Genomic DNA, 144,179 nt, shown 5'->3' with positions numbered 1-144,179 from the left:
TTTTTAATGTTCCCCTGGGCCTAGTTTTCTCAACCAGGGTTCCATGGAACCCTAGGATTTCTCCAGAGGTTGCTAGAGGTTCCTTGAGCAATCTCTGCCTCTGAGATAAGTTCCCACTGACACCATTGAACTTTTTAGCTTTCTGCAAAGGGGTAGTTCTTCCCAATGACCACAAAAGAAAAAAGTATTCTTCCCATCGACCATCACATTAGCGTGTCATGAGTTGTAGATATAGTCATTTTTAGCAGGGGTTCCCGGAGACCAGAAAGTTATTTTAAGAGTTCCTCTGCATTGAAAAGGTTGACAAAGGCTGCCCTAAACAAAAGAAGCATTTACTCTCGCTACTCTATTCTACCTCCACTGCCCATTAAATCCATACACTTAAACCAAATATTGTATGTTATTGGTTGAAATGTCAAAAATCAAATATTGTATGTTATTGGTTGAAATGTCAAAAAGTTTACTATTTATAGGTGCTACTTTCAGTTAAATCATGCTATCAACATGTAACCACAAGCACTTCTTTTTTTCCTACGGTAACAACATTTACTCAGTTCAGCTGCAGCATTGTCACCCTTTCCTGAGACTATAAGCAGCTGTGCCAGTGCACTGCCATCTTCTGCCATTGTCCCCACAGAGGGATGTTCAGATGCTGCTGTAGCACATAGGAGTCAACAGGATGTGCGCAGTACAGGGAGAGAAATCATCAACATGGAGGAAAGTGTATATATAGGTATATATATATAAAAAAAATCCAAAAATCTTGTTTTATTTATATTGCTCTACAAAACTGAGTTTTCCTATGTAACAGTTCTAATTTAAGCATTTTATATATGAGGGAGAGAAGTTGAAAAAGCAAGAATGAGAGCGAGTAAAATGGGAGAAGAGAGATAAACTGCTGACATTGCCAAGACTGGGTAATGTTTTTATATATAGTACAAAGTGAAATGAAAGGGAAACCTAATATGTTTTTCCAATGAGTACTGGCTTTGAGGTGATTATATAACGTTTATATGAAAGTCATTTTGGATATGACTACTACTATACCTCTTGGAAAATGACAGTGAGCGCACAGGGAGGGATTAGTAGGAACAGCCGCTAGCACAAAAGGACAACCCTCTATATCCTCATTAGCAATAGATAAGAAAAAAGTGCAGCTCTAGTGAAAATAATCTGTAACAATAAAATAGTAGAAAATGACTCTCTACGCTTTCGCGTTATACTGAATGAAATAAACAATTGGTGACTTGAGTGAACAAACAGCAACAAATAATGCGATCTAAGTGAAACACTCTATATTGGCGCTAAGGTGATGTAAAAAATAGAATAACATGCATGAGTATAGTGTAGCGCTGAGATTGCAGCGCAATGGTGACAGATATCGTGATTGTAGTGAAACAAATCAACAAATATGGCAAATCCAAACAAATTCAAAGACCAATAATCAATAGTGTAAAAAAGTCCAAAAGAAGATCGTGACATCCGGTGATAAGTAAATCTGTGACAAATTCTTTATAATGCACTCACCAGAAGCACATATAAAATGAGCATGGAAAGCTTAATCCTCGGCATTAAAATTAGCCACGCCTTGAAGGGAACAGCTCACAAAAGAGCCCAGAGAGAAACCGCTAATGGTGCAGAATGCATTATTTGTTGCTGTTTGTTCACTCAAGTCACCAATTATTTATTTCATTCAGTATAACGCTAAAGCGTAGAGTCGTTTTCTACTATTTTATTGTTCCACGTTATTTTCACTAGAGCTGCACTTTTTGCTTATCTATTACTACTGTACCTCTTGTTTGTGGTAACATTGCACATTTTTTAATTTTCAAAGCTTATTTATTAGTCAGTGCATTTAAAGTGGTAGTAAACCGCACCCCCCAAAAAGGTCATAATGTGCTGGTATGCACCGCATACTATTGAATTTTGACAGACTTACCTGAATACAAAGTCCTTCAGTGGAGTGCTGTCACCGCTGTAGGCGCTTCCATCTTCACCCAGTCTTCCTTTGCGGGCTTTGGTCGTATGAATGGCTGAGTGGTGATAGTCACGGCTGCAGCACAGAGTTCAGAATGGATGGCACAGTCCATTCAGAGCCCAGTGCGCATGAAACAGTGATATCACCGGCTGCTTCTAAAATATTTATCTTCTATATGTTGCACTTTTAGGAGATATTTACTGTACCTAATTGGTAAACTTTATTATAGTCTTACCTACCATATAGGTAAAAATTAATCATGTGAATTTACTATTACTTAAACACTGATATTGAATAATTGATTAAAGAAAATCAGTGATCAGATAAGCCATATAATGGGTGGATTGCATTCAATGGATCATTAGGGGTCTGAGAGTACCTTAAGCTGGCCATACATGGATCAAAATGCATCCGGTTTAGCAGGGACATCCATGTATGGGCAGGCTGATTGTACCCAAGTCAATCTATCAGCTTGGGTACAACCAGCTTGTCTGATTTTTAACATGCGATTACTGCTGGCAGCTATAGCCACTAGCAGTAATTGTGTTTTGTCAGCTAGGCAGGCCTCCTACGCCCCACCCCACAACAGCAGAACAGCAGAACACAGTAGCACATGGGGAGACATTCTGAATGTGTTAATGGGAGAATCAAGCTATTTTCTTTCCTTCCACCCATGGTAGAAGGAAAGAAAATCAAATCATCTATGGGCTGCCTTTGACTTGCTCACTGATAGGAAGAGTAGCATAGCACAATCAATGTGCTGACAGCTAAGTCTATTCAGCAGTAACAGTAAATACATATGCAATTTCAAACTATACATGGAAATACAATTATCAAAACACTAGCATAAAATTGATTGTGTACATGAAAGGGTCAGTCCAACGAAAAGTGATGCATTAGCTATAGGTGGAGACCAGTGGACTAAGCTAGACAACTGCTTTCTTCTATCATTTTGAGACTTCATTATTACCTATTATCCTGGCATATTTTCCATGCACTCTGGGTTGTTTTCACTTCACCTGTTGTTTTCTCCATGTTTTAAAATAAATGAAGAAACTAGCAGGCAGAATGGGACCCTTTTGAAATGACCATGTCAAGTCTAAAGCTGGTCATTGATGGATAGGAATTCGGCCAGTTCAGCAGGCACTGGACAAATTTCGATCTATCTATGGCCGTTCCTGCTCAACCTAATGATCAACTTCTGTTCAATGGGAATGTTAGAAAATTCAATCAAAGGCTGCGGCCAATAGGCTGCACCACTGATCAGTGTATTCTGACAGGAGAGGAGTCCCCGCTGTAGGATACAATAGCACAATGGGGAGGATTCCTTCATCCACTTTGCTTGTGTGGGGGAATCAGTTCATTTTTTAATGAACTTTGTAATGTACAGCGCTGAGCGAACTATTGGCGCTTTATAAATACTGTATAATAATAATAATAATTTTTTTCAATCAGCCAAAAAAAATGACCCATCTCTGGGCAGCCTAAGGAACTCAGATGTTACCACAGGTTATATAAAACAAAAGGTGGTTTAATAGTTTATCATTCACCAAACACTGAAATATCACTGTATAAAATTTGACTCTCTCTAAACTAAACATGTGAAATAAAGCTATTAATGTAAAGATTGCTATAAACACTCACCTCTTCTGCTGCCAGCGCTGCCCATCCCTGCTCTGATCAAGATAAATCTCCAGGTGAATCCTGTGTTCCCTGCTCTGCTCAGTGGTTTCTCCCGCCGACCTCCATGCAATTGCTGTGTCCTTCTCATCACAGAATGGTTGGGACAGACAGGCACAGCATGCCTTCCAAAGACTCTCCATAGAAGAATAGGAGATGCCAGAGCTAGCTTATCTTTAACCCTTTGGCGCCACCACCTCCTGACCCTATAAGGGGTTTGTGATCCAGGAGGCTGGGTGGGGTTTATGGATTGGCTGTCACAGCAGTCACATGATCGGAAAGGTCTCAATTGCTACCTGCGATCGGGACCTTTTTTTGAAATGCCGGTAAATGTGCTGGGCATGTGCTCTTGACATGTGTGTTTACATTGGGGATGCAAATATTGGCCTCTCAGCGTCAAGGCCCAGCTGCCGAGAGGCCACATCGGCACCAACAGGTAAAAAGTACAGACTTCAGGGCAGTTATCTAGATCCTGTATATTGTCAGGACACCTGGTATGCAGACACTTTACAGACTGGTAACTCATCATATAGTGAAGAAAGGAAAAGGGTAATAATTCCGAAATTTGCATCGTAGTAGTAGTATGGGTCCTATACTACTTTGGTGTGATTCCAATGCAACTTTGTCCCTACACAATATACAAATCTTCTCTAAGTTGCACTACATAATGACACTGAAAGTTTGTTTGGATAATAGCAATCTGAAATTATCCTTAAAAGCAAGTCAACAATGACAACTCCTCTATTTCTGTCTTCATTGGTTACTTCTGAAGTAGGGTGGGCGCAAACAACAATTGTTCTAAGTGGTCTCTGGTTTTGGAGGTCAGCTAGTTTGCATATCAGCAGCCATTGTAGCTTCCAAATCTGAGATAAAGTGAGAAGGCTGTATTTTGAAACCTAAACATCTTTGCAATGAGCAATTCAAAAGTTCTCATTAGACCACCATAGCTCTTTGATAATATACAACAAACTAATAAACACATAACAATTTCATTTTTTTTTCATGGTTGGCTGTCATTTGAAAATGTAAACCAATTGATTAACACATTTTTCACAAGACCGCTAGACCCAGAGGCTGGATTTTAAACTGACATTAAGCAAAATATTTAAACAGCTTCACTCATTTGGAAGGGAGCCATGGCTGGATGCCATGCTTCTCACAGAGTAAAATTTTTGGGAGAAAATCCACGGTCCATAAAAAAGGCTGCATGTGAGTTTTATCCACATTGCCCAAATACAAAAGTATTATTAAGTGATTCTAAATGAGCATAAAGGAAAATACTATATGTGAACGACAAGGAACTGCAAGTAGCATAAAGCAATGGCACCTATTTATCCAATTCTGAGACTCTCTACCTAATTTTCATAAGTTCCCCCTGAATCCCCCATCCCTAGGACCAGATTATTACCCTTCCTTCACTTGACCCCACTGCTTCATTAAGCACCAAATACTCAGTGCTTCCAAGCATGGAGGAGCATGAAACTTACGCCATATGCCAAGGCAGGGCCAGTCAGCCTGTGTAAGCTAAAACTTTGCGGACTTGTAGCTTAAAAAAGGACTCTCTCTCCTTTTAGTTGAATGGAGCAGCAAGGTAGTGAAAGTAAGGCCTGTTGGTCTGGCTGTTGACAGCAGTTACAGGCAGCACCTACACCACGATTGCATACTACCAGTAACTAACAAGCCTGGCTGTTGACAGCAGTTACAGTCAGCACCTAAACCATATGATTGCAGGGATCCAGGTCTCTTGCACACACTCTAGAGGTTTGGAGTCTATAGACTATAGGCTTTTCAGGCTGGACCGCTAGTCAGAACCTGCACAGTACATGCTGGAGCTTATGGTTTGCTCTCTAACCAGTGTTCTGTCTGAGAGGGCCTTCAATACAGAAGGCACTTTTGTTACAGAGACAAATATGCCTGACCATGGACCAGCTAATTAAAAAAAAATTTAAACAGTCCTGTATCTGCAATGATTACAAACCCCATACAGCTGATGCCACCTATTTTTTTTTTTTTTGCAATCTTCACCCACCCCTCTCCAAAAACAAGTTAATTTCCACATTACCAACTCTTGCCACCTCTGCTGGCCTGCTGCCACTACCAGCTCCTGACACTTCTGCTGGCCTGCCACTATTACTAGCTCTTGCCAACTCTGCTGGCCTGCTACCATTACCATCTCTTGCCACCTCTGCTGGACTGCTACAATTAAGAAACCCTGCAGCTCCTGCCATGTCTGCAGGCCTACCACCATTACCAGCTGATGCCACCTCTTTTGGCTTACCACCATTAGAATCTGCTTCCATCTTTTCTGAGCGGTTGCTGCCACTGTTATAAGCTCCTGCTGACTCTATTGGCCTGCCTCCATTACCAGCTCCTGCCAATATTAGTGGCTCCTGCTGACTCCTCTGGCCTGCCACCATTACCAGCTATGGCCACTTCTGCTGTACTGCCACCATTACAGCTCTTGCCACTTATTGTGGCCTGCCATCATTACCCACTCCTGCAATGTGTGCTGGATTGCCACCATTTCCATCACCTGCCACCTCTCCTGGATTGTTGCTATTGCCAGCTCCTACCACAACTCCTGGGCTGCCACGATTACCAGCTTGTGTAACATTTGCTTGCCTGACATCATTACTGGCATTTACCACTTCTGCTGGCCTGTTGCTACCACTATAACCAGCTTTTCCTTTATAAACTATTGTTTTTCTAGGTTGGACCACTGGTCAGAACTTGCACAGTACACACTGTAGCTTTTGGTTTGTTCTGTGGTCGGTGTGCTGTCTGCATCAGCAATGATTGCAAAGCCTCATGCAGCTGATTCCACTTGCCAATATTTTCCTTGTCATCTGTCTCATCTTGTAATTTTTGTCAAGAAACATTTTTTACTTTCCACCATTTCCAGCTCCTGCCACCTTTGTTGGCCTGTCACCATTACCAGCTCTTGTCACCTCTCCTGGCCTGCTACCATTAGGAGCACCTGCAACTTCTACTGGCCTGCCAACATTACCACCTTCTTCCACCTTTTCTAGCCTGCCACCATTACCTGCTTCTGCCGCACCTTGTGGACTACCACTATTGTGGCAGATTGCTGGCCTGCCACCAATACCAGTCCCTGCCACATCTGCTGGCCTGCCAACATTACCAGCTCCTTCCACCTCTCTTGACCTCTTGCTGCCACCATTATAGGCTCCGACTATTGTCCTGCCACCATTACCAGCTTCTGCCACTATTACTGGCTCCTGCTGACTCCCCCAGCCTATCACTATTACCAGCTCCTGCTACCTCTGCTATGCTGCCACCTCTACTGATCTGCCCCTATTACCAACTCCTGCAATGTGCACAGGACTGCCACCATTCTCAACTGCCACCTCTGCTGGATTGTCACCACTACCAGTTTCTGCCACCTCTCCTGGCTGTCCCTGCTACCATTTCCAGCTTCTGCCACATCTTCTGGCCTGCCACTATTATCTGCTCCTGGCACATCTGCTGGCCTGCCACCATTACCATTAGAGATGAGCGAAGTATTCAAAAATTCGATTCGGCTGATTCGGCAAATTCGAGGAATAAATTCGATTCGATGCGAATATATTCGCTGCGAATTTAACTTATAAAAGGGTGTTTCTAGGCTTCAGAGAGCCTTCATATTAGTGCAGAACACTGTACCTTTAATTTAAATGCCCTTGGAGTCTGCTGGGGAAGAGAAATATTACTGTCAGTCAGTATGACATGCAGATGAGTGCCGTCGATCTTAGAATCACCGCACACTTCACTCATTTGGGCAGTCACGGGGCCAAAACCAGAGTGTGGAGCCACAGTGTGGAGGCAGCAGCAATGGGAGGCCATACAGCACCCTATGACAAAAATGGAACCCACCAGCAGTGTGAGGAGACCTGAAAGTGGCACATGGCAGAGTGTGGCGATGGAGACAGCAGCAATGGGAGGCCGTACAGGGACCCATGACACACTCTGGACCTGGCAGCAGCATGAGGAGGTGGTACGGGGGCCCATGGCAGATTACGGGCCTGGCAGCAGCAATGGGAGGCCCGTAATCTGCCAGCACCCTATGACAAAATGGAACCCACCAGCAGTGTGAGGAGACCTGAAAGTGGCACATGGCAGAGTGTGGCGATGGAGACAGCAGCAATGGGAGGCCGTACAGAGACCCATGACAGATTACGGGCCTGGCAGCAGCATGAGCAGGCGGTACAGGGGCCCATGACAGATTACGGGCCTGGCAGCAGCAATGGGAGGCCCGTAATCTGCCAGCACCCTATGACAAAAAATGGAACACACCAGCAGTGTGAGGAGACCTGAAAGTGGCACATGTTTGGGGCATGATTCATGGCGGATTTAGTCAGTTGTGTCAGGAACTTGTGGTTTGAAATCCAGACTAATCCACGCCTGATTCATTTTCACAAACGTGAGTCTCTCCACACTTTGGGTGGACAGTCGTGTCCTCCGCGGAGTTACAATACCTCCTGCCGCACTAAACACGCGCTCCGATGCCACGCTACTGGCCGGGCATGACAGCCTTTCAAGGGCAAATTCAGCTAGTTGGGGCCAAAGGTCAAGTTTCGTTGCCCAGTAGTCAAGGGGATTGTCTACCTCGGTTGGCAGGGTGCTGTCCAAGTAGGCCCAAGCCTGTTGCTTGAGGTCCTGCTCCAGGTCCACCTGATGCTGCTGCTGCTGCGGCTGGTTAGTAGTTTCCTCACTGCGCTGGTGAAGAAAGCTACTCATCATCGACTGCAGACTGAGGCAGCCGCTGCTGGTGGAGCTGCCACTGCTCCTACCACCCCACCCCTCCCCTGCTGCCATGGCAGCGGAACGCGAGCGCACAGGGCCCACAGTGTCTGAGGATGGACGTTGGCGCAGAAAGGCAGAGACCAACTGACTACATAGGTGGTTTTTATAGTATGTTATTTTGGCCTCCCTCTCAGCAGGTGTGAAAAAGGCCACCATTTTTGAACGGTAGCGAGGGTCCAACAAGGTGGACAGCCAAAAGTCATCCCTCTGTCTGATGGTTATTATTCGGCTGTCGCTACGCAAGCAACCGAGCATGCTATGGGCCATTTGTGCCAAGGAATGCGAGGGACTCCCTGCCTCCATCTCCACAGCATACTGCCACGGTGCGTCTGGGTCCTCTGTCTCCTCCTCCTCCTCCTCTACCAGATGCTCCTGCTCCTCCACTCCTGTCCGCTGAGTGGAAAAACCACCCATTTCACTCAATAATTCCTGAGCACCAATGTCCTCCTCTACCTCCTCCTCTTCTTCCTGTCCTGCCCCCACAGGGGTCATGCGGCGTTGAGATCTGTGCGCCACGTCTACCGCACCCTGACCAGCCATTGTTAACAGCATTTGTTCCAGGACGTGCAACAGAGGAATGACGTCGTTCATCCCATAGTCCTGCCGACTCACGAATAGCGTGGCCTCCTCAAAGGGCCTGAGCAAGCGGCAGGTGTCACGCATGAGCTGCCAATGGCTGACATCTAAGTTACACAGGGGAGTACCTTTATCCGCTTGTAACATCAGGAATCTGTGATGGCCTTTCGCTGTTCGTAAAGGCGGTCTAACATATGTAGGGTTGAATTCCACCTTGTTGCAACGTCACAGCATGAGGAGTCGGTACGGGGGCCCATGGCAGATTACGGGCCTGGCAGCAGCAATGGGAGGCCCGTAATCTGAGAGCACCCTATGACAAAAAATGGAACACACCAGCAGTGTGAGGAGACCTGAAAGTGGCACATGGCAGAGTGTGGCGATGGAGACAGCAGCAATGGGAGGCCGTACAGGGACCCATGAGACACTGTGGACCTGGCAGCAGCATGAGGAGGTGGTACAGGGGCCCATGGCAGATTACGGGCCTGGCAGCAGCAATGGGAGGCCCGTAATCTGCCAGCACCCTATGACAAAAAATTGGAACACACCAGCAGTGTGAGGAGACCTGAAAGTGGCACATGGCAGAGTGTGGCGATGGAGACAGCAGCAATGGGAGGCCGTACAGGGACCCATGAGAGACTCTGGACCTGGCAGCAGCATGAAGAGGCGGTACAGGGGCCCATGGCAGATTACGGGCCTGGCAGCAGCAATGGGAGGCCCGTAATCTGCCAGCACCCTATGACAAAAAATGGAACACACCAGCAGTGTGAGGAGACCTGAAAGTGGCACATGGCAGAGTGTGGCGATGGAGACAGCAGCAATGGGAGGCCGTACAGGGACCCATGAGAGACTCTGGACCTGGCAGCAGCATGAGGAGGCGGTACGGGGGCCCATGGCAGATTACGGGCCTGGCAGCAGCAATGGGAGGCCCGTAATCTGCCAGCACCCTATGACAAAATGGAACACACCAGCAGTGTGAGGAGACCTGAAAGTGGCACATGGCAGAGTGTGGCGATGGAGACAGCAGCAATGGGGGGCCGTACAGGGACCCATGAGAGACTCTGGACCTGGCAGCAGCATGAGGAGGCGGTACGGGGGCCCATGGCAGATTACGGGCCTGGCAGCAGCAATGGGAGGCCCGTAATCTGCCAGCACCCTATGACAAAATGGAACACACCAGCAGTGTGAGGAGACCTGAAAGTGGCACATGGCAGAGTGTGGCGATGGAGACAGCAGCAATGGGAGGCCGTACAGGGACCCATGAGACACTCTGGACCTGGCAGCAGCATGAAGAGGCGGTACAGGGGCCCATGGCAGATTACAGGCCTGGCAGCAGCAATGGGAGGCCCATAATCTGCCAGCACCCTATGACAAAAAATGGAACACACCAGCAGTGTGAGGAGACCTGAAAGTGGCACATGGCAGAGTGTGGCAATGGAGACAGCAGCAATGGGAGGCCGTACAGGGACCCATGAGAGACTCTGGACCTGGCAGCAGCATGAAGAGGCGGTACAGGGGCCCATGGCAGATTACGGGCCTGGCAGCAGCAATGGGAGGCCCGTAATCTGCCAGCACCCTATGACAAAAAATGGAACACACCAGCAGTGTGAGGAGACCTGAAAGTGGCACATGGCAGAGTGTGGCGATGGAGACAGCAGCAATGGGAGGCCGTACAGGGACCCATGAGACACTCTGGACCTGGCAGCAGCATGAAGAGGCGGTACAGGGGCCCATGGCAGATTACAGGCCTGGCAGCAGCAATGGGAGGCCCGTAATCTGCCAGCACCCTATGACAAAAAATGGAACACACCAGCAGTGTGAGGAGACCTGAAAGTGGCACATGGCAGAGTGTGGCGATGGAGACAGCAGCAATGGGAGGCCGTACAGGGACCCATGAGAGACTCTGGACCCGGCAGCAGCATGAGGAGGCAGGACGGGGGCCCATGGCAGATTACGGGCCTGGCAGCAGCAATGGGAGGCCCGTAATCTGCCAGCACCCTATGACAAAATGGAACACACCAGCAGTGTGAGGAGACCTGAAAGTGGCACATGTTTGGGGCATGATTCATGGCGGATTTAGTCAGTTGTGTCAGGAACTGGTGGTTTGAAATCCAGACTAATCCACGCCTGATTCATTTTCACAAACGTGAGTCTCTCCACACTTTGGGTGGACAGTCGTGTCCTCCGCGGAGTTACAATACTTCCTGCCGCACTAAACACGCGCTCCGATGCCACGCTACTGGCCGGGCATGACAGCCTTTCAAGGGCAAATTCAGCTAGTTGGGGCCAAAGGTCAAGTTTCGTTGCCCAGTAGTCAAGGGGATTGTCTACCTCGGTTGGCAGGGTGCTGTCCAAGTAGGCCCAAGCCTGTTGTTTGAGGTCCTGCTCCAGGTCCACCTGATGCTGCTGCTGCTGCGGCTGGTTAGTAGTTTCCTCACTGCGCTGGTGAAGAAAGCTACTCATCATCGACTGCAGACTGAGGCAGCCGCTGCTGGTGGAGCTGCCACTGCTCCTACCACCCCACCCCTCCCCTGCTGCCATGGCAGCGGAACGCGAGCGCACAGGGCCCACAGTGTCTGAGGATGGACGTTGGCGCAGAAAGGCAGAGACCAACTGACTACATAGGTGGTTTTTATAGTATGTTATTTTGGCCTCCCTCTCAGCAGGTGTGAAAAAGGCCACCATTTTTGAACGGTAGCGAGGGTCCAACAAGGTGGACAGCCAAAAGTCATCCCTCTGTCTGATGGTTATTATTCGGCTGTCGCTACGCAAGCAACCGAGCATGCTATGGGCCATTTGTGCCAAGGAATGCGAGGGACTCCCTGCCTCCATCTCCACAGCATACTGCCACGGTGCGTCTGGGTCCTCTGTCTCCTCCTCCTCCTCCTCCTCTACCAGATGCTCCTGCTCCTCCACTCCTGTCCGCTGAGTGGAAAAACCACCCATTTCACTCAATAATTCCTGAGCACCAATGTCCTCCTCTACCTCCTCCTCTTCTTCCTGTCCTGCCCCCACAGGGGTCATGCGGCATTGAGATCTGTGCGCCACGTCTACCGCACCCTGACCAGCCATTGTTAACAGCATTTGTTCCAGGATGTGCAACAGAGGAATGACGTCGTTCATCCCATAGTCCTGCCGACTCACGAATAGCGTGGCCTCCTCAAAGGGCCTCAGCAAGCGGCAGGTGTCACGCATGAGCTGCCAATGGCTGACATCGAAGTTACACAGGGGAGTACCTTTATCCGCTTGTAACATCAGGAAATCGGTGATGGCCTTTCGCTGTTCGTAAAGGCGGTCTAACATGTTTAGGGTTGAATTCCACCTTGTTGCAACGTCGCAGATCAGGCGATGCTGTGGAATTCCGTTCTGCCGCTGCAGCTCAAGGAGGGTGTGCTTTGCGGTGTAGGAATGGCTGAAATGCATGCAAAGTTTACGTGACATTTTAAGGATGTCTTGCAGTGGGATGGTGGATTTTAGGAACCGCTTGACAACCAGATTGAACACGTGAGCCATGCATGGCGCATGGCACAACCTTCCTTGACGCAGAGCAGACACCATGTTCTTTCCGTTGTCGGTCAACATGGTTCCAATTTTCAGTTTGCGCGGAGACAGCCATCTGTCGATTTCTCTGTTCATTATACTCAGAAGTTCCTCCCCTGTGTGACTACGTTCGCCAAGGCATACCAGGTGCAGCACAGCGTGACACCGTTGCGCCCTGCACATGTGATATGCCGGTCGGGTAATGGGACTTGGCACGGGGGTGGCGGCTGAGGACACGGCGGAAGAAGAGGTGGTAGAGGCGGACATCTTTTGTGGACCAAGGACGTGCAAACGTGGAGGCAAAAGCGGCGTGACCTGTGTAAGTTGCTGGTGCGGCTGTGCCGGCACCACGTTCACCCAGTGGGCCGTAAATGACATGTACTGTCCCTGACCGTAGTTACAGCTCCACACGTCGGCGCTGCCGTGCACTTTGGCAGAGACCGACATGCTCAAAGACTGGCCCACCATCTCTTCTACAGTGCTGGCACTGCCTTTTTGGCGAAGAAATGACGGCTTGGCACTCTCCACCGCGGCGCAGCACAAGCCATCATTTCTTGGAAAGGTGCTGAGTCCACCACTTGGAAAGGGAGGGACTGCAGCACCAGCAACTTGGACAGGAGGACGTTCAGCTTTTGCACCGTCGGGTGCGTGCTCGCAAACTGTTGTCTCTTGGAAACGGATTCCAAGAAAGACTGCTGACGGAATCCGTGAAGAGGAGTAGCAGGAGAAGGAGCATCTGAACGAGCGGAAGATGCCAACGAGCAACAACTCCCCTCAGCAGAGGTGTTGGAGCCTTGACTGGCTGATAGAGGGCGATTGACGTCGGGTGAAGGAGCAAGTAACGGAGCAGGTGATGGAGCGGGGGCTGGGGCAGGCAGAACCGCCGTATCTTTATCACGGTTTTCCCAGGCCACCAAATGGCGACGCTGCATATGCTGACGCAACGCTGTAGTCCCAACATGGGCCCCCTGGCCACGCTTGACTTTCTGGCCACATAGTCGACATACGGCTACGTTTACTTCCTCGGGCGGCTTGACGAAAAATTGCCACACCGCCGAGTAGGAAACTTTGCCCCCGATACTCCTCACTGGCTGACTGCTACTTCCTCCGTGCACACCGGCACCACTACTGGCCGTGGTAGTAGGCTGCAGTGGAGCTGGTGCTCTACTCCGTGGCCGTTTGCCTCCACTGACACTGCTGCGACCCTGCTGCCTCCTGGGCAAACCACCGACTGTTTTGCTCGCTGCCAAGCTGCCACCCTCTTCTCCTGATGATGCGGAAGCAATAGCCTGATGACGACGAGGCTGCCATGTGCGATCAGCCTCATCATCATCAATTAGGGTCTCCGCCTCACTACTAGCCCCCTCGGCTGCGTGTGGGTCAGGAGACAGACCTGTCTCTAGACCGGCTACCGAGCCACTCTCCTCGCCACTACTTCTTCGCCTGGCTGCTGAAGAGGCGGATGTCTCCCCCCGTTCCTGACCGCCCTCTGTTAGCTCTTCCTCACTGTACAGTGGGGCTGAGCCCACAGCATGCGATACTTCGCTTGGTGAGGGAACACCAAAGGACAGGAGCAGGTAGAGGACACGTGATTTCAGTGGGCTTGCTCCCGGGCCATGCCAACTAACGGTTGTGTCTGACGTACCCACCGACCGTTGGCTATAGGTGTCAGAGGTGACCTGGGAAGAGGAAGACGACCGAGCCAACCAATCGATGACGGCAGGGTTGTCAGTGGAGACACGACCGCTGGATGACACTGGGAGCACTGGCCTCTGGCTGCGACTAGTGCTGCCTCGACCCCTTCCTCTGCTGCCACGTCTGCTCGCTCCTAAAACATTGCCTCCTCTGCCACTCCTCTGCATGTTGTCTGACAAACTCTTTAATTCAACGATTCTGTGTCCCCGAGTAACAATTCTGTGTCCCTGAGTAACAATTCTGTGTCTGTCCCTGAGTAACAATTCTGTGTCCCTCAGTAACAATTCTGTGTCTGTCCCTGAGTAACAATTCTGTGTCTGTCCCTGAGTAACAATTCTGTGTCTGTCCCTGAGTAACAATTCTGTGTCCCTCAGTAACAATTCTGTGTCCCTCAGTAACAATTCTGTGTCTGTCCCTGAGTAACAATTCTGTGTCCCTCAGTAACAATTCTGTGTCTGTCCCTGAGTAACAATTCTGTGTCCCTCAGTAACAATTCTGTGTCCCTCAGTAACAATTCTGTGTCTGTCCCTGAGTAACAATTCTGTGTCTGTCCCTGAGTAACAATTCTGTGTCCCTCAGTAACAATTCTGTGTCCCTCAGTAACAATTCTGTGTCTGTCCCTGAGTAACAATTCTGTGTCTGTCCCTGAGTAACAATTCTGTGTCCCTCAGTAACAATTCTGTGTCTGTCCCTGAGTAACAATTCTGTGTCCCTCAGTAACAATTCTGTGTCCCTCAGTAACAATTCTGTGTCTGTCCCTGAGTAACAATTCTGTGTCCCTAAGTAACGTTTCTGTGGCCCTAAGTAACGATTCTGTGGCCCCAAGTAACGTTTCTGTGGCCCCAAGTAACGTTTCTGTGGCCCTAAGTAACGTTTCTGTGTCCCTAAGTAACGTTTCTGTGTCCCTAACTCTCTCCCTCAATACAGCCAGGTCTGCCTCTCTTGAATGACTGGAGGCAAATGGAGAATTCTAAAATGGCCGCAATTTATAGCTCGACCATTACACAGCGCTGGCTGGCTGCTGATTGGCTAATGCGATCACATGTCATGAATGAATGCATTATGGGTCAGCGCGCCTTGTCTGCGCGCCTTCCCAGAGATCCCCGCTCCGTCGCCGCACATGTCGCCGCCATTTTAGGAAAAATTTCGATTCGCGCATCCGAAGTCTGCTAATTTTCGGATTCGTCGCGAATCGAAATTTTCCTAATATTCAAAACGAATTCCACTTCGCCAAGTTCGATTCGCTCATCTCTAATTACCATCTTCTGCTACATTTAATTGATTGCCATCATTGTCAGCTCCTGATCACAAACTATACTATGAAACTGTTCTGTAACTAGCCGTTGGTATGAAGCTGGACTTTAGTTTTATTTTTGAGGAACACAGTTTGCGTTTAGATCTATTGTGGTTGCTATTTCCGCCAGTCAGCTCAAGCATATTAGCACTAGATAAAAAAAATAAAAAAATCAGGTGTTGCAGCCAAAATTATCTAAAGAAGACTTGTCTTCAAGTTGTAATAAATCAGATCGGAGTGCAGCTGAATCTAACTCAAGCAATATTGTAAAAGTGAAAAAACACATGCAAACCCTTTGATAGCATTGCTGATGCTGTCCATGAGAAAGGTACATACAGCTTAAAGGCATCTCCCAAGCATGTAATAAGACTGCTGTTCCTATGTTTCCCCTGAAGTTGCATAAAAAGTAGGACCTTATACCCAAAATGTATGCATTGGTACATTTCCCCCCTTGCCAGTGTCCAGCACTTCATAACCTTTGTTTCACAACCACTTGCCTATTAGCCTTTAAAATGCCCAGAATCTATTATCAAGATCCACCATAGACTTCAATGGGGTTCAGATTTAGGTTTGCAATTTTCAGACTTTAACGGTTCGACAAAACACCCCACAAACTGAACCCAGACACATTTGCTCATCCCTACTGACTACAAACTGGGAATAAAACTTTATACATTATATACCTGTATATATATCAGACATCCAAGTGTGCATGTAATTGCACATCGTCTGTACGTTTTTGGAAGTGATCAAATAAAAAAATGTAAGAAATATGAAAGAACAGAGATTAAGACAAAATAATCATGTGGAAGAAGCCTAAACAACTTATTGTACAATGTATTTAATAAAATAAATACAATACACAGTGATGGTAAAGTCTTCATGCCTTCTTATATTACAGTTATAACTTAATCACACCACTCATTTTTACAGGAATCATCTTTCAAAATATTCTTTTAGTTCATAACAACATAGACAGTTATTTTATTTCTCCATATGCAAAGATAAACATATATCCATCCACAGTGTATCTTGTATTTAAATTTATTTTCCATTCAGAGACCATTTTAACGTACAGACCACAAACCAGTATTGCTCTCAGTCTTCAAAAGAATTGTTCCACCTTCTCAAGACAGCTGTCAAGTTAACATTTGTACATGCCTTGTTAAAATGTTATAATTTATTTATTTAGTCATTGTTCTGTCCTTTACAGAGGTTTTCCCAAGTTTATGTTTATACAGGAGGGGTTATTGTTGAAAAAGACCTGTCAGGGCAAAAACATGGAGGCTGTGGCTGTTAAAATGGCTAGAAACCTTGGGTGAATGATATTTAGTTTGCTAAACCACTGTGTAGCATAAAACCATTGTCAAATGTTTTCCTTTTAGAAAGTTCTGTATTCTTGTTTTACATCATAGTGCTGCTGATCCCCTTCAAAGTCTTTGCAGCTGCTTCTTACATGCACTTAGCAAAGGCGGAACATTTCTGCGAATTGACCACCAGCACAGATGCTTATAGTTTCTATAGGGATCCCTTGTGATGGGGACAGTGCTGGAATGCAATTGGGAGACAGAGTCAAAGGGTTGCAACCCAAGTTGAAGAACAATCTAGTTTCCTGACTTTCATGGGAACCATCTGACATCCACACTTACAGGTTCTGACCCGAAAATAAAAATGGCAGATAAGGTCCTCTGAATGTTCTGGTCAGTGTCTCAAAGTATTAAAGCCAGAGATAACCAGGTACTGGCTTTTTCGGGAAGTTAGGAATGACAGCCCCCATGTTTCTCACTTAGCAGGGTTAGCTAACGTGATTTACAGCTCTTGGCATTATCTATGGGAAAGTAGAGGGCTGGGTGAGGTTTAACTCCTTGGTGCTGAGCGTGTGCAAATACGAGGCCTCTCAGCGGCTAGACCTTGGCACCCAGGAGCCGCTATTTGCGTACCCAATGTAAATCTAGACCGCACACCCTGCACACTCCCGGCGCCTCAAGGAAGGTCCCGATCGCTACTTGCGGTCAGGAGCTTTTTGATCATGTAACTGCCAAGACAGCCAATCACGGCGGTCACATTACCCTAAACCCCAGCTTCCGGCATTACAAACCCAATAAAGGGCCGGAATGCACCAATGCCGCAAGGTTAAGCTTGGTCCTAATCCCAGCATGCAACTGTATTAAACCCATATTTTTCAAACAGAAATATAGGCCACCCCCTCTACCAATAACCTCTGTCTTAGAACAGCAACTTCAGGTTCAAACGGCAAACACTTTCAGTGCAGTATAATATTTTTTTTTCCCCTTTTTCAAATCATTAGTGGACTCAAATCAACATTTTGGAGTACAGTGATAAGAAAATTCATAGGAACAGGATGAAAATTTTTTCTCGAATAAATTTCTAGTAGTGAATGAGGTTTAAATTCAGGAAAGTCCATTTACTCTAAAACAATGCTAAAAGTAAATTTTTTTTTCAAAAGACTTGAAAGTACTTTCAAAAGACATTAGTGAAATCATCAAATTCACTAATGAGAATATTTGTACAAATGTTTGTTTTAAAAGCTACTAATATATGGCCAGCTAAAGAGCATTTCTCAGCTACTAAATAGTTCTGAGGCAGAGCAGTGATTTGCCTCAGTACAGCATAAACCTCCAAACTAGTATTAAAGATTAAGTTGTAAACGGCTACTTGCATGAAAGGAATCTCACAAAAGGAGCTTCTCATGACAGTAGTACATTTATTGAAAACTAAATACGTTTGGGGTGATTTTTTGGGGGCAATTCTTCTGCCATCTTTTATCGCTTTGGGATAGTGATGGCAAAAAATTTCCCTATAGCCTTCTTTTCTCCTGCACTGAAGCCATGACAATTGTTTTACACTCTCCATCATTGGATTCTCTCTGTTTATTTTGCAGTAGAGAGTTTGTGATACCATCACCTGATTTAGAAACACTTGTCACATGGCTCCACAGAAGAATTCTAATGTAGAGATCTTGCTGCTACTGAGGTCACCCAGAAATATATATATATATATATATATATAAAAAAATGTTGTATTTGTATTCGCCCAACTAAATTTATTAGTGTCATATGAGCTTGGTCATCAAAAAAGGCAGATGGTTTTTTGTTTCTGAAAATTCACACATGCTCTTTGCACTTTGATACAAATATACATAGAAAAGAACTTTAGGTTAAAAATATCAAGGAAAAAAAAGGAACATAATATGTTTAGTATATGTTACAGGTGGTTCAGAATACCATAAAACCTTAAAGCACATAACTTATTTGATCAATCTCAGGCTTTAAGCACCAAAACAAGTAAAAAAAAAAAAAAAAAGTGCATATGTGCTTTGAACTGTTGAGGATGGATTGCTCCACAGTACCTGCAGCTAAAGTTAGGGGAAGCATGTAAAATCAAAGTCTCTACTTGAATGTCCATAGCCTTAAAATGGTTGTAAAGTTTTTTTTTACCTTCATGTATTCTATGTATAAAGGTAAAAAAAACTTCTCTGTGCAGCAGCGCACCCCCCCCCCCCCCCCCAATGCTCACCTAAGCCTCCTCTCAATCCATCGATGTGCACTGGAGTCTTGGCTATCCCCTCTTCTCATTGGCTGAGACAGCAGCAGGAGCCATTGGCTGCTGCTCTCAATCACAGCAAGTGAGCAAATAAAAAGAGTGGGCAGGGCCAAACCGCAGCTCGGTGTGAGTGAACACACATAGCAGTGGGTGCCTCCACAGCAAGTTGCTTGCTGTGGGGGCACCCGACAGGAGGGAGGAGCCAGGAGTGCCTATGAGAGCCCTGAGAAGAGGAGGATCTGGGCTGCAAAACCACTACACAGAACAGGTAAGTATAGACATGTTTGTTATTGTTATTTTTTTAATTATGCCTTTAGCATCACTTTAATGCAGTCACACTTTTACAATGGGAAGAATTAAATCACTTTTTTTTACGTATTGTGTTATGTACATGATGGGTGTATTCCAGAATGATCTTCCCCTTTCTCTGGTGACAATGTTTTGACTGCTGCAATGAGGTCAGGGGATTAGCATTTGTGGAAGCATCTCTTGGGATCTTCTACTTTCTCTTCTGTACCAACAGTGGGAAAATGCTGGTGTACACAATCCCTGATCTGTGAGTAAAGAATTTCTGAATTTATTTATAGGGAGTCCTTAAGTGTGAAAAAAATTAATCACAATATGAACTTGGACAGATACCTTTTTTGAGAAGATTAACATCTACTATACCATGAAAATTAAGACATCAGAAGGTAACGTAAACATTTATTGCCATGAATGAAACATGGCATTCGGAAGGAAATAAGGTTTTCTCGTGACAAAGAATTTCTACATTGGAAATGTTAAAAGAAAATCTGTGGCCAGGCTAAGGGCATACTCTATTTACCTTTTACCATGCATGAAATGATCTTTAAAGATACGTTCAAACCTGTGTGCGTGTGTGTTTTTCGCATGTTTTCAAGTGCATTTTCACGCTTCATTCCTTTTGTTTTTTTCTTTTCCAAAAAACACATGTACATTTTTCATGTGCTTACACATTGGTCTATGCAGCCAAAAATACACCATCTTGCATGTAAAAAAGACCCTGCACCTCCTCATAAAAAGAAAAAAAAAGCATTGGAACAGGTAACTTGCAATGATTCAACTTCCCAATGTTAAACAGCAAGTCCTCTAAGTTGCTCAGAAGGGACTTGCATTCAGACCTCTCTGCTGGGATCTTTGATGAAATACTCCACAATGCCTGCAGCTTCAGGGCAGAGAGGGCTTGTTTTAAAGGAGTTGACTGTACTTCTTCCTGTGGATCACAGGGCAGCAGTTCGCTCTGCACTCCTGTGACCTGTTTTCAGGCTTTCATAGCAGGCTTCAGGGTCACTCAGCCAGTCCTGGCTGAGGAAAGAGCGCAGGTGGCCTGGCAGAGCAGACAGCGGTAACTGACAGTCACCGCTCTCTGGTCAGAGCGGCTGTGAGAACTTCGTGATCAGTGGTCATGTGATCACTGATTTCTCACACTTTAGAGCGGTGGGGGGCTGATGCTGCATCCACCTAGGTAAGTATGATTAAAAAAAAAAACTTTATTACTTGTTAAGAATATTTAAATGCAAATGCTAATAGCCTGGCCACAGGATCACATTAAAGCTATTCAGTAGGTTAATATCAATGAATGTCACTGCACAGCACCTTTAAAGGGCAATATTTGGGATAAGAAAGAGAAGCACCTGTTATTTGTGGGTATACAGTACTATTAATACACAAGCATTAACTTTCTTTCACCTTCTCTTCATCTTAAAATCCAACATAAAGAACTGAGGGATCATAAAATTGTGACCACCGCTCCATGTACTGTAATCAATGGTACATGTACAAATGTGGCCCATTCATTAATAAGGTAATTTTTTAATAAGTTGGACAGATTTAGTTCACATAGTACATCATGTCCCTTGTGCTGATCTGTGTGTTTTGTGATTTTGACTACACTTGGGCTTTGTTTATGGCTTGTTAAGAATATCCAACAACTTCAAAATCTTAAGCACAGGTGTACTTTAAAGCAGACCATAGATGTTTTTATTTTCTTGTTCAGACAAAAAACAAACAGGTTCCTCCATCCACACAAGCAGGGTGAGTGAAGCATGTGCCCCCCACTGAGACATTGTATTCTGACAGCAGAATAAAATTTCATTAAAATAGATGGAAAAAAAAAGGACTTTCCATTTGGCAGAAGTTGATCTATTGATCAACTTCTGTCCAACAGGGACAGCCACACATGGGATCAAAATTCAGCTGGCTCCTGCTTAAAGTGATATTAAACCCAAAACTAAAAATGAATCGTATTGCAACTTACCAATCATTAGATGTGGTGGCTGCATCAGTTTTTTCTTTGGCTTTTTTCGTGTTTTCACCTGGGGATCTGGCCAGTAACACACCACCTTTAGTGAGACACCAGATTTTTTTTGGGGATGGGGGGGCGGTATTAGCAAACTTGAATACAATAATTGAAAATTCCAGCTCACACTATATGTTACAGCAGACATTTCCTTTTGGGATAAAAGTTTTACATGAATAAACAAAAAGTTGATAATTTTAATCACCCCTGCCAGTGGTAAATGGGTTGTCTCATTTATGTATGCCGATACATTCTGCTGGAGTGTGTGAACTTCTGAAAAACAGCAGCGTTGCTGGATGAATCACCAGATTCGCCAGGTAATAGAATAAAAAGTCAAAAAAGGAAACGAATACAGTCATCACATCGAAGAATTGGTAAGCTGCAATATAACAAATGTTTGCCTTTGGATTTAATACTGCTTTAGGGCTCAGGTTCGAAAGCCACCCCTGGCTCCAAATGTCTGCAGGAGAATCCATGTGTCCAATCTCTTACATAGTTCTGGTTGAATACTGTAAGCAGTTCAATGCTACAAAAGTGTTTCAAACTAGTATTCCAAATTTTAGAACATTTAGATAACTAAACTTAATTTATCCCATTTAAGAATTTAAAAAAATCTCCACAAAATGTGCCTATTCCTTTAATTAGAAATCAGTTAATTGTGAGTGAAGGTCAGATGTGACAGTTCTGAGCACACAATGTATGGAAGGCCTATGTGCCAGCTCCTTTACCACCTCAGTTCAATTTGTTTAACAGCTGTGCTCTAAAGCAGTGGCTCGTGTTTTTGTACCATCATGTGTTCTACCATTCTCTTTTTTTTTATTTTTATTCCAACCAGTGCTAGGCAGCCAGCTGGATTACTGGTAACTACAGCAACATCACTGCTTACATTCTCATCAGCTACTATGCATCAGTCCTACAACAATCACATAGAAAGGATAATTTAAAGCCTAAAGAAGACTGAAATCAAATGATATGTCATGCGAAAAGTGTGCATCTAATCAATAATTCTTGAAATACCTTCTAATGCTATATTCACCATTGAGTAGCTGCCACAAGTACCAGGGTTCCAAAACTTACCTCTCAGCACCTTAAATAAAAAGGCAGGTTATGTGAGGCTGCCCATCTCCTAGTGTCACCCTGTTGCCTTGTCATGTTTGGACAAACCATGCCTACTGTGTCAAGGGCCTTGCACTTTCTAGGGTCCAAAGATTAGGGCTTCCTCAACAAACCAGGAACATGCCCCAAGTATTGTCTTCAATTTTAAATGCAAGTCCACTCAAAACTGGTATTTTAGCATTTGTTGAGAAGTTAAGTAAATAAACCACAAATACTATCTTTTGGGGACTCAGAAAGGTATACCACAGTGGTGAGATATCACTGTCAGTCTCTCTCACCTTGGAATCTTAATTCTCCTTCTACAAAAGGGGGACTCTTACCAATACTGCTGAATTTGTTCAAATATAAAAGAAGTAAGCTCTCACTGCAATGCCTGCAGTAGGAAGGCAATTCAATCCGAGATTTCACTGCCAAAGCTCTAGAGTGATTAAAGACTTTGGCATTCATCTCATCAGCATTTATCAAAAACTAATATATCTGATTAGGATGAATAACCAGCATATACAGATGCTAAGAATATCAATTTTTACCTTTTGTTCTGCAACAACCAAACTTCATTTAGTAATTCAGTCATAGACATATGTACATACAGTATCAGTATTTTACAACAGAACAAAACAATTTACAGCTGCTATTAATGAGATAAAAAAAACTACAAGAAAAATCAGAAAGAAAAAAAAGAAAGATAACTCAGTTCCTCAGAGACTGTAAAGAATCAATTCACAGTGCAATCTTGAAATTAAACTTGATGCTGTGTCACTGCGATTGTACATTGACCTCCACATGTGAAAGCAAAGAAACTACACCTTAGGGAACATGTTTATTGTGTGTTGGGATAATACATTGGGTGCTCTCTGAGCTACAAAGGGATAAAGGAAATCCTTTCAGTACAAACTGACAAAGGTAAAACAGTTTTCACAACAGCGTGTACCACATAATTGGAAATATTTCTGGGTTTAATACAAATGACATATCCTCTAGTAATCTACAGCTAACTTTAATAACGTCATACAGATAATGAATTAGGCTAAAATGCACTATAATATTTGGTTTGGAACGGTATCCTTAGTACATCACAAAATACGTTTTGATATCCCAAAGAAGCAAGACTTGCAAGTAGGCATTTTAACATTACTAATCTACAGCTACAAAGTTCTACTCTTGATAGCATTTACCTCTTGGGGCAGTATACCGTATAGGATAAAAGCAGAGAGTAGAATCAGTATAACATATACACAGAAGTCCGTATTGTAAAGGCTATAAAGATGTGTTGCACATTGTACAGATGCCTTGTGCTTCTCCAAACTGTACAGTTTATGTGGCATATCTCTTGGTCCACTGTCTGGCTATCCTGTCATGCTCTGCTCTGTTGGTCAAATACTGAGTGGCTATGCTTCCAACCAAGGGATCAGCTGAAAAAAAAAAGGGAAAGAAACAGAATATTTTAGTAAAAAAAAAAAATCTCAAGAGTATAATAATTCAGAAAGAAAATGCCACTGTGAAAATCCTCCAGTCAATGGGAGTTCAGGGTGAAGAGAAAAAGAGCAAATAATAAATCAAACTCAAAACGGATCTGAATAGGTATTTTAGGTATTAAAACCATATTTGTGAAACATTTACAAGTCAGTAGGGGTAATGGAAATGTGTATGAAGGAGTACAGGAGAATAAGCAAAGCACTTCAGGAAGTATTTAGATAGCAGGGTCCTATTATAATGGAGCACATACTTCTATAATAAATCAGAGAAACACTGACCCAAGCACCTGGGGATAAGATAATTGAACCGAAGGCAAAGGCCCAAGCTTTAACAAGCAACTATCATGTTTATTGAGGCACAAGTGTGGCAATGAGACTACCCAGAGTATATACTTAACAGATAGATGGTAAGTGACTTACAAAAGAGGCACGGAGCATGATGTAATAAGAATTATTATGAGATATAATCAACATAAGTGATAAAATAGCTTTCTTGTTCCTGATTTATATTACACTAAAACATGAAACTTGTGCCCATAAATCACTAGAGACGGCTTCCATTCATGTCTGGTTTGTTGCTGTTCTTGTTGGGAGTTCATTTCACGTTTCAGATACCAGACATCAAAGAACATTGTAGGAATGAAATGTTATATTTCTAATAACTCAAAAGTAGAAAACAAATCAAAAGAAGAAAGTAACAGTAAAAAAGATACCACTGCAATATTGGAGGAACAAAAAACCTACTCTTTGTATTTGATTGACTTCTAGAGCCATGTTGACTCCATAAACAAATAGTCTGAAATGCAGAATGCTTATGTGGCTTGTCCTTTGCATATGATATCTGGCAGGTCATACACATACTGGACATTACATTCATTTTCATGGTGAAAGGGCTGTGGTTGTCGCTCTCCAGCTTCTAGATCCCAGGTGTCAAACACAAGGCCCACGGGCCGAATTCGGCAATCCAGGTCATTTCACGTGGCCCTTGCATCTCTCCTGCAGGTGCCCCCTCTTCTCCGCCCCCACCTTGTCTAGGCAGTCCGCAGCAGAGAGGAGAATAGAACTCCTCTGCCAAATCCTGCACCTCTCAGTGAAGCTGCAGCACCCACTCATCTCTGCCTCCCCTGGTCTCAGCATTCAGCAGACTCTGGTAACTGACTCTACTCCTCCTCTGGTCCTCCTCCTGACCCTGCACTTTCTGCTTTCCAGAAAGGGGGGCACGGTGATGTTAGGGAGGGTGTGGGATTCTTGACCTCTGATGTAATGGGAGGTGGGGTGCTCCGGACATCTAATCTTACAGATACAGCTGGCCCTTTGAAGGCAACCATAATGCGGATATGGCCTGCAATGAAATGGAGTTTGACACCCCTGTTCTAGATGGTGCTGTACATACCTAGGTCTGCACCACTGAAAAAGTAACGGACAATGATGCTGGAGATTCCACAGTTTACATTACTTTACTATTTCCACTCTACTGGTAAACTCATGCAACCAATTATTGTGGTTGTTGGGTTACTCCGAGGAACGCATTCCCCTGGCACTGGCAGTTCCCAGCTTGTACAATCTGCACTCCAATGTACTTGCACACATTTAGAGCATAGTAATATAACTGCATATTGCATCTTTAATTTTCATCTATTTTATATACGTAGCTAAAATACTGAAGGGTAGATATCATAGAACTAGATCATGGATTTTTTTTGTAATACGTAGTAAAGCTACACGATGAACATACCTCTACATCTAACAAGACTATCTTGGTTGATAAAATTATAACTTCAACAGTTTATTTAATAAATAAGGTGAGGTCAGCATGTAACCTTGGTGGTTTCATTACCTTTATTTGCATAAAAACAAAACAATGCTCCAGCACCTCTTTTTGAGTTTAAGATTTTCTATAGATGGATACTTATAGGCATTGAGAGGTTTTGGAATTAGTCTACTGGAACTCCTCTTGGATTTGGGAATCTGGAACTCTAATTATTACATCTGAAGCCATTTGCTTGCACTTTATTCCTATAATCAATTTTCCAAGTTTTTAGACAGATCGATTAACACTGAACATTTAGAAATGTTAACTGCACCTAATCAGTACTCTGTAAAATGTAATTTTGTATGAAACTCCACCTGAAAAAAAACAGTGTGCTTCTTGGTATGTGAGTGTGCCTAGGCACTCCTGGGACTACAGCCTGATAGCTGTATAGCTGCAGTGAGATTAAAAGGCAGACTTTTCCATCCAGGTTGCTCTGGCACTCTGGTGTGTGTTGGAAAAATGCCTAAAGATCGCCTCTAAATTGCTCAAAAATTGTCAAAAAGTCAGCAGGTTGTTCAAGACTGCTTTTTTGCTGCACAAAGCCAAAAGGATTTTATTGTGTAGTACTACAACCTTGGGCACTAAGCAGGCCACCCACTAGCATTCTAGCAGCTGATGAAGTCACTGGTTGATAAGGAGGATATTGGGGTTACTGTGATTAGGTTAGCTGAGCGAGCGATAGAAACTGAGGAAGGAGAGAAACACTGGAATACTATTCAGTATCAGTGTGCAAAGGTGTGTTTGCTTTATAATAATAAATCACCTTCAATGTTGGGCGTCCTATATGTATGGATGCCTCTGTATTCTATAAAACGATTTGTTTATTTCTTCACATTTTAGAATGGGGTGTCTTGAGAATGTCCATAATTTAAAGGGTGCCCTGACTTTAAATGGCTCAGAAACACTGATCCAAGATTTGGTGATGTCAATACTGTGATGCTCAATTGTCTCCCAGCTAGATGCTCTTACATGAAGCACAGAGACAGAGTGCACAACAAGGCATGAGTCCGTAATGGGGAACGATTAGCTGCTGGGAGATAATCGTCAATACTGGTGACAAGCCCTTTGTCCTCTGTCATTTTTGGCCACAGCTTTCAGAGTTCAGTTCCTCATTAAAAACTGGTGAGAGGAGCTTCCCTTTATTTTTTATTGTTCATGTTCTCGGTTTTTACATAAACCACAGAGTGGCCTTTCAAACTCAAAACAGATAACACTGTTGAAAGATCTTAAAAACACTCCATGTACAGTTGGCAGTATAGTTATTTTAATAGACACATTACTTAAAATTAAACCTTCACCATCTGTTCTGCCCTGAAATTATGAATGCAAGAACATAATTTACAGCACAAACAAAGATATGCAATTCAAATTTGCAAGTGTACTCAATGAAGCAAATCTGTTGTTTCAGGAATGATCATGACGGAAAGCATTCTTGCTTGTTGTAACATTTTCCAAGACAAATAAGCTATTTGTATTTGTTAATTAATAAAAACAAGGTGCTGCTTTGCTGATCTAGTATTTGAAGCTCATTTGGCAAAAATACATTTTATACTCAAAACCCAGCAAATCAAGAAAATAGTAACAGATAGTGGGATCAAAAGTTCCACTGATTTCAGGACACAGCCTCAAATGTTCTGCCCAGAATCAAATGCATTATAATAAGAATAGTAAATGCCTTATTCTGCATAGCAATAATATAAATACGTCAGAAATCTATATAAATGATATGTAAAGCATATCGAATAGCATGTGACGATCGCGGCGTCAGACCCCCAGCCCTTCTCACCAACTCGTGACCAAAGGACTAGCCAATCTAAAACTGCGCTGTCACGTGCGTAACAATGCCACACTCAGCTGCACCCTGCACAAAGATTTTCCAGCTAATGGACCACAATCTATGTACCTGCAGCCTGAGAGCGATTGTTACTGGGTCAGGTTAATTACGCAATTAACCCTTCACACTGCCGCCACCACCTTTTTGTAGAGAAAAGGAGGAGACTCGCCAATATTAGCAATAACACTATGATGTTTGAATAATCGTCTGTATACCACTGTCACCGCAGGCAGAGATATACAGAAGTTTAAAACACTCAGTAGCGCTCTTCAGAGACAGGGATTCTTAGTTTGCATTAAAGAGCTTTAGAAACAGTTCAACACTTTTCAGATAATAGGATTTATTACTAAAAAGGTCAAAAAGGGTGCAATAACAATATTTACAGAAAAAGATGTAGCCAATATATATATATATTATAAATACAGAGAGCAATAACACAGCAAAGAGATAACAGAAAGAAGTTTAGGGAGGTAGAGTACTTGCCAAAAGTCCTGGGTTAAGCAGATTCCAGTGTCCTGAGCAAAAGGGTGCCTTGTCTCCCAAAGTTGGTTCCGATGTTAAAAGGAACATTCCTTCAACTTACTGCTCCAAGCAGAACAGCCTTTTTCTAGGAACTCAGCAGGGTGTCTCTTTACAGCAGAGAACCAATCACCTCATTTGAGGAGGGGTGTTGTAGGTGGGGGACTCAGACTAGAACCAAATTCCTCCCAAGTTAAACCATGGGCAATAACCTTCCCTAGGTACATGTAACATTCTATCCACTGGTAGATTAATATGCAGAATCATCTGCTGAACGTCTAGATATCAAACATGGCTAGAACTATATGGCTTTCTGCTCTCCTGTAGACTTCAACTAGGGGGTGTACAATATCAGATGACTCACATTAAACTGAGCTATCCGAATATATGCTTGGTTTTTATGTAATTATTTCCCATCTCCAGATATAAGAATAATTTTATATCTGGAGATGGGAAATAATTACATAAAAACCAAGCATATATTCGGATATATAGTTATAGATATATAGTTATAATATATAACTGGGCAATCAGGCCCAGTGGGACAGCTTCATGGTTATAAATTCCAAATTAGCTGGTGCCCGGGTATCTGTTAGCTTCTCAATCGGAGAGAATCGTAAAACCATAAACCAGTCCTTCACTGGGCTTCAAAGACATTCCAGCTAGCCGTAAAACAGACAACACATTTAAAACCCACTTTTTCATATAAATGAAATAGTGGGTTTTAAATGTGTTGTCTGTTTTACGGCTAGCTGGAATGTCTTTGAAGCCCAGTGAAGGACTGGTTTATGGTTTTACGATTCTCTCCGATTGAGAAGCCAACAGATACCCGGGCACCAGCTAATTTGGAATTTATAACCATGAAGCTGTCCCACTGGGCCTGATTGCCTGAGCACTTTTGAACCCAGCACACAGGAACCACGTGTCACTCAACAGAGAGGGATGGGGGATCGGAGGGAGAGAGATACAAGATGGATGACAGCGTCCATCTCTGTGTTCACAATTGCTACATAGCGGTTTCAATTTTCTTTTCCAGCATGTACTGTTTAAAATATTATGGAAATTAGCATTTTCTCTTAGACCAGCAGCAGAAACAGGAGTCTATTTGCTTATGTGTGGAGGGGATACAAGGGAGGAGATTTAATAAAATTGGAGCATTCAGAATCTGGTGCAGCTGTACATGGTAGCCAATCAGCTTTTAACTTCAGCTTATTCAGTTAAGCTTTAGTGACAAAACCTAGAAGCTGGTTTCTATGTAGAGCTTCACCAGATTTTGCACTCTCCAGCTTTAGTAAACAGCCCCCAGAGTATCCACTGCTCATAGTGTATATCTGATCAAGAGTAGACTTTCCAAATTAACACAGGCAATGACTGCACAATGATGACAAAACATCTGTAAATGAATTTGCACCTTTAGGGCAGGTATATGGGCAACTTGAATTTAAAAAAAAAAAAAACTTTGCTGAGAAATGCTGTCATTGCTGACCTTCTTAAAATGCAAGTTTGAAGGCTGCCCCTGTTTTCAATACTTTGAGATCTTGACCTGGCATAAGCATGCAGATCAGGAAAGTCAGAACACCTAGATTAGGAACAGGCAAACTTGGCACTTCAGCTGTATTGAACTACAAGCTCCATAGGGTATTGCAGGACTCTGACAGCCACAGTCAAGGCTCTAAAAGCAGAGGCATGATGGGATTTGTAGTTTCACCACAGCTGGGTGCGAAGTTGCTTACTCCTGATTGAGATGGCTATACTAGAGTTTTGAGTCAGCATGGCAGCCTTCATACTTACAGTACAGACTTCCTTTAAAATCCAGTTCTAGCCAAAGCTTTTTCCTATTAACATTTCTTCTTGTAAAAAAATCTTGTTAGGAAAATTTTTCCTTACTTTCTATATGAAAGGTGTTGGACAACAGGAAGGGAGGGCAAAACGCAGACATTATTTAACTGCTTTCCACCCAGCCTATAGCAGATTGACAGCCGAGCGGGAACTCTCCCTTCCTGCGTGGACGTCATATGATGTACTCCCAGTCACATGCTGTGGTTTGATTTGTCAGCCACTCTGTCCACCGGGGTCATTTGAGGGGTATTTACTGCCTTGGCATTTTAGGGCATCAAGAAATGAGACAAGCCGTCCGTCCGTACAGCAGGATTGATCAATTTTTAAATATACTGTATATACCATAATTTGTAGACTATTTCGCACAGACTAAATAATATACACTAATTTGGGTTATTTTTATCAAATGTAGCAGAAAACATTAAAATTTAGAATACATATAGTAAAACATTTAATACCCAGTGGTGATTAAATACCACCAAAAGAAAGCCTCAAATGTCTCAAAAAAATGCTAGAAATTTCATTTGGGTACAGTGTTGCATGACTGAATAATTGTCATTCAAATCTGACAATTGGCCTGGGCAGGAAGGGGATAAAAGCGTTTGGTATTGAGGTGAATAAAGTGACCCTTACGTTCCTGTTGCTATCCCTTTGATACTTTTGTGGAAATATTAGTCAAGAAGAATGTGAACTGAATGGTTTAGTCCAACAAAAGTGGGCTATGACCATCGTCACCCCATCAGTAGTTATTCTACCAAAAGCTAAATCTAGGAGGGCAGAAACCAAGAGTGTCAAGGCAAGGTGCCGAAAGTTTTTTAAATTTGTTGGGACATCCACTATATTGGTAAAGAAGGCTTTCCTTCATAAGCATTTCTCCTATATTTCCTATCCACTGTTTAACGGTGGGGGGTGCCTCCGACTTCCAACGAAGTTGAATATGTTTGTGAGCTTGCAATAGTGCCCTAGAAAGAGTTTTAGTCAACTCTTGCACAGAAAGGGATTCTAAAATACCCGATATACATTGCTTAGGCTCTATCTGAGCAGTAGCGTGGAACACTTTAAAAGGTGTCTACCACCCCTGCCCAATACATGTGTAATTTGGGGCAGATCCAGAGTAAATGCATTAGGTTCCCCTGATCCCTGCAACATCTGCCACATTTTGAATCATCCGGTGCCTCATTTTAAATAGTTCTGCAAAATTATAGTGGGACCGCAGGATTATGTACAACAAGGAAAGTCTATGCATAACATTGAGATACCATTGCTTAACAGCTTGTAAGGCCACCTCCCACTGGTCCCCCTCCAAAGATCCCACATCTTTCTCCCAATGCTTCACCGCATTAGATGGGAAATCTTTTAGAAAACCAATTGGGCATAAAATGGTGGACAGCACCGTGGCTAAATGGTTAGCACTTCCGCTTGGCAGTACTAGGGTCGTTGGTTTGAATCCCAACCGCGGAACCACCTGCCTGGAGTTTTTCTGTTCTCCCTGTGCTTGCGTGGGTTTCCTCTGGTTTCCTCCCACACTCCGAAGACATGCTGGTAGGTTAATTGGATCCTGTTTAAATTGGCCCTAGTATGTGTATGCATGAATGTATGCATTAGGGACCTTAGATTGTATGCCCCTTGAAGGTTAGAGACTGATGTGAATGTGCAATATATATGTAAAGTGTTGCGTAAACTGATGGCGCTATATAAGTACTATAATAAATTAAAAATAAGCAAAATGGGAAATAAAGCCTTGGAAGGTTTCAGTATTGCACATGAAATAAAAAAAAAAAAAATCTAGATAGAAAATTGCATCCAGTCAGTCGATCAGCCCTGAGCCTGTACAGCATGCTGGGGTTGCAAATATAGGAAATACATATGCTCAAGGATAGAGAATTTGGAACATAGTTTTGAAAAAGAGCCGTGAGCCACCAGAAAATATATGGACGCAAGTTCACGACTCCATAGGTCATCCATTTAGCTCCATATGATAATTTAGCCACTTCCATATATGTATTATTGCACCAGATAGGACTGTAGGAGATGCAGCCCGATACCTGTTGAGGCTGTTTAGCTTTATTCCATATCTTCTGTAACAGGACGCAAGTTGGAAATGACTTATTGGATTTGCTAAACAACAGAGATTCCAGAAATATCAATCTTTTGTATAATACAGAACAGTTCTACTGGTAGAATCAGTACAGGGCATATCAGGATTAAAGGATTGAGTCAGGCCTCTAGCCACAAGCTGTAGCTGAGCGGCCAATACTGCCACAGGTTAGGTAGGTCTACCCCAGATTAGGCATTTCTAAATGCATATAATTGCACGTAATGATTTTTCAATTATGCTAATAGGTGTAGTCAGTTTAGCTGTATTTGTTCAAAATAGAAATCTGTGCGTCTAGGATCCACTTAGACACTTTAAAACATGAGTAAACACATCTAAAACACAGTTAAACATACTAAATCAGGAACATCTAGATACAAGAAAATGTGATCTAGAAACAATGCACGTTATTTTTATTTCCCAGATTACTTCTGCTTTTGAAAAGCTAAATGCAGGAGAATCAGTGTGAATGAAGCCTAATGCTTCATTCACACTGGCACTCCTGTGTTGCTAGTAAAGCATCCTGCTGGCCTTTCTTGCTAGTTATAATCTGCCTGCATTACATAGAGAAGCACAAAGACCTAGTGAAGGCATCGCTGAGTTTAAAATAAGGTTTGTAATGAAAATAGAAAGGCTTTATTTAAAATTCTAATTAGCATGTTTATGAGGTTGGAAGGTGGAACTAGGGGAAGACAAATATACACAAATTAAACTTAAGATTTAAAACTTCAAGTTTTGGCTAGAATTGGCATATTTTTTTAAGAAATCAACTTTCCACAACACGATATAGATTTACTGGTGATTTTTTTTTTCTTGATTTGAGCTTTCCTTTAACCAGCATACTCTGCCAGCTAGCCAAGAGCATTTACCGCAAGCAAGATGCAACGCTAACCTGTAAATTCAATGCCACGTCTGTAAGCCTACTCATTTAATTTTCCATTTAAAAAACAAAAATGTTATTACCATTGTAAAAATCCACACTATTCATGAGCCCTAGACTAAGCTAACAAACAAACATTATTGGCGCTACATTTGTAACTTTAGCATTAACATGACATGAACGTTTTCTATTCTGTATGCTTGAAGTCTTAAACAGCTTTATAAGGCAGCAACATAATTCAATATGGAATCTGAGCATTTTTTAGCTGTTTTGCTAAACTGATGTTAGCGTACTACAGCTGTCAATGAGATTGGGGCATGAATCAGCATCAGAGGAAAAAAAAATTACAAAGAATATCATGTGCTAGAGCTAGATCTATTCCCTCCAATAATCAAACAGTACACAATTAAAACCAGTATTTCAAATAAAAGCATACAAGAAAATCTTAGGTTCTTTCTGTCCTTAACAAAAACAACTATCTGGGTCCATAAAACAGCTATTACGTTGCCTTAAATAACAAACACCCCCCCAAAAAACCTCCAAGAACATTGGTGTGCTGTACTTAGAAGGATGAAGATTAGGTCGTCAGTTCCTAATCAAATATCTCCAAACCAAATTTGCTCACAACAGTAACTTCACTGATCACTGGTATACACAAATCTGGATTTCAGCAAACCCTTGAGAAGTTCATGATAAGTACACGATAAGTATACGTACCAGGGTTACAGTCTGTCAGAAGGGAACAAATAGATAGCAAAACTTTTGATATAGTCAGTGCTGGACTCCAGTTGTCCTTCAGAATATCCAAGCAGATTACTCCTTGGCTGTTGATATTACAGTGATAGATTCTGGTGCGGAACGTAACCTGGAAAAAAAAAGTGTGTTACTGTTGAGCATATAGTTCAAAAGGAATTTCAACTTTGTAAAATCTGGAATATTGTGAAATTTGGAATTGGAACATTATCAAATTGGGCTCAGGGTTATTCAGTCCCCAACAAGTCTCCATGATGTGACTAACTTTTGGTGCATATTCTGGGCCATATTTATATGCCAGAAGTAATACAACTGCCATTAAAAGCTCAAAAGTCACAACACTGGCCAATGAGTTCCTATTTTTAGGTGCAAGTTATGTTTTTGTGCCCAAGCAGCATGCTGTCACTTCAAATGGGTTCATTTTACTCCATATGTTTTAATAATGAATAGGAGAGGAACAGCAGGGCACCCATGGCTTGCTTCCAAACACTTTACCGAAGCATATTTTTCCCACTATATCAAAGTTCAGGCTACTGTCCTTTCATATGGATAACTACAGTATGCTGTCTTACGGTCTGAAATTTGGGTGTATTTCAGGAGGTTTAATCACACCACCACTATCAGTCCTCTTCGAGACAAACTGCATATAGGGTGTGTTGTAGGCACTTCCAAGCTTGGTAAATGCATTATATGTGGGTAAATCTCTTGTGAGCAGCCTGAAGTAATTACAATAGAAAAAAAAAACATTTTGACATGGCGCACAAACAAAATTACAATTCTGCAAAAGCTGAGAGCAAGATTAGCAATCTTTTTGAGGCTGGGGACATCTTTTAGCCATGAAATCTATGCCACAGTCTTTGGCAAGTCTTAAGTCCGCCATAGTTATCTCAATAATTGAAAAAACAATTTGAACCAACCACTCTGAGCACTGCAATCATCATTCTGTTTTGATGTTAAAGCACCTAAAGATCATGTACTTTTTTGTACAACAGAAGGCTGCAGGATGATCAAGTGTGAACAGGCACCACTTAATAGAATAGGAATCTTGAGTGTTGTCACACTTTGGGTAAACCAAAACATACACCCTGGTGTGAATGGGGTCCTGAAAATCAGGAGTAATAAAAATGTCAAATGCACAACTTTTTTGACATTCCAAATAATACTCACTGAGCAATTGTCCCCCTTCCCTCTATAGTAAAGGGAACAGTTCCACACAGTGTTTTATATCCACAAATCAGCCAGACTGGTGGCAAGTTTTTAGTAATGCACAATTTTAACCAAGATAGGTAGACAACTTTTTCTTAAAGAGATACATTAACCTTAATGTCCTACTAAAGTCATTTTTAAATTAAAATAAAAACAAACATGTTCTACTCACCTGCTCTGTGCAGTGGTAGTGCACAGAGCGGACCCAATCTTCCTCTTCTCAGGTCCCCTGCTGGAGATCTTGGCTCCTCTTCTTTGTGTGTCCCCATAGCAAGCCATTTGCTATGGTGGCACACAATGTCTCCGCGCTCCTGAGCTGTGTGTCCCGTGCCACAGACTTACAGAGAGGGACTTAATCAAATGCAGTGAGGAGAAAGTGGGGGCAGGGCTGAGAGCAGTAGGAGCCATTGGCTCCTGCTGCTGCTCAAGTTCTGTGTGAGGAGGAAAAGAGGGGAGAAGGGATGCAGCTGTGCACAGCACTGGATCTAATCTCTCCTCTCTTCCCCTTCACACAGGGAAGTGGGGGTGTCAGAGAAATAGGGACTGTTTTTTACCTTAATGCAAGAAATGCATTAATTTAAAGAAACGTTTTCAGCTTTAGTATTTTAAATTGGAGTTTCAGTGTGTCCTACAAGCAGCAGCTAAATCCTTCCCATAAGAAGCAAAGAGAACAGGCACATTTAAATAACAGCAACTTGGAACACATTACGACCCCAAATATGGCTGTACAAATACGTTTTCATTCTAACTCTAAATTGCATTAAGTGTCATATTATTTCTAGCTGTTCTAGATTTAAAAATACTAAAGTCTTATCCCATGCTTCTAGATTTGTCTCCCACAGCCAGTTTTAGTATTGCTGGCAATATGAATTCCAGTGTTACTGATCCAAGACACGGGGCTGTTATTATGGAGATTTTCATAGTTCCTTAAAACCTTTGGCTTTTAAATTTACAGCTGAAAATATGCTGGCTTAGTTAAACGGGAAAATTGGAGGAATGAAAAGGCACAGCCTTCTGTTGGAAGCATACAAAATAAACTTTGTATTAACCAAGTTTTTTCATTGGATGAAGAATGTTGCCTATGAGTTATGAGTTAAAGTGTTACTAAACCCAGGACCTTGTATTCACTATGAGGTCTCCCACAGTACACACTACATGGAAATGTAATTATTTTAGTAAATATAAACTGATAAACACCTTTTCTCATGATCAGTTAGAGCAGTCTTGTGACTTCTATCAGTGTTCAGAAAAGCATCAGTTAAAGTTTATAGGAGTTTGCTTTCTGCTGTAAGAGGATGCAGAACCCCTGACCTCTGTCTGGTCAGTGCTGATTGGCTCTGTTCTGACCACATGCACTCTCCTAAGGAAAAAAACCTCTCTAGCAATACACACTAAAATGAGCATGTGCAGAGCATGTGTCTCCATACATGTGTCTTATCAGGAGATAAAATGGGGGCACTGGAAGGGGAGGATCAGAGAAGTCAGGATCAAACAGCATTTTTACATAATGCAGAGGACTAACCCCTTAGGTTCCACAGAGTATAACAAGCATGCTTTACTGCATACACAGACTGGTTTTACTGTTGTGGGTTTAGTAACACTTAAGGTAATAATTTACTATATTCGTATTTCAGAAGGCTGCTAGAGTAGAAGAATGCTTTAAGAGATAAGATCACTTTACACAGAGACTACAAGACAGCAAGATAAACATTGATCAAATAATAATGCAGCATTCAGGATTTACCTTTGGTGGCTTAAAAGGATAATCAGAAGAAAACGTGATATCCAAAAAAAATACTCCTCCCTCATATACAGATCCTGGGGGTCCGAGAATCGTTGACCTCCATTCATATATGTTGTCTCCCTTAGGACCAGCACTGTAAAAAGGACAAAAAATAGAATGTTAAGAATTTTTCCACATTCATCAAAATATACTAATCATATATATATATATAAAAGCATTTTGGAGACAAATATTTAAAGAGGACCTGTACTCAACATCTGGCTCATTTCCATCTGTGCCATAAAGGGGATTAGTGTTCAGGCAGAGGCAGTGATCAGTTATCACTGCTGGAAGGTCTATCTAGCAAGCGCAGTAATAATCCTGTGTCATTACTTAAGCCCAAAACAGCGTTTTCTGCAGAAAAGGTATTACACACAGCCTCTTTTACTGTTTATGAATACAGTAGAGCTGGACTGTCATGATAGTTGGCTGGTATTATTGGAGTACAAGGTTTTCCTTAAAATACATTACATTTTATTCAGAAAGCGGACAACGGTTAAAGCTATTGGTATAAATACGAATGGCCTTGTAAGGTGGAAAACACATTTCTTGTTAACCGTTTTCATAGAAGCATTTGCCAGTTCTAAGGTACTGAACTGCAAATGAGCAGTAGCCTTTAGATTTTAAAATAAAGCTCGGTACACATTATAAGAAAATTAGGCAAACGATCGTCCGGTTTTCCTCGATGTTTCACAGCAAGTCAAACCACAGGATGGTACCAATTGTATTAAAATTCTTGAACAACAAAGGTGTTTTTTCCCCCCACATAGAAACGTTGTAGCGCATATTGTTTTTTATTGTTTCTGACCATGTGCAGTCTTTCGTACCCGATATTTTTTTGCACGAAAATCATTAGTTCTGTTCATGTACGAGAGAGTTTGGGGTTTGTTCCTTCACAAATTTTAATTTGGAAAATCTGGATGTCGAAAGTTGTGTGCATACTATACAAAAATTGAAAGATCCTTTCTCATACGGAATTTTTTTTCCAATTTTCTTATAGCATGTACCCCACATATAAATGTGAAATTTGGAAGTTATGCACCAGCTGTAGTTATTTTTTTGTCACAATGTTCTACATCTGCTTAGGTTTGTTATACCTGTAATGCCCTGGAAGAACCCACAGAAGGTCAAGACTCCAGCCTTACAGCTAAACACACACCAAACATGGGTTTTAGTGCCAAAGATTTGTACACCAACACACCTACATTTATGATCTGTCCCACTCCTGCCATGCTATAAGTAATAAGTAGACAGAATACCCTTTTGAGCCTGTAGTTCTACAAAATCCATGCTACTTTTCCACCTCCAATCTGAATAATAATGTTTCCAACTGCAAGTAATGGACAACTCTTATCCTCCTCTATGGACTCATCTGCATCTCAGTTTACCTTAAAGCCCAACTTCAGGAACATTAAACATCCTTGCAGTGAAGCCCGCTCCACTGCCAGGGTTAACAGCTTGGTATGCCAAAGGAGTTTCACAAGTGGCACTATCACTTACCCCTCTTCCTGCTTCAACACTCCCATCCTCTGCCCTCAGCTCCAGTCTGGGGGCAGAGCCTTCGTGTTATGTATAATACAGGACATCGACCCTGTATGGTACACTGAGGAGGCTGAAGCCGGTTGCAGCTTACAGATCAGCTGCAGGGGACCAGTTGCTTCGCCGGAGGGAGACTGCTGAAGCGAGAAGTAAGGTAAATATTTACTTCCTAATCATCTGCCCCTAACCTAAACAATCAATTAACCCTTACAGTGCAGAGGACCCCACTGTAAGGTTGGATTTTTAAAAATTTTCCTAGCACTGGCATTTAACGTGTCTAATGCATACCTCATTTGAATGGAATTTGCCAAGATGACATATGGAAGCTGCCATAGCAAGGCAGGTAAATCTGGTCTTCTCTTTACAACCTAATAAGCAACTTGTGTAATCAAGCACCTATCCCGAAAGTGTTAGGACACCTAAACTTAATATTTGTTTTAGAGCATCTTGTCAAACTTGTTCTAGGTTAAGGATCCAACTAAACCATCCAGACATGATCAAAACATGACTTCAAGTGTAACCACTTGAGACTTTAGAGCTATCACGATTTGTGGTTTCTTTTTTTAAAGCTGGTCACTCCCTGGTATTCAGTTGTGGAAGATGGAAACACAGGATGGTCCATTTTCAGTGTGGCTACACTGCCTTGAACCCCTCCCATAGTCACCTTTACAAGTCTGCACCTATTTGCTGGCTCCATAGCTAAAAAAACACAGGCAGCTCTGCAACCCAAGACTGCAAGCCAACCCACCCAATTACTTTGCCAGGAGCCCCCAAGACCAATAATTTAGAATTGTAGCCCTGACATTGGAGGTCATATGACATGACTAGTGCATACAGTGTGCGCTCCCAAACCGGACGTTCAGGGATGCTGCACTGGCAGACAAAGAGCAGGCAGTTTTTACAGCCTCTAAATGTAAGTGACTGTGAATATATTTTGAACAAATCAATTTAGTCTAAGTTTCCCTAATTGCCACAAAGAAATTCCTGTAAATAAAGAGGAGGGTTTAGTGGACAATGTCTGAATTAGAGCAATGGTCAGTGTTACAGGTTGCAAGAGAGGTAACCGTTTACTTTTTCTTTGCAAGGAACTTTTGCTTTAAAGGATCACCTTTCATAACATGTTACATGTTCCAACCTTATTCAGGGTGTAAAATGTTACGAGCGGAGTGGTGCAATGCTTTAGAGGCTCCAGAAACAAAAGATAATAAATGCAGTTTTTTTACCTGCAAAAAATGGGCATTTATTATTTTTTGTAAAAAGGTGAACTTCTCTTTTAACAAATAGCAATTAAAACATTAAAAAATATATTAAAAAAATTAAAGTAGAAGAAGGGAAGACCAGAACCTCCACTAAATTGTATTTTATTGATCTCTGGTGCCTTCATTGAAGATTTCTTCTTCCTGCCACAGTGACAATGCGGTCACCAGTATAGGAGGTGAGGGAATACCTCCACAACAAGACACAGACAATTTAAAAACATACTCAAATTAGTTAAGATATATTGAGACTACAATAGCATCCACCCCTCATTTTTGTATGGTACCATTCACTTCACATTTTATGCAATTTACTCCACCACCTATTTTCCACATGTACCATTTTTATCCTTCAAAGGAAAAAATGTAAAAAATAAATTCTAGTGTAATTAATAAAAATGTAACTTGTCTAACGCAATGAAAGACGGTGGTTATATAGACAGACCGCACAGCCCTACACTCTTGTAAGGCCTCAATCACAACTCTTCAACACCAACAACCATCAAACAATGCCATCTAAAGCTTTATTTAATAAAGTACTTGAAAACTGCAACAACAGAATCATTTTCCTCAATTACACAAAAATAGCAGCAAAGTCTCAGACTTTAGATTTCCATTAAATCAAAGCATATCCTGTCATTTCATCTAGATCTTATTTGGAAGTTTATTTCATGTCCAGCTTTACCTGCAGTCAGCCTTTGAAGGTGGTATCTATATGCTCACTGGAGATGAAAACGATTTGATGATATGCAGCCTATTTAGACTCATTTGATTATCTGAACAGTTTCAGATTAATACTGCTAACAGTGTCTGATTTTAACAGCTGCAAAAAATCTTCAGTCAAATATAAACAGCCTTCATTTAGTGAACATTTATTCAATGAGAAATGGTAAACCTATATTAAAGGAAACAGGTGAGAACAAAAATTATGGGAGCTACCACTGCTGGCTTGAGGTTAAAATTGAAGGCTGCTGTTACGGTTTCTCTATCTAGTGAGACATTGTCCTGGAACAACCATGCTGCCAGTGAAATTTGAAAAGTCTTAACTCCCGTACTTCCTACTGGCTTCTGGTCAGAGATTATCTACCTAAAATCCAGGATCAGGATGACAATATAGGACCATGCACCTTTAAAAAGAGAATTCCACCTTTTGCAAAAATAAAAGGCACCCATATTAACAAAAGAAAAAATGCTCATTTATTATTTTTTTGCACTGTAGTCTGCAAAGCCATGTAACTGGTCAGTGGATTGGATGGTTGCTCTGGCTTTTGCAGACTTTTACTCCTTCCTTGGCACGGACCTTCAGTTACAAAGCTGGCCACATTCAGTGGCATCCCTGGTGGCCCATGTCCCTTACCTTTTCTTTGTTCTATCGCTGCAGCTTCAGTCACTTTAGCATTTGACACTTTGAAGGGGTGTCAGATGTGTATTCCTCATCATGCACTGTGGTTTCAGCCTCTGCTACCCACATCACTGCACAGCAAGGTAAACGGGATCTGACATTCCTGGAAGTGCTGACTGCTGAAGAGACTTATAGGCCCTGATTCACTATTGGGCGTGGGCGCATATTTATGGGCTTAAGCCCAATTTTCATGGGCGTCCGTCCATTTTTGACCCTGCAACCTAATTCACTATTGAGCAGAGCCCATAAGCAGACGCCCAATCTAATTCACAAAAAGACACACGCCCGGAATCAGACTCACAAAAGCAGACTTGCTAAGAAGCACGTCTAACACCATGAAAAATCACTGTAGAGACATGTTCACTTAGAAATTTGCTTTGCCAAATATCAGGACTTCACTTTAAACAATATCTGCTATTTCCAAAAAAATTAAGAATGTGTTAAAAATCGTTTTTCTCAAGGAAATCGACACAGTAAAAATCTAGATGCCCGTGCAGTGTCTTTGGCAGATAGAACTGAGCATGTGCAGAACACCTTTTAGTCCTCTGCCATGGGCGTTTGCTTTTTAGCCACTGACTAATAGTGAATCTGATTGTGGATTCCTCTGACAGCCGGCACTCGGTCGCGACTACTGTGTTTAATAAACAGCATTAAGCATATCTTCATGTAATCTAATTAGATTTCCTTCGTTTTAGTGATTATATTTTTGTTTCTTATCCTTTATAATTATTTCTGTTATGATTTTACTTATTTTGAAGGTCTAGATAAAATTTATTTTGAAAGCTGAATGTAAAAATAAAGGTCCGCAATAAAAAAAAAAAAAAAAAAAAACAGCGTGGGTCCCCCCTCTCATCCATACCAAGCCCTTCAGGTCTGGTATGGATATTAAGGGGGAACTCCATGCTGAAATTTAAAAAAAAAACAGCGTGGGTCCCCCTCAATATCCATACCAGACCTTTATCCGAGCATGCAGCCCGGCAGGTCAGGAAAGGGGGGGGGGGACGAGCGAGCGCCCCCCCCTCCTGAACCATACCAGGCCACATGCCCTCAACATGGGGGGGGTGCTTTGGGGCAGGGGGGCTCCCCCCCCCAAAGCACCTTGTCCCCATGTTGATGAGGACAAGGGCCTCTTCCCCACAACCCTGGCCGGTGGTTGTGGGGGTCTGCGGGCGGGGGGCTTATCAGAATCTGGAAGCCCCCTTTAACAAGGGGGCCCCCAGATCCCGGTCCCCCCCCCTACGTGAATGATTCTGCGGTACACGGTCCACAGACTCATTCACAAAAAAACTAAGTGTGGTGTAAAAAAAACACAGTACAGGGTCTTTGACAAGTCCTTTATTAAAACAATGTCCCCCGAAGTAGATCCAACGTCAATCGCGGCGGCGGCGACCCGAAAAAAGGAAAAAAAAAAAAGGTTCCGCTCCCGTCCGAGGCTTCCAGCCTAGTGAAGAAAAGCCTAGCTGACAGTTCTTATATAGGTATGGGCGGGGCCAGCCGGGGACATCATCCCAGTGACCCGCCCCATGTCACATGCTTGCTGTTCCCGGCTGGCCCCGCCCATACCTATATAAGAACTGTCAGCTAGGCTTTTCTTCACTAGGCTGGAAGCCTCGGACGGGAGCGGAACCTTTTTTTTTTTTTCCTTTTTTCGGGTCGCCGCCGCCGCGATTGACGTTGGATCTACTTCGGGGGACATTGTTTTAATAAAGGACTTGTCAAAGACCCTGTACTGTGTTTTTTTTACACCACACTTAGTTTTTTTGTGAATGAGTCTGCGGACCGTGTACCGCAGAATCATTCACGTAGGGGGGGGGGGACCGGGATCTGGGGGCCCCCTTGTTAAAGGGGGCTTCCAGATTCTGATAAGCCCCCCGCCCGCAGACCCCCACAACCACCGGCCAGGGTTGTGGGGAAGAGGCCCTTGTCCTCATCAACATGGGGACAAGGTGCTTTGGGGGGGGGAGCCCCCCCTGCCCCAAAGCACCCCCCCCATGTTGAGGGCATGTGGCCTGGTATGGTTCAGGAGGGGGGGGGGCGCTCGCTCGTCCCCCCCCCTTTCCTGACCTGCCGGGCTGCATGCTCGGATAAGGGTCGGTATGGATATTGAGGGGGACCCACGCTGTTTTTATTTTTAATTTCAGCGTGGAGTTCCCCCTTAATATCCATACCAGATCCGAAGGGCTTGGTACAGATGGGAGGGGGGACCCCACGCCAGTTATTTAAAAAACAGTTTCTAATTCCCCGCAATACTTTGACATTCAACTGTCAGTGGGGAACTCCGCCGACAGCTGAAACATGAGCGCTGCATTGGTTTTCACTACTAAAACGCCGCATGAGTTGATAACATAACTCATGCGGGATTTTAGAAGCGACAGCCATGTGTTAATGTTTCAGCTGTCAGCGGGGTTCCCCACTGACAGCTGAATGTAAAATAATTCCCTTTATAGCATAAATAATAATAAAAAACAGCGTGGGGTCCCCCCTCCCATCTGTACCAAGCCCTTCGGATCTGGTATGGATATTAAGGGGGAACTCCACGTCGAAAATAAAAAAAAAAAACAGCGTGGGTCCCCCTCAATATCCATACCAGACCCTTATCCGAGCATGCAGCCCGGCAGGTCAGGGAAGGGGGGGGGGGACGAGTGAGCACCCCCCCCCTCCTGAACCATACCAGGCCACATGCCCTCAACATGGGGGGGTGCTTTGGGGCAGAGGGGCTCCCCCCCCCAAAGCACCTTGTCCCCATGTTGATGAGGACAAGGGCCTCTTCCCCACAACCCTGGCCGGTGGTTGTGGGGGTCTGCGGGCGGGGGGCTTATCAGAATCTGGAAGCCCCCTTTAACAAGGGGGCCCCCAGATCCCGGCCCCCCCCCCCTACGTGAATGATTCCGCGGTACACGGTCCGCAGACTCATTCACAAAAAAACTAAGTGTGGTGTAAAAAAAACACAGTACAGGGTCTTTGACAAGTCCTTTATTAAAACAATGTCCCCCGAAGTAGATCTAACGTCAATCGCGGCGGCGGCGACCCGAAAAAAGGAAAAAAAAAAAAAAGGTTCCGCTCCCGTCCAAGGCTTCTAGCCTAGTGAAGAAAAGCCTAGCTGACAGTTCTTATATAGGTATGGGGCGGGGCCAGCCGGGAACAGCAAGCATGTGACATGGGGCGGGTCACTGGGATGATGTCCCCGGCTGGCCCCGCCCATACCTATATAAGAACTGTCAGCTAGGCTTTTCTTCACTAGGCTGGAAGCCTCGGACGGGAGCGGAACCTTTTTTTTTTTACCTTTTTTCGGGTCGCCGCCGCCGCGATTGACGTTGGATCTACTTCGGGGGACATTGTTTTAATAAAGGACTTGTCAAAGACCCTGTACTGTGTTTTTTTTACACCACACTTAGTTTTTTTGTGAATGAGTCTGCGGACCGTGTACCGCGGAATCATTCACGTAGGGGGGGGGACCGGGATCTGGGGGCCCCCTTGTTAAAGGGGGCTTCCAGATTCTGATAAGCCCCCCGCCCGCAGACCCCCACAACCACCGGCCAGGGTTGTGGGGAAGAGGCCCTTGTCCTCATCAACATGGGGACAAGGTGCTTTGGGGGGGGAGCCCCCCCTGCCCCAAAGCACCCCCCCCATGTTGAGGGCATGTGGCCTGGTATGGTTCAGGAGGGGGGGGGCGCTCGCTCGTCCCCCCCCCCCTTTCCTGACCTGCCGGGCTGCATGCTCGGATAAAGGTCTGGTATGGATATTGAGGGGGACCCACGCTGGTTTTTTTTTTAATTCCAGCGTGGAGTTCCCCCTTAATATTCATACCAGATCCGAAGGGCTTGGTACAGATGGGAGGGGGGACCCCACGCTTTTTTTTTATTATTTATACAATAAAGGGAATTATTTTACATTCAGCTGTCAGTGGGGAACCCCGCTGACAGATGAAACATTAACTCATGGCTGTCGCTCCTACAATCCCGCATGAGTTATGTTATCAACTCATGCAGCATTTTAGTAATGAAAACCAATGCAGCGCTCATGTTTCAGCTGTCGGCGGAGTTCCCCACTGACAGTTGAATGTCAAAGTATTGCAGTGATTTATAAACAGTTCTTTAAATAACTGGCGTGGGGTCCCCCCTCCCATCCATACTAAGCCCTTCGGGTCTCGTATGGATGTTAAGGGGTAACTCCACGCTGAAATTAAATAAAAAACAGCGTGGGGTACCCCCCTAAATCCATAACACATACTTATCCGAGCATGCAGCCCGGCAGGTCAGGAAAGGGGGGGACGACGACGAGCGAGTGCCTCCCCCCCTCCTGAACCATACCAGGCCACATGCCCATACCAAATTATTCAAACATTTGTAAACAGACCAATTAACTGAAATGGTTTGACATTTGTACCCCAAATATGACGTTCCCTGAGGCGTTGGTAAACCGAGGTACGCCTGTATTAGTATTGCAATCCTTTGTATTGGGATACATAGAACCAACATACATCTGAATTGGCAACATAGCACAACATTTGTGTCACATTGGAGATATCTGGCTAGTTAAACTGACCATGCCCAGGGACCTAGGATTGATTCACAGCACAGAAATACAGGCTGGGTTAGCAATGTAGCTCCGTGGATTAGTGGTTAGCACTGCTGCCTTACAACTCTAGGGTTGTCGGTTCGAATCCCAACCCCGGCGAGGTAGTAGCATGATCTCCGTGTGTGGCTGTCTTCACATACATGTTCTGGCAACATCTTTGCATTCTGTCTAAATGATCCCTAAAATGTGAATTAGAATGAGGCCTTGTCTGTTGAAACACCTTCAAAGCTGCACCTTATGTGAATGTCATACAATGGGATAAGATAAGGGCCTGAATTATTTGATAATGATGGTTTACACTCCACCCACTTTTGTGAAGGATTTGGCAAGCAAAGAGCTGACAGAGAGAGAGAAGAGTGAGACGAAGAAGAGTGAGCGAGAGATACATATGAAGAGTGATAAAGAGAGACATTCAGAAGAGTGAGCGAGAGAGAAGAGCGAGCCAGTGAGACAAAGAAGAGTGAGCAAGAGATACATACTGAAGAGTGATAAAGAGAGACATTCAGAAGAGTGAACGAGAGAGAAAAGACTTGGTTGGTGAATCCACACATCAAACTTGTCACAAATCCTGGCGTGCATTTTTCCCCCAAATGCATAGCAGACCCTTATCCCAGCAGGCAGGTACCGCACGCCTTCAAAGATTTATTTCCTTTGTTGATTTTCCTGCTTCGCTCACACTATATGCAATTGAAAATTACTCTTTAAGTTGCCAATTTTACTGTGTTTTCTAGAGAATTACTAACTAGTTGTGTTTTCAATTGTGTGTAGCATTGCGATTTCTATTTGAGTCTAGATGTTAAATTGCTAATAAATGGCCACAATTCTCAAATACCTTTGAACTCTCGCTGCAACAAATGGTGTATGTTAATACACTCACATTCATTATATCCAATATCAGGTACGATGTCAATGCACAAATCGCACCTGAAATTGCACACCCTGGATGTGACTTGTCATGTGATTGGCATGGCCAGCAGCTTGCTCTCTGCATGGCAAATTGCACCCAATGTTACTGGGGGCCAACACCACTGTCACATCTAATCCGATGCGGCAATTGTCCAACTTACAGTGAAGTTGCACGAGTTCACAATCCAATTGGATGTGAACAGAGCCTACAGTGGCCAATAGGGTGCGACTTGGTCTACGATTTGCAAGTCGCCTGTCATGCCAATTGCATGGCAATCGCAAACAATGTTACTGGGGGCTACCCGGTCACATTAAAGCAGATTTCTAAGTGGTGTTATTGACACCACAGTCACATCATGTGACTTGCATAGAAGTTGCATGATTTCAAAGTCGGGGTACATGGTGATTTCAAGTGCAATTTGCAAGACATTCGACATCGATCTCTCAGCAAATTGCATGAAAAGTAGTGTATTCATTACTCTATTATTACTTGCGGCTCCTACCAAGTTTGAACCACAACAATATGCACGCTCCAATAGCGTGCTCATTGAGTGGGACTTGGCATGTGATTTGCACAACATGCAAGCTGTAAATCGTCTGCAAAGTCGCACCCTATTGTCTGCTATTAGAGTGACCACATGGGTGCGTTTCAAACACTGATTTCTATAGTAGTACATGTACTACTTTAGTGGCAATTTGCATAGAGATCTGTGTCAGATGTCTTGAAAATTGCATTGAAATGGTCAACTTTACTGTAAGTTGCATGATTTGTAAATCAGCTTTGCCCAGAGTGTAATGTTTGGTGATGTTTGATTTCTGGAGTGTTTTACCAATTGATGGGAAATTCACCATACTAGTCAAATCGATTTGTCATTTTCAGTATTGCATACAAGATGTGGTCATGTGACTGTCTTAACTCATGCGAGAATCTGGAGGGAATTGTGACCATAGTAGCAATAAAGGTTCCAATTGGGGTTCCCTTTCACATCCCTGCTCAATGTTCTGTTGTATGCTGCACACGTACATTTCACTGTATATATCTTTCTGATTTGTGGGGCCTGTATACCAAGGGTTAATGCAGGTAGGACGCGGATTCATCAGGTGAAAACACTTTCACTGACCAAACTAAGGTCAGTGGTGGGTGTGGCTTCATTGGGTGTGGGGCCTTGTTTGGCACCTCCAAATACAACCTAGTTTATATAAAGATGTGCAGTAGGGAGTGATTTGGCCTGTTACTAGGCTGGGTGGTTTGTGACTTAGTCCTTGCTTGTAGTGGTTTGGGGGAGGAAGAGATTTTGTGCTGAATTGCCCCAGACACCACTCAGGCTGTGTTTGGAAGTGGGCTGGAAATGTTTGCATATTTTTGGCCTTGTAAAGTGTTTGTGTGTTATTGCACAATGATTGTGTTTTTTCTCTTTGCATTGAAAGCCTCACACATGTCAATCGTTTTGTTTAAAATCTGCTCTTGTTTTAATTTTGCTTGCTTATTTAGACTCAAATGCTTTTTTCTTACAAACCTGCTGACAAATGTATGTGTAGGGTGTTTGTAGAGGTGGGAGGGGTTTTTCACATATGTCTTGTTTTCTTTATATTTTGATGTGTAGACTTTTTTTGTGAATGGATCTTTATACTAAATGATTGTGTAAGTAAACCTTATGTGCACGAAAATGTTACTTGATTCATCTTCCCCTTTGTTTCCTGCTATAACCTGAGCACACACAGTTCATTAGAAGTATCTTTAGATTGTAAGCTCTTATGAGCAGGAGTGTTTTATTTTTGCCACATCAATCCTATTTTTGTGACTCACCAAGATATTGACTGTACCTACTTGTTCCTGCTGACCAAATAAATGAAGATATATTTGATCAATAAATGTTTCACCGATGTTTTTGTGTTTATTTTATGTTCAATATATGAACAACCTTAATAGTTACTTTGTATACTTATATAATCTGCTCAAATGTAGCTTGTAAGAGCGTGAATATGCAAGTGGGTGCAAACTGGCTTTTTCAAAACCAAACAAAAAAATAAAAAACCTGCTTGCACCACAATATTGTTATGTACTAATGAATATGTCACATTCACTGTGCAGCCAGCTACAGGTTTTCTACAATTTGATTTACAGTAATAAAATAGTCCCCACTGTATGTTGATTTTTGGCCTTTGGCAACAAATATATATTAGCCAAGGTTTAAAAAGAAAAAAATCACTAAAACACACATTTGCGAAAGCTATCATAGCCGTGCATAGAAATGAGCGATCGTGCATAGATATGCGCGATCGTGCACAAATAAACGCCAAACAGGTGTCCCCCATGGCGCACGAGCAGCTATCCTCCTGGAAGTCCGTCATCTGGTGCGCGCGCACCCGGAAGTTGGTTGTTGGGAGTGTAAGTGGATGAGAAGTGGTTGGAGGTTTTGTGTTGGTTGAAAATTTTGATAACTTTATTGGCATTTGGACATGGCGAGAGCACAGTTCTCAACTGAGGAGATGATCCTTATATGTAAAGTAACTGTGGCCATTGCAAATATGTTTATAACATGTGAGGGACAAGTAATTGTAATTTTGTGGGTGGGGCCTAGCAGAATCTCACTTGGTGCACATGCTACTTATCTGTACATTAGCTCCTGGGTATTGATGGGTCAATTATATTAACCACTTGCCTACTGGGTACTCATACCCCCTTCCTGTCCTGGCCAATTTTCATCTTTCTGCACTGTTACCCTTTGAATGACAATTGTGCGGTCATGCCACATTGTACCCATCTTAAATTTGTATCAGTTTTTTCAGACAAATAGAGCTTTCTTTGGGTGGTATTGACTTGCTGCTGTGAGTTTCACTTTTTGCTCGATAAACCACAAAATAGCTCATAATGAATAAAAGTCTGTTTATATTATAACATTTGGTAAACTGGTAATTTAGCAACACTGATGTGCGTTGATGAGGCGGCACTGCTGGCCACAGGTGGGCGGAACTGTTGGGTGGCACTGGTGGGCACTGATCATCGGGGCCGACCCCTGCTTTGATAACTGCTGGTTCTCGGCAGTACTTTCCACACATTCTGACAGCGTGATGAAAGTGCAGCCAAGACCCTGCAAATGCATTTCCCGGTGATCAGCGTGTCATGGTAAAAAGCCGCTGTGATTGGTCTTTACCACATCACGTGATCAGCTGTGTCCTTAGGACACAGCAATCATGGAGAGCGCGTTCTGCCAGGATGTCATATGACACCCTCCCAGAGCTGCCTGGATGCAGTGTAGCGTTATTCGGCTATCTGCGGTCGCCAAATAGGTAACCAGCTAGGCCTTCATGGCTAATCTTTGAATATCTGGACATGTATACTGCGTATAATGCATTACATTCTACAATGTGTTGGTGTACATGGTATAACAGTGTGCAATGCGTTGCTGGATTCTGCATGACAGTGGACAGCGTATCACAGTGTGCAATGCGTAGCTCCAGCCTGCATGACAGTGTACAGTGCATTACAGTCTACAATGTGTGGGTGTACACGGTATCACAGTGTGCAATGCGTTGCTCCATCCTGCATGACAGAGTACAGTGCATTACAGTCTACAATGTGTGGGTGTACACGGTATTACTTTGTACAGTGTATTACAGTGTGCAATGCGTTGTACACTGCAGTGTGCACTAAAGCATTTTACACTCATGCACTGTACACACTAACGCATTTGACATTTCTAGTGTGCAATGCGTTCGTGTGCAATGCCTTGGACAGTACAATGCATTTGCAGTATTGGTGTATGTTTATTAAGCACAGATAATTCATCTGATTTTAGTTATCAAGGAGAAGTCTTCTCTGTCCCCCTGTTTATGAGGTGGAGGACAATTGTTTTCCGAAGAGGAGAGGAGACTTTTTTTCAAGGAGATCTGTATAGATTTCCAGAGATATGTGTAGATGGTTGAGGGGCTGCATGTGATCTCCGGAGATAATTGTGATTAATGATCACCTGAGTTAAACCAGTGAATGAAAAGTGTAAAAAAACATGGATTGAAAATAATCTGCACTGACCACTGTGCTTTGTCAAGCCACATATTGGCACATTCTGGTGTCACACAGATGCGATGTGAAATTTGCAGTGTTTTCTGTGCAAGCGCTGCACCGCATCACAACCGCAACCCCTTCATGCCACCTGCTGCGGCTTTCTAGGTGAAGTTACCAACACACCAATATTGGTACACAAAGCGTATTGCGATTTGCCAAATTGGATGGCATGCCTATTCACACCCATGTGCATACCCTGAAAAAGGGTCCTGCACATTTTTGGCCCGGATGCGGTGCAATTTGAGGTGTGCAAAATGTTTGTCTCTAATTGCAACGCACACAAATTGCATGTGATTTGCCCAGGAGTGCGGTGTTAGACCACAATGCATGTATGTGAAGCCAGAATAAAAGGATGTGGATTTTGTCTATTTTTACTTGCGCATGTTAACATTATGGAAGTGCGTTATTCTTCTGTTTAACATGCTATAGAAATGCAACATGCATTTGGATGTAGTGTTTTTGTATGTGCATTTTGGAAGTATTCTAAACACACATTGACCCTAGGGCCACACCATATCTCATGCAGGCCATAGATGGGTCGAAAATCGGCCGATTTTTCGGCCGAAAATAAAATCGGCCGATTTTCGGATCGTTAGTGGGCTATTTGTTCGGCCGTTTTTCGGTATTTTGGCAGATTTTTTTTTTTGGTAAAGTTGGGAAAAAACAGCCGAATTTGCCGATCGGCCGATTTTCGCGGCAATGATGGGCAAATCGGCCGATTTTTTTACTGATAAAAAATCTGCACATGAGCAGTGACCTGCAAGAGGAAGACAAAAAGAAGAAAAAGAAGAAGAGGATGATGATGATGAAGAAGAGGATGATGATGATGAAGAAGAAGAAGAAGATGATGAAGAGGAAGAAGAGGATGATGATGAAGAAGAAGAGGAAGAAGAAGAGGAAGAAGAAGGATGAAAAATGAGAGGAATTCCAGTATGGCAAAAAGTGTCCCTGCAGAGAGCTCCGCTATTTCTTTGACAGTTCCTTGACATTTACAGCGGTTGCAACATTGTATCTATTTGTTTCCGAATAAAAACATCTGTATCCGAAATCGATACAAATACATTGTTGCAACCGCTATAAATGTCAAAGAACTGTCAAAGAAATAGCGGAGCTCTCTGCAGGGACACTTTTTGCCGGCTGTAGACGGGATGAAAATCGGCCGATTTTTTTTTTTACCATTGCTGGTAACGTCGGCCGCTTGAACAACCGATTTTTCATTTTTTAAAAGAAAAATCGGCTGTTTTTCTCCCCGTCTATGGCCTGCATAAGCATTAGTGTGCCTGGGGGAGGGGGGGGCCTTTGGCCTTTCCAAACACAGTAGATGCTCCAAGAATGTTTCCTTGAACTCTTGAAATGGTTAAAAAGGAAAGACACTCTAGATAGCCTGCACTGAGAATTGACTGTCATGATGACGTGTCAATGATTATTTGCTCTCATTTTTCAGGAGTGGTACTGCTTGCGGTTGAAGCTGGTAGAAATCCACCTTCACGTCCTCCACTCACCTTCACTTGTGGCCAGTGGATATTTTGTGGCCGCAGGCAAGAACTGGCATCGAGGACCTGCATAATGACCCTGGCATGCCAGAGGTGGTTTGGAAGCAGCACAGCAATTTGACCATCCCTTTCCTCTATGTTGGTTTTAGGGTGCAGAATTGCTTCTCGTTCGTGAACGGACTGTCGCCGGATATCAGAGTCCCCATATTTTCAAGATATGTTTTAGCCATGTTGGCTTATTTTTATGTTATTTTCCAAGTGTGTCGCACCTAACCGCACAATAGTGTGGTGCCATGCGTATTTGTGGCTGTGAATGGGGCTGTTTTTAATAGACGTGTGTAGGTGCAACAACGTTTTCATCATGGTACCTGCGCACATCTACATAGGGCATTGCATTTCTTTGCTGTGCTGGAAAATGTGTGTTCTTGCATGCGTTTCTGCACCACCAATGGTGTGAACAAGTCCTAAGGGCTGGTTCACACTATAGAAACAGTCTAGATGTGTTCCTGATGGGTTTTTTTCATGCCCTTTTGGCATGCATGTTTAGTGTGTTCCAGTACATTTTGGATGCGTTTTGGACATGTTTACATTGCATTTTTGTATCCCTTCCACTTATTTTTTTCTATTTTCTTTGTATTCAATGTAGTTAGGGACATGTGCGTTTTAGTACATTCAAGGACGTTTCAATGTGTTCCAGTACAGTTCTGTGCAGAAACAATGCAGCGCTGATGTGAACTATGACATTGACAACCATATAACCTTCTTTCTGTGCGTTTGTGATGCTGAAAAAGCAACTGAAACACATGTAGTGTGAACTGGCCCTAAAGGTTATTAGAGGTCAGGGAACAGGACTGACCAGGAATTGTGAATTCAATCAGACTAGTGGTGAGATACAATCAGCAATTGTATAATAATGTGAGATCTGAGCTGTAGCTGATAGAAAATGAGACACATTCACTTGATCAGTAAATAGATAGTTAAAGAGTGGGGCGGTGATCCATAGATTTGCATATGGGACAGGTGATGATGGGGTGGGGGAGGGGGTCAAGTTGTATAAGGAGACAGATTTAAAAGAGAAAAAAGTTACAATGAAATATACACGGCATGAAACTTGCACATGACCTAATTGGCAGAAGAACAGTACGCAAGTAACATTCATCCACTTTCTAGTCACTAGGCAAAATCATAATTGATTGATCAATATTCCTGCCACAACCCAGAAAATTGATCTCCATTTTTTTGGGATGTTGCTAAGACTGGGATTAGAACCCATGACCCAAGTGCTGTAAGTTCTGAGCTCTAACCACTAAACCACTGTGGGAAACACAGTTTGAGCTATAATGTAGAATAGTTACATTGTTTAAAAATGATAAAGCGAGCGCTGGTCAAATGATATAGACTAGTAAAATGGTATTACACAAGATAAATATAACCACGAACAGTAGTGCATGAACTCGTGAAAGGTCATCCACCCCTGTGACAGTGTACTACACTATTGAGCACCTTTCTGGCTCCTGTGGCTGAGCTAATTCCTCCCCAGGACCATTTGGGCACCCACCCTGATGGATGGATGGATGGAGCTGGATGACTAACCCATAGCTGCCAGCATACCGCTGCACCCCCAGATGTGCGATGTGTATAACCCATGCACATTAATACTTTTTTTCTGGTGAGTGTAGACCAGTCCCAAGGGTGGTTTACCTTTCACGAGTTCATGCACTACTGTCCGTCACGGAGAGACCACACGTGCCATTCATAGGCACTCTCTGAGTTGGTACTCTCACACGAAGGACATTCCATTATTCAGGAATGATTCTATGAACTTATTTTAGCACGATTTACCAGTTTACATCATTATTGCAATTCTTTGCACTTTTTGGTTTTTACATGCGTTCATTATTGATCACATGCATTTATAGCGCTGCACTTGTCTTTAACATAGAATAGTTATGTGATTAAAGAGAATGAAGATATATAACTATATTGGGAAATTAGAAGTATATAAATTATTTGAGATATAAGTGTGAAAATGTTTAACATTTGAATATAGAATGTATGACATTCATTAGTAAATGCAATACTTTCCTGATCATTTTGGAGAAACAGCAAAAAAAAAAAAATAGCAAAAGAGAATTTTCAGAATGTAATAGTACAGCTGTATTAGAATTTTCTATCAGGAAAACGCCAATGTTAATAAAGCCCGCGCTTATGCGCCATCTAGCGAATATATCCGGTATTGCACCTAAAGATGTGCCAGACGGGATACCTCATTCACTAATGGCAAAGTAGTCAGTAGACGCTCGTTAATGAGCTTGCTAGACGCTGGTCAGACGACTGATTGATTGACCGGAGTCTGCCTGAATGGTCAGACTCTGCTGATAGACTCACATCTTAGTGAATCAGGGCCATAGAGTCTGCAGCACTGCGATTATTATACAGGATTTATATAGCACCAGCAGTTTGCTCAGCGCTTTAAAATATAACGGGTGACAATACAGCAACAATACAGTTCAATACAAGAGGGTTAGGAGGGCCCTGTACCTTGGAGCTTACAATCTAAGAGATGGAGAGAAGGTAAGAGATATGGTACATCGGGGAGGCGAGCAGTCTACCTGTTCTGCTGCAAGAACTGATGTTTTAATTTTTTTTTTATTTTTTTTTAGAGAACACACAAGATCTATTTAAAAGGTATACTATATTTTCACAAAAGAATACTTTTATATAGCTTTGACGTTATATGTGATTGCATTATTTTTTTTCTTACAAAAATATAGTTCTTCCCTCACTTTTCTTAGGTTTTTTATTCCTGTGCTGAGCACATCCTGTAGACTTTTCCTGTAAACTTCCTGTGGATATGTAGGCTCTCCAGCAGTGCCTGAACATCACAGATTCCAGAGGTGACTAGTTCAGAATCTTCCAGTGCACTGTACTCTAGCACAGCTGCTTGTAGTCCCTCTAAGGACTGTGCAGGAAATGGTAACAATGATGCAGATGAACCAAGTAACTAAACACTTGACTTAAAGTGAAACTATAGGGGATAGGGCAAGGGAGGGTTATAACCGGTCGGATTTTTTTTTCACTATAAGTGTCCCATTGTGGAGATTTTCCTTCACTTCCTGTCCCATAGCCAAAACAGGAAGTGAGAAGAAATATCTGCAAAGTAAGGGAATTCCTTGGAGACCCCCAGATCACTAGAACTAATGTCCCATTAGAAGATTTCCCCTCTATTTCTTTACTGGGGACAACCCACAATTTGGGGTTTTCTTTTACTTTCACTTTCAATTATAATGGTAAACAGAACAAATAGAGAAGACAAATCTCCTTAACAGGAGCACAGATAGCAATAAAAGCTGGCAGGCATTCTAATCTGTATAATAATAATAATAATAATCCCCCTCCACTCTAACCAAAACTAAAAAAAGTTTTGCTTTTAGTTACACTAAGTATTGTGTGTCCATACCAAATTAAAAAAGAAAAATCGCCACTTACAAAAAACACCAAAGTGTCAGCAGCATATCCCACCCAAAATAAATTTTGGCAACAATAATCCAAATTAAAAGGTGTGCGCTAATAACAAACTTATACAAAAGTGCATATCATCATCCAAAAAACATTAGTGTTTTAAATAAATTATAGTGTCCAAACATAAATTAGTGTCCAAAAAAATATATATATATCTTCAGTGACTTAAATCAATTGTGAGAAATCCACCACCAAAGGAGATTAAATGAACTCACCAGAGCTAATGGCTGGTCAGATAATAAACCAGCAACAGCGCTTGTGCTCTGGGAGCAATGAACCCGATGTCCAAATAGATATGGTGATGTTTCAGATACTTCCAGATAATAATAATCACAGCCAAACAACTTTGCAGCCCAAGCTCTTATGATGAACTTCTCCACTCTTTCTCATATCTCCATGAGAGCATGCAGTACACTCAGGGACAAAAAAGAGAACATAATGGTGCAATACGTTTTTTTCATTTAGCTCTTTAATAAAAAAGGTATAAGGAAACTCACAAACAAGGTGTCCAATAGACACCAGCTTCAATCGCAAAAAAAGGGTTGAGATACAGTTAACGCTCACCGCAGATCTCTCCCATACAGCACAGACCAGCAAGGCTCTTTAACGTCCACATCAAGTAGGCTACGCCCAACCGGTTTCGTCACACCGACGTCATCAAGGGGCGGTACCTGTCCCAGAGTGTACTGCATGCTCTCATGAAGGTATGAGAAAGAGGAGAAGTTCATCGTAAGAGCTTGGGCTGCAAAGTTGTTTGTCTGTGATTATTATTATCTGGAAGTATCTGAAACATCACCATATCTATTTGGACATCGGGTTCATTGCTCCCAGAGCACAAGCGCTGTTGCTGGTTTATTATCTGACCAGCCATTAGCTCTGGTGAGTTCATTTAATCTCCTTTGGTGGTGGATTTCTCACAATTGGTTTAAGTCACTGAAGATATATATATATTTTTTTGGACACTAATTTATGTTTGGACACTATAATTTATTTAAAACACTAATGTTTTTTGGATGATGATATACACTTTTGTATAAGTTTGTTATTAGCGCATACCTTTTAATTTGGATTATTGTGTGTCCATAGCCTAAAAATACATTCCTCAACAAGCTAAAAAAACAACAATCAAGTCAATGCCCTACAGCATAAAATATACTGTTGCAAATCAAAGCCATACTTCCTAATTATTGAGTCAAATAAATTAAACACAATTTTTCATATTTAAGTGCCAAGTATTATTGTTTTACATTGTTTGACAAAATGTTACTCATAATTGACATGTTTCATATAGGCAATAGGATTTCCAGTTCTAACAATGTACATATCCTTTCAAACAGTCAGTATTGCTAATTTCTCTTGGTCGGTTATAGAGTATTCTACCATAAAACTACAGTATGTAACAATTTCAGTACAACTTTTTAATAGTCACAATATATCTTAGGCCCCTTTCACACGGGCGGACCGTGTTTGCATTTTTCAGACGGACCCGATCAGACCATCCATTGTTCTCTTTGGGGAGACAGATGTAAGACGGACATGTCTCCATTTGCATCCCCTTGCATCTGATCTGATCTGAATAATACAGACGGATGAGGGATTCGTTCCCCATCCATCTAGCGGATCAGATGACAGACGGTTGTGCAAACGGTCAGGTGGTCCGTTTAGGGCTGGCCACCACATAGAGAGCAGTGGACTGTGTCCGCTCTGCACAACGGACATGGACCTGTCATCTGCTTGTTCAGCGGGATCAGCAGATTCCCCACTGAGCAGGCGGATCCACTTGGTGGAGTCTGCCCGTGAGAAAAGGGCCTTAAAGGATAAAGTAAAGTCAATCAACAGAGATGTAATTTAAGAATGTGTTTTTACAGTCACTAAGCATAAATTTGTTAACCTAATCAGTTCTTTAACAAGCAATAAGTAGTCTTTAGTTAGAATAATAAACTGGTCACATAGAGTTGCTCAGTAATCCATCTCAAACTAGTACAGAAGGCACAACAGTGAGCACATTGGTACCCAGTACAGTCTATGGACTTAAGAACTGGTAATATTTTAATTCATTGTAAATTGATTATGCAAATGTGTGTATTCTAGCAATTCCAGACAAAAAATAACCTCCCAAACAAAAAAGAAATAACCTCCCAAACAAAAAAGATCCAGCTTTGATCTAGTTGACAGAGCAAAGTGTAGTAATGTGGTAGCCACAGATATTAGTTGGAAAGCAAACAATGTAGGCAATACATTTCATTTGGGCAACAACATATATATTTTGAGATGTAAGCCTTTCACAAGCTCAAATTTATTAGTTCTCCACTGGCCTCAGAGTCCTGTGCTGTGGACATCAAAGAATACAAGTTGATTAACCCCTTTGTGACTACAACTACAAGCCCAAATGTAAAATGCTCCTTGCTGTTAGAACATTAAAGTGGTCCTAAAGGTAAAACATTTTTTTACATTAATGTAGTAAAAAATGTTCTGCCACTTTGTGCGCCTACCCCTCCTTACCCGAGTTCTGTATCAATCTCGTGCTGTGCCCAATTGCATCTGATTTCTTCCTTTTCCCCGCTCTCACAAGCTTGGCCCGAGAGTAGCATGTGCCATTGGCTCCTGCTGCTGTCAGTCAAATCCTGGGAGGAAGGAGCAGGGGCAGGACCGAGCCATGCTATGTGTGTCTATAAAACACACACAGCCCAGCTTGGGAGCAAGCATGCAGGCGTGGCATGCCCCCAAAGCAAGCAGCTTCCTACAGTGGCACACCGAGAAGAGGAGGAGTCTAGAAAGGGGGGGGGGGGGGCAACCCCAGAAGAGGAAGTTCGGGGCCGCTCTGGGCAATACCACAGCACAGAGCAAGCTTTTAGAACATGTTTGTTATTTTCAAAATAAATAAATAAATATATATATATATATATATCTCAAACTTAAACTGCTTTATCCTTGTGGAAGAAAATTAGTAATGTGCAACTGTGTGTGTTCAAAGTTCTCAGACCCGTTGTTGATCAGAAATATTGGTCAGTTGCTGTCAACTTAATGGACGTACACCAGCGGGCTAAACTTGGTCTGGTCATCTAAGCTTTAAAAAAAACTGTGGTCATGAATAGGTTAAACCCACAACAAAGAACTTAGATGTGGAGAAAAAGGTACAAATCACTGGGGCAAGTTATTTACAAATGAGTTTAAGCAATAAAAGAGGGGAGTGAAATGAGCACATTTGATTGGTCATCTGTCTAGGAGCTGAATGATGAACCTTAAGAAGAGGACACCTTAGTTAGGGTCAGAAAGGTACATGAAGCTTTGTCTCTATGAAGGTCACTATGTGGTGTGTTTAATTTCTGAATACAATTACTGTATATTCCTATTCCTTGCCATCAGAACAGTGACCATCAGATTCTCAATACTGAGATCAGTTCTGCACAAGTGTTTTAGGAAGAAGGGTCAGGCGCACACCGGAGGATTGAAGAATAAAGTGTATATTTATTGATCCATAGGACAGACAAAACACCAGGACATGAATACAGGACCTGTTAACAGGTCCTGTATTCATGCCCTGGTGTTTTGTCTGTCCTATGGAGCAATAAATATACACTTTATTCATCAATCCTCCGGTGTGCGGATGACGCTTTTTCCTGTTGCATTGTGTGTGGTGGCGAGCCAGAGCCTGCACCTGTCGTGGATTGATCTGGATTGTTTGCCTGAGCGGTATACCTCTGTTCTTTGGATGCAAAAGTGTTTTGCCAATAGAAAGTCCATCTATCCTGCTTCTTAAGGAAACTAATTGAAACAGGGAAGCTTTCTTCCTACAAGATCCGAAAGTGTTGGAACTGTTGGTATGCCTTTGTTTTGAAAGCAACGTTCTAATCTGTGAACATAACTTTCACTATGTGGTACTAATTTACTTCTCACTACTCATGATGTAATTTATTCCAAAGCTGCCAGCAATGCTGATCCAACTAGCTGAAATGGGAAATGTCTCCTGGCTGCCAGTTAGATTTCTTCTTTCATTTGTCACTGTCTTTTTTCAGCAGAGTTGTATCTGGCTGGGTCATATTAAAAGACAAAAATAATCCTTGAATCAAAAGAAAACCCTCTCAATAAATTAAAAATTAAATCAAAATCACCATGTAAATAAGACACTTAAGTGTCCAGTAACTCTCAACTCCGTTCTAAACCTTTGTAACTATGAAAGACAATTTTGGCTAGACATCTGAAATCCATTTTACCAAATCAAGGAATTTGTATTTCTTCTGTTCCAATCCTGATATTTACATAGCTTTACCAGACTGTACCACACTGGTGACCTACTGCGGGTACACAGACCCGGTCGCCAAAAATGCAGAAAATTCACATTTTAAATGCTTACTTGCCATTTATTCATTTACATTTATGCGTTTTTATTCACATGAAATGTGTCTTTAAACTTAATAAGAAAATGGACTAGTCGATTCCCTAGCACAGTCCCCCTCACTCCTTGCAGCCCCTCTCCTCTTCTGGGAGTGTCTCTCTGTGTTGGCCCAGCTCCTCCTCCCTTCCTTTAACTTTCCTACATAACCTTTTATGTAGCTGTTGGGGGAGGAGCGAAGGGGAATAGTATAGATTGTCACTTCAATGACAGTTCTGAGTTTGCTAGGGCTGCTGATCAACATGTTGGCGTGTAGCAGTAGTCTAAAGGCTTTTAGATGTTTACACAAAATAGGCTTTTATAGGTAAATAACATGTATAAATGACTATAACTAATGGGAAGATTTTTGTTTAAATGAATTGCCAGGTGACAGGGTCTCTTTAAAGCACAACTTAACCTGAAACGGGACGTTCTGCTTATTCTCCTCCACCTCCACCCCCATCTCTGTAGTTTTTCCCCCCCAGGGAACAGGTGCCTATTTCTGACTAGTGGTGCACAGAAATGAAAATTCTGGCGCCAAAGCCAAAAATTCAGGATGCACTTGCCCAAAAGCCGAAACAGACAGTTTTGCATTTTTTTTTTTAAATTTAATTAATGTGGCTGGCATTTTTGCACTGAAGTTACTAGGGGGCGTTTTGCATTGAAGTCTATGGAGATGCAACTTTTCATGAAAGTCTACAGGACACAATTTTGCAATGACGTCACTAGGGGGCGTTTTTGCATGAAAATCTATTGGCTGCGATTCTGAATGAAAGTCTATGAGACGCGACTTTAAATGAAAGTCTATAGGATGTGACTTGTCTTAACACATTCCTTTTATAATAATAACAAAGAAGCCATTATCGGCACCTTCTTTCTTATCAGCAAAATGGAAAGAACACTATTTTCGGCCGATATGTTTTGGCCGCCGATATATCTGTGCGTCCCCATTTCTGACAGGTACTCACTCCCCCTTCAACTCTATTCGCTAAAGCAAGCAGGATGGAGGCTATACTGAACAAAAGAAACTGCCAAGAGACCCATGTATACACCTTCTCCAGAGAAACAAATAGAAAGGTAAGGCTACATTCACCTTAGCACACAGTTTTGCTTTTTTTTTTTATTTTTTTTAAACACAGGAGATGTTTTCTAGGATGCATGAACAAAAATTATGATGGAGGAGGCTCATCTATAAGATTTAGCTCTATGCCACATATCACTATATACAAGAATACTAGGGTTAACGTTTATATGTTTCATTTATTGGAAGCTGAAGCTTCACATTTTTCCCAAAGTTACCTAGGAGAATGTTTTTAATACATTGGCCAATTACGGTTTTAAGTATTTGGGGAGAGTTGGTTTTTGTATAGTTTAGGTCAATACAGTATTTCAGTTTTGGTATTGGTGTGTGTTCAGCCACTCACTGGTATTTCATCTTTTCTCTAGACTGTATAATAGTATTCACTTGTTGAGGCTGAGCTCAAGTTTGGCTTTTATGGGATTTTTGTTTCCTTTGATAACTGTCCGATTGCTCCCTCATTTTCAATAATTTTTTTTTATTTATATGAGTGTACAATTATAGTATTTTACAAAATCTGCCACAGCAGCATTTCAAAATAATTGTAAGATTAATTTTTTTTTTCTTTTTTGTCTTATCTTGCGGACAAATTTTTTCATATCTTTGAACAAATGTTATGCCACCCAGATCACTTTATCTGCATTAGGCTCCATGCACACTAATGTTTTTTTAAGCTCGTAGAAGCTATTATTAGCATATTTTTTTCTGCTCCTTGAAGATAAATAATGTTATCCTATGTGTCCATGCAAACTACTTTAGGCTATTAGCATTTTTTCAGCTTCAGCGTCTAGGAGCAGAAAAAAAAAAAACTTTCTGTACAGTTTTTTGAGTGTTTTTCCAGCACGAAAAAAAATGCTAAAAACACTCCTAAAAACAAAACAAACAAAAAAAAACCTAGTGGGCATGGAGCCTTAAGATGATCCTTATTTAAAAATGGGGTTAGCAGTGTTTAGTTTCTAGTTAAATCTAGGATGCATAGAATTCTATTTTCTCTAAATTCAGTTAAACTGACATCTAAAATGTAAGCAAGTGTTCAGTTTGAAAGACACTACTGAAAATGATCTGCATTTAGAGGGTCCACTAAACAGATATAAACACAGTTGACAGTGCCAGTGTGAATGAAGCCTACGAAATATATACTTTATTTTTAGGTATGCTGTGTGAATAGGAATATAAACACACATAATGGGAATTTCTCGAATTTGACTGCAAAATACACTTTAAGATTGTGCACAGAATAGATTTTCAGCTATCACCTGAGGATTCTCAATATATCCCTATGAAGATTCCACTAGAGGGCAGCTGGCATGGCATTGGTGTTCTGCATCCTGCAGTCCAAGTTCTGAGCAATCTATGGAAGCATTAAGTTACAAGGGGCACTGAAAGCTATGTTGGTTCTCCACTACTATTAGGACCCAGAGGGGATCAAACCCAGCACCATTCCATCCAAAATGGAAAATCTGTTTAAGGTAGAATTATCAGGACAAACTAGGTTCCAGATAAATATAAAAGGGCTCTTGCATATGGTTGTATTTACAGGGTATGAGCATAGAGACTAAATTAGAGAAATAGTTGTGGGGCCCCAAGAGCCACAGCTACAACATATAACTGCCCATCGACAAGCATTAAAAATGCTGTACATGGCTATACATGTATAAATGTATTTAGATGCACAATTTTTAAAAATGTAAAATTTAAAGTTTTGAAATATGTGCCCATGCATGTATAAATGCAAGCGCCAGTCTTTATATGTGTATAGCTGCATAAGGTGTTTATTGTAATAAATATCTATGGCCAAAATACATAGAGTATATATTATATTTACATGAAAGAGCCAAAACACCAGTAGAAGCTCCCAATCAGATCTTTACTTCTGTCTGGAAAGAAGAAACCTCCTCTCACCACGAGCACCGCTGTGACAAGCCATGACCCAACTACTATAGACATCAGTTGAAGTGGACCCCTCTACATTCCTATAAGATCACAGATCAGCTGTAACACAGAAATGCTGCATCCACAGAAATATACTATATACAGAGAGAATCACAGAGGCCAATTTAGCTTAAAGCTGAAATCCGGGTTGCAAATAAAAAACAATAATCAGTAATATCGCCTATGTATTCCTAAAAACTTTTATCAGGTTAGATATAAACCTCACCATTTAGATGAGAAATTGGAAGACATATCTGATGTCATAGCTTCAATTCATAAAATAATGGTGTCTGCCAGCTCCAGGAGAAGGAGTAAAGAAGGCATACACATTACAACCTGTATGCTCACTGCATGGCCATGAGAAACTACAGTTCCCATGATGCCATGGGAATTATAGTAAATGAAAGTAATCGTGGGAGGATATATGTAATCGTGGGAGGATATATGTAAATATTAGAGTGAATGAGCTTGTGTGCTTTCCCACATCGTCCTCATGACATGCCCACATTTTTTCATACCTGATGCTCAGGTAACTGGACTAGTAATAAATAACATTTTTAATTTTAAAAATCACAATACCTGCTCCTCACAGATCAAGATCACATTTGGCTTTGTCTAGTGCTCATTTGCATAGCCCAGAATTCACAGACGTGGAGAGCAGAGCCAGACTAGGGGACTCCTGGCCTGTCAGTCACTGTGTGAGGTCACTGAAGGAGGGACAGACCAGCAGTCTCCTGGCCTGTCAATCAAATGATGCTGCATCAGGAGGTGGCTAAGAACGGGGGCCTGGGACTCTCAGATCCACCCACTACAGCGAGCAGGGATATAATTATGTCACCACTCACTGCAAAGAACTACAGTGGGGTTGTTGAGAGGTCTGAAACCTTAAATTCATAACATGCTTAATTTACTTCTCAGTGAAAACAGCCCATATTGGATTACGTTATGAAAGTAACATTGACATGTAATAATGGATGTAATAACAAGCCAGAAAGGAGAACTGGAGGTAATATCTGTAATCATAGCTCCCTCTGCTGGTAAAACCTGGCAGATGCAGAAAAAGGGGGCAATTTGTAATTCCCATAAGTCATAAAATGAGGAAACGCCAACAAAAATGATAAAACCTACAAACATAGCAATGCCATTTTTTTCTATGCACAGAAATATTTGTGCTGACTGAAAAGTACCAAAGTGCCAAGGACTGTTACAATGTGCTGTTTGTGAAATGATTATCTGGCAGGGAACTAAAGTCTGTCTATTAAAGAGGAACTTCCTACACAGCCTTTAATCCATAAAAACCTAATTACCCTGTTTAGCACGGAAAATAACGTGTTGTGTTTGCAGCAGGAAGTGTCAAATTTGTAAGATGATGAAAGCTGGGGACTTTAAATAACTTTTCATTGTCTGCACTGGCAAATACTGACAAACACACATGTAAGTGCTATGACAAACAGAAAGTGTTTAATCTCACGCTTTACTTATTATCTCTTTATATTACTGGACACAAAAATGTAAAGGAAGGCATTGATAGAAGCCACAGAAAACCTGACCACTGCAATTGTTAAACCATCAGGCAATGATCTTGCCATGTCTGGGGCAATGCCCAGAGGGATCTGGTGGAGTGACAACCTCATAGTATGAGCCATAGCATTCTGCCGATTCATAGAGAAGATGACATATTGTGCTGCCTATAGGGAAACAGGTAACTTGTCCAACATACACTAATTAGAGAATATACATGTAGGGTAAATAAAGATCTCACAAGGGCCTAATCATTGGGAAAAGGAATACAACCAGCTCAAAGAACATGGCTGGTCATACACAGCTAACAATCACAAGCAATATTCCTGATTTTAGCAATTTCTGCACAGATCAGGCCTTATGTGACCTCCCCAGAGGAAGACTGCAAGGTTCCCCGACTGTCAGAAGTGCTCATTATCGTACACAAAAAATGTCAAACTTATTGGAAGATGTTAAGTGTAAGCAATGACCGGTACATCACTGCTCTATAGACAAGCGGATGGTATACACCGCCATCACTGGTCTGGGATCACAGTGGCTCTCAATGCTCCAGTGTCTTATTTTAGGATCGTCACATTTCTACCTGCTTGGCTGCAATATTTGCATAGGCATAGGCAGGATTATCTATCCATAGGCAGCTTTAGAGCTTCAGGAATTAAATACATCTGAACTGGTCACATTCCAAAACTCCAGAACAATTAGTACTTTTTTCACAGAAAATATTTTTGTTAATCTCTAAGACTAATGGGATGCATTGCTTGGAAACTTGGAATATCATTTTTTTGGGGGGCAAAATATTTCATAAAGGGTACATACCTGACACCATCTATATCATTTTAGAAACTTCTACATTAAAAAAAAATTTAATTACCAAAAAATTTCCTTTAAAGTGCAAGATGGCTACAAAATAAAAAAAATATATATATATTTTACATGATCACCTTGCTTTTTGGTTAGGCTAGAATATTCGTTTAATTGGGTGCTGCATTGACCCCAACCCATGGACATACTGTAGATCATTAAAAAAAAAAAAAAAAAAGATCTGATTTTTTTTATTTAAAATCAGATTTTTTTTAAATAAAATGCTTTTTGAGGAAAATATATTACCATCCAAAGGTTATTCCATCATGAAATAAAGATTAGTTTTTTATTTATGTAGAATAAGGCTGTATATGTTTAATTTTTTTGGTAAATAAATTCCATGAATCCATTCACAATGTCATGCTCTTCCAGAGGTTTTTGTAAGATTATTGGGCAGTTTCTCTGCCTACAAGATATTATCACAGATGCTTGGTTTACTTTTGCAGTTCTCAAAACTGAATTTGACTCGGCGGAGATCACATGCCTCTTCTTCACAGCAAAAATGTTATAACATGAACAGAGTTAAGAAAAAGACCTTAATCCTAACTTCTACAAACCTATGAATACAGAATCAACCCCTTCAGTGCTAAGTTTCAAGAAGTTCAGTGAATAGAATAGAAACAATATTTTTCTTATTGTTTGGAGTGGAATAGATCTGCACAAGAAGAAAGTGAAACTAAGTGTGAGGAGGAAGGGGCTGACAGTCTAAGTTTTTTAAAATATATATATTTTGTTTAGCCAAATTAGTTAACAAACATGGATGTTTGTTTAAGCAAATAACATATGCTGGAATGTTATTGTTTCAGTTGAATAAATCTATTTAAATTATTATTAAGGTAATGATTATTTTTCTCCTTCCTATGTACAACAGAAAAGTTGTCCAAATATGAATGATTAACCTATTAAACTGGGGATAAAAAAACTAATAGGAAACGTTGTTATTCTAAAATCTTCATCTACTTGCATATTAATGTTATACCAGCAAGAATTAGTCTTTATGTAGAAAACTAGGATTTAAATCAAGCCTTACTGACTAGTGATTTAAATCATGATTTAAATCAGTTTGATTTAAATCAAATCCACCGTGCTGTAGATCACTGACTTATCTGAGAGGATTTCATGAAAGATTTCCAAACGAAAGTGTACAATCCCAACGCACATGTTCCGGAGTTAAAAATGGCTGTGTATGTGGGTGCTGAAGCGACCATTGGCTGGAACCGAACAGAATCAGCAAGGTAGAATGTCACCAGCACATCGAGGATCACCAATATGGGTCTAAAACTTTTAAATGAAGGATCACATATTTACAGCAAGGCAACGTTTTGTAGTCTCGCAGGACCCCTTCATCAGGCATGTGACCCGTGTGCTGGTGCCATTCTCCCAAATGACACACAAACCCTCAACTCTAATCAATCATTTGTTTCCTGCTGACAAGCATCAGTCTGGCATTGCCCTGGGGTGGAGTTCACTGTACCATTAAAGTTACATCAACATTCCCTACAGTAACAAACGCAACATTAAGAGAAATCTGTACAGAGAGAAATATGGAGGCCACTATTGCAGATCTAACTCACAAAACGTAGTCGCCTGTCCTTGAATTTAACACTCAGTCCTGAAATGTATACAGGGAGTGACGTTTGAGCTCTTTAAAAAAACGTATACTTGTACAAGGTCAGCTCAGATAGTAATAAAACCCCTGGTTCTGCAAGACAGCCAGGCAACTATCAATTTCAGGAGGGACCACTGTGCTCACAGAGTGGAAAGATCTTTATCTTCTGCCAGCTGCAGGGGAACCAGTTTTTGACCTTTTTCTTTTTAGTACTTCCTATTGCTAAGGTGCAGACTTCCATTATACTCTATGCTGACTCTTGTATTAGAATTGCCTTATCCTCTAGATTCATCTGTGCCCGTAGCACTGGAAAATCTTTCAGGTTTCATAGCATCTCATTTCCCATACAGGGACCTACACAGAAACCCATGGATACACCCCCCGAAGGAAATTTTTTTGTCTCAATGCAAAAACATACAGCGCCAAAGCCTTAAGTCTGGTACACGCATTGAGTTTTTTTTTTGTTTGTTCACCCAATGGGATGAACGAAAAAAAACCCCAAAAAAAACCCAGAGAAATCGCTGTACTATCTAAGCGATGTTAGTACAGCAATCTCTCCTACTGTGACTCTGTGTTCTGACTCTCCTGCTGGCAGAACACACCAATCAGCGCTCGCAGCCATTGGCTGCAAGCGCTAATCAGATGCTGGTTTTCCAGAATGTCCCTACAATAAAAGCCGGTCCTTAACACTGGTTTTTGTCGGAAGGACAGTTGTACAGTTCCTGCTGAACTCACTGATATTCAGATCGTATGGACCCAGCTTTAGGACAGCAATCTCCCCTGCTCCTGTCACCTCCAACCAATATATGAACAGCTGCTGCAATGTGACTTGGTACAGATGGAGCTTTGTCTGTACTGCAAGGGGTAACTGCTCGTTTTATGTCAAGGTGCACTTTTTCTTACCTGATCCTCTGCTCCCCTGGCAGACCACGCTCCCCTACAATTCAGCAGTGGACTGTCCCTTGGCGTCCTCACGTCCAATGCTGGACTATAGTTCCTGCATTGGACTTGATGACATCAGAGGACCACCACAGTGCAGAGGAGAAGAGGCTGTGGAGACCTGTTTGGTAGTGCAGAGGAGCCTGCAGGAGTAGAGGATCGGGTAAGTAAAACTGCTTTACCAAGTCCCCACCTAAGCAAGTACACCTAAGTGAACAACTAACCCCTACAGTGCAGGAACAGCCCCGCTGCATTGCAGGATTTTTAGGTTTCCAGGAGTTCCGTTTTAAAAAAGTAGACAAAAAGAATTAAGGTTTAAAATCTATGCACCCAAAATACAAGCATGATTTAAAAATGTACTCTTTACTGATCTTCAATAGATTGGGGATTGATAAGCTCTTTCACGATTAATGCCGTCTCTGGGGAAATTCACACCCTCTTTTTGTGTTAGGAACCATTTTCATTGGGACTGAAAGTGGGAGACTAAAAATAGGACGTGAACAGAATCTTCCAGGGGGGGGACACAGGGAAAAATTTCTAAAAAGGGATTCCCCCCTCACTTTACAGAGACCTTAGGAAATGTATCCAAATGGGACAAATACAGGGAAAAAATTATCTAAATTTTACACACACATCCCTGTAGATAAAAACAAAAAAACTAACAGAAAGGTACAAACACCTAGTGCATTGCCAAAAGAATAATAAACAAATAGGCAGAATGCATACTCTCAAAAAACGTAAAAAAAAGGTAAGCATTGTATCATATGTATGATAACATATCCCGTGATGGTGAATTGTCACCAAATCAAATACACCAAAATACCGGCAAGCTAACACGTTTCGAGGGACATACCCACTTTCTCAGAGACACACACACACCAAAAGTTATCTAGAAAATCCCTGTTGAATGTTTTTGAAGATGTTACAGCTTTGTTTATGAAATGCACATTACTTAAGAGCATCTATATTTGCCATGTCTAGAATTCAATTGGAAAAATTACCATAGAGAACTAGTAGCAATGGGGACCTTGTGCAAATGCTGGACACAGACCCACTAACACTACATTCCATATAGGTTCATCCATCATTTCATTGAGAACTCTAACCCCAGGCCACTATGCAATCCAGGCTCTTGCCAATCTTACTGAGAAAAACACCTTGTTTTTGCAAATTTGATTTCCAACCCATTATGCGAATTCTGCAGCACCGCATGTAAATTTCTACACTTCTAAGTGTCCTAGCTTTGTATTCAGCCAGTCCGTATACATCACACCACTCCTTGGCCCATTTGGAGCACAGGTCTTCTGGTATTCGTACCATTGATTATATACACATAACAAGGAAAATCCATACTGACTACTATGCATGAGAAACTGAAAAAGTAGGCAGAAAGCGAAGTGAGAATGCTTTATATGCATAGTTCTTACAAATCTATAAATCAAAATGTATAAAAAAACAGGCAAGAAGCATTGTAAGGAAAATCTCAACAACGGCTTCCATCTTTGTCTCTTGGCAGAATGCCTATAAATAAATATGAGTTTTGGGTCTCCCCAAAGGCAATATTGAACAGAAACGTGAGGAAAAAAAAACAATGCTCTTAAAACACCTTCTTCAAATGTGTATATAATTTAAAATGGTTATTCATCACCTATTAAGCATGTATACTGAAACAGTAACACGACTCGCTTGATCTCCCACTTAACTGACTGCACTAGGTTTGCACTGTATAAAAACAGCGGCCATAGACACGTCTATTTGCATTCCATTCCACAGCACCGCTCAGCTCTAATTAGGCTATATTATGTTTTCTATTATTTGATTTTCCAAATGCAGGGAAAGTTGCCATATCACAGCGGGACTTTTCTCTTGAAAATAATAAGAGACTCTTGGGGCCTCAAATCACTCGGAGAATGAAATATGAACACTTGTTAAAAGAAAATATTTAGTGCTGGGTTTCAGTAACGTGTTATACATTTCACCATTAAAATGTGACTTATTGGGCTTAAAAATACTGCAGATAATGCCACAGAGAAAAACGGATTCCTAATGACCTTGACACTGTGCTTCTAGGAAGTGATTAAGTAACTCATTAAGATGAATGATATACACATTATGGAGATTATGGAGCGTATTACTATGTAAAAATTGGGCTCATATCTACAATAAAAATCCACAAACCATTCCAGATAAAATAGGGTCTTTTCTTGGTTACTTAAACAAGTTAGAACTATGTGTTTCTATTCCACAAAAAAGAAAAAAATAATAATCATAAAGGATTAGTGATGTTAATGCTTCACTGACTACTTGAAGCAATTTCTTGAGAATAAAATATATCAATCATTCCGCTGCTATTCACTAAGAGTTTTATAGCCTTCATATCTAAAACACTCAACGTTAATCCCCATTATTATGACAAAGCTTCTATCTTGAGAAATCCTCTAATTAAAATTAGCAAGACAGCAGCTTTCAGTGGTCTGGCCTTTTGAAGGCATGTATGCTCTATATCAAACCATGAAGATAAAACCTGTTAACTAATAGTGTCATCATAAAAGACACAAAACTTAACCAGAAGAGAAGACAACCTTTATTTCTCCTGTGAGCAGAATGTATAGCTTTACCAATATGACCACTAAATCAAACTGTACTTTGTACAAAGATACACTTTCTTGTATTTGATTTCATATTAGAGTGCAGGCAAAAAACTCACGGAGATGAGAACATTTATGGTCTTTAGTTGAATTGGTTCACACCAATGCATTTTATTCCTTTGCACTGCAACACATTTCTGAATGCTGGCACAGTGATCTGCAGCATGCCATACAAATACATTCAAAAGCATTATTTCAAAAATGCAACACAACATTTAGCTTACATGATAACATAACACACATTAATGCATGTGATCTGGGGAGACTGGTCATTAAACCCAAAAGCAAATATATTGCAGCTTATAGTTCTTAGATTTGGTGGTTGCATTAGTTTTTTTAGGCTTTCATTCCTTTATTTTCACCTGGTGATCCAGCCAGTAAATCTGTTGTCTTAAATATGTAACAGAGGGCTGAGACAAACCTATTACAATTGACAGGTGTGCTCACTATGATAAGCTTTTCATTTATGTAAAACCTTTGCTGCAACAGTCTAAAAAGTAGTAGCTGGAGTTTGACTTCAATTAGTTTAGTGCATCTAAATATGCTGTACAATTAACACCCCTTTCCCCCCAGACTGACAATGCTGCTGTACAAAGGGGTCTTGGTTTTTCCACAGTGTAAACATTCTAATACAGGAGGTGTGTTACAATCACCAGGTGAAAAATAGAGGGGAAACCACATAACAAAAGAAAAATAATGCAGCCACCAAAAAAATAAATAATAAAATAAATCATATTACTTAAAAAAAACCAAACAAAAAAACCCCCACACCTAATAGAATTGGGATTTCTTGGCAAAACAGAAGGCAGAGAGGACTGGCCTACAACACCTGGGTCCCTCTCAGAAAGATCAGAAGCTGAACATTTCCTCCCAACCAAATGCCCTGTGAGCATCAGAAGCCAAGGTTTGTATATGTTAAGCCATCTGTGTAAAAGGAAGATTTTAAAAGGGATATGGTGATATTTCTTTGGTTTAAAAAAAACAAAAACTTTTTTCACCCTTTTTACAATCTTTGACATTTTGTGTGTTTGTCTGTATACAAAGGATTACCAGAGTACTATGGTTTAGTTCAGTGTTTCTCAACCTTTTTACAGTCATGGCACCCTTTAAAAGTACACAAAATCTCAAGGCACCACAGTCTAAAATGTAAAAGTGTAATGGTAATTAAGCTCCCTAGCGGTATGATTATTTCAGATTTTTGGTGCTGAAAGCGGTACCATTATTTTGCATGGAAATATGTAGTTTTTTTATTGTAGGCTGTAATTTTTAGGAATAACTCACTGAAATCTGTCTGAACAAGAGTCTATTAAACATCCCGGGTATGATAAAATTTGAAACACGAAATCATAAATTATAATTTAATAAATAATCATAAAAAATAATAATATAATAATAATACATTTAATTCAATAAAATAATCAAACCAAAAACACTGAAATTTGAAATATAGCACCAAGTTCGCACATCACTGAGCAAAGTCGCAAAATCGTTTTCAGTGTCTGATGACGAATTTCCCCACGAATCATTATCACTCAATTCTGCAAGTGGTTCTAATTTACTATCGCTGTTCTCTAGCTGATCTAAACCCGCTTTTGACCTAAAGGGACACTTTTTGGACGCCATGGACATTTCTCAGTTTCCAGGCAGAAAGAACAGACAAAATGCAGGCAGGGCACAGGACAAAGCACTAGGGACAATATGTATGTGAAATGGGTTGAAACAGCAATGTTTTACTATGAAAAATGTGTTTGGAAAAAATGACTTTTTTTAAATTTCAAATTTCCCGCCGCTGCCAGCGCTCGTACGTCCCGACGTCACAGGGACCGGAACACAGAAGCCGGATGCCGGCATCGGCCAGAGGAGATGGCCGGGGATGCTGCAGGGGACACATCGCGGGAGCGAAGGACAAGGTAAGTGCTGCAGGGACTCCCTATGCAGCGCCGCATGGTAAGCCCAAGTGTAGCTCGGGGTTACCGCTTTTGGCACTGACATTTTACCCCGAGCTACACTCGGGAATACCGCTAGGGAGGTTAATGAAAACCTGAGTCTGGAACAATACCCATAACTGCCTTGAAATTTCTCCCCAACACATCAGCAGAATCCCCCCCTTCCAACTAGAGTCTCCACATCACTAAAGCCTCGTACACATGATGACAATATTGGACAAATGATCGTCCAGGTTTTTTTTTTTTGCATGCTAGTCTTATATCGAAAAACAAACAGGTTACTAAAGTTACCAAAATTTTCATATGACAGGATACAACTTCGGAAGTGATGTAACGTATTGAACTTCGTTTCTGAGCATGTGCAGTCTTGGTCACTTGATTTTTTTTTACAGATGAATACTGTATTGATTTAACGAAAATTGTTCATTTTGGTATCATACGAGAAAAAAAACTTTCATGCTTGTCCTTTCAGATAATTTTGCATGAAAGATCGTGAAAGCTGTGTACCAACGATCGTATTATCGGGACGACTGCCCAGAAAGTGGAATTTTTCATCTGATTTTCTCATTGTGTGTACTAGGCTTAAGTCCTAGTGTCATATCAAAATGTCATCATATCAGAAACCCCACCCTACCCAGCAGAGTCCCACCTATACAAAGTCCCCTATTATGGCTCCAGCAGTGTGGCAGAGGGCAGAAAGAGGAGCAGTCCTAACAGAGGCACACTTTTGTCCTCTCTTGAATACTGTGGGCTGTTCTGCATGCTGTCTGCCTTGGATCTGTATCATTCGTTGCCTTGGTGCAAAAGGGCTAGCCATTAGTACCATAGCAATGAATGACGCTGTGCATCCTGGCCCTAGTGCTGCATTGGTTATGGTGCTGGTAGCTGGCTCACCCGCACCAAGGCAATACATAAAATCTGATCCAGGGCAAACTGCCTCCGGAGTTTGCAGCACTCTGGTGAATCCAAACGACACTCTGGTTAAGAAAAGCTAGTTTAGCTAATGAGAAAGCTCAGTGAGGTAGCTGCCTGCCTTTTGTACCATTATGCCTAAAACTTTACACCAAGTTATCAGAAAAGGGGTCACTCATTGCTTTTGAGTCATTATCGTATTTATGTAAATTTTAGCTTTAGCTATTGAGTTCTAAAGATAGAAGTGAGTGGATCACCCTGGGTCTAGGGCTGCTACGTCTCTAGATTATACCCAACCAGAAAAATGACTCCCGTGGGACTTTATTGCAGCATGCATTAAACTCCCACGGGAGACATTTCTGGTTAAGCTATTTTGTACAACATACTCAAGATCAAAGTAAGAGCCTGACAAATTTACCAAAACTACATAAAGCTCCATCTGCCAACATAATACAAATTTTAATATGCAGTATTTTATATCTATCGGTTTAGTCCTGGCCATAATAAAGAATTTATGTACAAAACCACTATGTTCTCTGTTTATATACTTTACCGATACAGAGCTCTTATATTAACTGATCTCTTTAGCTATTTCTTTTTAATTTTAGGAATAATGCATTTAAAACTACCAGTAAATCTTTAATCTATACTCGGTAGCCAATAAATGTGACTGATTCTTTCTGTACAAATAGTCCTGATATTGTGCACTGGTACATTTATGACCATTGATTTTGTTTCGCCAACTCACTCATGTCACATTGAATCAAGGAATTTCTCTAATGCAGAACAATGGGGCCAATTTCAATTATGTAAACTAAAGGACTGGCCATAGTGGGACAATATTTTGAGAACTTTTGCAAAGATTCAACAAAAGATCAATGCATATTCAACAAATGAAATTAGAATACCAACATTCTATATGCACAATGAGTGCTAATGAGCAATATTGGTGAAAACTATTGGGCTTATAAGATTTTCACACATCTATAAATATCTGCATGTTAATCTGAAAACAGATGAAAATTTAATGAGTCCCAGCAGCAAATATATGGCAGATAATACTCTGGCAGTTGGACCCCTTCTAGTGTTCCCCTGTGCCTCCAGTGATCCCCAACATTTCCTAGTGACCTCAGTGTACCCCAGCCTGCTTCCATCCTTGTGTTCCCAGTGTGCTCCTGCCTGCAGCAAGTCTTCCTTTACCTCTGCGTCTCCTTCTGCACTTAACTTTTTTACTTGCGTCTTGCACCAGTCGGTTTTCCCTGTGTGTTCCAGCCAGCCTCATTACACACACACACACACACACACACACACTGCCAAAAGTATTGGGACACCCCTCCAAATCATTGGATTCGGTTGTTCCAATCACCTCCATGGTCACAGGTGTATAAAATCAAACACCTAAGCATGCAGACTGCTTCTACAAAGATTTGTGAAAAAATGGATCGCTCTCAGGAGCTCAGTGAATTAAAGCATGGTACGGTGATTTGCCAAAAAAGCACACAGGTGGCGCAAACACCTAGCACATTATGCAAGGTTTTTTTAAAATGTATATAAAAAAAAAAAAGACATAAAACATACTCAGAAAAGTACCACAAGTGAAAGCCTGTAAGGCCACAATGATGGCCAAAATGGTGGCAGAGTGTCCGACTGGTGGTGTGGTCAGCCTGCTGATGCGTTTCGGGGATGTGTCCCTTTCCTCAAAGCTCTAAGGAAAGGGACATGTGTTAGGTGTTTGCCCCACTTGTGTGCTGTTTTCCAGTTCATTGATCTCCCCATCTGAGGAGGGCTGCATCTCCAGGACTTTATCCATAGGTCATTCATATACCATGACCCTGGCCTCTCCTGGGCTTTGGTCCTTTTGAAGTGCTGGAGAGTTAGTGCCTTTGTCTTATTTGGTGATAGGTTGCCACCTGTGCAATAAGTCCATCCCTGAAATTTCCTTGCTACTAAATATTCCACGATGTAATGGAATTGTAAAAAAGTGGAAGCAACTGGGAACAACAGCAACTCAGCCACGAAGTGGTAGGCTACGTAAAATGACAGAGCGGGGTCAGCGCATGCTGAAGCACACAGTGAGCAGAAGTCACCGACTGTCTGCAGAGTCAATAGCTAAAGACCTCCAAACTTAGTGTGGCCTTCAGACTAGCATAACAAACAGTGCATAGAGAGCTTCATGGAATGGGTTTCCATGGCCAAGCAGCTGTATCCAAGCCTTACATCACCAAGTGTAATGCAAAGCATTGGATGCAGTGGTGTAAAGCATGCTGCCACTTTACTCTAGAGCAGTGAAGACATGGTCTTTGCAGTGAGGAATCGCACTTCTCTGTCTGGCAATCCAATGGATGTGTCTGGGTTTGACAGTTGCCAGGAGAACAGTACTTGCGCCAAGTGTAAAGTTTGGTGGAGGGGGAGATTATGGTGTGGGGTTGTTTCTCAGGCTTGGCCCCTTAGTTCCAGTGAAGGGAACTCTTAAGACGTCAACATACCAAGACATATTAGACAATTTCATGCTCCCAACTTTGTGGGACCAGTTTGGGGATGGCCCCTTCCTGTTCCAACATGACTGCGCACCAGTGTACAAAGCAAGGCCCATAAAGACATGAATGAGCGAGTTTGGGGTGGAGGTACTTGACTGGCCTGCACAGAGTCCTGACCTCAACCCCATAGAACACCTTTGGGATGAATTAGTGTGGAAATTGCGAGCCAGGCCTTCTTGGCCGACATCAGTACCTGACCTCACAAATGCGCTTCTGGAAGAATGGTCAAACATTCCCATAGACACATTCCTAAACTTTGTGGACAGCCTTCCCAGAAGAGTTGAAGCTGTTATAGCTGCAAATGGTGGGTCAACTTATTATTGAACCCTACGGACTAAGACTGGGATGCCATTATTATTATTATACAGTATTTATATAGCGCTAAAAGGTTTGCTCAGCACTGTACATTATAATGGGGGACAGTACATGAGACAATACAGTAACAAAACACGAGGGGTTCAAGGGCCCTGCTCTTTCGAGCTTACAATCTAGGAGTTCATTAAAGATCATGTGCATGTAAATCAGGCGTCCCAATACTTTTGGCAATATAGTGTGTGTGTATAAATATATATAATTTTTTTTTGTTATTCTACTGACAGAAAGACTATATTCCAACTAAAAGCATTTCATATAAAGGTCAATTCACTAAAGCAAAACGTGTATATTTTCATTACTGTGAGAGTGTGTTCATTTTCACATTCAATTAAGTTTTCAATTCATTAAGCTTTATTCAGCTCTATTTAGACATGCATATTATTGATTTTTGCTGAATGTTGTAGGTCAATTCACAAAGGTTATAGCAAACGTACAGCCTATTTCTGGGATGCTATGCACTAGGAAGATTCACCTGCAGTGAATGTTTGTGAAGGTCAGATTAACTGCTTTATAAATATACAGGGGGCGCGCTGGACACCTTAGCTGCCATTGTGCTACATGCTGGGTGTCCAGTGCGGTCCTGTACCTTTAAGGAGGGGTGGGCTCCCTCAGGTCCACCTGCCCTTGGTCCATCCATTAAATACATGTGCCTCTACTATGGGGGCTCTTAAAATTGGAGAGTTAGGAACTACAGAATACTGGAGTGCCGTGATGAGGCTCTGTAGCTTACACATGTATTTGCAAATGTGTGCTAACTAAACCCCTGTTTTTAACACATACTGTTAGACAGGTAAATTCAGTTTGTTTGCAGGCTGGGTGGCAAGTTAGAGCTAGGAATTCTTCTTTTTTGTTGTTTGACATGCATCACCCTTCCATGTGCTCCTTACTGTGAAGGCCAGTTATAGACTCGGGCAGGCACAATTTTTGTATTTATAAATATACCCCTATAAGATGCAAAAGCAAGGAGTTTTTGTTAAGAAAAACAAGATGTGAATACACCTATACTCTACAACAATTACAAATTACCTTTTGAAAATGTACAGTATTTATATACAAACAAAAACAAACAAACACCAAAACACACACACAGTTCATCCCACACAAATTTGGGGGTGGCTGGAGAGCACACACAAAAAAAAGTCACCTAGCTAGTAATGCTAACTTTTCCTAAGCTGTGTTGCTGTAATTTCTACTGTGACGAATGAATATAAAGACAAAACAGTTTCCATGGATTGATCCACTTTATCTTGTTTAATAAGCCCATAAAAGAGTAGCGCTCTGTCACAGTAAAGCTATGAAAATGAGGTGAATAAAACCAAAAACAACATTTATATACCGTAGATGCTTCATCCTGAAGAACAATATATCTTATTTGGAACACACAAAAGAGAAATAAAAATAAAAAAGCATGCGCGATCAATATTTCTATACAAGTGGTTGCAAAGTACTATAGATGCTATTATTCAAAAACACTTTCAAAGAGGAAATGAATTGTGGAAAATGTACCCCAAAAAAGGTAGGCAGAGGGTAAAGGCATGCTCTGTTGAAAATCAGCTTTACTGGCAGGATCACCAGCTAAAATTAAAAGAAAGAAAGATGTGATGGGTACATTAGTTTTTTTTTTTTTAGGCTTTTATTTTTAGCTGGTGATCCTGCCAGTAAGGCTGTTGTTTCAACAGAGCAAGCTGTCCTGCAGATGAAGAGGTTAGAGGGCTGAGACAAACATTGACAGGGATGCTTACAATGATCAGCTTTTATTTATTTAGAGTATGTAAACATTTATCCCAAAAGAAAAAAACACTATTGCTGTATTTGCTTAAAAAGGTATTAGCTGGAGTTTGCCTTCAATTTATTAGTTATGTAAATCTGCTTGTACATCTAACACTCCTCTGTCCCCAGTCTGACAATACTTCTGTCCAGAGGGCACCCTGATACAGGGAGTGTGTTACTGGCCAGATCACCAGGAGAAACAGTGAGACAAAAACCTAAAAAAGAAAAACTAATGCAGCCACCACATCTAAGGACTGGTAAACTGCAATATTATAGGTTTGCTTTTGGGTTTACCACCGCTTTAACAGTTGTAACAATATTAAGGCTAGGACACCAAGATCTCTATACATTGTTTGAAATAAGGTATTTATATGAATTGCAGATCCTGTTTCTACCTCATTGCCAGCAAGACAGTACAGCTTATCAGCATTGGCCTTGAAAAAGACCAATAAAATTTTTTTTTTTTTTTTTTAATATGCAAACTGACTTTTCTAGGAAAGTCACTCTTCACTCATGTGAACTGCTACAGGAAACTGAATGTAACAAAATGACAAACTGTCACTATATTAGGTCTGCTTTCCAGATACAATTTTTTATGACTTGATCCAAGGTATAACATTTTATTGAATGCCAAGCTGAAGAACAGATCGGAGTGTTCAGAGCCAGGATGCTTACATCAAAAACATAAACACAGGCAGTATATTTATATGTTTCATGTACTTCATCTTCAGAAGAATCAAATCACCCGTTTGTTTTCAGTCTTGTTTGCAAGTATTCTCATCCCATTTTTGAAGTAATTAGTTCACTTACTGTGACAGAAGTGTACACACAGGTCAACACACGTGTCATGTGACAGGATATACAGAAGTGAGTACACCCCTCACATTTTTGTAAATATTTTATTATATCTTTTCATGTGACAACACTGAAGAAATTACACTTTGCAACAATGTGACGTAGTGAGTGTACAGCTTGTATAACAGTGTAAATTTGCTGTCCCCTCAAAATAACTCAACACAGCCATTAATGTCTAAACCGCTGACAATTAATGCCAACATGTACTGTGACATACTGAAGCAGAGCATGATCCCCTCCCTTTGGAGACTGGGCCACAGGGCAGTATTCCAACATAACGACCCCAAACACACCTCCAAGATGACCACTGCCTTGCTAAAGAAGGGTGAAGGTCATGGACTGGCCAAGCATGTCTCCAGACCTAAACCCTATTGAGCATCTGTGGGTCATCCTCAAACGGAAGGTGGAGGAGTGCAAGGTCTCTAACATCCACCAGCTCCGTGATGTCGTCATGGAGGAGTGGAAGAAGACTCCAGTGGCAACCTGTGAAGCTCTGGTGAACTCCATGCCCAAGAGGGTTAAGGCAGTGCTGGAAAATAATGGTGGCCACACAAAATATTGACACTTTGGGCCCAATTTGGACATTTTCACTTAGGGGTGTACTCACTTTTGTTGCCAGCGGTTTAGACATTAATGGCTGTATGTTGAGTTATTTTGAGGGGACAGCAAATTTACATTGTAATACAAGCTGTACACTCACTACGTCACATTGTAGCAAAGTGTCATTTCTTCAGTGTTGTCACATGAAAAGATAGAATAAAATATTTACAAAAATGTGAGGAGTGTACTCACTTCTGGGAGATACTGTATGGTATCCTGGAATCCTGTGAATATGTGGGTTGAAGGCCTCCGTGTAGTAAAACTTTCTAATTAAGCTTGTTATTTGTGCCTTGGATGGCCCATGGCATAGTTGATATCACCTTTTTTTGTTATCCTTTGTTGCATCTCAGTGCCGATCATCTCCTGCTGCATGCATGCACTCCAGCAACGGATTCATATGGTATATGGCATTTCTCGGGGCAGCTTCCCGACAGTGAAAAATGCCCGCTGAAAGGATGACTTGTAGTTTTCCATGAAAAACTTCTGTGAAACGGCAACAACGCAAAAGAGCAATTTGCAGACAGGGATAGAGTGTTGTCACACTAGAACCGTAATTGCCTAAACAAGGATCACCAAGTATTCTTTAATGAAAACTGCAGATTTAAAAATCCTGAAAATGAATTTATGACATTATCATGTTAAAACATTTATAGGATAATTTTTTTTTTTTTTAAAGAGACCGGGTTTTCGTATATGCTTGCCTTGTTTACCATACATGTACACTAATTTGTATTGGGCAACAGCCACAAAACACAAGCGGAGCTTCTAAAGTTTTAAAGCACAAAAGTGTGAATGGGCAATAAAGCTTGCCATGCACACTTCGATCTAAAGATTCCCACATCCACGTCAAGCAGCGCGAACAGAGGAATGTTGGCTGTTGGATATTTTTAGCTGCTACTCCAGTACTTACACCTGATTGGAGGCAAGCTCTTTTGGCCTAATATTTCAGGCTGGCTCCTTAGACAAAGGTCAACTTAAAATTTTGGTGGGGAAGTTGACAAAATGGGGAGGAAGAATTGTTGGTTGAGCTGATGAGGCCACCCACAACTTGGAAAAGCCAAAACATTGAACAGTGTATTGTCAGCTTTGAGTATCTCAGAGATCACACAAGGATTCTTTGTAGCTAGGGATATCAAAAAGGTACAGTATTTTTTATAACCCAAGTCTCTGTACCAAGGTGTAAGAAAACAAATGGTAGGTAGGAATCTGCAATGTTGTTTGCCAGAGTTCTGGCTAAGTGTAGTTGACCTGGGATTTCACGTACATCTACTATATAGGTCACCCATATGTCAATTACCATAGGAAACCACATTTTGGTTGTATTATCTTCTACACCCATTTTTAACACTCCACACAGCACACACTAAACACAATTAGTAACTTGTAGTTTAGCTTCAATTCTTTTCTAAATATTTGCTTACTGTCACACAATTGTCAACTGACATACAGAAAACAGGACTTCCAATTAAGGACCTGGAACACGGCCAAGGGGAAAGACAGGGCCTTGATGTCACTCCGCTAGACAGTATACAGTGCTATTTTGGCAGCCTGCTTGCAACCTGATAATGGAGTGATGTTAATATAAAGCAAACCTGGCATACATAAAGATCTGTTTCACAATCTAATAAGCTATAGCCTTTCACATAAGAAAGGCAAAGATTAAAAGCTGTCAAATTCTATTGATGAGCCGCTTATCACCATGCTGCTAAAATGGCAGATTTATTACATGCAGAAGTTTTATCGACCAGTCAATAACAGAGCTATGCTAGCAGAAGGCGTGTTTCGGCATCATGATCTGTCTGGGGTTTGACTATGTTTATTGGCTGTTTATTCGTGCCGTGAAAACACTGACAATGAGATTTAGAAGGAAAATTTAAGCTAGTGGCGAATAATTACAAAAATAACACTGCAGCAGACTGCTTTATTGGAGGACAAAAAACTCAATCAAACTGCAATTACAATGCAGGCATTGCTAACGCGAAAAGAAAATCTTTTAGTTTGAGTGCAGGAACAAAATAATGTGCTATTTTACAATTTAAAAACAGCCGTACAAAGCACAACTTGCATCTTTAACCAATGCAAGGGCTTTCTATGAGTCCTCCCTGATCCTTACTAAGGGGAAACAAATATAAAACAAACAAAAAAAAAAAAACACACAAAAGCACACACACCTATAGGTGGGAATCTCACGAAATTCATGGATTGTTCAGCACTTTAAAACTCATGAGAAAAATGCTGCAACACAGTCCTGGTGCTTATTAGCTAGATCTGGATTATTTAACACTCCCCAGGTCTTGTCAGAAGAATGACATCACCTTCACCAAGGCGCCATGGGCGAAAGCTGAGAAAAAGGAGAGATGTGCAAAAGACCCCTTGTGTGAATAGTTGTCTCTTTGAGCACATCTGAACAAGCAAACATCAGATCTTCATTCAAACAGCACCTTTTCATTTCAAGAAAAACAAGAACGAGGAGAGCCAAAAGCAGACAACACTCTGAGGGACACCGCACCCCACAATTTTATAATTAGGTTGTAAAATGAAAGCACGGTGCAAAGTAAAAACTGTGGTGTATAAAAACAGAGCAGAGAACAATATACACCATTTGTTGGAAGTAGGCCCCTGCAAGTAATACGCAAGAGTGTCAGCATAAGGCTCAAATAGAGGTTCATCAATGAAAGCCTTCCAGGTTTTTTTTTTTTTTTTTTTTTTTAAATAAGATTTTTTAGGGCTCATTCACGCTGGTGGCAAAAAACAGGCAGTTTGGTCCTGTTACTGCTAGGTGCTCCTCACCTAGCAAAGCTCTTCACTGATTTTAACACAGAGCAGATAGAGCTGTACACTTGCATGTGTTTGAGTTGCCTTGCATCAAGAATAACACGGAGTTTGACAGGCTTTGAAGTTGCCTTTACTGACTTCTACTGTAGAGAACCTTAAAGAAGAAATCTGGGCAAAATTATTAGGTACTTGTCTGTTAATTCACCGGATTTATATATATATATTATATATAATTTTATATATATTTAAATAAAACTTTTAAACTATGTTAACTATATTGACAAGTGAATAAATCTAGTGAATTGCTATGTTGACAAGTAAATAAATCCGGTGAATTAACAGACAAGTACCAATTAATATTTTCCCATGCAGTGGGGCTGTGCTCGTACTGCATGGGTTAAACACTCATCTTTGTCTAGAGGCTCAGAAAGCAAAGACATACTTACCTAATCTGCCAAGTGCAAGACTGGTCCCCGCCGCTGCTGCCCCCCATGCACTAGCGATCTTGTAAATGGGCTGTTCCTGATGTCATCACACCCATAGACTGGCTTAGGACGTGAGGATGGCAGGAACAGTCCACACTGGACGTGGGGGAGTGCGGCTTTCCAGAAGATCGGATATGGCTGTAAAGTGTTAGAACTGATCAGGATGAGCAGAGCACCAAAAAAACCCCAAAAAAACAAATATAGCACAGAGGGCATTTTCGGAGTGTTGCTTGACACAACTTAAACATATCTAAAAAAACATTAAACCGCCAAAAGGGAAGTTAGTGCACAATAAAGGCAGCATTAAAATTAAATGCTTGTGTGAACAAATAAAGTTGATAAAAACATTATAGTGCAAGCACACCGTTTATTTATTTTTTTATTATTACAGATACTTATGCAGCATTATTACAGATACTTTACATACCGTATATATTGTACATTCCCTGTCCTCAAGTAACTTACAATGTAAGGTCCCTAACTCACATTCATACATACACATACTAGGGCCAATTTAAACAGGAGCCAATTAAGCCTACTAGCCCGTGTTTTGGAATGTGAGAGGAAACAGGAGTACCCGAAGGAAACCCATACAGGCACAGGCAAAATCCAGGCAGGTAGTGCCGTAGTTGGTGTTTGAACCAACAACCCTAGTGCTGCTAGAAGGAAGTGCTAACTACTTAGCCACTGTACTGCCCATGCGTTTGAGCTATTTTTGCAAAGTTTACCCGAAATATTTTTGATGAAAGTTTCACATTTCACATTTACAAGCATATTCTTTCATACCTCTGTTACAGAATTACCATGATTCTGCCTAACTGTTAAGATAAGAGATCAGCTATTCACAGGGAAGTGAACTGGACAACTCAGAATTCCATTGTGAGATAAACCAATAAAGAAAAAACCTCATACAATATGTAGCACTGCAAGGCAGAAAGCACAGTCTGTACACAATTCCACATGTATTTATGTATGATTTCAAGCATATTAATTTGATATAATAATGTTGATGCTGAATCAAGGATGTTATTGTGTCTATGCATTTGAGAATATGCTTTAATACACATTTACATACATGTTTTATGTGTTTTAAATGCAGTGCATTGCAACTTTCTTTTGATCTTGCCAGAAATTCAGAGATGTTCTGTGTACACTTCCTGTATTATCTCAAAGACAAAAAAGACAGAAAGTTAGGAAAATCTCCCCAGCAAGTACAGCCATGACCATCCTGACAGTTGCCTGAACCCTTCCCCAGTTCTTTTGAATGAGCTTCACTTAACCACTTCAGCTCTGTACACCCCTATGAACTAAAACAAAGTTTGCATTTCTGTTATGAGCCTGCTTGTTTACAATAACTGCTATTTCTTTAATACTTTTTTTTTTTTTTAAGAACAGGTAAAGGATTATCTTTCATGATACTGTGCAAACCTTTTTTTAAGAAATCCATTAGACAAAGTTTAAAAAAAAAAAAAAAATGCATTGTTTTGTACTTGCTAGTCAAAAAAACAGCATTACTGTAGATTTTATTCCATAATTTGTCCTGTTTGCTTCTTGTATAAAGCATTGTAAAATTCTAAATTAAAATTTCAATTTAGTCTTAAAAAAACCCCACTAAAATTGAAAAAAAAAAAAAAAAAAAAAAAAAAAAAAAAGCATTTTCATGCTGCTCTGGTCCAGTCATGCGATCTCTCCAGTGTCAGCCTATGGCCGGCTACAGTGGAGAGGAGATCACTTGACAACGGCTAGTAATGTCTGAGTGGTGACATCACCCATAAACATACTATGGCCCAGCCCTTATTGGTGCTCCCTCATTTCCCCTGCAGCAGCAGTGCCTATGCTGGGAAGCCAGATCACGTGACCAGAGTGAAGTGGAATGAAAATAGTAAGTACAGTATATGTATCTTTCTTACACAGGTTAGTAAGCACAGGTGTTAGGAGGGGGAAGGAGTATATTTAAGATTAGAGTGATCTTGGAATTCTACTTTAATGGTGAGGAAAAAAAAAAATCAGATGGAAGGTAATAGATAAGGAGAGAAGGGAAAGAGGACCTAAAAGTAGAATTCCAGCTTACACCTAACTAGCCTTTAAACTGTTCCCCTCTAACAGCTATGCTAATTAACCTGTGTTAGAAAGATGTATATACTTACCTATTTTCAAGCCACTCCAGTCACATGATCTTTCCTGTGTGAGCCAGCAGCAGGGAGAAGAGACAGCGGTCCAACAATGGTTAGTAAAACTACAGACCATCCATTGTCAGCGCTCCCTCCTCTCACCTGAAGCCGCTGTGACTGACACGGGGGAGTTGGATCACGTGACCGGTTTGAAAAATAGGCAAGTATATACATCCTACACAGGTTATAAATTTGAAATATTTTATATATATATATATATATATATATATATATATATATATATAATTATATATATTTATAATTATATACACACACACTATATTGCCAAAGGTATTGGGAGGCCTGCCTTTACACGCACATGAACTTTAATGACATCCCAGTATTAGTCCGTAGGGTTCAATATTGAGTTGGCCCACCATTTGCAGCTATAACAGCTTCAACTCTTATGGGAAGGCTACCCACAAGGTTTAGGAGTGTGTCTATTGGAATGTTTGACCATTCTTCTAGAAGTGCATTTGTGAGGTCAGGTACTGATGTCGGACGAGAAGGCCTGGCTCGCAGTCTCCACTTCAATTCATCCGAAAGGTTTTCTATCAGGTTGAGGTCAGGACTGTGTGCAGGCCAGTCAAGTTCCTCCACCCCAAACTTGCTCATCCTTGTCTTTATGGACCTTGCTTTGTGCACTGGTGCGCAGTCATGTTGGAACTGTTCCCACAAAGTTGGGAGCATGAAATTGTCCAAAAGGTCTTGGTATGCTGATGCCTTGAACTTTCCCTTCACTGGAACTAAGGGACCAATCCCTGAAAAATAACCCTACACCATAATGCCCCCTCTAAAACTTTACACTTTGCACAATGCAGTCAGGCAAGTACCGTTCTCCTGGCAACCGCCAAACCCAGACACGTCAATCGGACTGCCAGAGAAGCATGAGTCGTCACTCCAGAAAAAACGTGCTCTAGAGTCCAATGGCGGCGTGCTTTGCACCACTGAATCCAACGATTTGCATAGCACTTGGTGATATAAGGCTTGGATGCAGCTGCTCGGACATGGAAACCCATTCCATGAAGCTCTCTACACACGGTTGTTGTGCTAATCTGAAGGCGACACAAAGTTTGGAGGTCTTTAGCTATTGACTCAGCAGACAGTTGGCGACTTCTGCGCACTTGGAGCTTCAGCATGCGTTGACCCCGCTCTGTCATTTTACATGGCGGAGTTGCTGTCGTTCCCAGTTGCTTCCACTTTGTTATAATACCACTAACAGTTGTCCGTGGAATATGAAGTAGCAAGCAAATTTTATTCAGTAGCAAGGAATTTTCACGGATGGACTTATTACACAGGTGGCATGCTTGAATGCACTGAGCTCCTGAGTGTGACCCATTGTATCACAAACGTTTGTAGAAGCAGTCTGCATGCTTAGGTGCTTGATTTTATACACCTGTGACCATGGAGGTGATTGGAACACCTGAATCCAATTGATTTGGAGGGGTGTCCCAATACTTTTGGCAATATAGTGTGTGTAATAAATTAAAAAAAGAAAAAAAAAAAAAAAAATATATATATATATATATATATATATATATATATATATATATATATATATATATTACACACACGACCAAAAGTTTTGAAAATGACACAAATTTTAATTTTCACGTTTGCTGCCTCAGTTTTTACTATGGCAATTTGCATATACTCCAGAATGTTATGAATAGTGATCAGATGAATTGCAAATTCATTGCAAAGTCCCTCAGTTCATGAAAATGAACGTAATCCCAAAAAAAAAAATTTCCACTGCATTTCAGCCCTGTCATAAAAGGACCAGCTGACATGTCAGTGATTTTCTCCTTAACACGAGTGTCAGTGTTGACAAAGAACAAGGCTGGAGATCACTCTGTCATGCTGACTGATTTAGAATAACAGACTGGAAGCTTTAAAAAGGAGGGTGGTGCTTGAAGCCATTGTTCTTCCTCTGTTAACCATGGTTACCTGCAAGGAAACATGTGCAGTCATCATTGCTTTGCACAAAAAGGGATTCACAGACAAAGATTTTGCTGCTACTAAGATTGCACTTAAATCAACTATTTATCGAATCAAGAAATTCAAGAAGAGAGGTTGTGAAGAAGGCTACAGGGTGCCTAAGAAAGTCCAGCAAGCACCAGGACAGTCTCTTAAAGTTGAATCAGCTACAAGCACCACCAGTGCAGAGCTTGCTCAGGAATGGCAGCAGGCAGGTGTGAGGGCATCTGAACACACAGTGAGGCAAAGACATTTGGAGCATGGCCTGGTGTTAAGAAGGGTAGCCACTTCTCTCCAGGAAAAACATCAGGGACAGATTGATAGTCTGCAAAAGGTACAGGGATTGGACTGCTGAGGACTGGGGTAAAGTCATTTCTCTGCTGAATCCCCTTTCCAATTGTTTTGGGCATAAGAAAAAAACCTTGTCCAGAGAAGAAAAATGTGAGCGCTACCATCAGTCCTGTGCCATGGCAACAGTAAAGCATCCTCAGACCGTTCATGTGTGGGGTTGCTTCTCAGCCAAGGGAGTGGGCTCACTCACAATTCTGCCTCAGAACACAACCATGAATGAAAAATGGCACAATAATATCCTTCAAGAGCAACTTCTCCCAACCATCCAAGAGCAGTTCGGTGACGAATAATGCCTTTTCCAGCATGATGGGACATCTTGCCATAAGGCAAAAGTGATAACTAAGTGGCTTAAGGAACAAAACATTGAAAGTTTGGGTTCATGGCCAGGAAACTTCCTAGACCTTAATCCCATTGAAAACTTGTGGTTAATCCTCAAAAGGCGGGTGAACAAGAAAACCCTACAAATTCTGACAAACTCCAATCATAGATTATGCAAGAATGGGCTGCCATCAGTCAGGATGTGGCCCAGAAGTTGATTGATAGCATGCAATTTGCAGAGGCCTTGAAAAAGAAGGGTCAACACTGCAAATATTGACTATTTGCATTAACTTAATGTAATTGTCGATAAAAGCTTTTGACACTTATGAAATGCTTGTAATTATACTTCAGTATACCATAGTAACAATTCTCAAAAAACTTTTGGCCACTGCTGTACATACATACACACATATACACACACTGTTTTTTCAAGTTTACTTTTCAGGCAGCTTTAACTGTACTTCAAAGAGATTTTTTGGGAGTGTCTAATTTAGTAACTTCAAATTTTTATATGTGTCCCACTTATTTTGTATCCCTCTCCCACAGCTATAATTGTCTCATTATAGTATACCCCACCAACCAGCTACTCAATCTATCTCATCCAATTAAAAATGCAGTATGTCTGGGGAATGCACTGTAAACATTTTTTTTCCTGGAGTTCCTCTTTAAAATGCATGCAAAGCCATCTTTGATAGACTAGGGATAGTTTTGGATTACCTAGTTAATAGTTAAAATTTCTCTAAACCTAGAAAACAAAACACATTGCAGCTTACTAGTCTTTAGCTAAAGTATGCTGGCTGCATTAGTTTCCTTTTTTCAAGCAAGTATAGAAAATGTCTGCTGATGTTGGTGTGCCCTTGTAACTTTCTCTGAGCTAATGTTTTCTATCATTAGTGCTTGAATAAAGGTCATGTAAAATTGGTTTTAGTGGAAATGTTCAGTCAGCGAGCACTAAAGTTTAATGCTCTGGTGAGCCAAACGGCATAACCTAGCAACAGCCTGGATATGTCTGCACCTCAGGTGAGGACATCATATTTGTGGAAAGCACTCTCAGTTGTATGTGGAAGTCAGTGCTAGAAAGGAGGTGGGGTAGCAGGCAGCACAAGCAGGTCAGGTACACATAGGTGGTGGTGTCTTTGTAGGTGATCTGTACATGTATGTCAGGGGTGTCAAACTGGCAGCCCTCCAGCTGTTGTGAAACTACAAGTTTCATCATGCCTCTACCTTTGGAAGTCATGCTTGTAACTGTAAATCTTGCAATGCCTCATGGGACTTGTAGTTTGGCAATAGCTGGAGGGCCGCCAGTTGGACACTTGTGATGCATGTGAAGGGGAGGGGTGGGGTGGTATATACTGATACGTATTAGGCAGCTGAAGAGCCCACAGCTCCTGTGGTTAACAACCATCAAGGACCTACGGCGAAATGTGAGTGAATGTCCCTTGCAATAACAGCAGCAAAGGAAGTAATGGTCAACTTAGAATAAGTGAATTCATCTACAAACTATGCAAGATATCCATATAATACAACTATACAAGATATCCATTGTCAGTGTTTTCCTAATAAGCAAAATTTCCTTGAACTAATTTTTTTAATTAAAAAAATAAAAGTGCTGACATTTCATGGTCATCCAGCTTTAGGAGTTCATTCTTACCAACAGAATCCTGTTCCTGTATTTTGCATCTTACCAGTTGGCTTTCTTTTGAAGCAGACCTTGCAATAACTAAGGGTTATCTAGCAGACACCCAACCCTTTCTCATACTAAATAGCTAGTGTTATAACATTACCCAAAAAGAGGCTGCTTCGCCATGGTGAGGGGGGCATCACTTGGCATTCTCACTGGATCCTGGAAAATCTGAGGATCCCATGAAGTACACCGATAACAGGCACGAGATTTTGAATCTTTCCTTTATTTAGACACCCCTTGCCTCTATTTGTGCTGGATATACTAATAAACCTCTCAAAATATCTACATGTTTACTTTACCAGATAACTAAAAAATAAATGACCACAATCCATAAGCTGCGTATTTGTCACGGATGGTTTTATTTTTTTTTTTGGGAACATTCTGCCATTTTAACGTTTATTAGAGCGTCTTTATCATGGACATGTATAATTTGCACACATATTTTGTAGCATGTATGTTTTTAAAGGGCTAATCCACAATGTTGCATGTGTTACAATGTTTGGTGTTTGCACTAAGTGCTACCTCCTAGCACTCCCACACATTGAGTGGCCACCTCAAGATTAACAAAATCCCAGCATCCTACAGATCTGGGCTGTGCCCCACTGTCAGCTGAATGTTGGAACATCCCGTCCTGCACCCTGCTATGCTGTTCTGTTGGGCGGAGTGATCGTCTGTCCAACATGAGCACTATAGTACTATCAGTGAGAGGCAGGAGCTCAGGACACAGAAAGTGGACAGGTAAATAGTCTTGCTTCTAGGTTTTAAAAGGTGGCTTCTAGTTCTGGGTGAAATTTGTCCAGGCCTGTATAAAAACATTATAGAAAATGGTAAAAATAGGCCTTGGATATGCTGTTAAAGGGCAAAGTGTGATCAAGTGAACATTTATTTTGCAAACCTCTATGTAAACACAAATGCTATCAGAAAGTTTCTGCAGCTACAGTTCTTTATATAAAAAAAGATATTCAGATAGTTTATCGAAATACAGAAATTCATAATGTGAACACAAGTTTCAGAAACTTGAAACCTGTGACAGTTTTAATCACAGGTACAAGATAACATTTTTCTTGGCATCCACCAAGTAGGCTTTAAGCAATCCTGAGCTTTCTATGGGAAAATAAACAGGTCAATGCTTTCCAACAGCATTTCTTGTGGGTCTCCTTAATTTGCTAATGCATGCCACTCTCTAACCAGAGTAGTGGATTAGGCAGTTCCAAATGAAAAACTATTGTACCATATAATGAAAACCTTTGTGACAATGGTTTCTGTTGCCCTTTGCTTAGTTTCAAACAAAAACAAGCCCCTAGACACTATTAGGGCCCAAAGAAAAATAGACTTGACCCTGTTTTTCCCAAGGGATCAACACCACAACACGTTATTTGTAGTGTGCTGTACTTCATTGTGTTTTACCATGCTACTGCAACACAAAAATGTGAATGGTACCCTTTAGTTCATACAAGTAAACTAGATTTTTGGAAAGATTAAACTTTCTTATGATGTCATACACTAACCATTTTTATAGGTATATGCAAAGTGTTCAAAGATGATTAAAAAATGAAAACTCCTTTCTGGGAAATACCCCAAACCCGATGAGTAATTACTATGTTAGTTTTATTTAAAAGAATGTCTAAGCTAAAAGCCCCTTTTACTTCCCGGAATCATTGGTCATGTGACAAACTTTTATTGACTGTGCCGCATCCGCCCCACCTACACCATCCCTCATATAAGAGTGACTGCCCAACCATCCAATCAGGTCTGAAGTAAAAGCAGAAGCTTTGAAATGCGTCACCTGACACATCACCTGACCTGTCCTCACATCCCCATTGGTTGCCCTCTGGTTCCGGACTTCTGTGTGTTCCACGCTGGTTACGGCACCTGTCACGACGTCCACCGGTGACAGCTCACTTTTTTCTTAAATTCTTACAGTCCGTCTAGTGACAGATCCTTTCCAGCTCCAAGAAAACGATGTAGCATGCCAATGGCATGAAAAGGAAATTGGTCGACACAGAGTGCAGTGCTGGATCACTGTTCACACTCAGATGAGGGCACCAGAGAGGGACATGGATGGCAGACTTAGGCTCCATTCACACTTAGGCATTTTGAAAAGCAGGCAGAATCGCCACAATTCTGTCTGTGATTTAAGAACGCATTGTGAAAATGTGCAGATGCGTGATCAGGTGCCATTCATTTTAATGGCACCTGAAAATGCGACAAGCGCGCCACAATCGCACAAACAACATTTTGGAACGTGCTACACCCAAAAAAGGTTCCAGAATGGTGTTTGGCCGTTGCGCAGCCTGCGATTTTGTTTGCACGATCGTGGCACATTTGTCATGTGGAAAACCACACCATGATCGTAGCAAAAACACCCTGCGTTTTCGGGTGCCATTGAAATGAAAGGCACCTGAACACGTTAATGCGCGTTTTCACATTTTCACAGAGTTTTCAAATTGCAGCGATTCCACCCATGATTTTAAGAGACTCAGTGTGAATGGAGCCTTAGGGATTTAAAACCAGTCTTTGTGTGAATTGGTGGGTCTGTGTACTGCTGAAAATGGACTTTAAAATACTTCAGTCTATAATTGCAATTAATAAAGGCCTCTCATCTTCACAAACAAAACTCCTCTTCCAAGTCTCTGTACTGGTGATCATTGGACAAAGAACTACACTGAATTACTGCTATCACTTTTTACTTTAAAGTGCGCAGAACAAGAAAAATGTACGCATTCCTAGAACCACAGATAATGCAGCAGTGACACTTGTAAATTCCACAAACAGTAGATCAAAATCCTTGTTAGGTAAACCTTGCAAAGAAATTACTGTATAGTGTTCCTTTTTTTTTCTTTTTAAAGTTTTGATGCCTGCTGATTCACACATGTGCGCTAAGGATTGAAGCTCAGGTTTCACAGCTACTGGATACAGAAGTTGTTCACTGGTTCAGGTCAGGTTTACATCAGGTTCAGGACAGGATTAGCTCAGGATCTTATCCTGTTTAGAAACGGTTCCCATAGAAGTCAATAGCCTTTAGTCCGCACCTGATCCAGTCCGCACCTAATCCGGACCGCACTGCTCAGAAATCATACAGGACTCTTTTTGAAACCGCACTAAATCCGCACTGGCAGTGCACCAGACATATGTAAACAGGCACCATAGGAAGCAACATTTTTTCACAAGTCATGCGGATTGGATGCAGTTCAACTGTATCCAATCCGCATTAATGTGACCGGGAACTAAATAAATACTTTTTTGTTTTACAGATGACCACTGAATCCAAAAGAAGAGCATATTAAATATTAAGGTATTAGAGAATTATGAATATTTCAAAGATTCAGTACAGTAAAAACTGTTTTTCTTAAACTCTTTCTGACATGCTGATTGTATCCAAGTTGATCGATGCATTGACTTTGGTACAATTAGCCTGCCCATACATGGATCAAATCTAGGCCAGTCCCTGCTGAACCGGCCAAGATTCTAACCATCTATGGACGGCCTAAGCCAGCTGAAAACAGCAGGAAGGAAGGGCATGGAAGGGGGATGAGCCACTCCTCTGGCTCTTTCACTTGTGTGGGTATATTTCAGCTTATCCTTACTGCTCCTCCTGCAGGTTGCAAATAAAAAAAATATAGCTATTCCTATACAAGGCTTTATATTTAAAGCGATTGTAAAGGTTACCTTTTTAAAATAACAAACATGTTCTACTTTCCTGCTCTGTCCAATGGTTTTGCGCAGAGCAGCCCTGATCATCCTCTTTTGGGGTCCCCTGCTGGGGCTCCTCTTGCCTTCCAACTACCCTATAGCAAGCCGCTTGCTATGGGAACACTCATCTGGGCTTGTTCCCAAGCCACACTGTGTGCTTCTAGTGACACACACAGTGCGGCTCTAGCCTGCTCCCTGGTCACTGGATTTGACTGACAGCAGCAGGACCCATTGGCTCCCATTGCTCTCACTGAGCCCAGTGAGGAGGAGAGAGTGCAGGCTGGATCGAGATCGGACTCTAAAAAAGGTATTTAGGGGAGATGAGGGGGAAAAGCTGCCCTTAAAACGTTTTTGTTTTTTCTTACCTAATGCACTAAACCGCAGGCTCTCTGTACAAAAATGAAGTTTTGATTGAAATTGATAAAATTTAAGAATATTCCAAATTTTGAAAATCTTTGGTGACCTCACAATCAAACTGCAGTGTGAAAAAAAAACCAAACAACAAAATCAAGCACCTGGAGTAATGCTATGCACGCTGGATGTACATCTAAGTGAGAATCATCTCATGCATGAAATGTGTTTTAGAAGCTGTCAACTGCAATTGTAATGCAGATCCTATAAATGGAATTAGCACTGTTTACATGTTGAGGGAATGATGCAATTCCTAATGGAATTCGGTCCTTCAGAAGCTCAAATTGTACAAACGCTACAAAGGGTTATACATGTAGTTCTCACAATGCTGTATTACTTTTTTTATATAAATAATTAGTAAAATCACAAACTAATTAGGGGGTAATTTTAGCCAGTTTTGTTTGTGAATGGTGTAATGGCCTTTTAACATTTCAAGAGAATCTCATTTGCAGAAGAAAAAAAACCCCACAGTAAAAAGAGAGGACAATATACTGTACACATATAATTTTACGCTATTACGAAGGACGACTAATGAGACACCATTTTTTAACACAGCATGTAACCTTGTGTACTGGAGACTGTAAATTTATCCTTGCTGTGTCCTCAGATGACCTGGTTGGGTAGAATATTAAAGCTTGCTGTACAATTCATGGAAAATACACTAATACGCACCTTATTTATTGACAGTATTCTGTACCAGGGTTCATCAGACTAATGAAATATGATAAAGCAATGAACAGTTGCCAATTTTTGTATTAAATAACCTTTCCATCAAAACCCTGTTTCAGAATGTAAACTTTGTCACAGAAAAACTAGTGCATTTTCATTATAAAACCCTGCCTGCAACACCCCTATGCCTCCAAAAGTCACCCATATGTGGATGCCTATCGTAAGCCAAGTTTTGAATGAAAAGTATGTAGTGGATTGCGAGGAGGGGCTCATTAGCAAAAAATGTTTGGTAATGGTTCTAGGACTGTATTAGGGCCTCATTCACACTATAAAAAAGTGATGAAAAAAACATGCAGAGTTTACATGCACGTTGATATCAGTTTTTTCATGTGCTTTTTTTTTTTTTTGCAAAGATTTACACCACATCCAGTGTTATCACTTTCTCTTCCCATTTGTGGAGAGAGAAGATACAGAGAGAGGCATCTTTACATCCTAGTCCCCATCAGATCCCTCCTTTACGTCATAGTCCCCATCAGAGCCCTCCTTTACGTCATAGTCCCAATCAGAGCCCTATTTTATGTCATAGTCCCCATCAGAGCCCTCCTTTGCATCATAGTCCACATCAGAGCCCTCCTTTACATCATAGTCCCCATCAGAGCCCTCCTTTACATCATAGTCCACATCAGAGCCCTCCTTTACATCATAGTCAGCATCAGAGCCAGCCTTTACATTATAGTCCCCATAAGAACACTCCTTTACATCAGAAGTCCCCAGCAGAGCCCTCCTTTACACTCGAGCTCTCATTAAACCCCTTATGGTGTGAAAGTCTTTTTTGTTGCTTTTTTTGCACATTTGCACAGGGTTTCATGCATTTTCAGGCTTGAGCGTTTTGTTTTAGCCAATGGAAAGCTACTTACTAGGAGGAGGAAACAATTGTTAGGCATGAAATCAAATGAAAAACACACTATTCATTTTTCACAGGCATCCATTGAAGTTTTTTTGGATTGTACCCCAAAGAAGTCCCTATACTTTTTCTAAACATGGGAGTTCAGATGTAAATGAGCACAACAGAATAACACTGAAATCTGTGCATCAAGGCACTTCACACACTTTGATCTACAGTGCCAAGTTTTATGTAAAGATTAATCTGTAAAAACAAATACAGTCCAGTCAGTGGTTTGGATAAGTATTTTGAAATTAAGAGGCTCACACCAAAACTGGTGACAGTTCTGTGACATGAATAAAGTATACAGGTCTCATTTATGAAAGTGCCTGATGTAACAGCTACCAGTGGTGTTTACATCCGACTGGTTGCCACAGGGCACAAGCACTTTTTTTTCCCCAACATGTCAACAATATAATAAACCTTGTTAGCAAATTGTTTATATGGCACGTGACATGAGAAATTAGATAAGCGCAACTAGAAATAAAAACAGTTAACATGTAATGTATATTTTTTTCCTTGCTTGTAACTTATGGAAAATATTAATATGAGCCAGTTTCATCCAGATTGAATATGGAGATGTACATATCCACGGGAGCACTTGAAACCTATTGACTAGGGAGTAAATACAAATCAACCAGTCCTTCATGGTAGGAGCAGATATTTGTGACCTAAGGAAAGTGGACCATGCATAGGTGCCTCATGGTGAAAGGAGTGTACCATTTCAAAACTTCCAACATTGATTTAGACCAAGCCCATCCTCCTGTAAGCCTATAGCTGGCCACTCACTGATGCAGTTTGCCCGATTCCCGTGAATCTGCCAAACGTTTAACTGTGTGTGGTCCTGTTAGCTTCACCTGACTTGACAAACTAACATTGAAAATGAAAACTTGACCAGATTACTAGACCTATTTGAATACGCACCTCTTCTGGCAACCTCACTAGTAATCCGGAACGCATCCAACGAATCCATAAACATCTGTCATGGCTTTACTCTTCCTCCACACCCTTTGACCCCTCACAAGCTGATACTCTTTTAGCCTCCATCTCCTTCCCGAAACTGTCGGAGCGCCAATTAGCAACGTTTGAGCAACCCATCACCCCAACTGAAACCTTAAACGCTATTAAATGTCTAAAACCTTGTAAGCACCCAGGACCAGACGGTTTCTCAGCCACTTACTACAAAAATTCGCTCATCTCCTTACACCCATCCTTACCAACGCTTTACTATCTGGCCATACCTTCAACAACGAAACAGTATAAGCAAACATCTCAATGATCCCAAAACCAAACTCAGATAACACGCAGTGGTCCAATTATAGACCAATCTCTCTCCTTAACATTGATATCAAACTGTTAGCAAAAATCCTTTCCTCACGCCTTAATTTGTGTATAGTTTCTCTAATTCATAACGACCAAATGGGCTTTATTCCAACTCGACAAGCTGGAGAGAACGTCAGACGTGCATCTCTCTTAGCAAATTTAGCCAAATCTCGCAACATTCCTGCCTGTTTCTTGTCCTTGGACATTCAGAAAGCATTTGATACAGTCTCATGGCCATACCTTTACTACATTTTGCACCGCTGGGGTTTTGGTCCACACTTTTTAACCTGGATCTTCTCGCTATATCGAAAGCCTTCGGCCAGAATTAGGTATCTAGGACACAGGTCAGCCCAGTTTCCAATCTCCCGAGGAACAAGACAGGGCTGTCCTCTGTCCCCCTTGCTCTTTGCCCTGGCCATAGAACCTTTGTCCCTTTTAATTAGAGCTAATCCGGATGTCCGGGGACTCGAGTTAGGTGGCACTCATCACAAGTTATGTCTCTTTGCAGATGACGTCTTACTTTTTCTCACATCTCCCTTGACTTCCTCTCCTTCCCTACTCCGGCTCCTCGAGATGTTTGGCACGCTCTCTGGTCTTATAATAAATCCCAACAAATCAATAGCACTCAACATCTCCCTTCCCCCTAAAGAGCTGGCCCACCTGAAACAGATCCTACCATTTCCCTGGTCACAATGCCATATCCCTTTCTTGGGAATCAAACTGACCCCCAATTTATCAGATCTTTATGCAGCTAACTACTCTCCAATGCTAAACCACCTTTCTGCTCTTCTGACCAAATGGTCCTCCCTACCCCTCCCATGGCTAGGTAGAATCGCAGTTATAAAGATGTCAATCCCCCCAAAAATGTTATACCTGTTCACAGTCCTCCCAGTCCTAGTTCCCTCTCACTACCTTTGCATACTGCAGCGCCGCATTTCTTCCTACGTTTGGGGCAATACCCGTCCTAGTATACTCCACTCCACCTTATATCGCTCCAAGCTCAAAAGAGGTTTAGGCCTCCCCGATATCAGCAAATATTACCAAGCAGCACATCTAGCACAGTTGCCTAAATACCATACGACCTTCGAAATTCCTCAGTGGGTTGTCCTTGAATCGATAGAGTGCGACCCCCTTTCTACTGCTAACTTACTTTGGTTAAAGCCAATGGACCGCCGTTCTATAACCAACCCCCTCACCTCCCACTTCTTATCTTTATGGGACAAACTGAAAACCCGCTATCTCCTCCAATCGCTACATAACCCCTTGCTCTTGTTTCTTAGAAACCCAGCCTTTCCCCCGGCTTGGCAGACCTCTCTCATTCAAGGCATGGACCTCTGCTAACCTGCTCCGTACACACCATTTCCTACAGAGGAATACGTTTAAATCCTTTGCCTCACTACGGGAAACACATAGCCTTCCAGCTTCTGAAATATTTAGATACTTACAGCTACAGCACTTCTACGCCCCCTACGCAACAATAACCAGTCAACCTAACACATGTCTCCCTTTGAACGGGCATGTTGCAAAGACCCTCACAGACGTGGCCTCATTTCATGCCTATACTCCCTCCTCACAACTTCGGTCACCACGTCCCCCCCTCCTTATACCCATAGGTGGGAAACTGATTTAGATAGGCAATTAGACTCATCTGATTGGGACCACATCTCGGCCAATACAAAATCATCTTCGCAGAACATTGTAGCTCTAGAAACAAATTATAAAGTCTTAACACGCTGGTATTTGGTACCAGCAAGAATCGCAAAATACACCCCTAATTACTCGCCCAATTTCTTTAGAGGCTGTATAAACCCAGGAACACATTATCATATGTGGTGGGATTGCCCAGTAGCTCGAACTTTCTGGGTTGAAATTTTCAACATGTTATCCACACTTAGCGCCTCCACGCTGCAACCCAATCCGACAACAGCCCTCCTGGCATTTCCAATTCGCAATTCACACTCCTTCTGCAAGTCACTATGGCAGCCAAGCAGGTCATTACGAAATCCTGGAAATCCCCCTCTTTAAATATTACAGCTGTTAAAACCAGAATAACGCAAGCCATGATACACGCAAAGGTGGAAGCCACAATTTTTGACACGATCCCTAAATTCTTAAAAGTTTGGAGTCCCTGGGTAGAGTGTTTCCTCCCACCTAACTGATGAACCACTTCTTCTCCCTTGATTTGTATACAGTGCACCCTGGGCATTGTCTATGAACCACCTCATGCAGCGCATAGGTGTCGCCATACTCTTACTTACCGTTCATGGAGTCATTGCTGTTGCTCTTTATTTCCTCCCCCCCTTCCCCCTTCCCATCCCCCTTCGATCCTCCTCTAAATTTTCGCAACCTTTTATAATGTTCCAGTGAGTCATTACCCCAACTGGTCAAATTTACAACTTCTCTCGCTAATAACTTCTACTCATTCGTTATCAGAAATATAGCACTGTCTTCGTGATCCTCTCTTTCCCCCTCATCATAAGGACATTGGCGCTGTGACTTTTATTCTCTGTTTTGTAGTCAGTACAGTGCCCAATGTATACTGGTAATGTTTCTCTGCCCGTTTCATTGCTTCATTGTTAATAAAATGTTTGAACAAGAAAATGAAAACTTGAAGGAGTTGGGCAAAAAAATTGTCAGCCAAAATAGTGACAGCCAAAATGAACAAGAGAAATCCAAGTGCTTTTTTCAAAATGTGTATTTGTGGTATGCTGGGCCCTCTGAAGTTTGTTAGGTGTAAAGGTTTTACAAGCAACTGTCTGTCAGCTGGGTTATCCTTACTCCTCTGGAGTGATCAAAACAGTATGTAAAAAGATGAGTTCAGTAAACGTCCAGTAAACGTTTATCTTGACAAAATAGCTAAGAATCCAATGCGGTTCAGTGGCTCAACCCCCCCCTTCATCAGGGCTTGTGTGCTGGCAGTTGTAGAGTGTGCTAGACAGCAGGAAGTATGAAATGAAGAACACAGGTAGCCAGTTTGACAGACTGGCTATATCCTCAGACTTGTTGCTTAACTTGATACAAGCCTGTGGTGTTTTCATCCATTTATATACTATTTCTAAGAGTAAGGTTTAAGTGTTCTACTTTCCATTGCCTAGATTTTTACCAACAAACAGGGACTGATCAATAAAATAAAACATCTGAAACAAAGAGAAAGGAATGTCAAAGTTTAGAATCCACATAAAAAAAAAGATAAAATATTATGCCATCAGTGAGTGTCGGGTATATAAAAAAAAAAAAAAAAGGCACATCCTATTACAGCACATTTGCCGACACAGCACAAGATAATTACTGGAGTTTCTACTCTTAGCTTTTGGCTAGGTTACCTGATCTAACAACAGGCATGAAGTAGGATCTCGAGTTGTATAGGTTATATGAAGCTGCTTGGAAGACAAACACAGATGGTTCTTATGAGCAACATTTAGATAAAAAAAGGAGGACGGTTGCGATTTATGATAAAGTGATGGCACTTGTTCCAAGTGAGATGACAGACTGCTCCCTCTATTGTTTCTAGGCAACAAGGCACACAAGAGGAACTCGAGGGCAGCATTGTGGCGAAGTATTTAATATTATTGCCTTACAGCTTCAAGTCCAATACCTACCAGGAATGCTATCAGCATGCAGCACATGGCTCTCACCCAAACTGGCTCTACAGAGTGCGTGTGTGCAGTGAAGACATTAGACAGTCCCTGGTATAAATAGATCTATGCACTCTATAAAATCAATTTGTATGTCTGCCGATTTTGTAAATACCAGAAATAAAGAAATCCAAGCAGCAAGTAAAATCAATTAGTGAACTGCTAATATTATGCTGAAAACAGTTCACAAATGTACCTTTAAAATTTGGATTCTATACAATCCTAAGCTGCCAGATCTAGGAAGCATCTAAGTGCAGCTGCATCTTCTTGTCACGTGATTCTGTGATAAGAAACCTCTTTACTCACTGTATGTGGGTTGAGTAGAGCAGGCCTAAAGTGGAATGAAACCCTCCTATCCTTTACAGTCATGAAAACTGCCATATTATTCTCTGATTTGCAGTAGTCATAGTGCTGCACATGTAATCATTTATGACAACAGCCATTTGATGGCTCAACAGTTTGGTGGAAAGCACAAGCTACTGTGACAGTTATTCATGGCATGCCTTGAATGTGACAGCTTTGGGAAACAGGTAAATCAATTGGTTTAGTTCCAATTTGATGAAATGGTGGAGCTACTCATACCCTCAATAAATAAATCTGCCACCATCAATGAAATTAATATATTTTAAAAAATATAGTAAAATAAACAAACTGATTATTTCTTGCCTCGTTAATTTACATGTCACCACATCCCACCACTGCAAGGAGAACTGCATTTCCTATGCTGGCCCACCAACAATGTCTGCACCAGATCACTTTACAAAGATACACTCTATTTGTGAAGAGAGAAAACAAAAAAAGCTTTTCTGCCAAGATCTTGTGAAATCTCATGTCAGCTTGCAGTTTCTCACAAGAAGACCATGAAAGGCTCTGACCACTCAGCCATCCCCATGGGCTCCTGGGAGGCCCTGGTTATATCACTGATGATAACCAGTAGGAAAGCAGAAAATGGAGGAATGAAGTGTAATTGTTTAATTAAAATAAAAAAAATAGTTATTAAATGGTCCAAAAGCAAAGTTCTCCAAACTTTTTAATCAAAGGGTCAATTTGCAGTCCTTCAGGCTTTAGGAGAGCCAGACTCTGACCAGTTGAGGAGTATAAAATGCACCAGTGTTAGTGGGATAGAACCCCATTATTGGGATCAGTGGGAGGAATAATGCCCTATCATTATAAGGGCAAGGAATGGCACCCTGTTGTTGGTATTCGTGGGAGAAATGGCATCCCATCACTGGGGTCAGTGGGAGGAATGGCGTCCCATCACTGGGGTCAGTGGGAGAAATGGCGTCCCATCACTGGGGTCAGTGGGAGAAATGGCGTCCCATCACTGGGGTCAGTGGGAGGAATGGCGTCCCATCACAGGGGTCAGTGGGAGGAATGGCGTCCCATCACAGGGGTCAGTGGGAGAAATGGCGTCCCATCACAGGGGTCAGTGGGAGAAATGGCGTCCCATCACTGGGGTCAGTGGGAGGAATGGCGTCCCATCACAGGGGTCAGTGGGAGGAATGGCGTCCCATCACAGGGGTCAGTGGGAGGAATGGCGTCCCATCACTGGGGTCAGTGGGAGGAATGGCGTCCCATCACTGGGGTCAGTGGGAGGAATGGCATCCCATCACTGGGGTCAGTGGGAGGAATGGCGTCCCATCACTGGGGTCAGTGGGAGGAATGGCATCCCATCACTGGGGTCAGTGGGAGGAATGGCGTCCCATCACTGGGGTCAGTGGGAGGAATGTGCCCCACAAACAAAGGCACATCCGGGCCAGTTCGGAGACCACTGGTTTACAGGACTGTGATCCACAGTAGCAGGCTGCATTGAATACAATTTAACAAATTAGTTGTATAGTTTCAATGAACACTGTAACAAGCGATTGCTGAAAGAAGAGTTGGCTCTGTCTGGCTTCGTTGCAAATATTAAAACTTTAGATTTAAAATTGTAATGACACACACACACAAAGAAGGGGGGGGGGGGAGGATTTACTACATATGTCCTAGAGACTAAGCTGAAGCCCTTGGGGTGTACATACCATATATACAACTTTGGCTTGCAAGTGGTTAAATATTCCAACAAGCAATTTGTAACTAAATATCAAGAGTATGCATACAAATAAGATCTGCAATACAGTTTGCCAGATTTGTCAGGGATTTTATTTTTCTCCTAACCAAACTGCAGCGGTTACTTTAAAATAGCATGCTTTGGTGGGCCATTGAAAAAGTGCCTCTTTATAAAACTGTCCCCACTTCTTTTAAATGTAACAGTTTATTCTGACAATTACTGCCGCGGAGATTATCAGTGAGCTCCTTGGTCATGTTTTATATTACTGAACGCTACACACAGCGGGCTGCAGTTTAACAACCAAAGACCTATTAGATCAAAGCCACAAAAATATATCATTTGGAAAAAATATAGTACTTTATGAGCTATCAAAACACATGCAAACCTTATTGTTGTAAAGAGAAATATGAGCTATAGTCCTCTGGCCAAGAAGATCATCGGGAAAAAAAAAAATCAGTTATATTAGATACACGTTGCTATTCTAAACATACACAAAACACAGGTAAAACAGGAAGAGAAAGGCGTTTCAATCAATGTAGTACAAACACGTCACAAAGTAAGAGTGGTAATGTGTTCAAAGTCATTTCTACAGCTCTCGTGTTTAGACTTTTTAAATGCTGTAAACTAATGGACCATTAAATATCTGGTGTTTCTGGTCATACTTTCAGCCTTAAAGAGACCCAGTTCTGGCTTTACTTCTGCTAGAATTAGTTCATCAAAAGGAACACTAAAGCCTCCATTCCCCCCCCCCGCACATTATTATCAATGAGCTTTGTACAGCAATTTATACTGATCAGCTATACCTTTATGACAGTTTGAGCGAATAAGAATGGATTATCTCCCTACAATGGCACCTGAAAGATGGTGGGATATATTAGAAAGCAAGTAAACATGTTGTCCCTGATGTTGATGTGTTGAAAGAAGAAAAGAATGAGCATTACAGTTTGTGGTATATAGGGCCGGAGAGCGGTCATGCTGCCCATGCTGACCCGTGTCCACAGAAAAAAAAAAACCAATGGGCACATGAGCATCAGAACAGGACCACAGAGCAACGGAGGAAGAAGGTGGCCTAGTCTGATGAATGACGTTTTCTTTTACCTCATGTGGATGGCCAGGTGTGTATGTCATTTACATGGGAAGGAGTTGGCACCAGGATGCAGTATGGAAGCAATGCGATGCTCTGGGCAATGTTCTGCTGGGAAACTGAACCCTGCCATTCCTGCGGCTGTTACTTGACACATATCACCCACCTAAACATTGTTGCTGACCAGATTGGCTCTCACAGTGGTCACATGATCAGGAGCCCATCCCACTGACTACCAATCACAGTTACCGAAAGCAGTTGGTGACAGCTCAGTCACTGTCCTGAGTGCACAACCTCAGACCCCATGAACACATATGTGCAGCGTCTGGATGAGAATGCCCACCTGTTGCATGTATGCATTACAGAAGCAAGAAAGAAAAAAGGTAAGCAACATTTTGTTAAGTTCTACTATGTGAATAGGAACATATAACAAATCTAAAATAGATGTCATAATTGGACTGCAGTGGAAATATGTTTTAGCGGATGATACACAGCTGGGTTTTCTTTAGTGGTGCAAACAATTCAAGAGTTGTCATGTGTAAACAGCAGTGAAGTATGAGTAATAAAACATTCTGAGCATGCCGAACACTTACAGGCATTTTTCAATGCTAGTTCTGAATAGTATAGCAAAAGTGTGCTGAACCAAGACACTACTGACAGATGCAAGAAAAATGTAGAATGAAAGTGTTTGTAATTCTTTTTCACCTAAAATAAAAAAACATGTAATACATACCTGCTCTGTGCATTGGAATTTGCACCGAGCAGCCCGGGACCCTCCCCTTCTGGGGTCCTCTGCCGGCACTCTAGGCTCCCTCTCTTCTCTGTGTTCCACCAGAGAAAGCCACTTCTATTGGAGGTACATGAGGGTGCTATCTTCAATGCCAGCCCCCCCCCCAATCTCATCTCATGACTTGACCGACAGCAGCAGGAGCCAATGGGGGGGGGGGGGGGGGGTGAAGCAGCTGCTGAAAGGCTTTTTTTTACCTTAAAAGGGTAAAAAAAAAAAAAAAAAAAAACACAAAAAAACACACCACACCTTAGGACTTTAGAACCATTTTAAGTAAAGCTTCGGGCTGAGTAGATAAAAACAGCATGTCTGACAGACACCTGAATGGTCTTAAAAGCTTAGTTTTATTGTACATTGGCAGTAAAAAAGGTATCAGTTGACTCTAGTTTAATACCCATTCAGTATCATGGTGTCTCTGACATTTCCCCTCTGCCACTGTTGTCTTAGCAGTATTCTGCACTGGGAGAGGACACTGCCCCACTATTCCCAGCTCAGCAGCAGTGTCACAGGAATGTCCTTGTAACCTTATCCTCAACTCAGCAGCACTCTATACTGTCTAAGGCTGGAGCTATAGATAGCAGGCAGATGAACCTAGCCGTGAGCTCTTTCCTTAGGTCTATTGTCCTTATTGGTGTCATTCAGATCAGATTCAGTGAAGAAAGGCGGTAGAGAGGAGACAGGAAGGAAACTGCTGATCACAGGGCGACTCCAGAAGATGCCCACTAGAGGAGGATTGCCGATGCATAGGAGGGATCAAACACAGCAGCATCTGTATCAGTTCATAACTGTGGAAACCTGGAGGATAGTCAATGACCACAGCAGGATAGCCAATGACAGGATGGAAAAAGTCAGCAAGTTTACATTATGCAATAATGGTATTATATCCTAGAATATCAACGTGTTACTAAACCCACAACAGAAAAATCAGACTGTTTATGACAGGAAGCGGACGTTGCTTGTTATGTTGGAGAAATTGTACGGGTCGGGCTGAGGGGAGTGAAGTGGAGTAAAGCAGCTCAGTGTACAGGGACTATATTGTGATCAGAGCCCATTCTGGAGGACGGCAGTGGTGCGGCAGATAACCCAGGGGAAGGAAATCTCTCGGACCAGACCAGGCTGCTGCTATCCTTAAAGGGGACCATATATACAAATGCGTATTATGATTTTACATCTGGTGAGTGCGCAATCTTAACGTCTAACTCTGGCACATCACCTGAATGACTACTAGAAGTATACTGATCACCTGATTGAGACCATTTGATGGATCTTCACCTTTATTAAATTGTGGACTTTATATGGTATCATCTGTGGTGTAATGTAGCACTAATAAGTGCTCACGATTGTCACATATTATAGCACCTTATTGCAGATTCATTTACACCTGATTTGCACTGTCACTTTATGCGGGCATATCATTAAGTTGTTGATGTCTATATGTGCATTGTTATTTATTTTAAGTGCTGCACCTTTCTTTTATTTACTTGATGAGAAAAGGTATTTAGCAGTTTATATTTACTGAAATAATTGAATTACTGTGTACTGTGAGAGACCAGATATAGTGAATGCAGGGTCATGGGTTTAGTAACACTTTAAATGTTAGTAAACTTAAAAGCTGGGGCAGAAAATAATTGGCTTACAAATGTGAAGAATTCAATTTCCTTTAATTCTGTAGTAAATTCCAGTGTCACCGAAAAGCCTGGGATAGGTTTGGATGCTTCGCAATAAGGAGGAGGATGATTTAAATCTTTAGTTAAAATATTTCATACATCTTATACTATAGGGTAAGCTTGCCATCTTAAAAACAGTTTTCAAGCTTAAAAGAGAAGCATAGCCAAAGCTTTTTGGCTATACTTCTCCTATGGATCACAGGAGTGCAGTTCGTTCTGCACTCCTGTGATACATTTTCAGCTGACAGAGGGATGAAGCATGCTTATTGACTCTTGCTTACCAGTCATATGGCCGATACAGGCTCTGAAAAATCCCGAACATATGGTCAGAATCCACCCAGAAGCCTGAACTGGCACCTGGCTCAGCCCCTAAGAGATCTACCAAGATCCTAAGCCAGCCCCTCCCTCCCCCTCCACAGCCTGCTGCTCCAGTGAGCGCTGGTGGGGCAGAGCAGAGAGTTGGTGACTGACACTCATGGCTCTCTGCTCAGAGCAGACGGATAGAAGTGAGCAATCGTGGCGTTTGATTGCTCAGCTCTCTGTGCAGAGCCGGCGGGGAACAGATGTAGCATCTGATCGATGCTGCATCCACCTAGGCGAGTATAATGATTTTTTTCCCAAAACCCAATTCTTCTAAGTTTAAAATGCATATATTTTGCCTTCCCTGGTTCCTCCATTCCCCATCCCCTCAACATGCTAGTGAAATTATTACATGAAACCTTTCCATTTTCATTACAAACCTTATAATAGACCCAGTGACTTCATGGCATCTCTTTGCTTCTCTATGCAATGCAGGCAGACCAAGGCTGGTGAGGGGATTCTGCAGGGTTCTGTTCCTTGAGGCCAGTTCACACTAGTGCAGCAAGCATTTGCGTGGGCACAGCAGCCCATTCATTTGAATGGACTGCTGTGCTTGCATTTTATTCAAGGAAAAGGTGCATACGCCTTTTCCAAAACGCATCCACATCTCCCATGCGGGATGAGATGCGTGGGGGTGCCATTCATTAAAGAGAAGCACAATGCAGGTACAGGAACAGGTGCAATTCCTGCACCCGCACCAGCCCGCAGAATGTGGGAATAGCGTGAACCAGGGCTGAAACAAGAAGCTGTGGTAATGTCCACATGTAATGCAGAGCCTCCATTAATAAAAGAACTAAAATCCAATTATGAAAGGAGTGGGGGCTAGATGATCCTGGATGAGATGGGCTCTATCGGACTTGCTGCAGCTTCTAATGCACATTGTGAGAAATTTATAATGTGCAGTGAAATCAGGAGTAGGCAATGTCAGAGGTGCTTGTACAACTGTGTTGGACCTATGGTAAGGCTGGAGTTCAGCATTTATCACTTTGTCAACCCATCTCCTAATATCCATAAAAGTCTAAGATGTTCAGGACTTTTCACACTTGCTTGTTAACCTGGTAAACAGCAGGGCAGGCTATTTGTATTACCATGCCAACACTGGCAACACACACACACACACACACACACACACACACACACTAGATTGCCAAAAGTATTGGGATGCCAGCCTTTGCACGCACGTGAACTTTAATGGCATCCCAGTCTTAGTCTGTAGGGTTCAATACTGAGTTGGCCCACCCTTTGCAGCTATAACAGCTTCAACTGTTATGGGAAGGCTGTCCACAAGGTTTAGGAGTGTGTCTATGGGAATGTTTGACTATTCTTCCAGAAGTTAATTTGTGAGGCCAGACACTGATATCAGAAGAGAAGGCCTGATTCGCAGTCTCCGCTCTAATTCATCCCAAAGGTGTTCTATTGGGTTGAGGTCAGGACTCTGTGCAGGCCAGTCAAGTTCCTCCACCCCAAACTCGCTCATCCATGTCTTTATGAACCCTACTTTGTGCACTGGTGCGCAGTCATGTTGGAACAGAAAAGGGCCATTACAAAACTGTTCCCAGAAGGTTAGAAGCAAGAAATTGTCCAAAATGTCTTGGTATGCCGACGCCTTATCAGTTCCCTTCACTCAGTCCACCCCCTGAAAAACAACCCTACACCATAATCCCCCCCTCCACCAAACCTTACACTTGGCACAAAGCAGTCAGGCAAGTGCTGTTCTCCTGGCAACAGCGAAACCCAGAGACATCCATTAGATTGCCAGACAGAGAAGTGTGGTTTGTCACTCTAGAGAACACATCACCACTGCCCTAGAGTTCAGTGGTGGTGTGCTTTTACACCAGTGCATCCGACGCTTTGCATTGCACTTGAAAATGTAAGACTTGGATGCAGCTGCTCGCCCATGGAAACGCTCTATGCACTGTTGTTGTGCTAATCTGACGGCCACATGAAGTTTGGAGGTCTTTAGCTATTGACTCTGCAGACAGTTGGTGACTTCTGCACACTGTGCGCTTCAGCATGTGCTGACCCCGCTCTGTCATTTTATGTGGCCTACCACCTCATGGCTGATTTGCTGTTGTTCCCAGTTGCTTCCACTTTCTTACAATACCAGTAACAGTTGACCGTGAAATATTTAGTAGCGAGGAAATGTCAAGGATGGACTTATTGCACAGGTGGCAACCTACCACAGTACCATGCTTCCCGAGAGTAACCCATTCTTTTACAAATGTTTGTAGAAGCAGTCTGCATGCCTGTATGTTTGATTTTATACAACTGTGGCCATGGAGTTGATTGGAACACCTGAATCCAATGATTTGGAGGGATGTCCCAATACTTTTGGCAATATAGTGTGTATATAATGGAATTCTAGCAAAACTGACTTATTTCTGAACCACCAATGCTAAGTCTATACAGTCACTCATGCTCATCTTATTTAGAAACAAAGTTTCTCACAAAGTGGAGGTTCCGTGGAGCAAGTTGCAGACAAAAGCAGGCACACACTAACAAATGCAAACCATGCTGCCCTCATTTTTGTCAAAGGATTTCCAAAAAAATTTGGTCTGTTTGTGACTCTGACCCCCACAATCTTGTAAATCCAACCGAGATGGTTTTACAATGATCTGCAATAGATTTGTCATTAAAGATTGTATATATTTCCACCTTAATGTTGCTGTGCTGAGAATTGGATGAGACAGGAAGAGGAGGAGCAGTCTTCTTTCAAAAATGACACCTCCTCTTTCCAGCACACCACTTCAGCTTATATGGGAATGGCTAAAGGAGGGCAAAGGAATTGCATAGTTTAGCAGAGCGCTTGGAGTGGCTAGTTACATGTTTTACTTTTTAAATGTCTTTTCATCTTTATAACTACAATAAGTCTTGAGTGTCAGCATATATTGGTGTTGGCTGTGGCATGGCCATTCATAACCAGCTCTTTCAATCATTATGACGACTGATGACATCTCTTCTCATCTGTGCTTGAATTGCAGATTATCAGAACCTGCTGTTATCTAACAATTTTAGTTAGTGTATCCCATACTGTATTACCATGTTTGAGATAATGGGATAATGTTTTAGGTATGCTTTGCAGTTGATTGACAGAAGAATTTACAGCATTGCAGACAATTTTTGCAATCAGTAACAGACTTTGAAGCACTCTGATTTTAAAGAGGAACTGAACATTGCCTTTGGGCTCCTTGTTCCCCACCCTCGTGTCAGATCTGGCTTCCTGATAACTCGTAATCTTAGACGATGGAGAAATAATCAAGCACCTAAAGGTTAACAAAGTACAGATGAGTACGTGTACACACACACACACACACACACACACACACACACACTTTAGTTCCGCTGATAAATTATTCAATCCCCTCAAGTATTGCATTACCAGAAAGGGGTGCTCTGACTTGTGCTCAAAGGGGGATATCACTATATAAAAAATTATGAGCTGACAGTCCAAAGCCTTCCACCCAACACCCAATCATACTAAATAACCCAGCAAGGGCAAACACAAGACACACTCCACCTTACAGAATATATAAACTCATCATTTTGTATTTTTGATGTGTACCTGCTGTACCATGTATTTGTATGAAAAGTATGCTGTTCTCTGTATTTTGCTTCCTCTGTGTGAAATCCCTGCCAGTCTCTCTTTCTTATTAAAAAAAACAAAAACAACTGACCACACTAGACAGGAGAGCACAGAGTGGCCAGTTTTCCGGTTGTGCTGAGAAGTCAGACTGCCCTGCTCAAGGAAGGTATTTATAATTTTGTTTAAATGTAAACACAAATGTTTTGCCCTTCATTTCTATTAAAAGGTCTCATGCACATATAACATTTATTTAACTCTCCTAGAAGCCAGCAAAACAAACAAGGAACAAAATGTGACAGTCCTAGAGAATAGTGGTCTTGCGACAGGGTATGCTAATGCGTTTTGGGAGTTGAACTCCCTTCCTCAGAGCCGAAATCCCTAGACATGTTGGAAGCCTATATAGGAGAGCAAAATGTAGTAAGAGGCCGATTGAGCAAATCATGTGACTCTCACACGATGAGTGTGCACCCTTTTTTGCTTTCTTCCACTAGTATCAAGATTCCCCGATCTTTAGAGGGCTGCCTCAGCGAGTGACTGTCACCATGTTCCTGGAATGCTTAACCTCCCTAGCGGTCTGATTATGTCAGTATTTCTGTGCTCAAAGCATTACATTGTTTTCAATGTTTTTTTTAGTGTAGGCCTGTAATTCTTAGGAATAACTCACTGAAATCTGTCCAAACATGAGTCTAGTAAACATCCCGGGTATGATAAAGTTTGAAACACGAAATCATAAATAATAAAAAATAATAATATAGTAATACATTTTATTCAATAATTTAATCAAACCAAAAACACTGAAATTTGAAATACAGCGCCAAGTTCGCACATCACTGAGCTTAGTCGCAAAATCATTTTCAGTGTCTGATGATGAATTTCCCCAAAAATCATTATCACTCAATTCTGCAAGTGGTTCTGATTTACTATCGCTGTTCTCTAGCTGGTCTAAAACTGCTTTTGACCTAAAGGGACGCTTTTTGGACTCCAGGGACATTTCTCAGTTTTCAGGCAGAAAGAACAGTAAAATGCAGGCAGGGCACAGGACAAAGCATTCGGGACAAAATGTATATGCAATGGTTTGATACAGTAATGTAATACTATCAGATTTTAGTGTATTGAGTTAATGTCAAATTTTTACATTTTTGAAATTCCCACCGGTTCTGTCCCCCGTACGTCCCGACTCTTGCAGGGAATGGAACCCAGAAGACGGATGCCGGCATCGGCCGGAGGACATGGCCGGGGACGCAGGACAAGGTAAGTGCTGGAGGGATCCCAGAGCAACGTTGCAGTGTAATCCCGAGTGTAGCTCGGGGTTACCGCTTCTGGTACTGAAAGTTAATCCCGAGCTACACTCAGAAATACCACCAGGGATGTTAAAAACCTGGTTTAGCTTTTTTTTTCTCAATATATTTTTTTTTCTTTACATGAAAAGGGAAAACATACAATGTGTTATAGATAGGTGTAAAGTAAATAAATACAAAATATCTTGTTCGTACAGCTTCGTCATTAAGCATTTCAAATTAAAGCAACATTTTCATTTTCTAGAGGTTTCCTGGTGAGAGAAGTCTTTCTGAAAAATACTGGCACCTATTTATTACATTTTCTCATAACAAATGGTGTCAGTGCTTTTTGCAGTGTGTAAAACAACCATAGAAGCTTTTTATGTAGCTCACAATAGTCCAACACAAGGCTATCCTTGAAAGTCAGAAAGGGCGTGCAACTGAAAGGTTTCAAGGCAATATGGTGCAAGGCACTTAATACTCGACTACATTATCTTAAAAATAGCCATTAACCAGATATTTGTTATAAGCGCTATGTATTCAATGACTTACTTTACAATGATTAAATGGTATAAATATTCCATTAACAGTAAAGGCCAAAACAATTCAGTAGCATCTTAGGAGCAACTGAGATAAAAAGAATGGAATGACAGACAAGCATCAATTATATTAGCTTTCTGTGCAATTCTCAGCTTACCAAGCGAAAGTGAGAGCGGGTACCTGCAAAAAAAATAACAAATTCCAATACAGACAAGTGGGCAGTCGAAAGATCAGTGGAACTTCCGATAGAGAATACATTTACACACACACACGCCACTTTATTAGGTATACCTGGTACAATTGCTTGGTAACAACATAGTGAATACGACTTTCAAAGTTCAAACCGAGCATCAGAATGGGGAAGAAAGGGGATTTAAGTGGCTTTCAATGTGGGATGCTTGTTGGTGCCAGACGGGCTGGTCTGAATATTTCAAAAACTGCTGATCTACTAGGGTTTATAGAGAATGGTCCGAAAAAGAGAAAATATCCAGCGAGCTGCAGTTGTGTGCACGAAAATGCCTTGTTGATGTCAGAGGAGAATGGGCAGACTGATTCGACATGATAGAAAGGCAACACTAACTCAAATAACCACTCGTTACAACCAAGGTATGCAGAATAGCATCTCTGAACACACAACACATTGAACCTTGAAGCAGATGGGCTACAACAGAAGAAGACCACAGCAGGTGCCGCTCCTGTCAGCTAAGAACAGGAAACGGAGGCTACAATTTGCACTGGCTCACCAAAATTGGACAATAGAAGATTAGAAAAATGTTGCCTGATCTGATGAGTCTAGATTTCAGCTGCAACAATCGGATGGTAGGATCAGAATTTGGTGTAAACAACATGAAAGCATGGATCCATTCTGCCTTGTATTAATGGTTCGTGGTGGTGGTGGTGGTGGTGTAATCGTGTGGGGGATATTTTCTTGGCACTAGCAAGGTGAGTATATATACAGTGGGGCAAAAAAGTATTTAGTCAGCCACCAATTGTGCAAGTTCTCCCACTTAAAAAGAGGAGAGAGGCCTGTAATTGGCATCATAGGTAGACCTCAACTATGAGAGACAAAATGAGAAAAAAAAATCCAGACAATCACATTGGCTGATTTGGAAAGAATTTGTTTGCAAATTATGGTGGAAAATAAGTATTTGGTCACCTACAAACAAGCAAGATTTCTGGCTCTCACAGACCTGTACCTTCTTCTTTAAGAGGCTCCTCTGTCCTGCACTCATTACCTGTATCAATGGCACCTGTTTGAACTTGTTATCAGTATAAAAGACACCTGTCCACAACCTCAAACAGTCACACTCCAAACTCCACTATGGTGAAGACCCAAGAGCTTTTGAAGGACACCAGAAACAGAATTGTAGATCTGCACCAGGCTGGGAAGACTGAATCTGCAATAGGCAAGCAGCTTGGTGTGAACAAATCAACTGTGGGAGCAATAATTAGAAAATGGAAGACTGTATGACCACTGATAATCTCCCTCGATCTGGGGCTCCACGCATGATCTCACACCGTGGGGTGAAAATGATCACAAGAACAGTGAGCAAAAATCCCAGGACCACACGGGGGGACCTAGTGAATGACCTGCAGAGAGCTGGGACCAATGTAACAAAGGCTACAATCAGTAACACACTACGCCGCCAGGGATTCAGATCCTGCAGTGCCAGACGTGTCCCCCTGCTTAAGCCAGTACATGTCCGGGCCAATCTGAAGTTTGCTATGAAGCATTTGGATGATCCAGAAGAGGATTGGGAGAATGTCATATGGTCAGATGAAACCAAAATAGAACTGTTTGGTAGAAACACGACTCGTCATGTTTGGAGGAGAGAGAATGCTGAGTTGCATCCAAAGAACACCATACCTACTGTGAAGCATGGGGGTGGCAACATCATGCTTTGGGGCTGTTTCTCCACAAAGGGACCAGGGTGACTGATCCATGTACAGGACAGAATGAATGGGGCCATGTATCGTGAGATTTTGAGTGCAAACCTCCTTCCATCAGCAAGGGCATTGAAGATGAAACGTGGCTGGGTCTTCCAACATGACAATGATCCCAAACATACCGCCCGGGCAACGAAGGAGTGGCTTCGTAAGAAGCATTTCAAGGTCCTGGAGTGGCCTAGCCAGTCTCCAGATCTCAACCCCATAGAAAACCTTTGCAGGGAGTTGAAAGTCCGTGTTGTCCGGCGACAGCCCCAAAACATCACTGCTCTAGAGGAGATCTGCATGGAGGAATGGGCCAGCATACCAGCAGCAGTGTGTGCCAACCTTGTGAAGACTTACAGGAAACGTTTGACCTCTGTCATTGCCAACAAAGGATATATAACAAAGTATTGAGATGAACTTTTGATATTGACCAAATACTTATTTCCCACCATAATTTGCAAATAAATTCTTTCCAAATCAGCCAATGTGATTGTCTGGATTTTTTTTCTCATTTTGTCTCTCATAGTTGAGGTCTACCTATGATGCCAATTACAGGCCTCTCTCATCTTTTTAAGTGGGAGAACTTGCACAATTGGTGGCTGACTAAATACTTTTTTGCCCAACTGTATATATATATTTTTACTATATTTAAAATTATATTAATCCATTCAGTACATTCCCATATTATAAGCATGTTTCCCGATGTTTTGTTTCTATAAAACCATTGCAAGTACAGAAAAACATACCTGTTGGTCCTGCCAGAGATCCACTGAGCTCCCAACTTGCTGTTTGACTTGACAATTCAACCTCTGCTGCACTGAAATTCAAAGGAGTATTGTCAGACCTGCAAGACTAGGAAAGTCAGGAAGGCTGACAACATTGCTTGGGATTTCAGTGCAGCAGAGGCTCTGTGTTGTCAGCTCAAACAGGAAGTTTGAAGAATTTCTGACACACTTCACAATGTTTTATCTTTTTTTTTTTTTTTAATGCTGTATGTATTACAGAGTTGTACTGAATCTGAGTGTTTTTTATTTATTTAATGTTTTGAAATAAAACACCTGTTTAACAGCTTCCCAACTGTCCTATTGCAGATATACTGCTACAGGGTGGCACAGGTGCGCAAAATTACCTGTATATATACACGTGGTTTTGCATTTCCGGGGAGGAAATGCCCCACCTGCGCCACCATTCATGGCCGCAGCTGTCAATCACCGGGTCCTGGCCGGTGATTACTCACCGGCACCCGGTGATTGCCAAGCATCTCCGACAGGGAGCAGAACTGTATGTAAACAATATAGTTCTCCTCCTTGTCAGCTCGTGCACATTGCTTTGGATGGCTGTGGCCATCCAAAGCAGTGTAATTACAGTGACGCACACACACAGAACTTACTGTGAAACAGCACACAGTTAACCCTTTGATCGTCCCTCATGCTAACCCCTTCCTGCCTAGTGCCAGTGCTTTTTTTTTTTTTTTTTTTTTTTTTTAGTACTGATCACTTCATTAGTGTCATTGTGGATGTCAGTGATACCACAGCAGTTCCCCCCAGTGTCAGAATGCTGCCACAGTCCTGCTATAAGTTGCTGATCACCGCCATTACTAGTAAAAATAAAATAAAAAACTTCCAGTATCTATACTGCCATTTGTAAACGCTATCACTTTCCCGTAACCCAATTAATTTAAACTTATTGGGATTTTTTTTAACAAAGACATTTTGGCCTAAATTTATGAAAAAAATTAGATTTTTTTTACTGGACATGTTTAATAGCAAAAAAGTAAAAAAATATTGTTTTTTTTTACAGCACAGAAAATAAAAAACGCAGAGGCGATCAGATACCACCAAAAGAAAGCTCAATTTGTGGGGGAAAAAAAAAGGATGTAAAATTTCATTTGGGTGCAGTGTTGCATGACCGCGCAATTGTCAGTTAAAGTAACACAGCACGGTAACGTAAAAAATGGCCTGGTCGGGAAGAGGGGTAAATCCTCAGGAGGGCAAGTGGTTAAACAGACTACAGTGGATACAGCTTTTAATATTTTGCCCTTAAAAACATCTCAACAGCCAGCTGACCTGTTTCTCTCCTCCATTTACAGAACTCCATACATGGTTTTCACGGAATGCAACAGGTTTGTGAATGGTGAGGTAGTTGAAAATGACAGTATCCCTTCCTTCATTAACAGAAAGGCTTACTTTTTGTGAAAATAACGCAAGGAGTGTTGTGAAAGAGGGACAAAAAGGGGACAGAATGTGGAGCCTTTGGGACCTTTTTCATTTTCTGTCATGTTAGACCTGAGGCCGTTAACCCATGCAACTCCAGAAGTTGAGCAGTGTAAAGGGGACCTGGCTTTACTGACAAGAATTCTATAGTAATTACCAGGACATAGGATACACTTCATTACAGGCAAGCTGTGTGCTAAAATAGTACACCCCTCTGATAAATAAATGTTTAACGGACAGCACAGTGGCTAAATGGTTAGCACTTTGGCCTGGCAGTACTAAGGTCGTTGGTTCGAATCACAACCAGGGCACCACCTACCTGGAGTGAGTTTGCATCTTCTGGGTACTCCGGTTTCCTCCCACACTCCAAAGACATGCTGCTAGGTTAATTGGCTCCTTTCTAAATTGGCCCTAGTAAGTGTATGTATGAATGTGAGTTAGGGACTTTAGATTGTACGCCCCTTGAGGGTTAGGGACTGATGTGAATATATAAGAATATATGTAAAGCGCTGCGTAAATTGACGGTGCTATTTAAGTATCTGTAATAAACTAAAAACTTTAGCTTTAATCTTATATAGGAATTTAAAAGTCACTTATGCTGCTAATGAAAACAAGCAATGTAATACACATTAGTTTGCTTCCCTCTCAGAAAATCAATTTTGGATTCATGACAGGTTCCCTTTAACAAGCATTTTTTCTATATTATATATTTATCATCTACTATGGCTTAACGATAATAACCTTTTTTCCCCATTAAATGGTTTTTGACATTTAATGAATTGTTTAATACACTCAAACATGACATCTAAGAATTGGAAGCTTGTGAAAGATTTACGCTAACTGTAAAGCTGCCAAGTTAAAAGTGCCGGTTAAAATAGAGAAAATACAGATATATCAGATATTTTCTGTATTCAAGCAGAACACTGCATCTTTTATTAACGTTACAGCCTGATACATTTGGTGTAGAAGGGCCTTCAACCATAAAATACTGCCTAAAACAATATGCAAAGTTCTAATAAATAACATTCAAGGATAATACTTAAATGTTTCAGAAGCTTATCAAAGCTGAAGTCATTTCTGATGAGAGTGAGAAGGGGCCTTTTCCTAGGGGCAACCAACACTCTACAGACTTTTCTTTCAAACACACTGACAAAACAATAGAAGATTGGAACATCTATGATAATAATTCAGATAGCCCAGCTTCATGTTCCCCATCTCTAGCCACCATTTATCTCCCATTTCTTTAAAGCTCTTTAAAAGGTCTCAGATTCTTTAATGAACTTTAAGGATTAATTACATGAAATGTACTATGTGTATTTTTCATTCTATACTTGTTTAGGTTTATTTTTTTTTTTAAATGATTTCTGTGTATTACCATCTGCTTATATAAAGTGATGGTGACAAGGACTGGCCTATACTATAGTAGACGTGACATAATAAGCCCTCCACCTTTTTCACTAAACTGTCAAATGCAAGAGGTTCTGTGACAAGTAAATACTCTGGCATTTGTCAAATAAATGATATGTGGGGAGGCATTATTATTATTATTATACAGTATTTATAAAGCACCAATAGTTCGCTCAGCGTTGTACATTACAAAGGGGGACAGAACATGTGACAGAACAATACCAATACAATGCAAAACATGAGGGGATCGAGGGCCCTGCTCTTTCAAGCTTACAATCTAGGAGGGAGGGGATAGTGGTACAGGAGGAGATAGCTGTGGGCGATGGAGTGGTAGGAAGAGTGGAGGCAGGTTAGCAGGGGGTGGGGTAGGCTTCCCTGAAGAGATGGGTTTTCAGGGTGCGCCTAAAGGAGAGGAGTGTAGGTGATAACCTGATGGGTTGGGGGAGGGAGTTCCAGAGGATGGTTGACACCCTGGAGAAGTCCTGGAGCCGGGCATGGGAGGAGGAGACCAGGGAACTAGAGAGAAGGAGGTCTTGTGAGGAGCGGAGTGTGCGTGCTGGGCGGTACTTGGATATTAGGTCAGTGATGTAGTTCGGGGCAGTATGGTGGACAGCTTTGTACGTCAGTGTTAGGATTTTGAATTTGATCCAATGTGCAATCGGAAGCCAGTGGAGGGATTGGCAGAGGGGGGTGGCGGAAACGGAGCGGTTGGAAAGGTGAATGAGTCTGGCAGCCGTATTCAGGATCAACTGAAGCGGGGATAGCCAGCGGCGAGGCAGGCCAGTGAGGAGGGAGTTGCAGTAGTCGAGTCGTGATATGATGAGGGAGTGGATGAGCCGTTTAGTGGTTTCTGGGGTTAGGAACGTGCGTATTTTGGTGATGTTGCGGAGGTGGAGTCTGCACGAGTTTGTTAAAGATTGGACTTGGGGCTGGAAGGATAGGTTGGAGTCCAAAATGACACCAAGTAGTCTGGCCTGCAGGGCGGGTTTGATATTGGCGTTGTTGGATGTGATGGAGAAGTCAATGGGGGGTGGGGTCCGGGCTGGGGGGAAGACAATTAGTTAAAGCTCCGACACCAAGATCTACCTGTACTGATAATGTCTGATACACCAGAATCATGTCACAAGAAGGTGTAGGCCTATCAAAAATAGGAACACTGAGAATAAAAAGGAGTAATTATTTAAGAGAGATAAGATGGGTCCAAATTTAGTAGATATCCAGGCTTAATAGCATCTTACTGATTTCTGAGTTCAGTTTCAAAACACAAACAAGTCAGACTTTGAATATGCTAGGCAGCGGTCTATCAGCAGATGGGTAAATAATAAGTAGGGTGGGAACAGAGTGCTTTCCTTTTTGAAAATTTGTTGAGAACAGCTCTAGACAAACTGAACTTTTTTGCAGAGAAACAGTTACATGTGTTGGTCTATCACATAAAATGCATTTACATTTTTGGTTGTAACATGACAAAATGTGGAAAATTTCAAGGGGTATGAATACTTTTTCAAGGCCCTGTAAAGTCAACATACCATATTCCTGATATGTGCCTGCTGTACCATGTACTTGTATTCCCTCTTTGCATTGCTTTCTTTGTGTGAAATCCCTGGTGTCCCTGCCAGTCCCTCTGCTTTCATATTAAAAACTTACCATACTAGGCATGACAGCACAGTGTGGCCAGTTAACCAACTGTGCTGAGAACTGAGCCTGCTCTCATCCAATGACCAGACTTCTGCTGACACGCTCCTCCCACAAGTCACTGGGAAGGTCAGTGTACTGCAGTTTCTTCTACCCTGAGCTACTCAAACAGCTGAGAACAGAGGGTATGTCATCACATATAAAAAGGGAAAACAAGAAGTATTTATAATGTTTTTTATATCCACACACAAATGTTTTGCCTTTCATTTTTATTTTTAACTGAATGGGTTATTTTACATGGTGGAAGTTTACATATACTTTAAGTCATCCATGACAAAACATGAAGGATGGAGTTAGGAGACATAAGTTGATTCAGTTTTTCTACACAGCGAGTGTGTGAGAACACAAATCCAGAGGACTCGATGTTAAACCAACACCAGTGTTTGCTCATTAAAACTTGTGCACAATGGGTGCATTACTCTATGTGGCTGTTGACCTTATTTTGTATTTTTTTTTTATGTATTGGAGAGCATTATGTAGTGCTTTTATCCTCTTACATATTAAGAATTGTAAAAAAAAAAAGAAAGGAAAGGAGATATAAAAAAGGGAAGTAAACAACCAAGGTGGTCATTAATTTGGTGAAAGGTGTTCCAAGCTCAAAAAGGGAAATTGCCAGCATTAGACCTTTTATCATTTTAAGGTCCATCACACGAGGTGAGAGTGCATCTAGGGAGAGGTTGTGGCTGCACCGAATATTGTTATCACATATTATTCCAACACTTATGAATGAAAAAGATTGTAGATACATTTGTTTGACACACTGATTGATTTTGGAACTCTTATTTATTTATCGTGCAAAAGAACCACTGAGAACTTTGAATTAATTTTTGAAGTTCCTATCATGAGAATATATATATATACACACATACACACATACACATATATATACATATACACACACACACTTTTTTTTTTTTTTAATACATGCTTTTTCAGCAATGCTGATGACTAGTCCTTTGCCCTACACTTGCCTTTTGTAGTCATAGGTTCCACAGTTCAGTTTCTCAAAGTAAACCCGGACTTTTAAATATAACCTGAACTCTGAAGCACACAATATCAGCAAAAAGGATAAATAGGATAGCCTCTAGGTAGAAGATCCTTTTAGTTACACTGCCCAGGTAACATGGCATGTACACCGTTGGCTGCTCTGTACAGAATCGGGAGGCAATGCCATCTCCATGCACAGTAGCCCCATAAATCTGGCAGAATGGGCTGTCAAACAAACAGGGTACTCTGCCAACAGCCAATTACATTTTTGCTAGATATTATAACCTTGTTGCAAAGCTCAAGTCAAGGGATAAAATTAAAAAAAAATTGTGAGCTGCTAAACAGTGAAAAGGAGATGAGAGTCACACACGCAAGCCAAGAAGGGCAAGAACTGTTCTCCTATTACACTTAAATCTTGCTTTTGTTGACTTAGAAACTTAATGACAGGTCCATAATTAGGTTAAATAGCTACTGGGAAAGAATAGTTATTGCCACATGTGAGTAGAAGGAAACCCATAGGAATACACATTATCATGTTATTTTTGTTATCACAGGTTAGGTAATAATGGCAATACAAACAAGTTATATGCATGAGGTGATCCTCATTGCACTGACTAATGCATTCCATAATTAGACACTTTCAAGATGAGTCATGTGACAAGTGGGCACAGACTGCAAGAGACGGAATGCAAAGCATAATATATGTGCATAGACGGAGACGTCCTCCTCGTTGGTTTCATTTAAATTCTCCTAACAATACCCAAAGGGGGATCTTTCTAAATCTAATTTAAGGTTTATATATCTTCAGTGTTTCTGCGAATCATATTTCTGTACTTTGGCATAAAAAATTCACTGCTAGTACAATAGCTTTCTTTCATCCCAAACAAATATTGTGCTTCTTTAGGCAGTGACTTTCCTTTATTTTTTACTATTTTGTCTAATACTATCTGAAGAACCTAATGATAGTGATTTGTGCCAATGTATGCGCATTTATTTTCCACAGCAGTGAAAAACGTTCTGTGTCAAAACCACACTTACTATGGACTGTTCACATGAAAATCCACAAAAGTCCCATCACCTTGAGGCATCAAAAAAATAGCAAATATTTGCTTTTCTGCTTAATCTAATGAAGTAATCTTCCCTTCAGGAATGCAATGGCCAGTACAGAGGCTCAAGTTACAAGGTCTATGCATGGAGGGGTTTGGGCGTTTGAGAATCAGGCATTACCAACTCTGCTAGAGGGTCATCGTGATAGCCAGACAACCAGAAATCACAGAATGTGACGTTAGTAGTGGCAGGGACTCAAGCCAACCCTGCCCAAGTCTGTTTCGGATGGCCACAAGCAGATGACAAAAGGAGTCAGGAACAGCTGCCTATAAACTTACCCTACAAAAATTTATAACATGCGAGTGTGACATTTGGAGCCCATATTAAAGAAAATCTACTCTACTCTGTTGTGTTCTGCCTTTTATGTTTCTGGCTTTCTAGCTTAAAGTGTAACTAAAGGCATTTCCCATTTTGGATAGAGAGAGGGTTACTTAAATTCTTGGTGATCCTGCCAGTTTCCTTGGGAACTGCTTAAAGTGGTTCTAAAGGCTAAAGGTTTTTATCTTCATGCATTCTATGCATGAAGGTAGAAAACCTGTGTGTAGCAGCCACTTGCTGTGGGGGCACCCGACAGGAGGGAGGGGCCAGGAGCGCCAGCAGGGGACCAGAGAAGAGAAGGAGTACAAAACCAATGCACAGAGCAGGCAAGTATAACTTTTTTTTTTTTTAATAAACATCAAAGGACTTTGGTATTGCTTTAAAACTGACCATGTCAAGCAGCGAAGCAGATCTATGCCGACATGGTCACTTTGAATCCTTCAGCGTCTAATCAAAGCCATAGGATGTGGTGCCTTCACACGGCATGCTAGTAATTATGTGGTTAGTTTGGCTGACTTCACTCTCCCATCCCGCTGCAGTTACGTCATATCACTGCCTGCCCTCCATCAATGCAGACATGGCTGATGAAGATGATAAAAAGGTAAGAAACATACAAGAGGTTGAGGTCAGCGTGAAGGAGCCGCCCCGCTTTTTGTTGCAGCTGCTGCTGTGGATATAGGACACAGGCTCAGCTACCAGTCCTGGCACCAGATTCTGACACCATCTGGAGGAGCTGCTGCTGGACAGGTAAAAGCTTGGAAGATTGGTGCTTCCCCACTCCCATCACGCTGCCTCCCTCCTGTTCCGTTGCCCCCCTTCCTGTCCCGTAGGGGTGGAACTTAAAACAGGAAAAGGTGGGACAAATTTAGATGGGTGGGTGCCCGATTTTAGATCTGCCTAGGACAGCACAAAACCAAGATACACCACTGTATATAGTGACACTTCATTCACATCACTGCAAAGCCATGTGGTGCATTGTGCTGCTTTGCAGTTCCATCCAGTGTGCTGCAGAAAAATGCATGTCTGCAACTTACCGCAGCTCACAGCGTTGCACATATGGCCTGTGTTTATCCAGTGAGGAACAAGCCATTAGTTCCTGAATTTCAGCAAACATGTTCATTATGTCCAGTGAATAAGCACTGCTGTGTCACAAATTTCACAGAGCCTGCCTTCTGAACTACAAGAGGTGCTGAGAAAAGGAGTTTCAGGATCAGTACAGGGATCACAGACTGCAGACAGCAAGGTACCATGGGATATATAGTTCTTAGAAATGGAAAGGTAACAGCAGAAGAGAAGCTGCAAAGTATGCAGGAAAGCTGGAGAGTTCTGGAAAGAGATGATGATGTTATAAAAGTGTATGCTGTGACCTAATGACTCCTTTTAAGTCAAGACAAGAAATAATTAATGGATAATCATAAACAATCTGTCAAGGTATGGCAAACATGCAGAGATAATATTTTGGTTATTTATATGCCAGCAATAGGCATTTGTGCTTGAAGGTAACTTTTACCAGCATCATAAAGACATGTTTGTCTAATAGATTTTTATGCTGAATATTCACAATTATCCCTTGATTTTCTTTCATGAATGCATAAAAAAAAATCAATTAGTATTTTTTCCAAGGCTGTGCAATATTAGTCTTGAACCACTGTTGTTTATTAATGTATTTAATCACTGTTCTATGGCAGCCAGCTGAGACATAGAGAATGCAGAGCATGGGAAAATTATCATAATTAAGGTGTTGAGGGGTTTTAATAAGCTAGATTTATGTTTTCCCAGGTTAAAACATGTAATGTGGTCTCAAATATTTTTTTCCTGTCATATCTCCTATGTGCCAGCACAATCACATCCTAGGCATGTGTATTGACCACAACAGCAGCTTAGGAAAAAAAACAAACAAACATTCTACTATCATTAAATAACCAAGTGATAAGAATACCATAAAAAAAAGTGCAGTAAGTACTGACCAATCCTTTTGCCAGATAGATATTTGTACACAATTATCCCATAATAAGCAATTAGGCAAAAAAACAAACAAAACAAAAATAAAACCGATTTTCCAGAAATGTACTTTCTTGGTATATGTTTACATAATTTAAAATTTATATCTTTCATCAAGGATCTATTTGCATCAGTGTGACCCTCGTTCTGTGGTTAAGGTAGCTGATTAATTTCAAAAAGCTGCCAGACCCACAGAAACACGGGAAATAAGTCCCTGACCCTTTTATTAAAGTCACACCACATGGAATCCCACAGTGCTGTGGCACCATGAGGTTCTGCGCACTAAAATGAGAGTGTTTTGCCAGTGCGTGGAGGAGCCATTAAACAGTGATGGCACTCTCACCCGTCCTGCCTATGGGACTGGAACATGTGATCTGTGAGTGTTCCCAACCTACACAAGTGTGAACCTAGCCTTAGGGCTCCCTGACACTTGAGCAGAGACCTGCATTTTTCAGCACAGGCACACATAAAAACAACTGTTTGCTATGTGCCCTGTTCACACTTGAAAGCACCCTTCGGATAAGCAGACACTTCCTGCACAAAACGCAGACATTTCCTGTACAAATAGTGTGAACCAGCCCCATCTCTAAAGGCCTAATCCTGACCACACATATTGCAATCTCATCAAATATGTTTAAAATGTTAACAGAACAGTAACCACACTACAAGCAGATACTAATCTTTTATGACCAAATGTAGCAGAAAAAAAATATCTTTGTCAAGGCTGGAACATTTTATATTTTTTTCTATGAACTCAAACAATTTTTTTACTTTCAAAGCTGAACTCCAGGAATTTTATTTCTTGATGTTACCGCCCTCCACCAAATCAGAAAACGCCTTGTATTTATTGAAGATGATAAAAGAATTTCCATGCATGTGGACCCCCTGAGTTCAGTATGCAAATGGGAAGTCGCTCACACAGAACCTGAAATATCACGCCTCTCACTGTATGCAGCGCAAACTACTACAGTAATATACAGCATCCCCAGAGGCCCTCTAGATATGGAAACTTGCATAAAGCCAAGCAAGACCAAGCAACGTACACAAATAATGTAATTACTGCAATTCAGGGGAAAAAAAATAAAAAAACTTAAGATTTTCAGCACAGTGCACGTAGAAAAATTGAGATCTGAAGGAATACATACCTGTGTCCCTGAAAGCCATTGAGAGAACAGACAGCACTCAGACCTTTCACTGCCACCGATTATCACAAACAAGCCCTGATGGAACTTTGATCCTCATTTAAGTTATGCCACATGTTAAACAACTGTTTACATATATACAGTATGTACACATATACACACACATTTTTTTTTCCATTAAAGGTTTAGGTGGTGGACTCTCACTCCATACCCTTTCCACCCACAAGTCCCCGCTGTACTTATCTCCATGGGTGATGAACTGTCAGTGCCCATGCAACCTGTGTAGAAGTCCGGCAATTTAAAAGCCCAGCTCTTCTCCTCCTTTTTTCTGTAGAGCTTCTGAGACAGATCAGGGCAATTCTGACTGGTAAACGCCAGCACAGAGAATCACTCTAATCCATTTTGGAAGCCCTGCAGAAAGAAAAAGATGGTGTGGATTTCAAATCCCCAGAACGATATACTGGACTGACAGCGCTAACCACTCAAGGAGTACAGTTGGGAGAGTATTAGTCCACATTTTCAAACGATAAAAGTAACCCTTTAAAGCATAGATAACCCTTTAAACCATAGATACAATGAATCTCAGCCTGTCTCTACTGAACCAGCCGAGATTCTATCTATAGGAAGGCTGACTGTACTGATTATTTTCATGTGATCACTGCCGGCGGCTATAGCTACTAGAAGCGATCATTGTGTTCTGCTGGCAGAGAAGGCTCCCCGCTGGCAGAACACATAGTGCTGCTGGAGGGATTCCGCCATAAACACCAACTGTGGTGATGAGGAAAAACTTTAAAACCTATGGGCTGCTTTACTCAAACTTTAGGCAGTCTATTTGATTTAACTGTATTCAAAAAGAGAAGTTTGGGATTTTAAACAATGGAAAAAGAACTAGTCAATCCTACACTTGGCAACTCAACGTTTGTCCCCATACACTTGGTTATTTATTTTTATTCCAGTAAGAGATACAAGACAGAACATCCAGTCCCACTTTACAAGCCTGCAACTGTCAGAACGGTTGAGCTTTAGGAAAAGTCTTTGTGAAAACAAAATTGGCCAAACACAGGAAGAAAAGCAAAATTCACTGTTCCTACAACCAGCACAGCTTCTACAGTGCATGTAACTTTTAGGTGATGTTATGTGAAATGGTTAAAGCTTTAATTCAGCAGCAGGGAGACACAATAGCTCCAGGCTTTTAAAGCAGTAATAAATCCAAATGCAAACATTTATTATATTGCAACTTGCCAAGATGCGGTGGCTGCAAAAATTTTATTTTTTAGGCTCCATTTTCATCTGGTAATTTGCACAGTAAGTCTGTTGTTTTTCAAAAGAACAAGCTCTCTTCCAGATATATCAGTTTATAGGGATTACACAAACCATTCAACACTGACAGGGGTGCTTACAATGATCAGCTTTTATGTAAAACCTATATCCTTAAAGAGGAGAAAAGAAAACCTGTTATAAATGATTAAAAAGTGCCATCTGGAGTTTGGCTTCAATTTGTTAGTGTATTTAAATCTGCTAGTACATCTAACACTCCCCTCCAAGACTAACAATGCTGTTGTCTGCTGTGCCTCCTGTGCTCATTCATCCAGAGTGAGGGCACTATTACAGGAAGTGTGTTACTGGCCAGATCACCAGGTGAAAAAGTCTAAAAAAAGCAAACAAAGCAAACAAAAAGGGCAGCACAGTGGCCAAGTGGTCAGCACTTCTGCCTGGCAGCACTAGTCATTGGTTTGAACCTCAACCACGGCACTACCTGCACAGAGTTTGCATGTTCTCCCTGTGCCTGTGTGGGTTTCCTCCACACTTCAAAAGACATGCTGGTAGGATATTTGGCTCCTGTCCACATTGGCCCTAGTATGTGTATAACAAATACAAAAAGGTGCAGCGCTAAAATGAATAAAATGGCCATATAAATATAAAGTGCCAATATTCAAAATGGTAGGTGACTATTATAATCCGACTGATGGTGCTCCAAAGAAAAAGCTGAATTACGCACTCACCAGATGCGCAATCGTAAATACGCATTAAGTATATATTCATATAGTAGAGGTCCCCTTAAGGTGATGGAAATGGTCCCTCTCTAGGAATTGTCCTCCCTCTAAGTATGGTGGGATGAACAGGAGTAGTCAATCCAGCTGGCCAGAGATCCCTTGAAGGGATGGGTGGATGTTGATGTCAGCTTAGGAACTCCCTCTCTGGATACTGGTAAAGGCAGGATCAGGTGGGCTCTAAAAGCAAATGGCTCCAAAACGGAGGCCATAAAGAATGCCCATAGTGTAGTATACTCAATGAAAATAATGTTTAATGAGGTTTAAAAGAATTTACAAATTTGGATAACATACAGGTAAAAAGCCACAGGGAATGTGAGTTAGGGTCCTTAGCAGGGGCGAACTGACAACTCATGGGGCCCCCGGGCAATATGGGATCATGGGGCCCCTGTGTCCTTGCCCAAACTCAAAAAAGCCTATGAAAAAGGTACCAGGGGCATCTCATGGGGCCCCCTACTGACCCCGGGCCCTCGGGCAATGCCCGAGTTTCCAAATGGTCAGTCCGCCCCTGGTCCTTAGACTTTAAGCTCTCTGAGGGCAGGGACCGATGTGATAAATATATACGTAAAGGGCTGCGTAAATTGATAGCACTATATAAAAAGTACCTTTAATAAGTAATAAAAAAAGAAAAATGAATGCAGCCACCACATCTGATTGGTAAGCTGCAATATATTACAATTTTTATTTTGTTAATCATTGTGATAAAATACTACTTTAAAAGTATCCACATAAAAAAAAAAAAAGGGGGGAAGGGGGTGCATGCATAAAGATATAAAACATTCACTTTTTTTTTTAATTTACTATACAGCAACTTCATTGTCTATATACCCAAGTCCAACGCTGCAACATGGGGCCAATAAATAAAACTGTATTACACAGCAACTTCAATTCACATCTGCCTGTGTCAAATTCTAGGGTACAAGTACACAGCATAAAGCCATATATCACTCAGCTGTACAGGTCACGCACACATACAAGTTCAGGGGTATGAGGTGTAGCGGCTTACTATTAGCACACCACTCCATATCAACCTGATTTTCATACCATGCCCTCAATGTCATCCTCCACACAGATATAAAATACACTGCTTCCTAATCTATGGTGTTCAAAGGATTTTCACTCATCATTCATGGCAGAGATATCAGGGCTTTGAGAAGAAATGCCAGGTTTTCTTCCCTGCATACTATAAATAATGGAGTTTCACAGGGAAGAAGTCTTATTTGTGTACTTATCCTTTTATATCAAACACAGTAGTGAAATAAATTAAAGTTGGATGTCCTAGCTAACCAGTGCTGTGATCTCTGTACAGGTAGATGTCAAATGCTTATGTTGTTTACAGAGGGCTTTAAATAAAACTGGCTACCAGAGAAATAATGGGGCAGTCATTGCTGACTTCTTGTTGGAAATGCCATTTACTAGGCTGTCTCTGGTTTTAATACTTTCAGAGTCACTGAAAAAGTATTTAGAACACAAAGCCAAGAGAACAGTCCTAATTTTGTATCCACTTGTCTGGGATCAGCATGGCAGCTGGCATTTTTAGAAGTTTAGCAATGGCAGCCTTCAAGGTTTCTCTTATTACAGGTTACCTAAATCATCAAGGACTAGTTATTATACAGACAGACATGACAAACTGCTTGTTAAAATATATGAAGCATGGTTTAACAATGCAATTACGAGAGAGTGTCCTTTACTATCAGTCAGTACAGAGATCATATATAAGCTACAACCACTCAGCCAGTGGTGACAGACTAAAAAAACATTTCCATGTCCACCCAGATGTATGTTCATTCTTAATAACACCTATTCATACATGAGAGGTGAGTAATTCAATCATGTGAAAGCAAACTGGTTATCATTGTTAAACACAACTATCACAGATGATAGATTTAGCATTTCATATATAATTTTTTTTATCTAATGTCATTTCCTAGCGCCATTTAAGTATCTTCTTTTCAACAGCAAATACTTTATGTCACGGAGTAAAAAAAAGCTGATGATAATGAAAAACACAAATTAAACTGCATTGGAACTGAAAGTAATTAGCATGACACAGTAAAGCTCTCTCCTATAACTTTAATCCATCTTTTACAATAAAAGTACTAAACTACAAAATAATAACTCTCCATTGCTGAAGACTTACAAGGTATAAATATTCCAATGCAGCACAAATGCATTGTATACAACATACTCCGACATCTTATTAAAAAATTAACCTTCTAATGATAGTTCAATTAGTGTAAAATCACCTGCTAATCACCCATTGTGCACAAACGTTTTAGCTTCCAAATTCTCTATACAAAAAAGTTTAAAACCAACTTAATTAAAATACATTTTGAATAAAAAAAAAAAATCATTGTTACAGATCAGTCTTATGGTAAACACTCTAAATACAAGCCGAAAAGATTAAGACGGATAACACAACACGAGACGCTGTCAGCTCAGAAGTGTAAGTCTACTAACATGATATTTAAATTACACAAACAATCCAGTAAATCACTCTAAAAGAACTAGTTATTGGAAATTTATATATAGCAAAATCCTACTTAAAATTTACGATCCTGGAAAAATGGTAATTAGAACCTGCATTTCACAGCTGTAACCTTTTTAAACATTAAAAAGGAATCATATGCACACTAAAGCTCACAACTTTATGTTATTAAAAAGGCAAATATTCTTAATGCTATGCAAAACTGCTATCAGATAAGACATTTTTCAGGAAACAAAAGTAAATGGTTACATACCTGCAGTTTGGAGGTGGATCAAGGGTTATTTCAGCTAACTCCTTCTGAATTCTGTAAGTGAAATGAGAAGCGATTCAAACACTCTGCAGAATGAATCAGGGAATTACACTGCCCTCTACCATGATGTTGTTAAATGCAACACTGGCTTTGCCTTCAGTAACGCTAACATGGCTGCTTCCTCTTTGTTCTCAGAGGCATAACCCAAATCCTACAACACAGGAACTTAGCAGCTGTATTCCAGGGGCAGCAATGCACATATACTGCCCACAAAGGCAAGAGTGTGAAAGAGGATCCTTTCAGCTCCCCAGAAAAGTGAAAATGGTTCGATTCCAAACACTCTTTGCTAGAGAGAATTCCTTTTTAAGCTAATATGCAAATGAGGCTGAAAGGGAGGGGTGAACTCCAGCATTTTGACAATGACTTTCGACTAGTCTAACAGTATTCTTAAGGGGCTACAATTAACTGAATAAAGCATTAACTGTTTTGGGGTTTTTTTCACCCTTTTTGTAAGCTCTAAAACACTGTTAGCTGTGAGCTAAACATTTTAAAAAATATTCCGATGTAATGATGCAACACTAAACATCCAACATACGAAGTTAATACATTGTTTTATAAGTCTGCTTAAAAGTTGGACAACTACTTCGCTTAATAGCTTTTTTTCCCCTGAGATGATTAAAACATTTTTGTATGATATTTTACACCAAAAACAGTACAAAAAAACTACTAGTTGCTAAGAAAGAAAACAATATCCACTACTAGTTTATTAAAATAATCAGTGGTAAAGAAAATGCTATGGATTTTCAGCAGATTCACAGTCACTAAAAACTACTTTGGAGACATTCTAAACAACAGTATGGAAAAAAAAAAAAACAATAAAAAAAAGGTAAAAAAAAAAAAGAAAAAGTAAAGCCCCTCACAACCTTGCACACTATTTTCTTTAGTAATGCAGCCAAACCTTCACAACTCAGCTCTGATACATTGTGCCAAGATACTGTTCGTAGAAAAGCATGACATTCTTGCTAATACCTAAGCAGAAACACAAATAAACACTCTAACAGAATTCGTCATGGTAAATCACAAAGATGTTTATGGCGCTAATCTAGATGGAATAAAGCAAAAGCATTTGAGCCAACAGAAAATAACAGCAGTAGCAACGCTAACTTTTGAAACTTATGGAAGTGAAAGAATAGATTTCTGCAAAGAAACACAAATCTCAAACGCAATTTGCTGAAATGAACTGAGAACAGCAAATTAAATCAAACGTAGGCCTGCATACTTAAAGCACAAGATTGCCTGCAAAATACCTGAACTTTGCCTGTGCATTTAATCATTATAATGCTTCCATAAAATAGGATTTCCCTGAGCGTTTGGTGTATTTTAGGACGTCTGAACTAGCCAAGTGATAAATGCCAGGATTTACATGAATAACTTTGGCCAGGATAAGCAACAGATAATAATAAAGGAGAAATACAAACTTACCTCCGTGCCTTCCACCTCAGTTTGTCAATACTGCAGCTAATAGTGTGCAAACACGAACCCCTTTGTGTGATATTGCTTACTTATGACAATCAATAGTCTGAGGCTTGGTCAACAGGAAAGGGAAGATTTCTAGTGGCTAGCTACTATGTGGGAGAATGAGCTCATAACCTTAAATAGCGTTTCTGTGGTTGCAGAGTTGTGGAGAGAACATTAAAATCACACACATCCAGAATAGGTTATGGATAGCTATAAATATTAGAGATTGAAAGTGGACACACGTTCTGCTACATGTATCAGGGAATGCTGCCATAAGGCCAATTTTAGAACTCAGAAACACTGCCTGAATGATGCATGAAGGAACGCATCTGTCAGGCCTTATGATAGAACTTTAGCTCATACAACCCGTTATACAGAGATTTCCCAACTCTAACCAATGGTGCCCACTGCCTAGGAAAGGCTACCGCAGTAGTCATGAAATAACATACCATTAAAGAGTCATTTAAAAAAACTCAACAGATTCCATATCGGTGGATCAGCTAAAAGGTCTTGGCACAACAATATTTCCTCTATTCTAGTCCACTGTTTCCACAATTATCAAAATAATGCTCATGGTGTCTATGTGCCTGGAGAGAATAAAAGGTGAGGATTAACAGAATCTCGAGACACAGGTACAAGGAATGAGATTACTCAAAGAGCAATTAGGATGTGCAAAGTGTAAAAAACCCTGAAGGTTATTCTGTTTATTAGATTAAACAAGTCAGAATAACTTAAGAAGAATTGATGATTGGCTACCATGAAATATCACACTCTGCACTCTGTTCTATTAAGAACCTGTAAATAAAAAAACATGGGTGCTGACATTTATGCCTTGTTTTTTCTTTTATATTGTTCTTATTCAGGTGCCACTACCAAGTGCGGCAATTTTCAACCACAGTCCCTCCACAATCTGCTAGAAGGTTCTTTGAGCTGCAGCTAATTGACCTCCCATTCGATGGTGCTGGCATAGCTTTGCCCAGCTGTATGACACAAATGATCTTTTTGGCTGCCTGTAAGAGTAGCACTCCTAGAGTGTAAGCTCCAAGGAGCAGGGCCCTCGAACCCCTTGTGTATTGTGTTGTACTGTATTGTTACTGTACTGTCTCGTGTACTGTCTCCCATTATAATGTACAGCGGTGAGCAAACCATTGGCGCTATATAAATACTGTATAATAATAATAATTCAGACCACCAATGCAAAGGTTGCATTCTTCCCACTGGCCGCCAACATGAGGGGCATTTTTCTCACTGACACCCAATTAATTTGTTTTAGCAGCAGGGCCCACAAGACCTAAAAATATTTTTTTGGGTTCCTCTGGAGAAAAAGTTTGACAAAAATTGACCTAGTGAGGCACTAACATCTTGAAAAGAAAAAAAAAAAACTCAGCAAGTGAAGTCTGTAAGGATTTGCTTGTTCTTGGTGATTTCAAAGCCCTGGAGTATGCACCTTTAAAAACCAAGACAGCAATGGCAGCTCCCATATTTCTAACCTTACAAGTTCACTTTAAAGCCCAGCGATGCCCCAAATTACAAAGTGTCACTAGTACAAAAGAGTTGTCTTCATCTTGTAGGGCTTGGCAGCCTGCAGTGGTTGCTTCACACATCCTTGGTCATCTCACTTGTTTTGATTACCTTTTAGCACTAGTAGACAGCTTTGCAGTGGTTTTACTGGACAATTTGGTATTTTTCTTCTGTTGAACTGCTGAAGGTTTCCTTTCCTCTTGCTCCTCTGGCTCAGGGGCTGGCGGGTCCCTCTGATCAGCATCTGAACTTCCACTGCTGGTACTAGGACTTTCATCATCTGACCTTTGCCGATCACTGGACATGTTGGTAGATGTTACTCAGTCCTGATATATAACCTAGAAATGAAAGAAAACACCATCACTACTTCAGTTAAGCACAATAACTGCACAACCAAATGAAAGTAAAATATTTATATTTCATAAACAAACAACTTCTGTAGGAAAGCTAAACACTAACTATACTCGGTACATAAACCAGATTATGTCTTCAGAAGTTTCTGGTTTGACTTTTCAAAGACTACAGAGTCAAAACACTCACCGACCAATAATACGTCCCCCCGAGTGATAGTGTGTGCTCCAAATCAAAGAGCGCACTGTTCACACCACAAGTAATCTCAGAAGCATTTCGTAAAATGGCCAAAAACATTTCACACGTGCTTTGGGACAAAAGAGATTCTTTCACATAGTTCTGAATTCCTGGCCTGCAAATATATGTGTGAACATCTGCAGGACAGAGCAGAATTAATAACTGACATAACAGAAGTCAGTGATGTCTTGTAAATATTTACACTAATGAGGATCAGTGTTGCAGACCCCTCACTTTCCGTCACTTTTAATAATCTGGTTGTTTAATAACATGCAGAATGAAGGAGTATTGGTTATCAGCAGATCAGTTGAGGGTAAGTTGTAGTCCTTCAAGTTTAAGAGGAACCAAAAGTCCCAGGTTGACGACTGCAATTCCTCTACAGCTGGAAAGGACCACAAATTTCCCAGACCTGAATTACTAGAACTGCTGGCTAACAAGGGTGGGCTGGGCTTTGTAGTTTCTCTGTAGGAACCAAAGATCATTCGCATAAAGATGGAAAGCTGTTCAATTGTAGTTGCAGCAGAATCAGACCGCTCATCTACATCATACTGCCCACAGGTTGGCATGTGTGTAGTTCCTGTATGGTTGGCGGGTCATTGTCTGGCCATGGACAGTCTATAAAGAACACTAACAAGCCAGACAGGATGACCTCAGATCTGATATACAGATGGCTGACAGGGCTTGCTAGGACTTGTGGTTCTGCAGAGCAGTAGGGTTGCAGCTTGACTACCTCTGATCTAGACCTGTGTGCTCAATGGTTAGCAGGTTCCTATCTGGCTCATGTGGGACTTCTAGTTCTACTTCTAGTTGGATGGTGGGTCCCTGGCTGGCAATGGCCAATCTTTAAAGACAGCTAACAAGAAGGACAGATCTTGGAGTCCCTCCACACTTGTCCCAGATCTGATACCAGTGTCTCACAGGGCAGACTGGGACCTGTAGCTCCCCAGAGTCGGAGGGTGGCCGCTTTTCAAGTCCCGTGTGGGACATGTAGTTGCTCAATGGTTAGCGGGTTCCTACCTGGCCATGACCAATCTATAAATATAACTGACAAGCAGGAGGGGATGGAACTTGTGGCCCACCCATGGCTGGTGGATACCTAGCTGACCAAGGCCAATCTATAAAAACAGCTGATAAGCAGGATAGGACTTACAGTCCTCTCTATACCTGACCCTCAAAGGTTCAAAAGGCCGTCTGGAATTAGTAGTTCCCCAGAGCAGAAGTGCTGAAAATTGCTCATAGCTTACCTAGAAAGACCCATGTAGGACCTGGAGTTCCTCCATGGTTGGCAGGATCCTGGCTGGCCATGGTCAATTTATAAAGATTGGTGACAAACAGAACAACATGAGACTTATAGTCCTTCTACACCTGGCCCAGATGGAGGATATGGCTTGGATTTGTAGTTCCTCAGACCTGAAGGGCTATAGATTGCCCACAGCTGACACAGAAAGGTCGGTGTGGGACTTTTATTTTCTCCATGGTTGGCGGGTTCCCAGATGGCCAATCAATGAACATAGCTGACAAGCAGGACAGGATGGGACTTATAGTGCCTACACAGCAGGCCCAGATGGCAGACATGGCTGGCTGGGATTTGTAGTTCCCTTGTACAGAACAACTGTAGGTTAACCAAAGCCAACCTAAAAAAACCCATGTAGAATCCTGCAGTTCCTCCATAGTTGGCGGATCCCTGGCTGGCCATGGACAATCTATGCAGATTGGTGACAAGCAGGACAGGATAGGACTTTTAGTCCCCCCACACACATCGGATACATATGCCAGACATGGTTGGCTAGGATTTGTAGTCCCTCAGACCTAAACAGCCATAGATTGCCAACAGCTGATTCAGGAAAACCAATGTGGGACTTGTAGTTCCTCCATTGTTGGTGTGTTTCTACCTAGCCATGGCCAATCTATGAATATTTGTAACAAGCAGAACAGGATGGGACTTGTACTCCTCAACCTGATACATATGGTGGATATGGCTGTCTGGGATTTGTAGTTCTCCAGACCTGACTGCCCACAGCTTACTTAGGAATGCCAGTGTGGGACTTGTAGTTCCTTCACATGTGGCCATGGTCCAGGATGTCCATGGAAGTGGGGGGATGGTCGGTGATGACACTGTGTGGCCCAGTTGTGTGTCCCCATGGTTGGCAGATTCCTGACTGGCCATATATGAAGACAGCTGACAGGAAGAGCAGGATGGGACTTGTAGTGTTTCCCCCCGATGGCAGACATGGCTGGCTGGTAATAATAGTTCGTCAGACCTGAAGGACCACAGATTACCCATGGCTGACCTACGAAGGCCAGTGTGGTACTTGTAGTTCCTTCACATGTGGCCGTGGTCCAGGATGTCCATGGAAGTGGGGGGATGGTCGGTGACAACACTGTCTGGCCCAGTTGTGTGTCCCCATGGTTGGCAGATCCCTGGCTGGCCATCTATGAAGACAGCAGACAGTAAGGACAGGATGGGACTTGTAGTGTCCCCCGGCCCTGATGGCAGACATGGCTGGCTGGTAATAGTTCCTCAGACCTGAAGGACCACAGATTACCCATGGCTGACCTACAAAGGCCAGTGTGGTACTTGTAGTTCCTCTACATGTGGCCGTGGTCCAGGATGTCCATTGGGGGATGGTTGGTGACCCTGCTGTCTGGCCCAGTTGTGACAGCACTGTGAGTAGCCATAGCCTGTCCTGATGTCACACTGGGGATGGCTGGGACTTGTAGTTCCTCTACAGCTGGAGGGCCACAGGTTGCCCAGATGTGGTGGAGCCGGCACAGATCTGCCATGGCTGGGGGCCCAGAGCAGGATGTGGCCCTGGGCTTTCTCCCACAGACAGGAGGGTCCCCTTGAGTGGAGGGGGGAGGGAGTCCCGGGGGCCGCAGTGTGGACAGGTCTGGGGGCCGGATCTTTGTTGGGGGGGTTGGGGGGCGGTGTGGTCGGCTTGTTATGGTAGGAGGCACTCCAATATCAGCATGGTGTACCAAGTGATGCGTGAAGTCAGTTCCAGCTTCCCCCCCCCCCCCCCTCTTCCTCGCTTTTCTCCGGGGCTGAAAACAAGAACAAAGCTGGCTCTGCCCGGATCCCTCCCCCGTCTCTCCGGTTACCTCAGGAGCGCTCTCTGTCCCTGCTCTCACGTCGCTGGATGCTGTGCTGGGGAAGGGGGATCCTGGAGACACCGAGCCGGGGGGGAAACGAGCAGGCTCCGGCCGGCTGCCGAACATTGAGAGTCGGAAGAAAGAAGAAGGAGGAGGGGGGAGGAGGGAATGGGGAGCTGCCTGTACTTCGCCTCTGACGCCTGCTGGTGGCGCTGATGAGTCCGTCGGTGGGCGGGGACACGGAGGAGGAGGAGGAGAAAAGGGAGCCCGTGAGCGAGCTGCTGAGGGATGGCTGGAGGAGCGCGGGCGAGCCAAGGAACGGCGCGAGCAGGCTGAGGGCACCGAGGGGATTCCGGAGATACAAGCCCCGCCCACCAGCTTTCCCCATCGTGCCAAAACTCCGCCCTCCTAGCTCTTTTTCTCCCGGTGCTTGAAGCCCCGCCCCATTTCCCCGCCGCAAAACGGTGAAGTCAGCAAGTTGCAGCGCGTGCTCGGAGCCGGGAACGGGGCGCGTGCTTCCCTCCATGTTTCGCCGAGAGACCAGAGCGCGCCTCCCCCCCACTTCCCCCCCCCCTCCGTGCTACACGAGGACAAAGAGTTCTGTGTTTATGTTTATGTCCCGGACACGGGACCGACCTAATATATCCGGATCGTGTCCTATACACGGGACCGACGTAATATATCCCTGTTATGTCCTATACACGGGACCGACCTAATATATCCCTGTTATGTCCTATACACGGGACCGACCTAATATATCCCTGTTATGTCCTATACACGGGACCGACCTAATATATCCCTGTTATGTCCTATACACGGGACCGACCTAATATATCCCTGTTATGTCCTATACACGGGACCGACCTAACATATCCAGATTATGTCCCATACACGGGACCGACCTAACATATCCAGATTATGTCCCATACACGGGACCGACCTAACATATCCAGATTATGTCCCATACACGGGACCGACCTAACATATCCAGATTATGTCCCATACACGGGACCGACCTAACATATCCAGATTATGTCCCATACACGGGACCGACCTAACATATCCAGATTATGTCCCATACACGGGACCGACCTAACATATCCAGATTATGTCCCATGCACGGGACCGACCTAACATATCCAGATTATGTCCCATGCACGGGACCGACCTAACATATCCAGATTATGTCCCATGCACGGGACCGACCTAACATATCCAGATTATGTCCCATGCACGGGACCGACCTAACATATCCAGATTATGTCCCATACACGGGACCGACCTAACATATCCAGATTATGTCCCATACACGGGACCGACCTAATATATCCAGATTATGTATGTCCCACACACGGGACCGACCTATTATATCCGGATTATGTCCTATACACGGGACCGACCTAATCTATCCCTGTTATGTCCTATACACGGGACTGACCTAATATATCCGGATTATGTCCTATACACAGGGATCCTCCATTCTATCTGTAATATATCCTATACACAGGGATCCTCCATTCTATCTGTAATATATCCTATACACAGGGATCCTCCATTCTATCTGTAATATATCCTATACACAGGGATCCTCCATTATATCTGTAATATATCCTATACACAGGGATCCTCCATTATATCTGTAATATATCCTATACACAGGGATCCTCCATTATATCTATAATATATCCTATACACAGGGATCCTGTATTATATCTAATATATCCTATACACAGGTATCCTGTATTATATCCTATACACAGGGATCCTCCAGTATATCTGTAATATATCCTATACACAGGGATCCTCCATTATATCTGTATTATATCCTATACACAGGTATCCTGTATTATATCCTATACACAGGGATCCTCCAGTATATCTGTAATATATCCTATACACAGGGATCCTGTATTATATCTGTAATATATCCTATAAACAGAGATCCTCCATTATATCTGTAATATATCCTATACACAGGGATCCTCCATTCTATCTGTAATATATCCTATACACAGGGATCCTCCATTATATCTGTAATATATCCTATACACAGGGATCCTCCATTATATCTGTAATATATCCTATACACAGGGATCCTCCATTATATCTAATATATCATATACACAGGGATCCTCCAGTATATCTGTATTATACAGTGAGGAACAGAAGTATTTGAACACCCTGCGATTTTGCAAGTTCTCCCACTTAGAGATCTTAGAGGGGTCTGAAATTCACATTGTAGGTGCATTCCCACTCTGAGAGACAGAATTTAAAAAAAAAAATCAGGAAATCACATTGTATACACAGGGATCCTCCATTCTATCTGTAATATATCCTATACACAGGGATCCTCCATTCTATCTGTAATATATCCTATACACAGGGATCCTCCATTATATCTGTATTATATCCTATACACAGGTATCCTGTATTATATCCTATACACAGGGATCCTCCAGTATATCTGTAATATATCCTATACACAGGGATCCTGTATTATATATGTAATATATCCTATAAACAGAGATCCTCCATTATATCTGTAATATATCCTATACACAGGGATCCTCCATTATATCTGTATTATATCCTATACACAGGTATCCTGTATTATATCCTATACACAGGGATCCTCCAGTATATCTGTAATATATCCTATACACAGGGATCCTGTATTATATCTGTAATATATCCTATAAACAGAGATCCTCCATTATATCTGTAATATATCCTATACACAGAGATCCTCCATTATATCTGTAATATATCCTATACACAGGGATCCTCCATTGTATCTGTAATATATCCTATACACAGGGATCCTCCATTCTATCTGTAATATATCCTATACACAGGGATCCTCCATTCTATCTGTAATATATCCTATACACAGGGATCCTCCATTGTATCTGTAATATATCCTATACACAGGGATCCTCCATTCTATCTGTAATATATCCTATACACAGGGATCCTCCAGTATATCTGTAATATATCCTATACACAGGGATCCTCCAGTATATCTGTATTATACAGTGAGGAACAGAAGTATTTGAACACCCTGCGATTTTGCAAGTTCTCCCACTTAGAGATCTTAGAGGGGTCTGAAATTCACATTGTAGGTGCATTCCCACTCTGAGAGACAGAATTAAAAAAAAAAAATCAGGAAATCACTTTGTATGATTTTTAAAGAATGTATTTGTCTTGCACTGCTGAACAGAAGTATTTGAACACCTGAGAAAATCAGTGTTAATATTTGGTACGGAAGCCTTTGTTTGCAATTACAGAGGTCAAACGTTTCCTGTAGTTCTTGACCAGGTTTGCACACACTGCAACAGGGATTTTGGCCCACTCCTCCACACAGATCTCTAGATCTGTCAGGTTTCAGGGCTGTCGCTGACCAACATGGATTTTCAGCTCTCTCCAAAGATGTTCTATTGGATTTAGGTCTGGAGACTGGCTAGGCCACTCCAGAACCTTGATATGCTTCTTAAGGAGCCACTCCTTGGTTATCCTGGCTGTGTGCTTCGGGTCGTTGTCATGTTGGAAGACCCAGCCACGACCCATCTTCAATGCTCTGACTGAGGGAAGGAGGTTGTTGCTCAAAATCTCACAATAAATGGCCCCATTCATCCTCTCCTTAATACAGTGCAGTCGTCCTGTCCCCTTCGCAGAAAATCACCCCCAAAGCATGATGTTACCACCCTCATGCTTCACAGTAGGGATGGTATTCTTGGGATGCAACTCATCCTTTTTCCTCCAAACATGACGAGTGAAGTTTAGACCAAAAAGTTCTACTTTGGTCTCATCTGACCACATGACTTTCTCCCATGCCTCCTCTGAATCATCCAGATGGTCATTGGCAAACTTCAGACAGGCCTGGACATGTGATGACTTGTGCAGGGGAACCTTCCGTGCAATGCATGATTTGAAACCATGATGGCCTAGTGTTCTACCGACAGTGACCTTTGAAATTGTGGTCCCAGCTCTCTTCATGTCATTGACCAGCTCCTCCCTTGTAGTTCTGGGCTGATTCCTCACCTTTCTTATCAGTGATACCCCACGAGGTGAGATCTTGCATGGAGCCCCAGTCCGAGGGAGACTGACAGTCGTCTTTAGCCTCTTCCATTTTCTAACAATTGCTCCAACAGTTGATCTATTTTCACCAAGCTGCTTGGCAATTGCCCCGTAGCCCTTTCCAGCCTTGTGGAGGTCCACAATTTTGTTTCTGGTGTCTTTTGACAGCTCTTTGGTCTTGCCCATGGTAGTAGTTGGCATCTGATTGACTGTGGAGTGGACAGGTGTCTTTAAAGAGCTCAGACAGGTGCTAGTAAGTTAGATTAATGAGTGGAGTAGAGGTGGACTTTTTAAAGGCACAGTAACAGGTCTTTGAGAGCCAGAATTCTTGCTGTTTCTTAGGTGTTCAAATACTTATGTTCAGCAGTGCAATACAAATAAATTCTTTAAAAATCATACAATGTGATTTCCTGAATTTTTTTTTTTAATTCTGTCAGAGTGGGAATGCACCTACAATGTGAATTTCTGACCCCTCCATGATTTGTAAGTGGGAGAACTTGCAAAATCGCAGGGTGTTCAAATACTTCTGTTCCTCACTGTATCCTATACACAGGGATCCTCCATTCTATCTGTAATATATCCTATACACAGGGATCCTCCATTACATCTGTATTATATCCTATACACAGGGATCCTCCATTATATCTGTAATATATCCTATACACTGGGATCCTCCATTCTCTCTGTAATATATCCTATACATAGTTGTCCCCCATTACATCCTATACACAGGGATCCTCCAGTATATCTGTAATATATCCTATACACAGGGATCCTCCAGTATATCTGTAATATATCCTATTCACAGGGATCCTCCAGTATATCTGTAATATATCCTATTCACAGGGATCCTCCAGTATATCTGTAATATATCCTATACACAGGGATCCTCCATTATATCTGTGATATATCCTATACACAGGGATCCTCCATTATATCTGTAATATATCCTATACACAGGGATCCTCCATTATATCTGTAATATATCCTATACACAGGGATCCTCCATTATATCTGTGATATATCCTATACACAGGGATCCTTCATTCTATCTGTATTATATCCTATACACAGGGATCCTCCAGTATATCTGTAATATATCCTATACACAGGGATCCTCCAGTATATCTGTAATATATCCTATACATAGAGGTCCCCCATTACATCCTATACACAGGGATCCTCCATTCTATCTGTAATATATCCTATACACAGGGATCCACCAGTATATCTGTAATATATCCTATACACAGGGATCCACCAGTATATCTGTAATATATCCTATACACAGGGATCCACCAGTATATCTGTATTATATCCTATACACAGGGATCCTCCATTCTATCTGTAATATATCCTATACACAGGGATCCTCCATTCTATCTGTAATATATCCTATACATTGTGGTCCCCCATTACATGCCATACACAGGGGTCCCCTATTACAACCCATACACAGGGATTCCCCATTACATCCTATACACAGGGATCCCTCACTAGAGGACATCGGGCCCTCAGGCTTCATGAAGTCGGTTTCTGATTGGTCAGAGATATTCACATCAGTGGCCTGCTGGAGGTTATTTTGTATGGCTCTAGCAGTGCTCATCCTGTTCGTCCTTGCACAAAGGAGCAGATATCGGTGCTGCTGATAGATTAAGGACCTTCTACGGCCCTGTCCAGCTCTCTTAGAGCATCTTCCGGGCTCTTGGAATCTCCTCCATACTCTTGAGACTGTGCTGGAAGACACGGCAAACCTGGCAATGGCACGTATTGATGTGCCATCCTGGAGGAGTTGGACTGCCTGTGCATCCTCTGTAGGGTCCAGGTATCACCTCATGCTACCTGTAGTGACACTGACCCTATTTAAATGCAAAATTAGTGAAAAACTGTCAGAAAAGATGAGTAGGGAAAACAATGTCAGTGGCATCAACCTGTAAAACCGTTCCTGTTTTGGAGGTTGTCTCATTGTTGCCCATCTAGTGCACCTGTTGTTAATTTCATTAACACCAAAGCAGTTGAAACTGATTAACAACCCCCTCTGCTACTTAACTGACCAGATCAATATCCCAGGAGTTGATGCTATATTCTGATTAAAAAGTGTTCCTTTTTTTGAGCAGTGCATTTACCTTCTCCAGAGAAACAACTAGAAATTGAAGGCTACATTCACCTTCGCACACTGTTTTGCTTTTCTTAACGCAGAGCATGTTATCTAGGAAGTATGAACAAATGTATGTTATATCCTATACACAGGTTGCCTGTAGTATATCTGTATTGTCCCCTATACATGGGGTTCCTGCATTGTATCTGTATTATATCTTGTACACTGGGTTTCTATATTGTATTATTATCCCCTTTGTACGGGGTGCCTGTATTGTATGTGTATCCCCTATACACTGGGTTCCTATATTGTATTTGTATTCTCCCCTGTACGCAGGATTCCTACATTGTGTCTGTTATATCCTGTGCACAGGGTTCCTGTATTATATCTGTAATATACAACTGTGTGTACATTTTAGCATCACTACTAAATTAAATCTGGCTTATCCTAGGTTCACACCTATGCAGGTTGCTTTTGATGCGTTTCTACATTGCGTTTTGCATTATTGCACTTGCATTTTTGCCGTGTTTTTTATGTGTTTTGCGTTTTTTGGGGGGTTTTTTTATTTTTAAATTTTTCTTGTTGCTAGGCAGATTTAAATTGCAAAATGCATCAAAAATGTGCCAAAAATGCAATACATGTTTTTCTGCAGCGTTCCTATTGAAGTCTATAGAACCAAAAACGCAATGTTTTGCGTTCAAAAAAGTTCCTGACCCTTTCCAAAAAACGCAGTGGGTAAAAAAGCGAAGATGTGAACCTGTCCTGTAGGAATTCATGTTAAATGGACTGTACTGCGTTTCTGAAAAATGCGGCAGAAAACACTTAGGTGTGAACCTAGGGTAAGGTAGGTTGTTATTGTCCATCTCATATCAAATATATGAATATTTATATAGGTCCATTGGCTTCATTATGTCTCTAAGCTTAAAGTGTCATAAAGGCAAAACCTCTGTCAGTTTTTTTTTTGTTGCCATTTGTGTCCCATTATGGAGATTTCTCTTCACTTCCTGTCCTGTAGCCAAAACAGGAAGTTAGAGGAAGTCCTCCAAACTGAGGGATTCCCGGGGGTCACCAGAATTAGTGTCCCCATTGGCAGATTTCCTAATTAGTAGTGTTCTGATATCAACCCAAAATTTGGGATTTTCTTTTACTTTCACTTTTGATGGTAACAGTAAACAGAACAAAAGAGGCTGAATCTCCCTAATGGGGGTAAATATTGCAATAAAGCCTGACAAGAGTTCTAATCCCTTTATTGTAAAACAGGTGAATGTAGTGAAAATCCACTGTGCAAAGAATACCCAATCACATGAAAGAAAAATAAAACAAAAGCCAGTATTTTTTTTCTTGAACTTGACAATGGAAGTCAGTAAAGTTTCACCTCCTTCACTAAAGGGAAAATGCCTTTTGAATAAACATCAGCTTTAAAGTGGTATTAAACCTAAAATTAAACATTTATTATATTTCATTTTACCAGTTCTTAGATGTGATGGCTGTATTGCTTTTCCTTTTTTAGGCTCTCTTTCTTTTTTCATTTGGTAATTTAGTCAACAAGTCTGTTGTTTTTTAAACAAAAGCACAAGCTCTCCAGCAGAATGTATCAGTTTACATGGATGAGCCAACCCATTTACTACTGGAAGGGGTGCTTACAATGATCAGGTTTTATTTATTTGTGTAAAACCTTAATCCCAAAAGGAAAAAAAACTGTTTCAATTTGTTATTGCATTAAAATCTGCTAATTATATTTATAACACTTCCCTCCCACCAGTCTGACAATGCTACACATTTGTGTGCATCCTGTGCTCCTTCATTCAGAGTAGTGTTTCACTAATACAGGAGTTATGTTAGTGTTCAAATCACCAGGTGAAAACGGGGGGGGGGGGGGGGGGAGACAAAGAAAACAAAACAAATGCAGCCACCACATCTGCTTGGTAAGCTGCAGTATAATACAGTTTTGGCTTTAATACCACTTTAAGGGCTGGTTCACAGTATATGCGTTACAGTGCATTTTTTCTGCATCCAAAACACACAGAAAGTAGGTTACATGGTTGTCAATGGCATGGTTCACACCAGTGCTTGCAGTTCCAGTGTGTTCCGGTTCCAGAAAAAAAAGTAGAGCATGCTGCACTTTTCCAGCACAGAACTGTACTGGAACTTGGAAAAACGAACTGGAATGCATTAAAAATGCACTGGACCCAACATGACCCAAAAAAAGGAGAAAAAAAATAATCTGTACCACATCAGAAATGCACCGGAACATGTCAAAAACATGCATGCAGAAACGCATCCAGACTGCGTTTCTATGATGTGAACCGACCCCTTAAGTCTTTTTGTGCAGGCAGGCTTTATGTGAACACTTTCAATGCGGGTTGTTTATCAAGGGCGGAAAAGTGGTCAGCAGTTTTTCTTTTAGGTGTTATTTTTTTCAGTCCTATTTATGAA

At 41.6% G+C, this 144,179-nt stretch overlaps 1 protein-coding gene across 1 annotated transcript; it reads right to left on the bottom strand.

The window, feature by feature from the left end:
* Nucleotides 1-23,370: 23,370 nt before the first annotated feature.
* Nucleotides 23,371-135,852, bottom strand: UBE2E3 (ubiquitin conjugating enzyme E2 E3). Its single transcript, XM_089680831.1, has 6 exons — nt 135,578-135,852; nt 131,999-132,225; nt 128,852-128,902; nt 36,722-36,854; nt 33,736-33,883; nt 23,371-23,975 (listed from the first exon to the last, which is right to left on the bottom strand). The coding sequence occupies exons 2-6, from the start codon at nt 132,190-132,192 to the stop codon at nt 23,878-23,880; spliced, it is 624 nt and encodes a 207-aa protein (XP_089536957.1). The 5' UTR covers nt 132,193-132,225; nt 135,578-135,852; the 3' UTR covers nt 23,371-23,877.
* Nucleotides 135,853-144,179: the final 8,327 nt, after the last annotated feature.

The sequence above is a fragment of the Staurois parvus genome, unplaced genomic scaffold (assembly GCF_062004578.1).
Source record: "Staurois parvus isolate SC_StPar_1 unplaced genomic scaffold, SC_StPar_1.0 ptg000251l, whole genome shotgun sequence".
NCBI classification, from domain to species: domain Eukaryota; kingdom Metazoa; phylum Chordata; class Amphibia; order Anura; family Ranidae; genus Staurois; species Staurois parvus.
This window is presented reverse-complemented; position numbering and strand designations above follow the sequence as displayed.

Bases quoted from the DNA above. Each gene is read 5' to 3' on its own strand.
- UBE2E3 (XM_089680831.1), bottom strand. From the start codon at position 132,192: ATGTCCAGTGATCGGCAAAGGTCAGATGATGAAAGTCCTAGTACCAGC. The intron at 33,884-36,721 runs GTAAATCCTGAA...TTTTTTTTCCAG, and splicing joins ATCCTTTTAAGCCACCAAAG to GTTACGTTCCGCACCAGAAT. The intron at 23,976-33,735 runs GTACGTATACTT...TTTTTTTTTCAG, and splicing joins TCTGACAGACTGTAACCCTG to CTGATCCCTTGGTTGGAAGC.